Source organism: Sceloporus occidentalis, unplaced genomic scaffold, assembly GCF_023333645.1.
Source record: "Sceloporus occidentalis isolate IW3139 unplaced genomic scaffold, rSceOcc1.0.p SCAF_167, whole genome shotgun sequence".
Taxonomy (NCBI): Eukaryota; Metazoa; Chordata; class Lepidosauria; order Squamata; family Phrynosomatidae; genus Sceloporus; species Sceloporus occidentalis.
In genome coordinates this window covers 403,132-523,081 of record NW_028317147.1, presented here as the reverse complement: position 1 = coordinate 523,081, position 119,950 = coordinate 403,132, and the positions used below count along the sequence as shown (strand labels likewise).

The 119,950-nt window shown below is 39.3% G+C and overlaps 1 protein-coding gene and 2 non-coding genes across 3 annotated transcripts; all 3 read right to left on the bottom strand.

The window, feature by feature from the left end:
* Positions 1-21,875: 21,875 nt before the first annotated feature.
* Positions 21,876-116,101, bottom strand: LOC149279402 (E3 ubiquitin-protein ligase MARCHF1-like). Its single transcript, XM_089501222.1, has 6 exons — positions 116,003-116,101; positions 81,575-81,625; positions 80,822-80,901; positions 76,551-76,731; positions 51,563-51,710; positions 21,876-22,171 (listed from the first exon to the last, which is right to left on the bottom strand). Exons 1-6 carry the CDS (start codon positions 116,099-116,101, stop codon positions 21,876-21,878), a joined length of 855 nt encoding a protein of 284 aa, XP_089357348.1.
* Positions 30,203-30,332, bottom strand: LOC149279404 (small nucleolar RNA SNORA35). The gene has a single exon (XR_016278584.1). It is a non-coding gene; the product is annotated as a small nucleolar RNA SNORA35 (small nucleolar RNA).
* On the bottom strand, positions 48,063-48,192 carry LOC149279403 (small nucleolar RNA SNORA35). Its single transcript, XR_016278583.1, has one exon. It is a non-coding gene; the product is annotated as a small nucleolar RNA SNORA35 (small nucleolar RNA).
* Positions 116,102-119,950: the final 3,849 nt, after the last annotated feature.

Here is a 119,950-nt window from a genome sequence, read left to right as displayed (position 1 = left end):
TGGTGCAAGTTTCAATTCATTAAGGAAGAGCAGCACCAACAAGCACCACTAGATTAGTTCTAGGAACGCTAGCAGAGTATACTGAAAATAAAGCACATTAAACTGTTGAGTGTTATGAGGTCATATTTTCTACTTACTAACAAGTATGCTAATCCCTTTGATCATCTCCTGTAAAAGGTGCAAAGTAAATGCTGAATGTTACATAGTTTTTATTTGTCTTTGTGTTCAGCAGTACCAGTGTGGCCCTATTTCCAAGTAACTATTATTCACCCTTTGCACAGTGAAGACTACATATGGTAAAGTCCTTAACCTAAATTGGTCTTTGGAATTGTCTTAGCCTAATGCCATTCCCAGTCTTACCGTCCACTACCCTTGCTTTTAGTCTTGTTTCATCTATCTACAACCTTTGTTGCTCTCCAGTTAAATCTCTTGTGATTCTTTAGTCTTCTCTTTTCATAATTTTCCCTTTAAACCATGCACCATTGTACTTACCCCTCTTTTAGTTCTCACAATATCAATATACTTTTTGAGATGGTGTTTCCAGTGTGGTAAAAATGGTTCTCTAGGTAAGGACTGACCAGTGTTACTGTCTTCTTTCTGATGCATCTCTCTGCACAGCCAGTCATCCTGGTTGCTTGCCCCCACCAAGGTATCGGCTCGACAAAATAATGTAGCGAAATGTACTAGAACCTTTATCTGCATTACTTGTCCATATTCAAGATTTGATATTGGAAAGCTGCTTGAAATCTGTATAGCATTCATTGTAGCCCATATGAAGATTTAAAAGGGCCTTGTTTGTCCTTATTTAGCAATAAGATATATCATCCTGCATATATGGTAATTTTTTTTAGGAATGCTTGATGGTCCAGAAAATAACTTAGAAATTTGAATCAAGATCTTTTTTCCAGTTTCTAACTGTGCATTAGGTGAATATTTGTTTTGACCTAGATTTGAGGATTGTTTTGCTGAACACGACTTTTTCTGTAACTACATAAGTGCCAACTGTAGAGGAGGGGGGAGAGAGACTTAATAGCTTATTGAGAACAAGTGGTTTAATGGACTCTGGGTGGATATAAAAGGATTCAGAAAACAAATAATAAAAAAATAAAGTGGACAGAGCAGCTTTGTATCAACAGAATATTCTGTAATGCTAGTAGTATAGATGATGATCTAATAAAATTTCCTATAGCCGAGTCATCTCTCCCCCTCACTCATTTTCTGGGTCATTGTCTTAAAGATGTTAATTTGTTGGAGCCAGGCAGGCTTAAACAAGCCATAATCGGTATTTTGGCAATGTTACCAGAAAATGTGTTCAAGGTTCGAAGTGGGTACAGTTAAGCACGAGTCCAATAAATCTAACGAGTGCTACTTACTAAGTATTAGCCCATCCCCAGGAAACAAGACCAGGATGCAAAAAACAAAAGGTTACATACAGCAAGAAGGGAAAAATGCTATAGTAAACCATTGAAATACCAGAGATATCTATACTGAAAAAATCTCAGATCACTCTAACACTAACCTTACTAATACATTTAAAGCTGAACCTAAACACTTATAAAAGAGAGGTGCAATAAAAATCTCAGGGGTTCTGTAGACCTCAAGCTACTTATGCGGGGACATGGTACCACATATCCACCACCCTCCCAGGAAAGTAAATCTTCCTGACATTAAGTAAAACTTTTACATTAAATAAAACTAAACAAGTCAGGGTTCAGCCCCAGCCCTGGAAACTGCCAGACGTGGCCGCCCCTTTAAGAGGTCTGCCTGGAGTTGAACTCCTCTCCACAGCTTGCTGTCTTGTTTATTTGTGTCTATTTTATGTACCTTAGCCCTCTTTCCCTTATTCAGCTGAGGATCTCGGCTCCTCACTCAATCCCCTGTGTTCATTGCCTTGTCCCCTGTGCTTTGTGGCATCCTGTACCATGTTTGTATTATCTGACTATGTATATAATCAATGTTCTGTGTATTTATGTTCAGCTGTGTTTTGTTATACTATTACCCTGCCTCCCTCAGCCTAGACAACTCACACCTGATCTAATGAACAGGCTTTATATCCCTGCCTCCCAGTAACAGAGCAGTGAACTGTTGGATTTACCTACCTGCCTGCCTGTTACCTTTTTGACCCGGACTGCCTTTTGGATTTACCTTTTTGCCAGCCTGTTACCTGTTTGACCTGGACTGCCTAATGGATATCCCCTTTTTACTTGCTACCTGTCCCAGACCCTTTTGGCTACTTACCTGGATGTTTCTACTCCATACTCCCAAGTAGTCTATATACATGATATGCCTCCTACTCTGCTGCTTATGGTGAGATTCTGCTTGTCATTTGTGAAGTTTGTTTCTATTGCTGCATTCTTACACTCTTGTGCTCTGTACTCCAACATCCAGTAAGGGCTGCAATATGATGAGCCTGACAAAACATCTCAGGGATTCTGTGAACCTCAAGCTGCTGGGATAAGGGGCAGCACTAGATTCCCCAACCTAATAAACAGTGTCTTGAATTAAAAACTAATGTTGCCTCAGCTGCCCTGAAATATGATATGATCCTGACTAACGAGGAGTAATGTGTATGAAGTGTAAACAATTAAGGCCAATGCATTTCCCCATGCCCTCATCAAGGCATTGTCCGTTCCTTGTTGCTGAGAAAACATAATTTTTCATTTCTTTTGGGGAATCTTGTGCTGCTCCGACAGTAACTTAAAGTCCACAGAACCTCTGGGATTTTTACTTTTATTTAATGTAAGGAAGTTTTACATTACTGAGGGAAGTGAAATCGCCTTCCAGCAGAAATCGTAGAGGCTGTAATACAGTTAGGTATTTTAAGCATGTATGGAAAAGGCATATAGCGCCTGAATCTAAGACAAGACCAACGACCAAAGGCGTTTGAGCCTTTACAGCAGATAAAACAGGCATACTAGATGGCCCGAATGGGTCGGATCTGCTGTGAATTTGTTTTTCTTTATTTACTTTTTTTTTTAGTGTCTCTACAAAAAAATCCAGGGACACTTTGCCATCGAGAAGGCGCATTATTATTTCCATAATACTGGGTATTGGAACTAAAAATGCACTTTATGGGCAGAAGGACAAATTTTATCAAGCAAATACATCTTATGAGAACTGCCTAACGGAGCATAATAAATATTCAATGAAAATTAAAAGTTAAGGAACCCGTGTGTTCGTTTACCTCTACAGAGAACCAAGTATTATATTATAATTTAGGTCAGCTTCTATTACAGGCACTGTGTACACTACAAGATCCCTGCGCTTCTCCTGTCTGTATCTTCTCTGCAGCTTGATGCTCTCTCTCACACTGACTCCCATATCATCTGTCAGTATCTTCTCTGCAGCTAAATTGAGAGAGATCAGAGACCGAGAAGGCGAGCAAGTGGGGGGAGCACAGCCAGAGCAAGGAGGGCAGAGAACGGTATGGGTAACGAGTTAAAAGAAGACTAGGGGGATAAGAGCAGGAAGCACAGAGAGACACATACTTTTTGTGGGGTGGCAAATTTTAGCTTCCCTAACAAAAAGCCGAAAGGATAGGAAACAATCTGTTGCATGAGCCTAAAAAAATGATCTGAAATCATTTGGGGCCTCATCCACAAGTCTAGAAGGCACCCACCCTTCTCAAATTACAGATCATTTTGGAGAGAGCTCAGAGGAGGGCTAGCAAAACAGTGTATAGCTTACAGTATAAGAAGAGACACGAATCTCAACATCTATAGCTTGGAAGTGAGACAATGGAAATGAAATGTGAAATATATATATATATATATATATATATATATATTACATGAATTGATGAAGTACAAGTTTTAGTTACCGTTTCATATCGGGTGAAATGTTAGAATAAGCAGTCATAATCTAACTGTAGGGTGTCAGGGGCTTAAATATAAGGAAATGTTACTGTACAGGAAGAGTGGTAGAGAAATGGAATGTCCTCTGCAGAGAGACACTTTAAGAATGCATATAGTTATACTGAATGTAAGACGGGATCAAGGACTGATTAAGATTTTAGTCTCTAGAGCAGGAAAAGAAAATCAGATCTGGTCCCCCAGGTTCATGCCCTGTGACACCTACTGCACTTTGTGTGAAAATGTAAATGCAAAAGGTACAATTGCTTGTGTAGACTAAATTTCCAATTTATTTCTTTTTAAAATTTTGAGCTTTTCATAACAAAATAGAAGAGGTATCAAAGATGACATTTTTGTGTGTTTGTGTACCCAAGAACATGTGTCCTTTCCTTGGCCTTAGATGTTAATGCTTTTAAAAATTGTCACATTTTCTTGTACACCCTATGGCATGGCAAACTGCATTCACTGTAATATCAATGCCAAGCGAATCAATCTTACCTGACATTTCTTATTTTCCCCAATATTGAGAAAAGCACAGCATTTAACACTGCACTGATTGCAGACCATGTGTTGCTTTATATTCTCATTCCTGCTTTAAATAAGCACACATCTGTTACATCTGTGAATTGTTATACCGGATATAAAGGAGCTGCAGCTTCTCCCTAAGAGAAACTTTTTTTTAAAATAAATAATTTTCAATAATGCATATATGTATAAGTAAATGTTTGTGTATACATAGTATTATGCTGAACAATTTAAATATGGAGTGGTTAAACATACATAAGAAACATTTACACATAGGGATACAACAGCAGTTGGGGGACCCTGAACATGTGCTTGCCATCTAGGCTTATGGCACTTAATACAAAGTTCCTACCAAGAATAGTTGACTTATGAGGGCCCCACTTGTGAGCTTATATACATACATACATACATAAGTAGGTCAATGAGCATGTTTATATGCTGTTGGACAAACATTAAATGCATCTCAGCTTCTGCAGGACTAGCTACACACATCAGAGATTGAATTGATGAACCGATTGGGAATATTAACCCACAAATAATTTGCATTTATATGCACCGGTTAAATTGTTTCCCTGCATGTATAGTAATGAGCTCATTTATAGTGATTTCTGTAACTTGACACATTATTGCTTCAGTGCTTGAAGATTCACTTTAAATTTGACTAATAGGCCAAAGTAATGAATCATTGGTATATAAGAGACAAGCAGTCAGATGTTAGTATATAGGGGGGGAAAAGCCTCTGGTTCCCATTATATTTTAGTTTAACCCCTAGTTAAACATTAGCAAAAGTATGGACTATGGCCAATGTAATGTAATAATGATAAATGCTATTGTGTGTACACTTAAAGGGGTCCTTACATCAAATATCTATTATAAGTATCAATAAACATTTTTGAAAATAACTAGTTTTTCCATATTTTTAGGCAGCAGTATTATTTACTCAGCACTTCTTACAGTACGTACATTCAAAGGTTATAGCAACATTTGAATTTACAAATGTTGCTTAAGCAGTTACATTAGGTAATTTGTACATATTGTACATATTTGGATGTGTTCTGGCTCTGTTATCATAGCTCAATCCGCTAGATAAAACACTTCATACTGAGACCTGGTACAATGAGCAAAACAATTGAGATGTTATGCGATCAGCGGCTTAAAAAACTTCATGATGGTTCAAAGAGTCAGAGAATTTATTAAGGTCTAGAATTATAATTACCTGACTTAAATTATCGCTCATTGAGTCCAAAAAGTTTGAAGACCTTTTTGAAAAAATGACAGTTGTGGATCAGTGTTAAGTGTGTGTCAATTTTTGCATATGCTTTTTGGTTAAATGTAAAAAATAGCATTAAATGCTGCAAAAATATTTTAGGCATGCCTTTAGTTTTCTTATTGTTATTCCTAGAGTGCACTCTACAGGTTTAGTTATTAGTTTGCTATTCTGTCTGTTAATTATGCTTTTAATTACACCTGACTCCGATAATTATGTGATTAATTCTAAAGTCATATTTCAGCTCAAAATAAATCAAGTCATAACATGCTATGAATAATAATTATGCTTATAAAGGCCAATGTATTAGAGGAGGGGTCTTCAAACTGTGGCCCTCCAGCTGTTGCATGACAACATCACTCAGTTCACCTTAGGGCAAAATGACAGCGAGTGCTTTCGTGATGTCCTCTACCCTGATTGGTTGAAGCAGGAAACAAAACCAAAAAAAAACTGATGATTTATTATTACATACTTTTGTGTTGTGTGTTATGCATAAGTCACAGGGCCATACTGGCCTTCTTGGATACCAGGAGATTTCTGGGTATGCCGACTTCCCTGGGGCCCGTCTTGATGCCAGCCATCTAATTATACATGCAGCCACAGCTGCCAATGCAAATGCTGGGACAAAAGAGAGATGATGTCATATACCCATGTATGTACCTTACATATACATGCAAGCATGCATTCTTACAACATACACTTAAACAATGACACGCATATACACATACAACCACTCTAACATAACTTATACATACACACAAACAGCCCCTCCAGCACCATGCACATATACACCGATCAGGCCTGACCGTTTGAGGCATGTACTCCACTAGACCTCTAAAGGTGTGCTGTGGTCTGGCACCAAGATGTTAGCAGCAGATCCTTTAAGTCTTGTAAGTTGTGAGGTGGGGTCTCCATGGATGCATCCTAGTGCTATGTGTTCTTCAGATAAGTGACGCACTCAAGCTCCATGTGATGTAAAAGAAAATATGATTAATCAGACCAACCACCTTCCTCCATGGTCCAGTTCTTATGCTTGGGTGCCCATTGTAGGTGCTTTCGGGAAAGATCAGCATGGGCACCCTGACTGGTCTGTGGCTACACGGCCCCATACACAACAAACTGTGATGCACTGTATGTTCTGACACCTTTCTATCAGAACCAGCATTAACTTTTTCAGCCATATGAGCTACAGTAGCTCGTCTGTTGGATTTGACCACATGGGCCAGCCTTCACCCCCCACAAGAATCAATGAGCCTTGGCCGCCCATTACCCTGTCGCAGGTTCACTGCTTTTCCTTCCTTGGACCACTGACCACTGCAGACACCCCACAAGAGCTGCGGTTTTGGCGATGCGTTAACCCAGTCATCTAACCAACGCAATTTGGCCCTTGTCAAAGTTGCTCAGATTCTTACTCTTTTACCTTTCAGTGGTCATAATGTTATGCCTGATCAGTGTATATACATAACTACACACACTCTAACACCACCATGGTTGGATGAGTTTGGTTTGGAAAAAGTTGACTGACCCACACAGAGCCCTGACCTCCTTTGAACACCTTTGCGATGAACTGGAATGGAGATTGCGTGCCAGGCCTTCTCATCCAAGATCAGTACCTGACCTCACAAATGCTCTACTAGAGGAATGGGAAAAACATCCCACGTAAAACACTCCAAAATCTTGTGGAAAGCCTTCCCAGAAGAGTGGAAGCTGTTACAGCGGCAAAAGGGGGACCAACTTCTTATTAATGTCTATGTATTTAGAATTCAATGTCATCAAAGTGCCTGTTGTAGTAATGGTGAGGTGTCCCAATACTTTGCAGTTATTTGAAAATGGTTAACTTTTTTCACATTATTCTAGCTATACAGGTGCTCTCTCCGTTGGCTGCAACCTATTACATGATGTTATGGCCCACAGCGAAATTAGGAACTACAGTGGATATAAAAAGTCTACACACCCCTGTTAAAATGCCAGGTTCTTGTGATGTTAAAGAATGAGACAAAGATAAATCATGACAGAACTTTTTTCACCTTTAATGTGACCAATTAAATCACGTGAACAATTCAATTGCAAAAAAACCCTGAAATCTTTGAGAGGGAAACAACAAATCAAGAACCTGGTTGCATAAGTGTGCACACCCTCTTATAATAGGGGCTGTGGTTGTGTTCAGAATTAACCGATCACATTCAAACTCGTGTTAAATAGAAGTAATTACACACCTGCCATTGTTTAAAGTGACTCTGATTAATCACAAATAAAGTTCAGCTGTTCTAGTAGGATTTACCTGACATTTGCTTAGTTGCATCTCAGAGCAAAAGCCATGCTCCGCAGAGAGCTTCCAAAGCATCAGAGGGATTTCATTGTTGAAAGATATCAGTCAGGAGAAGGGTACAAAATAATTTCCAAAGCATTAGATATACCATGGAACACAGTGAAGACAGTCATCATCAAGTGTAGACAATATGGCACAGCAGATACATTACCAAGAACTGGACGTCCCTCCAAAATTGATGAAAAGACAAGAAGAAAACTGGTCAGGGAGGCTTAGAAGAGGCCTACTGCAACATTAAATGAACTGCACGAATTTCTGGCAAGTACTGGCTATTTATAAGAATGGGGTAGGGTGGCAAGACGGAATCTTTTTCTTACAAAGAAAAACATCCAAGCCAGGCTGAAGTTTGCAAAAACAAACATCAAGTTTGTGGGAGAATGTGTTCCAAAAGGTATTTTTTTGTGCAAAAACAACACTACACATCACCCAAAGAACACCATAACCACAGTGAAGCATAGTGGTGGCAGCATCATGCTTTGGGGATGTTTTTCTTCAGTTGGAACCGGGCCTTATGAACAGTTCCAAATACCAGGCAATTTTGGCACAAAACCTTCAGGCATCCATTAGGAAGCTGGAGATGAAGAAGGAGTTCAGCACAACAACGACCCAAAGCACACATCCAAATCCACAAAAGCATAGCTTCACCAGAAGAAGATTAATATTTTGGAATGGCCCACCCATCCAACTGAACATCTGTGGGGTGATCTGAAGAGGGTCCTGAACAGTAGATGTCGTTGCAATCTGGCAAATTTGGTGCGCTTTTGCAAAGAAGAGTGGACAAATATTGCCACGTCAAGATGTGCCATGCTAATAGACTCCTACCCAAATAGATTGATTGCTGTAATAAAATCTAAAAGGTGCTTCAACAAAGTATTAGTTTAAGGGTGTGCACACTTATGCAACCAGGTTATTGTGTTTTTTTTATTTATTTATTTTTTTTTCTTCTCAAAGATTTCAGTTTGTTTTGCAACTGATGCACTACGATGGCAGGTGTATAATGACTTCTCATTCTTTAACATCACAAGAAACTGGCATTTTAACAGGGTTGTGTAGACTTTTTATTACCACTGTATGTGTTTTCATATGTATCTTATTTATGACTAATGTGTTTTTCAAATATATGTCTAAAATGCATGGTTTGCCCCCTTAAAATGGCCCCATTAAATATGGGACTGGTTTTCTATTAATTCTAGGGCTGGTTTTTTATATCCAGGGCTGGCCCTGATTAGTAGATTGCATTTTATTAAACACTGTCTAACTCATTACCACTTGCCTTCCAAAGTCATTGAGGGTTAAGGACAATAGGGTTAATTAGTACTGCACAACAGGATTAATTTAAGTTTGGGTGAGGGATAGTTAGGAAAAGGGGAATAGGGTGGGTTTTGTTGTGTGGGAGGAAGTTCAAAGGGAAAGACCAAAAAGGAGGGATTCTTCTTTTACTGGAGTCAAATCACCTTTCTACCACCTTTCTTGTTTGGAATTGGCAGGGAGCTTATCATAGATTGGCAGGGTAAGGCTTTTGAGAGTCTTCAGTGTTTCTGATAGTTCCTTCCTGGCTTTACAGGGAACATTGTGGAAAGGTATGTTGAACTTATGGATGTTGGAAAATTTATGCTGGTATTGGTAACAGTGATGAGTTGTTCACCACCATGCTGTTACACTACAACAGGTGGTTTTTGGAATGAGGTGGAGGTGAAGGCTCTGACTGGTTTAAGTAAAATATGTTTATGTAGAAATGTGTGTTTACAACGTTGAAATTCACTTCAAACAAATGTTCACAAAGTGGTTTGTGATATTCAGTTTGCTTGTGTGGTGCTTTTTATGTAAGAATTGCATAAGGATGATGGGAAGCCAGGTTCATTAGCAACAGGAGAGAAGGAACTCTAGCAATATCCTTGCTATGTAATGAAACCATCAAAGGAAAGAATAAAATGACAGATATGGAAAGATATATCTGATTAACACACTAGAGTGCAATTAACGTTATCTCTAAGTAGAACAGCAGCTTTTTTTTTTATCTCTTATTATTATGAACAGGCACCTCGCTGAACCACAATTTCTGCATCCATGAAACAATTGATTTGAACCTGTTTAAAAAATTCAATTCTTAATGTACCTTAGAGGGAAGAGCACATTACTTTGCAACATAATGCATATTATTCAAGTGCTTCAAATGAGTAAATTATTATTGTAAAACTCTCATATGGTAAGGTTAAAGTAACACTTATTTTTAATACTTATTGCTATGGGGACTTTGGATCAACCGGTTTCTGCTAACAGGAAGGGGCGCATCCTTTGCTCTTGTTTACAAATGCATTAGTTTATGTGCAGGTTTTATACACAGTGTACCCATTTAGAACATTTTCATACTCTGAATACTGCAGTTTTGTGCCAGCTTTACACTATGTTGGTTGAACCATGATTCCCCTTTTTCTTGTTTGATATATGCATACCATATAAAATAATTATTTTACTAGTAAAAAAAACCTAACTGAAAAAAACACAAAAGCATATGTTTGCAATTTCTCTTAGGGGATGATGCATTTTTTATATATAATATTCTGCTTTTGATGGTAGGGGTAAAGAGTATTTGCACACATTTGTCTTTAATATTTTATTATTTTTTCCCTTTTTTGTATTATTCCCACTGCAAAATAGCTACAGATCAGGGATGGGACCCCCCAGTGCTGGTCCAAAATATTTAAAATGAGGCAGGAATCTAAGGGGTTATGTAATGTCGTGTTTTTAACTAGCGTTAAAAGCAAGGCTGCTCACAGAGTGTGTTAGAGCAGCCGCAAAGAAAGCTGTATGCGAGATGAGGGAGTGAGTGAAACTATGTGACTATGTATGCTAGAGGGCGTGTGTGTTAGCATCAATGCATGTGTGTGTTGGCATGAATGTGTGTGTGAGTGTGAATGTGTGTAAATATGTGGGCTGATTCATATGGGATGTATGGGGCCACCTGGCTTTGCCTGCCAAAACCCCAACTTAGTTTTACTTGGTAACCACCTCCATTAGCAAAATGTTTCCATTTGTATATAAATATGACATCCAATTGTCAACACTATAGGTTGCTAAAAAGAAAACTGTATATTTAACTTTATTATTTATTGTTTTATATAGCGCCATCAAATTCCATAGCGCTGTACAATGGGTGGACAGGACAAAACAAGTAGTATGTAACAATTTGACTTACAGAGATGACAGGTGAGGAGGGCCCTGCTCAAAGGAGTTTACAATCTAGAGGGATTTAGGGTGTATTTACACAATAGGTAAAAGTGCCGTTGTTAGGGATGGACCAGCCACACTAGTAAAAGTATTGAAGGAGAGGGACTAGGAAAGGTGAGCTAAAGGAATATGGGAGGGCGTTAATGTGCAATGTTGTAAGCGTCCTTAAAGAAGTGGGTCTTGAGGGATGGTTTGAGGGAATAAAGGCACGGAGAAAGACGGATAGGCCACGGGAGAGCATTCCAGAGGATAGGGACAGTCCTAGTTAAAATCTTGTAAGAGTGCATGAGAGCTAGAAATCAGAGGAGAGGACAGAAGGAGATCATTGGATGAGTGGAGAGACCGGTGTGGAGTGTATTGAGAGATGAGTGATGAGATGTAGGTGTGAAGGGCTTTGAAAGTAAGAGTAAGGATTTTGAAATGAATCCTGAAGCACACAGGCAGCCAGTGAAAAGACTGACAGAGTTATATGTTCTTAACAGTTACTGATAAATGTGTAATGCTCATTATGAAACAATATAGTTGGAAATCATCCGTTTCTGTAATACATTGTGTGCAAAGTTAACTGGTGGATACATTATCCAATAATTGGCTATAAATGGGCATATGACATGTGCTTCTACAAAATTTCTGATAACAGGAAGAATAAACACATCTGGTAGAAAAATAAGATCAATTTTAATTTAATTGGTAAGAAAAAAGCACTCTAGATCCATAGCAACAATATCTAAGAACTGCTTCATTACTGGTATTTTATTCAATAAGAGGAAAATAGTCCAATGACATTACTGACATTCTGCTGTAATGAAACTGTTATAATGAACAAAACACACTGTCTTTTCCTAAGTAATATTTTGCTCTAGTTTGAGACTCACCATTCTGACTTTTACTTTGGAGTATGAGGGCAGACTTTATGGAAATCATCAAATTAAACAAAATTGGCTAATGTGAAATGTCTTTTTTGATGCTGGTTGTGTTAAAGGGATACTTGTCTATGTTTGTGTATATAAATGGTCACTAGCGATGTGTTCTAGATTAAGTTGATATACCATCATGTTGAGGAGACACTGCTTGAGATAGATCACGGAAAGCTTGTTTCACCTCATAAATCCATTGCACTCTATTACGATGAGAAAATAACATAGGCAGTTTTTATTATATTAAATACAACATAATTATAATTGTTTTGCACATAATTGTTTTGCATTTAGGATTAAGCATAATCTACAAAGGGACAGTTCCCATTACAAATTCCCAACAATTTTTACATTATAAACTATGCCTTTTAAGCTTTTAGGTATACCTTTTCTGATGGAGGGTCTTTGTCTCTTGTAGCAGCTCAGATCCTAGTAGGCAATTCCAGTCGTGCTGGATATTGCCCTCTTTTTCTGTCCGTTATGTGGCATGTGCAATAGTTGGCAGATTCCCGCGCTGGTACATGCATAGGCCTCCATCTTACCTGTTCACTAACAAGAGGTTGGGGAAGGAGGATAGATTATGTGTGAAGGGTTCATATGCTTCTGCTCTTCATCTCTAGTGGATGGGTTTTAAGTTGGTAAAAACAAATTCAGATCAACCATGATTATTTAAATATAGGCTTTTGTCAAGTCACCGTGAATGTTGAAAAATAATCTATAATGCTATAGACCATATAGGATGGGATATACAAAGCGATTTGTTGTTTTGTACTAATTAAGGGAATATGAACTGCCATCACAAGGTTAATTTTGAAGATTTCTGTTGATCTATCAAGTTTTACAGGTTTGATGCTTCAATGTGTCAATATAATAAATGTTGAAATAATGTGCTACTTATGACTGTTTACATCATACCCACCATTTTGTTAATTTGTTCCTGGATCCTGACACTTGTAACACTAAGTAACATGCAGAACCTTAGTTTTTTGCCTTTTTGTAAAAATACTTTCATGTTTCTTTAATATTCTAAATAACGTTTCCCTGCTTTGAAATTACATCCGGTCACAAAAATATACCCTCATTAATGGTAATGTTATGGTAGGGGTTTTTAGTGCTCCATTGAGTATCTTTTCTTTTCAGCAGTCAGAAGAGCTATAACCATGGATACTGCTAGCATTCTCATCATTGTATCATGCATAACTTTCATGTCTGTAGTTCTTATTTCCCATGTGTATTTTTTGTACTTCAAATAGACTAATGCCTATTTAGAAAACGGCAATCCAGTAATGAGTTGCTGTTCTTTGTAGCACAATTTAGCATAATTTTTCAAGTGAGATTGCAGTATGAAGGACCACGTATTAAAACACTAGCTGCATAAAATTGAAAGTCTGTACGAGAGTTTAGAGAGTATATCATATGAATTTCACAGTAAACATAGCCACGTTGATATTATTCCTACTTTAGCTTACTTTATATATGAAATGTGTGGATGTTTTCCTTGTAAGAAGTTATAAAATTCATTTTTGAATACAATGTTAAAAACATATTTGGATGAAATAGGATAAACATTAAGGTCCTCTTATTAAACTAGATTGAGATAGATCTGATGCGATAGCATTTGTCTCTGTTGAAGACTATGATATCTTAAAATATTGGTTCTTTTAAGTCCAAAAAAGAACATTTTGATGCTTTGCAGCTTAAAAAGATATGTTCTATAAAAGTGCCTTACACAAGTGCTCTTGCAACACACAGGCTCAGACCTAAATGATATAAAGAATAAAACAGAGAACAGATTGCGTGTAGTCAGTGACGTATCCTGGCCTAGACTGATTGGGGTCTAAGACAGCAGGTCCAAGGGGAGCAGTCCTCATGTTACAAAAACAGAGGGCAGATCGCCCTCTTTGGTGATCAGCTCGTAAGTTTGGCGAAGCTCAATGACCCGGTTACAGGGGTTATCTCTGATCTTCCCAACCAGCCCATTTACACCGTAGCTGCTGTGCCATCAAATCAATCTCCAGACTGTTTTCCATTAACTATGAATTAAGAGCATCAAAATCTCGGTACTGAAGGCAAATGTCCACCAAAAACTATTCATTAAGTTATTTTCATCATGTTGTCATACTTATATTCTACCAAATCAAAGAATTAGTTGCAGCTTATAACTTTGTCTAAATATCTATTTAGAAATGGATAAACCAGCCAGACCAAATAAACACTATGGAGGATGGTGCAGTGTAGCCATCATAGCATGTCGTATTCTGCACCACGTATTCTTTTCAACTTTTAGCCTGGATGTGATGTTATCCTGGGGAGCACAGTTGAATGGATGCCATCCACAGATTCACATATTTCCTTTATATATTTACTGAGACTATGACAACGTTTTTTTGGAGTGTCATTAAAACCATCTATAAGGAGGTATGGGTTGAAATCCCAGTGCAGTCCCACTGATTTAGCTACTTGGTAAGCAAAATAGAGACAAAATAATTACATAGGACTCACCAAACTTGGGTACTCACACAATGATGGGCTAAGCAATAAATGGCCATATAGTGTGAAAGAATCCCAATATTTATGCCGTAGGTGTTTTTTTTTAATGGTATTCGCTGGGTATGCAATGAATTCTTGCTTTGTTTTGTGAACTTATTGGTTGTTTATTATTATAGCAGCGACATGGTACATCTCATTGTATATGTCCTTTATGCTTTTTTAGGTTGTGCGCTCCCTTAGTTTGCATATTGTTTGTGCTATGAATGTTTGCAGGTTCTGACCAAACCTTAGGGTTGAGCAACCCCTCCTGCCACCCTGGAGTCTCATTAATGTTGGCCAGAGAAGGCTTTAAATTGCTTGAGAGTCTCATTTGGGTTAAAATCCAGTGCAGTCCCACTGATTCAGCTCCTTTGTAAGCAATACAGACGTGAAAAGTTAGATAGGACTCGCCAAATTGGGGGTACTTAGTGGAGGGCTAAGCAATATAAGACATTATAGTGTGTGGGAATCCCCAATATTTATGCTTTATGCAGGTGTTCTTTGAATTGTATTCACTGGGTATGCATTGAATCCTTGCTTTGTTTGTGTGGAGGCTATTTATTCTGCTAAAAAAGGTTTTGGCAGGAGTATGGCTACTATGAATGAAGACCACAAAGTCAGCCAAAGTTTATACACTGAGTGCTAATTTTAATGGGGAAAAAGTACAGTATTTTTATTTATTTATTTACCAGATGCCAATACTAAGACAGCTCCTTACTTGGTAGGTAAGGATTTTTGTGGTGTTGTAGAAAAGCTCCAGAGCAGTTGTCATTTTTGAGTAGATGATAATTTTCTTTCAATGCGTGCTAATACCATAAGCAGGAACCTTCTGTCAAATGTCCTTCATAATGCATCTAGGTATTTTAGTTCACACAGAAGTCTGCTTTCTAAAGTTTAATTTTAAGGTCATAAAGTACACATTGACTGTTATTACAGCTATTTATTTTTCAGTCGTGACAATTTGCCATATGCTATGAAAAAAAGGTTAATGGAGTATCTACAAAACGTTCTGTAGAAAAAAACAAATAACATGTTTTTCTTTACAATTTAACCACAAGGGGTCAAAGACTCCTTGCTCCTGTCCTCAACCCCTTCAGATAGGTCAGGTTTTCTGTATATATATTCGTGACTGATCCAGCTGTAATAATGAAGGAATGTTTGGACTTTGTAAGGTTATCCTGAAAACATGAAATGTTTAGGGAACATTAAACGTTATAGTTGGGGTCCGCTCATTGTGTATAGGCATGTTTGAGAATACCTACCACTAAGCCCCAAGACAGAAACAGATCACTGTTGAGTCCATATTTGGTGGAGTGAAAATCAGATCAACATGATATTTGTTATAAGGAACTCTACTTGAATCACAGTTTTCATTTATGAGGGTGTTTTGGCAAACTGCTGTAGTCGATAATAAAACTGTGGAAAGCTTTCCGGCTCAAAACTAATTGAGTAGGAATATGCTTCTTCCAAGTTGTATTCCAGTCTGTCTCCAATTTTTGCCTCTAATCTATATCTCCTCTCCCAACCTTTTCACCATCTCTTCTAACCCACCTCACTGACTGTTTTTCTGGAATTGAATCATGGATGGCGTCACATTACCTGAAGCTTAACGCCTCAAAGTCTGAGTTCAGTTTTTTCCTGCCATTTCTCCCTCGTATGCGACTTTCAAAAGCTCCCTGAAAACCCACTTTTTTCGAGAAACGTACAATCTTTCTTCCTAACGCTCTCAGCCAACATCCCAATCAAGCCATCCAAATGACCAATAACCTCTACAGATCATCCTGACTTGACTCATTCATCCCCATCCAAGCAGTCCTTTCCTAGTGTTTAACCTCCCCTTAACTACCAACTAGATTGTAGGCTTGCAAGAACAGGGCCCTCTTCTCCTGTTGTACCAGTTAGTTATTGTTTGTGATTTTAATCTAATTTACTGATTGTTACTTTTGTAACAGAGCTACCGAATGGGCTGGTGATATATAGATACATGTAATGTAAATCGGCAACTAGACCAAAACGTATAACTGAAACTGTGCTAGTTACAGACTGGGATGATAATAGTGAGGATGTAGCCTTAATTCTCCAAGAAATATCTCCAACATTTCACACCCTTGACCCCCCGAGATATGCTGCCACTCTGCCCTCCCCCTCGAGATATGCTGCCACTCTGCCCCCCCGAGATATGCTGCCACTCTGCCCCCCCCCGAGATATGCTGCCACTCTTCCCCCCCGACTTACCAGAGCAGACTTGCGGGACCGGCAGGGGACATCTACGCAATACGCGTATACAACTTCCGGGGCCGGCACTCAGCGGATGTGCCGGTACCGGAAGTTGTATACATGTATTGCGTAGATGTTCCCCGCCGACCCCGCAAGACACCCGGGAGTTTGCTCTGGTAAGTCTTGGGGGCAGAGGTAAAACGCATCGTGCGGACGTTCACCGGCTGCGGCGATGCACGTAAACAACCTCCGCTGCTGGCACGTCTGCACGATGTGCTTTAACAATCTCCCTTGCCGGGACTCCCCTCGTGGGAAGTGCTGGCAATGGAGGCTCGTGTTAAAGCACATCGTGCACACGTGCCGGGAGCGGAGGTTGTTTACGTGCGCGTCGCTGCAGCCGGTGAACGTCTGCACGATGCGCTTAGACAATCTCCTGTGCCGGCACTCCCCCCATTGAAAGTGCTGGCAGGGGAGGCTGTCTGAGCGTATCAGAGACTAGGATGCAGGTCTCCTGCACCGCTGCGGGGGATCTGTATCCTAACCCCGCTGCCTGCCCGGCGCCCGGAACTGCATGTCCCGGGCGTTGGGCGCTAGACCCCGAATATAGGCCGCACCCCCACTTTAAAGACTTAAAGTGGGGGGAAAAAGTGCAGCCTATATTCGGGCAAATACGGTATATCACTAGTCCTATCCCACATGGACTACAACAGTATCCTATACGTGGGCAAGATAGGTTACCTATTCTCGTCACTACATACAACTCTGATCATATATCTGTTGAACTGAGGAAATCAGGTTGGCAAGTTTTGCATTTTTATTCTTGGCAATTCTTAGTAGGTAATGTCATTGATAATTATAACACTTCTTTTTGGATTCATTTATAGAGAAATCCCTCATTGATACAAACCCTTTTTTTTCATTATATGTTAAAATGGCAATATTTAAACCCCTTTTTGAGGTGGGCTTATTGTAGAAAGCACTATTAGTTTTACCATGTATGGATATTTTCATTTTGACACATTTGATTTTAGGAATACAATGCCAATGTATGGTAACCCTGTCTTTACTGAGGGTGTTTTGTGATAAAAAAAAATCTGAGCCTTTTTCAGTATTTTACACAATTCTTTCTTAACCATGATTCTTCTTTTTAATTTTTTTTTGTGCACCCACACAAATTATATATTGTTTTTACAAGGACAGATAGAGCTTTTGTTTGATACAATTTTTAGATGTATTGTCCAACATTTAGTGTGAATAATACATTAAAATAATGAAATATATTCAGCTGCATCTCCAGATTACAGAAATACCCTATACCCTATATTTTTGTAGATATATTTTTATAAATCTAAACAGTGCGCCACATCAAAAAGATACATGACGGCAGGGATCAGACAGTATTTTCAACGTGCCAGCCAGATGAAAATACAACTGGCAACTTGTTGGCACACTTTTTTACCTTTGGTTTTTTTTGTTTCATTTTTATGATTCTCCTGATTGGTCTCACTCTACATTGAACATGATGCATCCATTCATAAATGGATACATAAATGGTTCTAAGTGATTAGTGGGTTATTTAGTTGATTAAAGGCCGTTCCATTCCATTTAGGGTTATCCAGCCAATTGCTAAATAACATTTATTAGCTTTTTTCACATTTTTTAATTACTTTTTTTGTAACTACTTTTTTTTTTTTCTTCATTTTACATGAGTTCATTCAGAACGTGATGCATCCATTCATAAGGGAAGTCTCATGTGGGGGTCTCGTGGGGACCACTTTGGGTGCAAGGCAGTCCCCTGCACCGGGAACTGCCAGGTAGTGGTGTGCTCATTATCGCACATCGCTATTTTCTAAATAACGTGCTATGCTGTTATGATTTTTGGGCCACTTTTTTTCATGACCGCATAGAACGTCATGAAGGTTTTTAAGTGGTGGAGGTTTAATTCTGCTGAAGTAACCCCTTGTGTTGGCTGACCAGTTACATACATAAGTGTGAATCTGTGTTTATAAACGCATACACTTACAACTTTACCAACATTTCAGTCCATCCTGAGTACTTTCCATCTTGAATTATATTCATTTTAATGTAAACAATGTATCCAAAATGTTTATCATTGAAGTAACCAACATATGTCCCCTCATAATGAGTGAATATCATTAGTTTCAGTAAATTAGGGAACCCAGTTCTACTCTCTACTGCACCAGTAGACAATTAGAAGTCAACTTAGAACAGCGTGAATCGATTGGTAGAATTCCACCACTATAGCCCAACTTGTGTATTTATACCACAAAGTGAAAATTTGCTTGAAGCTCTTAAATGTGTGATGTTGTAATCACCGGTATCTAGAAATAAATACAACTGATGGTATTTGCATTACACTTATTAGCACATCCAGTTACCATTGGCTTTATTCATTTCCCTGTAATAGGGTGGAAACTTCCTTGCTCACTCACAGTACAGTATGCAGTATCAAATACAAGACAAGAAATAATAACATGATAACATCCTTATTCAACTCTTGATTTTACTTAAAATACAATAAACTGTGAAAATACTGTGTGCAAAACATTTTTCATCCTCAAATAAATTAAAGTTTAACTACTACACATATTGCACTAATATTCTTAGCACTATTTAGGAACGTTCACATTTTGCTTGTTCTTCAATACAGAATAATTAACACTGTTGATAATAGATATACATTTGCAAAATGAAGTAGTGATCCTGTTTCTGCTGTTGAAATAGGTGGGTGTTTGATTTTTCTTGCTCTCAACTCATACTTGTTAAGTATGTATTTTAGAGTTATACATTAGTCTTTGATCTCCATGCTCTCCTTTCATCAACAAGGTCCCTGGGAATTAGCGTAGCTGAATGTACAGGGAGCATGTATGAGTGTGTGTGAGTGCTATGTGATTGGTGTATGTAAATTTTGGGGGTCCCTGAGGGGATAAAAGGTGACCCTTCTGTGACCCTGGTCATTGCCACTTTGGGACGGCCAGCAATCACATACTGCCGCCCGCCCTCCCCTTTTTTATTTGTTTGTTTTTCAGTCTTTAACGTTTTGTTTTTTCTTTCCTTTTCACAGCAGGCGATTGGTGTGTCCTTGGTGTGTCCTTGTCGATACGGTTATTGTGCTGGTGAAGGAAGAGAAGTGGGGCTCAATCCTCCCCTGACCTCTGGTATGGTGTGGTCAATGACCTTGGACGTGCCCACCGAAGGTCGGCTGGTGGTTAGCATGATTGTGGGCAGAGTAGGGAGCTGTCAGTATTGTTGGACGAGGGGAGGCGAGTTCCATTTTATTGTGTGGTTGTAACCGATATTAGAGGGAGCCGGCAAGGACGATGCTAATTTTGTACTGTGTTAGGAGTTTTGTATTATTTGGGATGTGATTTGTTTATATTGGATGTATATTTGTTTATATGTGTTATTTATTGTTTATATAATGTATGGTTGTTTATAAAGGTTGTAAATAAAGGTTATGCTAGCACAGTGCATATTTATGTTATGTTAATAAACGCTGTGGCCTATTTAATCCATAATGTTGTGGTGTGTCCTTTATTTAGTGGGTTTCGGGTTTTAGGGAAAAAGGGTTAATGGTTTGTTTCTGGGGTTAGCACGGTCCCCACTACCTTCATACATGTAGAATTGACTGTCAAAATGTACAATAAAATTAGTACTAAACTGTTTAATTTGACTTATCAACTGCATTTTGCTTCACAATAATACCTTCCTAAATGTTATTAATTAAACAAAACTGTGCTTGTTTTTTTTTACTTACATGAATTAGAAATACACCTTCCCTGTAAGACAGTTGGAGTCACTAATATTATGTCAAGGGTTTGCATATCATTCCTTTCCTTTTGGAACTACATGTGTATTAATGCAACATTACAATGCCTAAGGTAGTGACTAATGTATAATTTGATCATTTTAATACTGTGTAATAATATTACTGTTTACCTGCTTCATAACACAAAAAGCACAGGTAAAGAAAAAATGTACATATTTTAGGAAAAATCATAGTTAAAAAAAAAAAAAAAAAAAAAGTAGCCAAAATATTATTTTAGTTCTCGATTTACTGTTCCATGTACCAGTGAACGGTGGTGTATTAGTAGAATGTAAACCTGTTTCTGTTTCTACAAGCGCATTAAGGGAGCAGTAGAGCCTAGGTTTGGTGGTAGAATGCAGTGTAACAAGTAGACTTGTGAGTTCATTTTTGTATTGATTTACTTTTATTGTTAATTTTATTTTAGTGTAATAAAATATTAAATTATACATATATCACATTTCACATTTAATTTACTACTGCAAAACACACATATATTTAAAGGTTGTATTTGTCCTGTGTCAGTTTGTATGAAGAGAATCTGGACACATGTTCTATTGGCAAGTTTAGCTTACTTCAAGCTAACTGTTCAACTAATTTGATCTTTATTGTCTGCCCAGAGGTTTGCTTTGATCTGCTGAAACTGGAAGTAATTAGAAATTGAAGATAGGATTTCCTATGAGAAAATTCAGAATTACCATCACTAAACTTGTGTGTAAGTTTGAGCATTTAGGGCTTGTTACTTGTCTGTGTCCTGGGAACCGAATCTCTCATAAGCGAAAATGTGCTTTTAGTTCATTCCATTGAGTCCAATATATTAATTGAGTCCAAGAAATATTGGGCTAGAGAGAAAAATGACAATGAAAGGTGGCGATGAAAGAATAGGTTATCTAATGCATATAGATAGTCTCTAAGATTCAATCCAGACTACTATACTGTTTAAAATCCATGTAATTATGTTCTTGATCTATTGAGTCACTCTATTCTGTTCTTTTGCGCTTTCACAATAACACTTTGCAAGATCAATGATTACTGTATTACCTTGGTACTTTATATCTTCCAATACTCTTATTTCTTGAGAGGATAAAAAAAAAACTTGAGTATATGATTATATCTGTTCAATGAAGCTGCATTAAGCTCAGATCTCTTGAAGCACATTATTTAAACAATGACTGTACTGTATTCATCAAACAGGCATAACTCCAGGAACACCTGCCTCAGAACACGATTGTGTGGTTGTTGTCTGTGACGGGGGAGCCACTACAGTATTTTTTTGTTCATTGTTTGGATTTGTATAATTTTTTTCTTCTGGTTTTTTAGCAGTGTGCGGGCAATTCTGGACAAAGATTACCCGATTGTAAGCCTTCAACCGTCTCCATAACTGTATATAAACTTTGCATTGAACGTACATAAAGACCAAGCCTCCTGTAAATCCAATGGCCACCACCACCAATTTGGTCCAAAATGGCCATTCAAGTATACCTGTGAGAGAAAGGGAAAATAAAACATAAATTAGAGTGGCCCACAATGTACCAATAGTACAATTATACAGAAAATAACAAAGACACTAAAGTTCTTTTTGCAGAGAGGTGTATTTTCTGTATACCAAGAATAAAATGACAAATGTCTTTGTGCATAGCACATGTCCATTATCTTTCATATTTGATGAATTGTTTTGGTAGGATGTGTATTTTTATTGCATTTGTAAATCTAAAGTATGTAACTAGAAAAATTCTGCTTTTAAAATAAAGATGTTATTGAGATTCCATGGCAGAACTCAATCATTTTGAGTAATAATCCATAAAATCATTTCAAGGCTAGTGTTTTACCTTTTATCAAGAGGTATAATGCAATTTTACCCTTATGGATGTGAAAAATGAACTTTATTTGAAACTCTTTAATCTAAATTAAAACTCTACAACTCTGCTCTAATTACTAATTTCAAAAAATCATCAATTTAATTAATCCCATAAAAATGATGAGATTTATTCACTAATGTGGGAGCAAGAGTAAAACATACACTATATGACTGAAAGTATTTGGACACCTGACCATCACACCTGTATGAGCTTGTTCGACATCCTATTCCAGAACCACATACATTAATATGAAGTTGGGACATTTTGCGACTATAACAGCCAAAACTCTTTCAGGAAGGCTTTCCACAAGACACAAGATTTTGGAGTGTGTCTGAGGGGATTTGTGCCCATTCAGTCAAACAAGCATTTGAAAAGTCAGGCACTGATGTTGGGTGAAAAGGCCTGGCTTGCAATCGGCATTCCAATTCATTCTGTTCAATTGAGTTAATGTCAGGGCTCTGTGCAGGCCGCTCAACTACTCAAGCCAAATGTTTATGGACCTTGCTTTGTGGACAAGGGCACAGTCATCCTGAAACAGGAAAGAGCTTTCCCCAAAGTTATAAGCATAGCCTTATCTAAGATTCCTTTGTATGCTGTAGAATTAACGATACACTTTACTTGAACTAATGGGCCTAGCCCAAACCCTTAAAAACAGCCACAGACCATTATCCCTCTCCGCCAAACTTCACAGTAGGCACTATGCGTTCTAGGTGTTCTGCTGGCATGTGCCAAACACAGATTTGCCCATCAAATCTCCAGATAGGGAAGCGTGATTCATCACTCCAGAGAACATGTATCCACTGCTCCAGAGTCCGGTAGCGTTGTGCTTTACACCATTCCACCTGACACTTCACATTGCACATGGTGATCTTTCGGTTTTGTGTAGCTATTTGGCCATGGAAACCCACATTATGAAACTACCAATGCACAGGGCTTGTGCTGATGTTGCTTCCAGAGCCAGTTTGCTACAGAAGACTGGCAATTTTTACACCTTATAAGCCTCAGCACTCGACAGCCCACTTTAACTGCACTGCTTACCGTCTATCACTTCATGGCTAACCTGTTGTTACTAGACTTGGGGGCCAGCTCTTCGTGTTCATGGGGAAAAAAATCTTCATATTCTTACATTCTTCGTGTTCGGGTTTTTTCTTCGTTTTCTTGCCGTTTTTTGTAGAAGTTAATACGGGGTTAACATGGTACGCACTAAGCAGCAGCTTTGGCACCAAGATTTTAAAGGTCCATACGAGCATCTGCACTTCATTGGTTGATGGCAGACGAGCTCCCTGGTTCCAACCAATAGAGTCACTCGTACATACTTTAAAAATCCTGGTCCTCCTCTAGCATCAACCACTGGTGTCCCCGCTTCAGAAGATAAAGGTCCGTACGAGCGACAATCTCAGTCGCTCGTATGGACCTTTAACTCTTGGAGCGGGGAGATCATGGTTGATGCTAGAGGAGGACCCTGCCAGCAACCAATAGAGTCGCTCTTATGGACCTTAACTCCTGATGGCGAACCTATGGATTTCCGCTCCCGTTATTTACGCATTGCAGGTGTTAATGGGAGCGGCAATCTGTAGGTTCGCCATCAGGAGTTAAATGTCTATAGGAGCGACTCTATTGGTTGATGGCAGACGAGATCCCTGCTGGCGACCAATAGATTCGCTCATACGCACTTTTAAAATCCTGGTGCCGAAACTAGGCCGGGGGAGACAACCAATAGAGTCGCTCGTACGGACCTTTAACTCTTGGATCAGCCCAGGCCAAGTTCCACCCTCAGATGTTAAAGGTCTTTAACTCCTGATGGATAACCTACAGATTCGCCATCCGTAGGTTCGCCATCAGAAGTTAAAGGGCCGTGAAAGCGACTCTATTGGTCGCTCGTAGGGGCCTCCTCTAGCATCAACCAAAGTTCGTTTTCATGTTCGCCCAAATACGAATGCATAAGTCTAGTTGACCAGGGCAGATCTAGCAAGGCAGAAATTTCACATACTTGAAATCACTGGTTTCTTCAGTATGACCTGTTCTGTTTTTTTTTGTATTATCTTATATGGCTTCTAAGATGTTCTGCCTGGCTCCTACCCAGGTCTGTCCAGTATTTTAAAGGTTATGTGAGGTTTGTAGGACTGGATCAAAAGCAAATATCATAAAAATATCTGTTGTATGCCATTTTCAATATCATGTACAGTCCTCTCTAATAATAAACCAAAAGTTAAAAAAAGGAAATAAACACCCCATGTAACTTCATTTAATAAGCTTCATAGCGGTAAGGCACACCAGTTTATTGACCTGTTACTGCAAAATATAAATCTTTATGTAATCTAGACTACAGCATACAAATAATGATTTAAAAGGAGACTTCATACATGGAGGAAAAAATCTACTCTGGTAATGCTATTGCATATTATTTGACTCAAAAACAGCGTTGTTACAGCAGGATAGATGCTTTTCGTTCAGTGCAAATTTTCTGTGATCCAGGTTCTACAAAAACTAGATTAAAGGGTTACTCTATTTCATTATAAGTGGATGATCTGAAGTCCATTTTCACAGCCAACTGCAAAACAAATTGGATGAGAGTAAGGCAGCTAAAAAGGAGAGCAATTTATTGGTGCCTAAAAGTGTAATTTTGACATACAAAAGGGGAAAACCAAATGATCTCTGAAATGAACAAATATGCTGTAACAGTATAGATGAACATCAGAACTATTTCTTTATTGTTCAACCCTCCATGTGTCAAATTGGTGTATAGTGGGTTCCAAAGTACTAACAGGGATAAAAAGCTGCAACTATCATAACTCTTTGTGTGCGTGAATAAAGAGCAAGTGGGCCTTTGGTTCCTATGTAAAAATGGGATTTAGCAAAGATGCCATAGAAACGAAATTTATTTTTATCTTCCTCTTCTTGGTGCACATTATATGATGCCAATTAAAAATGTTCTCAAGTTTTATCAGAGGTTATACTGAGGATATCAGAGCCGAGTCTGTATTTTCAGAGCATCATTTTCTTCTTGGAGTCAAGGGTCTTTTCTCCTGTTAGTTTATAAATGTCACTAGTGTATTTGATTTAATATTATATTTCCTTCTTAACACTGACATATATAAGTAACACTGAAATATAAAACTTTTAGAAGATAAAAGAATACATATTTCATAGTTACAATTGTGTCCAAAAAAATCTCAGATCTTAAGTCTAGACCTAAATAAAAAATCTAAAGATTTCATACCCGCAGTAATGTGGAGCAAACTGCAAAGAAATAGTTCTACTGATTGCTCTGGATTTAATCCCTTCAGCTTTGTTTGTATTGCTGATGCCTTGAAAGTTATGTTGTAAATGTAAAAAGTTGTTCGTGTTGTGTGTCTTCGTCTCGGTATAAGTTTTGCCGCCACCATGTTCGTTTGTTCGGTATTCGGGCTGAACAATGAAAACGCACCCTTCGTGTTCGTTTTCATGTTTGCCCGAATACGAATGCACAAGTCTAGTTAAAAGCACAGTTTACAGTTTATACACAATCTTTTAAAAGTCAAGAGTCACTGAAAAATTTCCTTGTTTTTGAAAGAAAAGCAAATTTTGTCCATTAAAATAACATGAAAAGGATCGTACAGTGTAGACATTGTTAGTGTTGTTATTACAAATGGACATTATATGTACAAATATGTATGTAGATACATATAATATTGAAATTCCCTCTAAATGGACTTCCCCCTCTTCCGCCTTTCACTTTTTAATCCATTCTGAACACCCCTGCTAGACAAACTTTAATTTCCATTACTCCTAATCTGCTGCCAAATTGTGCCACTATGCCAATTGGCTCCTCATACCCACCAGGGCAAAATTTAATTTCATACTTTAAAATATAACCATTTGGATTCTGGGGAAGAAAAGAAAACATCAGTTAGCCCACCTCAATGCCACTGAGTTCACCTAAAGATCCTCGCCTCATTTAAATCACCCTTGCCCAAGCAGATCCTTCAACCTTTTCTCCTTCTGTACCAGTATGTCTTAACGTGTATGTTATTGTCAGTTTTAATGTTACTGTTAGTTTTTGCTTATTAGTATTGCTATGGAATCTGGTGATGTGATTATATATCAATTTATTTGAATTTATATACCATACATACATATCTATTATACATATGGTGTATATATATATATATATATATATATATATATATATATATATACACATACACACACTGTATATATTTTTTTAGTATGGATGGACATGTCTTCAACTTAATACAGAAGAATGAGCATCTATTTCAAAAGCTTAAGATCACTACTTTGAATTATTCCCAAGCGTGACATTTAAAAATAGATATTTCTTCAGACTTGCAAGCCGCAGAAGAGACTCAAAGTTACAAAATCAATTTTCTCAGCAGTTAAATTATTATAAAATTTCATAATTTAACCTTAAACTGCAAGAGTTCCAGTGGTATCTGGAAGATCGCATGTCCGAAGATATATGAATTCTTAATATTAGATTTTTTTCTGATCAATTTGAGTCTCAGCTGAAACTGTGCCACTGTTCATTTAATGTTTATAGATTAAAGCTGTTACACTATAAGCTGTTGTGTGAATAAATATGTATATGGACACGTGTATGCGGGTGTATGGATGTACATGTGTGTAGATATGCATATGTAGGTATGTATGTGTATGTGTGTATATATATATATATATATATATCATGGTTTCTGTTAGTACTAGTTAAATCAAGATGCATGGGAGGTAGCCGGGAATGATAAATATTTGGGAAACCTTTTATCTTAGTTTAGATAACACTGATATGCGTGATGAAGGGTGTGTGGAAGAAAGACAGGTTTTCTCATGAAATAGATTGAATCAGGTCAGGAGATCTTTGGGTTTTACTGCCCCATGATTGTAAAGACCCCAGGGTGTGTGTTGGCCAAAGGGAATAACTTCAAAGGGTAACTACAGGGTCCAATCAGGGATCTCCCCAGTAGACTCAATTGGGACCCTCTAGTATATCAAGGGACAGGTAGTGAAAGTAAAGAAGAAGGGAGGAGGAGAGAAAGAAAAGAGACAAAGGAACATCACTAACCCGGAGCTCTCAGGGAAGGTAACTATGAACATGCATGTTTGAATATTGTAAATAGGAACTTATATATATATATATATATATGTATTTGTTGTAAGTGTGTCAATTAATGTGGGGATTATTGTTATTGTACTGTTATTTGTATTGTTTTATATTTGGAACGTTCTAGTAAAAGTTTGTATTGTTATATCATAGCCGCATTGTGGATTCTTGGATATCCTGTTGTTGTTTCCAAAATATTCTGTTGCATTCTGGAAGAAGCAAAAGTTTTCAGTTCAAACCTTAAAAGTTAGAAGAGATAGAACAGGGATTGTTTAACTTAATAAGCCAGTGGGTGGGTTTATCGGTGCATATTTCATAAGTGTATCCATATACCTATTCACCTGGATAAGTGTAGTTATTGTAGCTAGAAAACACATTAGCCTTCAGGAGATATATCCGAATACATATTGTGATTTCATTGATATGTGTTTGGATGTATCTGTTGTTGGATCAGTTGTAATCTTAAGCACATAACACATTCATAAGTCTTTTAGATGGTATGCTGTAGATAAAGCATTAATCCATCTGATATTTTAATAACACAATTCCCTAGTTCCCTCAAAAGAAAACTTAACAAAGCAATTACAATTTTGTAGGTGCAATGAAGGTATTTTGATGATTTGGGACCAGGTTTATGGGTAGCAGGGCCAGACTGGGAATGAAAAGCAGCCCTGGAAACCCAGCCCACACGCAGCCCTCACACTATGTCACGCTATTTGCCATCCAAATAACTATAAATCATTCATTTTTAACACATTATTTGTATTAAAATCCCAGAAACCAAAAATGTTAAAAAGCCCAAATTAGTTGCTACTGCACAAACTTTTCGATGAAAAAGTTCAAGTTCTGCCAGTGTGTATGTAAAAGGTTCTTCCTTAAGGTAAAGGACAGGAAATTGTCCCCTGTAGAGCAGAATGAAATCACGCCTTATAATTAAATTGGGTTTCACGGACTCTGAAGATCCCAACCACTATCCAAGTTTCTGCGACTATACCTTTGTGATAAGATCTGCATATTGAAATAGAGTAAATTACACTCTAAAATACCTTTATTTATCCTCTCATTGATTTCTGGGCCTAGAAAGTTTTGTCCTCTGAAGTGACTACAAATTCAGGAGGGATAAGTAAAAATTAAATAGTTACATTTTATTCCTACAGAAAGGTAAGTGCCAGGAAATAGATGACCAAACACACACCAGGTCTTGGTGTTGCCCCCAGCCAGCCTCCCCTTTTGTATTGATAAAGTGATGCCCAACCACCCTCTTGTCTATTGATGCCACCAACCCATCTGTTTCTGTTTATAGTGATTTTGTAATCCCAAAACCCATCCACCCCCTTTTTATTAAATTTTTGATGTCCCAACGCAATTTGCTCCCCTCCCTTTAATATGGGTCCCCTTTCCTCTAACCCCTATTTTTGGGGGACATACTTTTTGCTTTTCTTTTTTCCCCGCTCTCTTCCGACGTGATGATCCTTTCCTTGACACGAGGAACTCTTCTGTGAGCCCGCCACCTTGAGTGTCATGTCTTGAAAGGGCCGGAACGAAGAGCCTCACTGAGGCACTGCCACTGGGCGGCACGGTGCATGTGCACGCGGCTGGCGGAGGCGGACGCGGTGTGGCAGCTCCGAACCTCGCAAATATTGGTCTGCCAGCCCACAGACCGGCCGGCCCACTGGGAAATTTGTTAATGTACATGATGATGGATGGAAGAGTTCGCTTTGTGCTGTGTGTGTGTGTGGCGCATATGCTTTAACCCCTTCGTGACAAAGGCTGATTTTATTTTTTGTACCCTTCGTGGCAATGACTGTTTTATTGTTTCTTGGTGTTCGTGTTTAGCTGTAATTTTCTCTTAACCCATTTACTGAACCCACACAAGTTATATATTGTTTCTTCAGGAGAAGAAGGGCTTTCTTCAGACACTATTATTTTTTTCATATCATGTAATTTCCTATAATAAAATGACGAAAAATTGTCAAAAAAACACATTTTCTCACTTTTATTTGAAAAATCTTTTACTCATCCTAAAAAATTAATGAAAAAAACTGCTAAATAGATTCTACTATTTGTCCTGAGTTTAGAAATACACAATGTTTTTATGTTTTTTTGCTTTCTTCTGCACGCTTTGGGGCAATAAGTAGAAGTAGCATTTTGCTATTTCAAAACCATTTTTCTCTGAATCTGGTAATTCTGCCTCCATGTAGTATTTGGGCCATCTTTGAAGCCGGCAAATTAAATTTACCCCATCAAACCATATATTTTTGAAAACTAGACACCCCAGGGTATTTCAGATGCTGCTAGTTTAACCCTTTCCATGCACTAATCCTACCACCAGCCCTTTTTTTTCCCCACACACTTTGAACTTCAGGTGTGAATTTACAGCTCCTGGTATGTGTCACAGGCACACAACACCCTAATATATGTTCAGCAACATCTCCTGAGTGCATGATGGATGCACATGGATGGGGTTGTCAGATTGTTTGGGGGCAAAAGGTCCACATTTGGAACATGAGCAATTCAGTTTTACAACTTGGAATTTTTACATCTGGGTAAAAAAATGTTTGTACCCAACTATCAGAAGTGGCAGGTTACAAGAAAGCCTGGCCTTTCTCCAAGAAGAGATTTGATCTAGCACCGTTAAGCGAACCCTTAACCACGGAATAGAAACAGGGGACACTTGTCAGAGCAAATAAAAACTCATCAAAAAGGTGGAGCAAAAAGCAGTAAATGTAAAAAAAAATAAAAAAATACAAAAGTGGAGCAGGAACAAAAAAATAAATAAAAAATGGACAACTGTGTGATAAAACCTGAAGCAGTTACCGACACAGAGTGCAGGTTTTCCAGGGCAATCTGGACAGCAAAATGTGGTGTCCTTTCTTTACCCCTGCTGCAGCACACTCTGCATCTCTTTTGGGGATTCTGCTTCATTTTTGTAAGGGGATTTTAAAAATAAAATGGGTAGCCCCAATTCTGCTTGCTCCCATCACCACTTGGGGACCAGGTGCATCCCGGTACAAGATACCCGAAATGACTTGGAGCTGAAACTGCAAAAAAGACAGTTTCATCCCAGTGTCTGCTTTTTTGTGCATTGTAGGTTGCAATTTGCATGAGATAAATTGCAACCCTCTTGTACAAGGCCTTTGTCTTCCTCATAATGAGGTAGGCCTGTAGGAGTTGATCTGACAGATCAACGCCACCCATGTTCTTGTTATAGGCCCTGATACACACTGGCTTTTTAGTGACCCCAGCTCTGCCATGGACAGAAACCTCCAAAGTCCTCTCATCGTGGATGGTGCTCAGCATGCACACTTCTTTTCTGTCCCTGAACTTCAATGCCAAGATCTCCTCTTGATGAAGAGCTGAGGTCTCCCCCTTTTGTAGCCTTGTTCGTGCCAGATGTTGTGGGAAATCCAAACCCACAGGGTGAAGCGTGATTCATCACTCCAAAGACAATGTTTCCACTGCTCCAGAGTGCAATAGCAATGTGCTTACACCACTTCTGCTGACGCTTGGCATTGTTATCTTTGGCTTGTGTGCAGCTGCTTGAAGAAGATCAAGCAGGGCAGAAATTTCACAAACCGACATGTGACAAAGGTGGCATACCATGACAGCGCCACGCTTAATTTCAATGACCTCTTCAGTACGACCCATTCTACTGCCAATGTTTGTGTATGGAGATGGCTGCCTAGTGATTAAAACCCCTGTTAATGGGTTGATGGGTGTGGCTGAAACACCTAAACTCAATAATTAAGATGGGATGCCCATCTACTTTTGGTCACATAGTGTATATAGATCTGGTATTTAATTATTTATTGGGTATGTTGTTATTACCAGTTCAAGCCTTGGAAGCCCACATCTTAAATCTGCAGATGATTGAACTATACCTCACTTATTCCAAGCCAGCAGGGGGGTCGGAATAGCTCCCATAGCAACCAAAGCTCATATTATATGATACTATAACTAAACCACTATATTCTGAAACAAGCCAAGCAGACATCGATATATTTGAATCATAAAAAGTCCTCAGCATGAAAATATTTTTACATCTGTCTTTTAAAAGCAGCTGCTGTCATATAAAATAGTGTGCTTAAAATATAAATCCACTAACAAGGAGCGCTGATTCGGGGTTTTTTTTTTTACATTTAAGGGTGAATAATCATTTTATGATATTTGCTTTTTTTGTTATTAATTTGTATATTGACTAAAAAAAGAAGGTATACTTTTTAGTTTTTTTTTTCTGCAGGAAAGTACCATCTCCTGAAGTTCAAGTTAAGGTAAAATGACAGCACCTTTGGTGAAGTCCTCTCTGCCAATTGGAGGATTGAGGAGAGGACATCACCAGAATTACCGCCATAATAACCCTAGTTCAAGTTAGGCAAAATGAGGGCACTTTCTGTGACATCCTCTCCCTAATTAGGGGATCGAGGAGAGGATGCAACTACAAGCGCCGCCATTTCAGCAGAAGTTTCCGCCAGGTTATGTCCGTGGAGATGCAGACGAAGATAGCAGATTAAAGAGAGAAGGGAGAAAATAAAAGATGAAGATAAGGAAGCAGAAGTGATAGTGGTTAGCAATGAGTGTGAGTGAATGTGGGCCCACAAATTTTGGATGAAGATTCAGCTTTTTGCTTTGTGTGAATCACCAAATGAACCAAAATTCTGTAAATTTACAATTTGTACAAATCCAAATGCACAAGTCTAGTGGAGAGAGTGTATGTATACATAAGTATATAATATTAGAATAAGTGTGTAGGTTTAAGCAATAAGTTAGAGTTAGTCTGTAGTGGGAAGACATTTCACTACCCTTTTTCCAACTGCACCCGATACTGCAGTGACAGGGACACCTTGTTACTCCTGCTATGCTGCCCATGCTATGAGTGGCAATGGTTTGATATGAGGATTGAAACCATAGGCATGCCAGCAAGTTGAAAAGCAGCTAAGGTATATGGGGCTTATTAGGAATATTTATTGTGCTTTTTTATATAGCATCATCTTTACATGCAAAATCACAACAAAATTATTATTAACTACTGTTACATGTTATATACAAAAAGGAATTGCAAAACAGCTATGTAAACATTTTGGCATATGGTGGCACAATTGCTATTAGTCTATAGCCAGATATGATTTTGAAATGTAGCAATGCCCTGATGCAACTGTTCATTTCATGGGAAAGAACTACATCTTTAGAAACAAAAACTCCTTTGATTTGTGGTATAAAAAAAAAAGAGAGAAAAGAAAACATTTTTCTTCAAGATGCTCAATAGGTATCAATACACTAGGAATAAAATGTGTCTTTTACTTGAGATCATTGGTAAAGATTATGGTGCTGGTGTCAGGAACAACTGGAAATGAGTAAATGCATTGGAGATCTTGGTAAATGGTTCACTGCTTTTGGACCATAGAGTTACAGACTATGACATCTATTGAGATTTATTTAAAATGGGAAAACATTTACAGCAGATTAACTCAATGTCATACAATGATATTCACGGCATAGGTAAATTTACTGAAAGCCCTGAAGACAAATAGTTAAAAGGGCTGCATGACTGGGGCAGTAAAGCCTGACGAGGAAGGGGTTAAGCTGTAAATGGTAGGGTAGGGGTAAGAGGATATGAGTGAAGTGAAACAAAGGTCACCGGATCTGCTAAATGTATACATGTTACATGACTTTAGTGATTCATCATCTTTATTCAGTTAAACATTGAACACGTTACTGAACAGGCCCGCCCCTGCCCTGTTATTTGGTGGGCTGGTTTGGTATATTGTCACAGCTTGTGTATTGGCGGTGAAGGGATGGATAAATAAGGGGGGGGTCCGGCCTAGTTAATAAATTGTTTTTGTCGGTAATGGGCTCACTTCAATGGCTATCCAGCAGGTGGCGGTACTTATTAGTTGGTACAGTGGGCTGAGCTGGTGATCGGCGGCTAGGGGGTTAAAATAACATTTGGTTTAGGGCTGGTGTTAGCCGTAAGTGATAGGTTTGCCAGAGTTTCCCAAATTTGTGGTATTGTGGCATTTAAGTGTATTGATATTTATCCACTCATGTTCTTCTATGTTCATTCTTCTATTTCATGTTAACAAAGCCTTCTCAATCCAATAAAGTTGTCAGTGTCTTTTGTTAATGGTAATAAATATACGTGAAGGATACTTGGACCTGCCTAAGTCATGTACATTACTGTTGCTGTTAAATAATTCTAAAACATTAAAAACATTGTTTTAAAAACAAGCCTAAAAGATTTCTTTACTTTCATGGGTTATATGTTCCAGTCGTCACCAATATTTTCCAAGTCCTGGATCAGAATTTTGAAGGCCTGATTCACTGAATTAAATTACTCACAAGGGTAAACAACTCTGCAGTATATTAATGATATGTTTGCACATATTGTTATTTTCAGTTCCTCATTTCTCCATTTTGCCTCCATTTTGTATATGTATATATATCAAACTTGATCCATTTATGATTTATGATTGGAGATAAATACCCTGGTGCAGTCATAGGAAGATAATATAACAGAGAAAGGAACACTCAGGGGACTTGACAATAATAAAAAATTGTAAGTGGTGGATCGTCGGAGAAAATCCTCTCCCCCGATTGGAGCAACAGGGAGAGGGTGTACCCTGAAGCTCCACCACTTTTTGGAGCAGCGGACATTGAACGAATAGAAGAGACGCAACATGAATTTTCAATATTTATTTACATAGACCACACAATGCAGACAAGGATATTTAATTATGTTTTTCATGGATGTAGAGAGCAAAACTAATTTGTTGGAATGGCTTTTTAACCACCCAAGTGATAAGCCTAGGTGGTACTAAATTGACCCGCATATTCTCAATGCATAATGTATATTAATAATGTACAGATGATATCCTCATCTGTATATCATCGAGTTTAGATTTGTGTCATGCTTCCTATAGGACATAAAAGCATACATTTCTAAACATATGAAAAAAGAGGTCATAGTAAGTACAAACATTCATTGAATAATAATATAATCCTATCAATCAATTCCAAAATTACTTTGGGTCCTTTTCCATAGCAATTGTACTACCTTCCTATTGCTAATTAAAAGTCTTTCAGAACGTTCAAAAATGGGGGAGATCATTTGCATCTAGGTGCTTGAACCTTATAATCCAGTTGAAGCTTTAGGGTTTTTCTAGTCAACATTAGGACCTTGTTAAATGGGTGTGCCTGACAGACAGACAGACTGGTTTAACACCCCTAGCATGGATATATGGATAATATTAAGTATTTCCCTAGGAACAATCCACATACATTACCGCTTTACTAAAATCCATAGGTGTTTTGAAAAAGAACTGTTTCAAGGCTTCCATATATAGCTTAACATCTCTTTTAATCTGTCTGCCCTTTTTATTTATCCTGAAAGGAAAGCAAATGCTAAATGTCAGAGATTTTGTTTGTAGCCATAATACTCTGCAGGGACTGATGACCTTTCCTACAATATTAAGGTATTCAATTTAGCTGCAAATCCCCTTTGGCCTTTGGTAGTTAATTATTTGCAGGTTGTATAATTATGTCAAACAATTTAGAGGATAATACTTAGAAATGCTCTTGAAGTCCCAACATATTAGCAGAAACAACAAATCTACAATAATTAAATTCCTCACAGTAAGAGTAAACAAATGTACATCAGTTCCTGAAAGGTGCAATATCCGTTATCACAATACTGGATTACTATCTCTGAATTTTGTGCTTTTTTGATATAAAGTGCTATACTTTATATTTTTTCAAAGTAAAACATACAGTAATTTGGGGAAAATGTTAAAAAAATGGGTTAGCTTAAAGTGGAGTGATAAACAATTCATATTTCTATGTTTAATAGACTGCAAGGCAGTCTGGGAGGATTCAGCGATGCTGTGGGAGGAAGCGCTTGCAGCAGATTCTGTTCCAGCACCAAACTAAGCATCACATTTAATCCAGGTAGAGCCCAAATTTGCTCATTCAGGACTACGCTTCAGCTATGCTTTAACCACAGCTCACAGCCTTCCAAAGCCATTAAATGATCTGGGTTTGATTTATATGAGTCCAAGGACAACCCAAGAGCCAATGTTTTCTACTCATGATCTGTTCCCTTATGAGTTATTGGCAACAATGACATTTTATGTCCTATTTTTATTTTCTGGCACCATGTATCCACCAGGCATTTACCACTCACAGTAATTCACTACGCCCCAACACTGAACATAGCTAAACCTTGCACAATCATCATACAAATAAACCTTGATTCTTTTGTGAAGATGTGTAGACAATTTAAGCAAAAGGTTTTCACTGGGCCACTGCCAAAGTCTACAATCTGTTTTTCCATTTTTTTATGGTTTGTTTTTGTAAAATGACAACAAAAAGTATAAAAATGAAAATTATGCATAAATAAATTCCTATCTAAAATATGTGATCACTAGTAAAGAAATACATTTTTCCAACGAAGAATATGTGAGTTTCTTTTATTGGGATTTTGGTTTGGAGTAGTCTTTATTCTTTTCCTGGGCCCTCACTAGTAGATGAGCCTCTCATGTAAGGGACTGTAGCTATGTGCAGTAAAATATGTATAAAGAAAATCACAAATAATTTCTCTATGCATAAAACAACACCTACTATGGCTGGATGGTACATTTAATAGTAAGTTCATACACAATACACTCCCTTTGTTTTAGATAGAACATGTTTATTTAATTGACAATTTAAATTAAATTTCAATTGACATTTAATATTTTTGTTCCATAGAGACTTGCTGTTGTAAACTCAATGTCAGAATCATATGGCTTTATTAATTTTGAGCTCATAAAAAGCAAATTTAATTCTGTGACATACAGTTGACCTTTGCCTGCTGTTCCAATTACTAAACTGACACCATGGTCCCAAGTAGCAGTTTACTCATATACAGCACTTTCTTTTTCTTCCAAAAGCTCCACAATCAATCAACATTTAATTTCTCATATATCATAACTCGCAGAGCATTTGCTAAAAATATTACTTATATGGTTCAAAAGCAAAAGTGCATCTTAAATCAGTAATCCTGACATTTAATCAGATTTTACAGAGTACCTAAATAAGGAATAGTCACAATGATTTTTCTTGGGGAAAGGAAAAATATTCGACAAAACCCACAGAAACAAATCCAGCAATTCTAATGATTATGGAATCCAATAAAAAATATTTTGGTTCATTTATATAAAAACAAACATACTCAAAATTGCTCCATTTTGTTAAACTAAATATAGCATTAGACAATTCTGATTATTGATATATTTTGTCTCAGTCATTGAATCTGAACCAACATGATCGTGCTTTTTCTGTTGCTATCTAGTGAGAATTGTGATTCATTTACTTAGGGTTCATCTCTGACTTTGAATCCAGCCTATTATTCTAGAACGTCTGAATGCCTAAGCAAATTCCTCTCAGAAATAATTAATTGTATAGAATATTTCAGGGATGCTCAATTATCATGTGACACAAAAGAAGTTGCTAATAACTTGTTGCCATAGAAACTGAAAAAGCTTCCACTGATTTTATGTTATTAAACCTTAGGAGTTAAGAATACAATCATTAATTTGGTAATATGTGTCCTCAAGATGCTAGAAATCTCACTTAATGTTTAATCCAAGTGGATGAGCACCTAAACCTTACTACTGGTATGCAACTATAATAGAATCTATGTATAGCTCCATATTTTGTTTTCAGGCAAACAGTTCGGCATTATATTTTACTCTAAAACATCTAAAAAAACCGTAAAAAATAATGTATTTTATATATGTTGTATTAGGAAGTAGACTTCTTCTATAATTATTATTATAGATGGTAGTACAGTATATATATATATATATATATATATATATATATATATATATATATATATATATATAAACAAATACAAAAAGGAAGCACTCACCTGAACTAGCATTAATTATAAGGGGGTGCTGCTGAAGACCAAAATCATACACAATCTCTAAATCAGCGCACACACATCAAATAGATTATAAACTCTCATGACTTAGTTAAAACTACTTAAAAACACCTTTCTTAGATGACAAAATTGGAGTTTTAGTCACATTATATGGCCATATTATGCTAAGCCCACCACTACGCCAAAGTACTCCAATGTAGGTGGGTCCTAACATAAATACTGTTGCTTATATGGAGCTAAATCTTTGCAAGTACATTGCTTACCAGGAGCCAAAAGGCCTTCCTAAATACAGACACTCCTGCAATTTGTAGGTTTCCAAGGACCTCACAAATGGAGCACCACAAATGATGTGTGTGCGCTGATTTAGAGACTGTATATATATATATATATATATATATATATATATATATATATATATACAGCCGCTACACAAAGATTTATGGGGTTGCAAAAGAGTATATATATAAGAAAAAAACAACTGAAAACCTACAAATGGTGTTAACAAATGATGTAGCAAGTAAAATAGCGCAAGAGGAGAGAGGCTACACAAACCTGTTGTACAATACACTGATTGTCAGTAGGATGTCCAAACACAGCAGGTCTTTGAAGTCAAGTGCATCAGAGACTTAAAAGACAGATGGAGAATATTCTTGATTAAACTGAGAATAATTGGAAACCTGCAGAGATGCTTAAAAAGGTCAGAGACCAGAAAAAAAAGTAACTCGACACTTGATTCTGTCCATACTTTTTTGAGATGTGGACCAATAAAGCACTGTTCCTTGTGCCGTAAAATTGCCTTTTTCAAGTAACATCATAAATTGATTGCATTCACATTCAACTACATCAATTGTTCTAGAAGTTTATATGTAAGGTAAGGAAGTTTTACGCTGGCACTCCTCCAGATATGGACATTAATGTCCGCTGCTGGAGGAGCAAGCTTGGTTGGGGAGATCAAAAATCTCACCCCAACCGGCTTAAAATCAATCAAGGGAGCGGGAGGTCTGTTAATATAGACCTCCGATCCTGCTCCCTTGCTATGCGCGCGGCAACTGATGCTGTGCGTCGGGATTTGATGTCAGATCCCGGCACACAGCACTGAAGCCACGCCCACCTTCTTTACTGCACCGGAAGGACAGGACACAGAAGAAGAAGAAGAGTCAAGAGGAAGAACGAAGAGGAGGAAAAGTAACTAACAGAGGACAGGTAGGAAAACATTAAGTGAGAGTGGATTAGTAAGTGTGTGAGAGTGATGGGTGTTATGCTGTAGTTTATGCTGAATGTTTGTGAATGTGTGTGTGTGTGTGTGTGTGTGATAGCATGGATGTGTAAGGGGGGGGGGTAGCATGGCATAGGGAGGCTGTAATCACATTAATATGATGCCCAGGTTCCAGCATGTACTGGCTGCCTGGGCATGATAGGAGTGTGATTGCTGTTAGCAATTATATATATATATATGTGTATATATATGTATATATGTGTATATGTATATATGTGTGTATATATATGTATATATGTGTGTGTGTATATATGTGTATATATATATATATATGTGTATATATATATATATATTTGTGTATATATATATATATATATATATATATTTGGGTCTAAACTAAAACAAAACATAATCCCACCAACCTCTTTGATGATCTCTTTTGTGCATAGCAAGCTCTGCTGCTTCCAAACAAACTCTCTTTCTCTCCCTCTGTCCAACAGGTCAGGTTATATTGCAGTCAGTGCAGCTAATTACTTGCAGCTGACCAGTGCATTGGAGTCAGCTTAAACTCCCGGCCTGGAACCCGTGTCAGTCCAGGTGCATGTAAACTGCGGGGTGGAGCACCAGCCTGCCCTATATGTCGTATAAAACCCTGCAAAATCGAGGGGGAATGTATACCCCTTCCACGACAACACCCGGCACCTTGTTACAATATATATTGATCCTTTATGCAGCCCGGAGCCCCCGCTCATGATTCGCTCATAATTAATTTTTGCGGTGAGAATTTCACCTTTAGAATAGACCATGGAGTCAAAAGGGTTGGAAATATATAGCTCCACCCCCTTGCAATTTTTTCAGCTCCACCAACTTTATATGGACTGTAGAAGCATATTGTGCGCACAAAATTTTGGCTCTGGGAAAAATTTTGCACAACAGAAATTTGGGAACATTGCTGATAAGGTGTTCAATGAATGAAACAGCCCCCTTAAGAAAATCTTACATTTTATAGTCCTGTAAGCTTGTGAGCCGGCTCTCTCCACCTAATGTATCGGTTTGTCTTAGTCGGTAAATTGTAGCCTTGTCATACCCCTTGAATATATGAAGAAGTGATGCGTAAAGTGTTGGCACTATATATATAAAAGATAATAATAATAAGAAGAATAAGAATACTAAACATATGTAATGATATTTACAAACATGTTCATAATAACAGCTTATGAATACAATATGAGGGGCTGGCTATCTTAACTTACAACTTACTGTGTAGTGTGCATGTGTTTTCCCACCCCATTAGGTATTCTTCTCTTTCTGTGGAAGCCTGCCTTCCTTAAGTGCATGACATTTCCTCGGGGCCCCCTACTTCACCAAGCAACATGTCCACCATGTCAGCTTTGCCCAAAACAGCTTATAAGTGCTATTGTTGCCCCTAAAAAAGTAATCAGTGTTATATTGGTCCCAAACAGCTCATCTGTGTCATTTTTGCTTCTAAGCAGCTTTTCTAAAGTCTTTGCCACCAAACAGCTTGTCCATGCCACCTCTGCCCCCAAACAGCTTATTAGTGCCCCGAAACAGCGTGTATGTGCCATTTGTGTCACCAAACAGCCTGCTTATGCTCCTAACAGGTTGCTTGTGCCATCTTTGCCCCCAAACAGCTTGTTGGTGTCTCCAAACAGCTTGTTTGTGTCATGGCTCTCCCCACACAGCCAGACACAGTGTGCAGGGAGAGACTGTGGGCATGACTGGCACCTCCTAGGCTGGGGGCAGGCCTTTGCAGCCCCTCCCTTAGTGACCTACACGCTGGTATACATTTTACACACAATATCCGTTCCAGTTCATCCCAAAGGCGTTTAATGAGGTTGAGATAAAGGCTCTGTGAGGGGCAGTCAAGTTCTTTGAAACTCTCAAAAACAGCCCCATACCATCTCCTCTGCCAAACTTTATAGTTGGCGCATTGCAGTCAGGCAGTAAACATTCTCCTGGAATCCCCCAAACCCAGACTCACCCATTAGACTGCCAAACAGAGAAGCGTGATTTGTCACTCCACAGAACACTGCTCCAGAGTCCAGTGGTGGAGTGCTTTACACCACTCGATCTGACTCTTGGCATTGTATTTGGTGATGTGAGGCTCGTATGCAGCTGCTCAGCAATGAAATTTCCTTCCATAAAGCTCCTGCTGCACCGTTTTTGTGCTGATGTTAATGCTAGTGGAAATTTGGAACCCTTCAGCTGTGGAATCACCAGAGCATTGGTGACTTTTACTCACTATCCGCCTCTGTGACTTTACATGGTCTTCTACTTCGTCGTTGAGTTGCTGCTGTTCCTAAACATTTCCACTTTCCAACAATACAACTTACAGTTGACAGTGTAATATCTAGACGGGATAAAATTTTACCAATTGACTTGGTGGTCTCCTATAATAGTACTACACTTAAATTCACGACCCATTTTTCACACGTTTTGTAAATACAGACTGCATTACTAGGTGCTAGATTTTATACACCAGTGGCAATGGGTCTTATTGAAACACCTCAATTCAATAATTAAGAGATGTGTAGCTTTTGTCCATATAGTGTATATGCTCATGCAAACACACACACATGCTAGCATGCACACTTACACATAACACTCATGCTAACACAGATTTAGCTCAAACTCACTGATGCTTACATGCACACACTTATTCTAATGCTACTACACAGACTTACACACACACTCATGCTAATACACACACACACATTCATACAGTCATGCTCACATTCCAACTTATGCTAACACATGCACATTCACTGTTACTTACACACAAACATGCATGCATACTCACTCCCTCTCTAACGCCCTTATCAACTCTCTCATTCTCTCCGTCCCTCTCAGCCTGCCTCCCTTCTTCACTCACTCCCTTAACCTTCCACACACCTTTCACTCGTCCTCTCGCCCTCCCACCGCTTACCCCTTAACGTCCTGTTTTTGCAAATATTATTAAACTTAATATTCAAACAAATTAGAATAAATTTGTTATAAATTTGGAATAGCAAACCAAACATCACAAACAAACAAAAACAAGTCTATGCATTATTGTTAGCTTTTTAGTAAGTTCATGATCTCACCTTCATAGATCATGATGCCTAAATACATAAAAGACTTATATAATAGGATCTAGCATTAGGGCAATGGTTATTATTTAATTAACTTAAATAAGTTAACAAATATGCAGGATGACACAATTGAAGATGTTGAAGATAAATCACACACATATTTATATATATATATATATATATATTAGCACCTATTGGCAGTAGGCATCTCATTGAACTTTGAAAAATTAATTTGTTACAAACATTCTGAGAAATATAGATGAATGTCCCTTAGTTATAATTAATGCAATTAATGCAATGAACATTTCTGGTGCCCTTTGATGTCTTATAATTTATTTAGGAGTCTGATGTTTCCAGTTTTTCGTATAAAATAGAAAAAGAAATGTTCACCATTTATAATTTGTGTTCTACTGAATTAATCATGAAATATATTCCAGGGTATATGTGAATGTAGGTCACAGGAAGACAAGCCACAGATGGAACAAAGGTCTTTACGGTATCAGCTTTTAACAGTAGTGCAACATGAGGACAGCATTACATTCTGTAAAGCAAAAGGATATATGACTTTGTTTGACAGTAGGATATTGTATTATAGATGCCCTTGAAACAGAATAGTAATTGAAGAATGACTGCTCACCAATGGAAGACATTTTTTTTTCCTTATTTAAAAAATATTTATTGCAGTAATTGGCAAGCAGTATGGCAATAAATTTTAAACTGATCTAAGATTCCTAACTAGTTGTTTGCAAAAATATTAAATGATAAATGTGTGTAAGAACAAAATGGTTACTAGCTAATGTTACACAGAAGGTCATGTGTAGCAGAGACTCCAATTAATTATATGTAGCCCATGCTAATAAAAAAACATCTGTGAAGAATGAATGTGTTGCATTTATAGAACATGTCATTTGATGACAGATAAGAACCATATCTTTGATCTTGTCGTAGATTCAGGATATTCAAATACCTATCCCATGAGTATGTTTTAATTTCTTATTTTATTAACCTCTACTACTTTTGATGAGAGACTACTTCACATATCTGTAACTCTCTCAGTAAAGTAATACTTCCTTATACCCATACCTGGGAACTCTCCGGGTTTGGCCCGGAGATTGCCGGGTGAGGCCTGAAGACAATGGCCTCTTGTCCAGATATTTCTCCATTGACATATACATTGTCTGTTAAATCCCTTTATGTATTTAGCTGTTTCTATCACCTCCCAACTCTCTTCTCTCCTCCAAGCTATACGTGTTAAGATCCCTTAGCCTCAGGGGCTTACCTAGAGTATTTGGCACCGGGGTGGATGCTGTATGTGCCACCCCCCCCCCACACACACACACACACTAAAAATAATGTTGGCAAGAATATGTATTTCACAAATTTGTAAACTGTATGTCAACTGGAAAAAACTAGAAACCCAAAAAAGGAAATTAGCCTCCCCGTGCCACAGCTGCCTCTAAAGAGACCTGCCTGTGCCACCGCTGCCCCTGAAGCAGCCTGCCTGTGCCACCACTGCCCCTGCAGCAGCCCGTCTGTGCCACCACTGCCCCTGAAGTAGCCTGGCTGTGCCACCACTGTCCCTGAAGCAGCCTGCTTGTGCCACCTCTGCCCCCCCAACAGCCTACCTGTCCCATTTGTGCCCTACAAACACTCACTTTATTCATTTATTCACTCTCGTGCACCCCCTATCTCTCTTGCAGATGACTGGTCCGGGGGGCGGCCGATCATCACTGGCGCCAAGCAGACGTCTATGCGGCCTCCTAACACGGGCCTACAGCTGACTTCTGTGGTGCCTGCGCACTGTGTGAGAAAACTCTTTCCCCGTCCAGGGGGAGCAGGAACCTAAAGCAGTGAGCTACAGGCCCGCATTAGGGGGCCGACACAGCACCCCCTGATGAGTGGCACCCGGGGCGGACCACCCCCCTCTAGGTACACTACTGCTTAGCCTTTTCTGTTAGTTTTAGTAGCCCTCCCTGAAGCCTCTCCAGAAAGTCTATATCCTTCTGAAGATGTGCAGGTCTGACCAGAGATGAGACAGGAATGCTTCAAATATTAATGCTATTTCACAATAGTGATGGATTACATATATCTTTATGTATCATTATTTAATGTGTCAATGTAATTTTCAATGGCTGATGAATGGAAGACAGTCTGGTAACAAACTGTCCTCTGGGCCCAATGTGTTTGATCTATGCACCCAATAGTTGCTGAATTAATTTAGTTTCTACTCACTTATGCCTAAAGTCAAGCCTACTATAACAGAACATATCATAATTTACCTGTGGTTAGAACATAAGAGCAAAATTTTATAAACAAATATTGCAAATATACAGCAGTTAAAAATCACTTTTTATGTTAAAATACACATTTGAACACTGAAAAGGGAACTACTGATTTTTTATTTTGGCTTCTACATTTGGTTCACAAGGCCTTCTTAAGATCAACTTGCTCATGTTTCTGTCTTGTTAACATTAATTTGGAAACTATGGTAGTCATGGCAACTAATACTATTGCCAAGGAGAGTCCCTAGCATTGTCACTGCACAGTATTCAGTCTGGATTCAGCCATGTCCAGTAAAAACATTACTGTCTAAAGCGACCAATGGCCTGCTTATTTTTCATTCAGTCACTTCTGTATGTTTAATTTGTTACCTAATGGGTAGAGCTTATGTGCATTAGTTGGAGGCACAGTACTAATATTACACTGTACTTCAAATCTCCTTATAGTATCATAACTGTTATTGCTTATATTATTCGGAAACAAGGTAGGTACAACTTCCTTCATATTGAAACCTACAGCATTTTCTTTTTATATATGTGTGTGCATATACTGTATGTATTTGTGCCTTTTGCCTTCAGAACTACCTTCATTCTTCATGGCATACTTTTTACAAGGTGCTGGAAACATTCCTCAGAGATTTTGGTCCTTATGGACATGATGACATCACGCAGTGAGTCCTCTTTCTACCACATTTCAAAGATGCTCAATTGGATTGAGATCGGGAAACTCTGAAGGCCATTGGTGTACAGTGAACTCATTGTTATGTTCATTGGTTTGGTGAATACCTACTTGCTCCGCGGTCCAGTTCTTATGCTCACGTGCCAATTCTAAGCGCACCCTGACTGGTGCACTGTGTGTTTTCTCAGCTTTCAGAACCAGCAAAAACTTTTTCAGTAATTTAAGCTAGCTCATCTGTTGGATTTGATCACACGGGCCAGCCTTCGCCCCCCACGTGCATCAATGAACCTTGGCTGCCCATGACCCTGATGCGATTCACCACTTTTCCTTCCTTGGACCATTTTTGATAGGTACTAACCATTGCAAACCGGGAACACAATTTGGCCCTTCTCACTCAGATTCTTATGCTTGCGCATTTTTCCTGCTTCTAATACATCAACTTTGAGGATAAAATGTTCTCTTGCTGCCTAATATATCCCACCCACTGACAGTGTTACATCAATTCACCTTTTCTTTCTCCCATATGTCCTTCCAGTAGCGCTCAGTTTCTGCTGCTGGTAATTCTGCTGTTACTGTTTTATATGTCAGATATATAAGAACTTAATTTATGATTTATGTTTACTTCTTAATACAATAGCTCCAATCAAAGTTAACATTTCATTATTAAACTATCACCAACCCAATGTATTTTGAATTCATCTCATAAATTGTTGTAACACTATTTTGTATTAGATTTTCTCTGTTCTCCCTGTATTTTTCAGAAATCAATTGAAATTGTAGTGTTCACAATTTAAGAGTTTCTGTTCCCCATTACTTGCAATAGAAAACATGTGACATTTGTAGTTATTGAAGGTGCGGTATCCACTCTGGCGAATGTAACACTTTTGCAACTAAATGCACCATTAGAAAGAAAAAAAAACATTTCTAGCACTTCTGAATAGCCAAACCTCTCCCAGAAATTATTATTTAATCATGTCAAATTTTGTCCGGCTAATTTGTTTTGCTGGCTAATCTTAATAGTTATGTGACATACATGCAGGAACTGATAGATTTTTGCCATAGAACTGAACAGCTTTCTAAAAAAAGGTTTTGTGTCGCTTTAAGAGGATTTTGTGTTGTTTCACATACTAGACAATACATAAGGGGATATAAATGGAACAGCACCATTAGCTGTACCCTGCATAAGATACATACAGTTCTTCTACATTTGATCATCAAAGTTGGTATAACCCCAATGTACATTTGTCTTGCATCAGGGTACCACTAAGAAGACTGTTCACACAAAGGAAGGTTAATTCTATAGAGGAATTTGCATTGTAAAATAAGTCAAATTACTATAACCAAAATAATTTTCCTGCTGCTTGTCCCAATAGGTATACTCTTTATATAAACCCACCCCAGTTAATTGTTTGGTCACAAATTAAGTAAATCTTCGCCAAAATACATACAGTATCAAGGCCAAGGCTTACTAGGCCCAGACCTAGGGCAATAGGTCCAGGGGGATGATATTCTGAGCATTCCTTTCTCAGGTTGCAAAAAAAGGTCACAGCACATTTACATAACATATACATATGTTAATTATTAGAAAATTTAGGTAAATAGATTGTAAGCTTGCGAGCAGGGCTCTCTCCACCAAATGTATCGGTTTGTCTTAGTCTGTCAATTCTTGTCTTGTCATATCCCTTGAATTTATGTATTGTATTAAGCGCTGCGTAAACTGTTGGCGCTATATAAATAAAGGATAATAATAATAATAATAATAATAATAATAATAAATAGACAAAAAATACTTATTTCCCCTCCCCCAATAAAGCAAAAGTGAATATCATGAGTTACAGAGAGATACAGAGCTTGCCTTAACAAAATCACAATAAATGCTTGTAAAACTTGTAACCTGTGTAATCACATATGAAGTAGATTTTTTTGTTAAATTCACGTACCAATGGTGCTAATTAAACAAGCATCAAAGACGTATTAACTTTTCTGCTGCGTATGGCCCAGTGTGTCCTATATTAGATACTAGTACATTGATGCAGGTGCGCTTAAAAGACAGAAGAGCTACTTCAAAGTTTAAAATTAAACATCAAAGCTTGGAACAGAACAAAGTAGAAAGTAAACAACAAAACAGCAGGACATCAAGTACTATGGATACATTTGGAATACATAATACATATTTGATGTTTGTTCTAAGCAATCAGAATATATAAATATATATATATATATATATATATATATATATATATATATATATATATATATATATAGTGCATTCTGCCTTTTTTACATTTCTTTCTTTTTCATTCTTTAGAATACACTGACATGACATGGCGCCAAATCTTCCTCTGTCCCTACTTCCAAGTGTAAACAAAAGGGATGGTTTTTAACCCCTTCGTGACAAAGGCTGATTTTACTTTTTGTACCCTTCGTGACAATGGCTGTTTTATCGTTTCTGCGGTGTTTGTGTTTAGCTGTAATTTTCTCTTAACCCATTTACTAAACCCACACAAGTTATATATTGTTTTTTTCAGGACAAGAAGGGCTTTCTTCAGACACCAAATTTTTTTTCATATGATGTAATTTCCTATAATAAAAATAATAAAATATGACGAAAAATTGAAAAAAAAACACATTTTCTCACTTTTATTTGAAAAATCTTTTATTCATCATAAAAAACTACTGAAAAAACCTGCTAAATAGATTCTACTATTTGTCCCGAGTTTAGAAATACCCAATGTTTTTATGTTTTTTTGCTTTCTTCTACACGTTATGGGGCAATAAGTACAAGTAGCGTTTTGCTAATTCAAAACCATTTTTCTCTGAATCTGGTAATTCTGTCTCTATGTGGTATTTGGGGCATCTTTGAAGCCAGCAAATTAAATTTACCCCACCAAACCATATATTTTTGAAAACTAGACACCCCAGGGTATTTTAGATGCTGATAGTTTAACCCTTTCCATGCACTAATCCTACCACCAACCCTTGTCAAAGTTTGGGATAGTAATTGTTTTTGGTGTTTTTTTCACATACTTTGTACTTCAGGTGTGAAATTACAGCTCCTGGTATATGTTGCTGTCACACAACACCCAGATATGTGTCCAGCAACATCTCCTGAGTACATTGATACCCCACATGCATGGGTTTGTCAGATTGTTTGGGGGCAAAAGGGCCACATTTGGAACATGAGCAATTCAAATTCAGTAGGAATTTTACATCTGGGTAAAGAAAAATGCTTGTACCCAACTATCAGTAGGGACAGGTTACAAGAAAGCCTGGCCTATCTCCAAGAAGGGATTTGATCTAGCACCTTAAGTGGTCCCTCATGCCACGGAATGGACACAGGGTTCACTTGACAGTGCAAATAAAAACGCTTAAAAATGGTGGAGCAAATAAAAGCTAAAAAACAGTAAATGTAACAAAAAATTAAAAAAAAATACAAAAATGGAGCAGGAACAAAAAAAAAATTAAAAATGGGAAACTGTGTGATACAGCTTGAAGTAGTCACCGACACAGAGTGCAGGTTTTCCAGGGCAATCTGGACAGTAAAATGTGGTGTCCTTTCTTTGCCCCCTGCTGTAACATACCCTGCATCTCTTTTGGGGATTCTGCTTCTTTGCTGTAGGGGGGATTTTAAAAATAAAATGGGTAGCCCCAATTCTGTTGGTTCCCATCACTACTTGGGGACCAGGTGCATCACGGTACAAGATACCTGAAATTACTTCGAGCTGAAACTGCAAAAAAGACAGCTTCAGCCCAGTGTCTGCTTTTTTGTGCAGCAAAAAAGCGTTATAGGTTGCAATTTGCATTAGATAAATTGCAACCTTCTTGTACCAGGCCTTTGTCTTCCTCATAATGAGGTAGGGCTGTAGGAGTTGATCTGACAGATCAACTCCACCCATGTGCTTGTTATAGGCCCTGATGCACACTGGCTTTGTAGTGACCCCAGCTCTGCCACGGACAGAAACCTCCACGGTTCTCTCATCGTGGATGGTGCTCAGCATGCACACCTCTTTTCTGTCCCTGAACTTCAATGCCAAAAGCTCCTCTTGGCGTAGAGCTGAGGTCTCCCCCTTTCCTAGCCGGGTTCGTACCAGGCGTTGTGGGAAACCCAAGCGGTTCTTTTTTATAGAACCGCAAGCTACCGTATCGAAACAATACAGCAGCTTGAACAAAGGGACGCTTGTATAGAAGTTATCTACATACAAGTGGTAGCCTTTGTTCATAAGGGGGAATATTAGGTCCCAAACAATCTTGGCACTGGTGCCCAGATGATCTGGGCAACCTGGAGGGTCAAGGTAGCTATCCTTACCCTCGTATACCCGGAAGGCATGAGTATATCCTGTCTCGCTCTCGCAGAGCTTATACACCTTCACTCCATACCTGGAGTGCTTGGAAGGAATATACTGCTTGAATCCCAACCTTCCTTTATATTTCATTAGGGATTCATCCACGCAGATATTCTTTCCAGGTGTATAAACCTCTGGAAACCTGGCAGCGAGATGGGTAATCAGGGGGCGGATTTTGTACAGCCTATCAAACTGGGGGTCCTCCTTAGGGGGGCACAGGCTGTTGTCGCTAAAATGCATGAAACGAAGAATCATTTCATACCTTTGCCTAGTTATAGTTTGGGCAAAAATGGGGGTACTAAAGATGGGGCTGGTGCTCCAGTAGGAGCGGATGGAGGGCTTTTTTATAATGCCCATTAACATTGTGAGTGCCCAGAATTTAAGAAATTCTGGCACGTCAATGGGAGTCCATGGCTGTTTTGCCCAAAAAGAATTAGGGCTAGCAGCACGGTGCTGCTGGGCATAAATGTTTGTTTGTGTGACAATGTCTCCCAAGACATCGTCTCCCAAAAAAACCTGCACAAATTGCAGTGGAGTGAATCCTGTAACATCAATATTGATGCCAGGAATTCCAGAAAAAGGAGGGATAGCTGGCTTGTACCTATTAGGCGCTACCCATGCCTCTGGTGCACTGCCACGACTACGTGTGGTAGGCGTCCTAACAGCCACAGATACATCACTAGATGTATCTGTGAACTGACCAACGTCAAAATCTGACGCTGTATCAGTGGCCTCAGAATCTGTGGCCAAAAAGGCATACGCCTCCTCAGCCGTATACCGCTGCATGGTAAGAATTGCAGCAAAAATAGTGGGGAAGGAAAGGGTTAATGGCTATAATAAAAAATAAAAAAAAACCTAAAAAAAACTAAAAAAAGTAAAAAAAATGTAAAAAAAAAACAAAACCCAAAAACAATTGCCACTATGCAAGATCACTGTTTATGCAGTGATCAATGGCAATGAAGGGGTTAATATTATATGGGTGGCTCTTATAAGAGCCTTTGGATCAATATATATATATTTTTATTAGGGAATACCTGAAATACCAGAACACACCGATCTGTCTCTCTCCCTCACTAGAAGCAAGTGAAGGAGGGGGGCAGATCCAATACTGATCAAAGGCAATGTTTAGAAAACATTGCCTTTGATTTATCAAATCATGATCACTCTTATGAGTGATCTGACCACTAGGGGTGTTATTCACTGGATGTCCATGACATCCAGCAACACCCCCCCGATGATGTCAGCAGGCTCCGCCCCCCGGCTTGATGGGCGCCGCCATCTTGAAACACCGCGTGTGTTTCGAAGGCACCGGGAAGGTAAGTTGAGCATTTAGGAAGCGATCGCGAGTCGCTTCCTTTGCTAAACAGGTGTTGCAAAGATGCCTCGATACTGAGGCATCTTAGCAACACCAGCTAAGCAAAGGAAGCGACTCGCGATCGCTTCCTAAACCCGTTTTTCGGCGGCGGGCGCCGCCATGTTTGAAAGACGTGCAGTCTTTCAAACATGTTTTTTTTTTGCTCCTAGGAGCGATCGGGGGGGGGCGGGAATGTTTTTTTTGGTGTTGCTCAATGCCTCGATGTCGAGGCATTAGAGCAACACCGTTTGAGTGAAAAAATCGATCACGGATCGATTTTTTTCACCCGTTTAAAGACGTGCCGGTCCTGGCACGTCAATTGTCATAATCGTCACGATTTTCAGTGACGTGCCTGGACCGGCAATTGTCACGAAGGGGTTAAAAGACCTTTTGGTGTTACAGAAGCTGAGAAGCCACTTTGTGGGGTTCAGTGTTTTCATTTCAGGGTTTTTGTTCGGTTAATCTTCAAGTCTTATTAACATTTTTTTTTTTAGGGAAATGATCAGGTTTCAAGGCTTTGTAAGAGAGATCGCTATAGATTGGTAGATCTTAATGGCGAATGTTATATTGGTACACAAAAACAGATTTTTGTGTTTTGGTAGTCTTCTAAACATTTAAGTTAAAATATGCACTTTGGAATAACTATTTCTGGCTTAGCATAAGTTATTTATATTCAAAACTAGTGCAGGGTGACGTGTTTGATGCAGGAGAAGCCAAGAAACATTTTTCCTCAGACACAAATGGCTAATTGAAGAGATGGGCAGACGTATTTATCACTGCTTGCAATATTATAGGGTACAGAAAAAATATTTGCCTTTTGAGTGGAACCCTAGTCTATTTTCATCTGCAATAGCTATATGATTAGTTCCATCATACTCAGTATTGACCTGGAGTCTCCAGTTGGAGCAACTGTTTGACTGGGTCTTTTGTTTCAGCTTCCTCTTTCTACGGGTGGGGATTTTTGTAAAGCAGCATATTATAAACAATCACCATTGTAAAAAATATTCTAGAAAGGGCAACACGTAACTCACCATTGTCATTCCCTTGCCTGATTTCTTCTGCGGTTCGATCTATGAGCACATACAAAGACCATACAACACATGTGATGGCAATGATGTGAAATGTTACAGAACATACTATCTTCCTTCTTTCACTTTTTGTCATCTGCAATTTTTCCCACTGGAAAAGAAGATAAAGAAATTAAAATACACAGAAAATTAAGGGATTACCTAAAAAATTTTGACAAAACAGGTAGCACTATCATTATGCAACTTGTTTGAATATAAGTACTGTTAAACAATTCTACTACTAGTCTCCAATTTGTACAAATATTTTTGTTGGATTTGGAAATATAATTGTATATCATATAATATCCGATTTCATATAATATAAATATATATAACCAGTTCTATCCTCCACCAGGGTGATAAAAAGACAACAACATTAAAAGGAAACAGCCCATCAAAAAACTATAACATGATAATCAATACTGAGTTAAATTAAGAAAGATTTTTTTATATGAATGTTTATTTGTAATTTGTTTAAAATCTGTTAAATCATTGATCCGCATAGGATTATTATTCAGACCTTTCATGCAAACTAACTATTATGGGCAACTATGGACCCAGTTAAAATGTATTAAAATTCACTTTTCAAACATTCAAGTTGGGTTTATTTTGTTAAATTCTTTACTCTGCATTCACTTGGTATTCCTATAATACATTTAATTCCACTCATGAAGATATTTACAGCTATACAGAGATATTGACCTTTGTCAACTGTCGTCACACTGTCAAAATACAGAAAATGTCTAAATCCCATATGAGTTTATAACATGATCATATATGTCAATCTTATTTTTTTAAATTACATTTTTGTTTTTTTTATACTTTAACACCATACTCACATTGATTTTTTTATTGGCTCTTTGCAAACCTTTGAATTTCATTCCCTATCACACACAGGTAGGACAAGGAATGAAAGGATGTACTGTATATAGTATACAGACTTTTATTACCATTCATAACTAAATTTACAATTCACATCAACGCTTTCACATTGGTTTGTATTTTAATGAAATTTGCCTTTTCATTAATTTGTAAAAATGTCCAAAACGAGGAGGGGCCCCAACAAAACAAACGAAAACGAAGCAGAAAACTCCATATTTTCATTTAGTTATTTTTTCACTTTCACGCTCTCAATGTGTTCCCACCTACTCCGTCAACCACTTCTGTACCCCCATCTCCATTTCAACAGCTCCTCTTCTTGTCTTTCACCTTCTTGTTCTTTGCGTCTTCTGTCTTCTTTTTTGGTCCGTTTCTCCCTGCTATTTACCTCAATATTAAGCACACCTGGAGCAGTTCTGCAAAAGGGCTGAGCCTGTGTACACACTCTCCTCCTCTTAGAGTCCAGTATAATGCAGAAGGATCCGCTGAGAAATAGAAGCATTTCTGCACTTCTCTTACTCCTCAAATCTCTCTGCATTATTCTGGCCTCTTGGGGTACCTCCAAAAAATGGTGATCCACCAGGCTCCACCATTTTGCAGAAGCAGACCAAAAAATAAGAAAGGATACTTAAGAAGTTAAGAACAAGAGGAAAGACAATTAGCTCAGCAGAAGAAAAATTAGACAGGGACACATAAGTGGTTGGGGAGAACATAGGGAGACATTGAGAGAGGGCATGAGAGGGTAAGAGAGAGTTACTGTGTGAGACAGAGTGAGAGTGAATGAGGGTGAGTGACAACACATTTGCTTCTGAATTGAAAAACCCTCTGAATTTCATTTAAACCAATATAAAATTGTCCAAAAACAGACCAAAATCAAAATGAAAAATTTGTCCGGATTGTTTTTTGGCCCATGTTCACAAGTCTAGTATTTTATGACTGTTTTATGACAATGAGATGGTTGAGTTAACTCTTGAATAAACTCTTTAAGAACTCATGAACATGAGAAGTTGCTTTTGAGATATTGTTTTCCCATGTTATTTTTAAAAAAATTTAAATAGGGTGTTTGGATTTACTGCAATTTCCAGATTATTAAGTAGATAAAAAAAATGGAAAAATTATATCTCAAAGACAAGAGCAAATTCATGATGTCTTAAAAATCCATTTATGATTTATCTCAAGCGATTTGCTTGCAAGCAATCACCCTCAACTGCTTCACTCTTGTCCTCCAACCTCTTTGCTGGTCCTTTTCCAACCTGTTTTCTTCCCACATTACTTTATTGAGGTAGCCTTCACCAAAAGAACACACTAATAAAACAAAAGATCACTTCTTATTTATCTGCTTGGACCAGTACACATTTTAATTTTACCGAACTTCTTAAATTCATAGCAATGTTTGAAAACAAGGAGGAACCCCACAAAACTGCAAAGAGCTCCAGATTTTTGTTTGCATTTTGTTGCTTTTTCCCTCTCTGACTCTTATGCTCTCTCACCCATGCTCTCTCTCTGTGTCTCCCTACCTTCTCCCCTGACCGTTCCATGTACCTGTCTTCTTTTCCTCAGCTGCGCTTCTTCTCTTGTTTTTCTGTTTTCTGACTTTCTTCTGTCTTTTTTCTTTGTCTGCTTCTCCTTGGTATCAGCTCCATTAACCAGCCCTTAGAGTGCTTCTGCAAGACCTCCATGCACACCCTCTCCACCAATTGGAAGAATGAGGGAGAGGCTGTCTCCGTGGCTCCGCCCTTTTGTGGAGGTAATCCAAGAGGCCAGACTAATGCAGATTAATACGTGGAGAAAGAGAGGTGCACTTAATTAATTCTCAGCCCGTTTTTCAGTTTAATTTTCTCATTCCACTGCTCTTCATCTGTTGCCCTACTGTGCCAGTCATTCAAATGGTTCCTATCAAAATACATTTAAAATGGCTAATAAGAACTACATGTCCCTTCTAGTCTGCTCCTTATTTTAAATGTAAAGGCTCACACTTTCATTTTTCCTTGGTCTTGTATCCCATACATGTCTAAATTCCTCTGCCACTTCTGCTAGGCGCATGTTCCCCTTATCAATCACCTCAGTTACGTAAAAGTCCTTCCATTACATTTTAGCCTCTGATTCTCACTTATGATCTTTCAACTATGACCTCTTGTCAGGGGAGGGCTGGCAGCCTAAGGCCTGGGGGGCAAGTCAAGTCAAGTGGCCCATTGTGCCACCGAATCAGCCCCTCTTTTCCTGATTTTCTAACTCATATTGATTATAAAAATACAAATATGATTCAAATGTGGTTTAACATAAGTAAATTTAATAGCAACAAAGGATAGTAAAAAAAAACGCAAAACCTAATGTCCCCCTGATGCTCAGCCAGGTAAATGTCCCCCATGATACTGGCTGAGAATTATGGGACATATAGTACACATCAGCAGGGAAAGTCTAATATGAGTACCCTACCAGGATCAAGTAGGCCCATACACTCTCAAATATTAATTCCCTGGAAGAGCTGATTGGGGACAGAGCTGACACTGGAGAGCTGAATGGGCACAGTAATGACATGGGGGGCTGAACGGGGACAGAGGTGACACTGGGAGGGGCTGATTGGGGACAGAGGTGACACTGGTGAGCTTAATGGGGACAGTAATGACATGGGGGGCTGAATGGGGACGGAGGTGACACTGGAGAGCTGAATGGGGACAGTAATGACACGGGGGGCTGAATGGGGACAGAGGTGACACTTGGAGGGGCTGATTGGGGACAGAGGTGACACTGGTGAGCTGAATGGGGACAGCAATGACATGGGGGGCTGAATGGGTACAGAGGTGACACTGGAGAGCTGAATGGGGACAGTAATGACATGGGGGGCTGAATGGGGACAGAGGTGACACTGGAGAGCTGAATGGGGATAGTAATGACACTGGGAGGGGCTGATTGTGGACAGAGGTGACACCGGGAGGGTATGATTGGGGACACAGGTAACACTGGGGAGCTGAATGTGGACAGCAATGACATGGGGGTGCTGAATGCAGACAAAGGTGACACTGGGAGGGGCTGATTGGGGACAGAGGTGATACTAGAGAGCTGAATAGGGACAGCAATGACATGGGGGGGCTGATTGGGGACAGAGGTGACACTGGGAGGGGCTGATTGGGGACAGAGGTGACACTGGAGAGCTGAATGGGGACAGTAATGACATGGGGGGCTGATTGGGGACAGAGGTGACACTGGTTGGGGCTGATTGGGGACAGAGGTGACACTGGAGAGCTGAATGGGGACAGTAATGACATGGGGGGCTGAAAGGGGACAGAGGTGACACTGGGAGGGGCTGATTGGGGACAGAGGTGACACTGGAGAGCTGAATGGGGACAGTAATGACATGGGGGGCTGAAAGGGGACAGAGGTGACACTGGGAGGGGCTGATTGGGGACAGAGGTGACACTGGAGAGCTGAATGGGGACAGTAATGACATGGGGGGCTGAAAGGGGACAGAGGTGACACTGGGAGGGGCTGATTGGGGACAGAGGTGACACTGGAGAGCTGAATGGGGACAGTAATGACATGGGGGCTGATTGGCGACAGAGGTGACACTGGTTGGGGCTGATGGGGGACAGCAATGACATGGGGAGCTGAAAGGGGACAGAGGTGACACTGGGAGGGGTTAATTGGGGACAGAGGTGGCACTACCTTTTTTTTTTTTTTTTTACCGAATACAAAAGAATAATATATAATTTGTAAAAAGACTGGTTTAATAACCTTCTTCCACTTCTTCGTCTAGGCCTCCGTCTCCTCGTAGCTGCAGACTGCCGTTTCTACTTTGTGTCACTAACATCCGGTGCTCCAGCAGTCTGAGTGCGAGGGGGCGGAGCTTTCACTCCTGACGCTGCTCCCATCATAACTAGGCAGCCAATCTAATCTAAACGGCCGATGCGTGCTGCTGATGCCGCCGGCCGGAGCTTCTTTAATACTTTTTTATTTTTTTTATTTATTATGGCAAGCCAATCCGGCTTGCCATATTAAATAAAAAAAAAAAATTAAAGTAGCGCCAGCCGGCGGCATCGGCAGCACGCATCGGCCATTTAGATTGGATTGGCCGCATAGTGATGGGAGCAGCGTGAGGGGTGAAAGCTCCGTGCGAGGGGGCGGAGCTTTCAACCCTCACGCTGGCACTGCTCCCATCAGTAGGCGGCCATCGCACACAGCCGCTGGGTGCTGATGCTGCCGGCCGGCTCTGCTTTAATACCTTTTTTTAAAGGATCGGCTTGCCGCTTGCCATAGTAAGTAAGTAAAAAAAAAAAGTATTATAGTAGCACCGGCCGGCGGCATCAGCACCCAGCGGCCGTTTAGATTAGATTTCGGGTGGCCTGGGGGGCAATTGCCCCCCTGCCCCCCGGCCCAGCCCGTCCCTGCCTCTTGTCCTAATATTTCTCCTTTAAAATACACTTCCCTTCTGTACTTTATTAAATAAATTTTTTTAAATGTTTTCTTTCTGTCTTCCTGGCTATATATATATGGAACCATTCGCCATTAGTCTGTCCAATTCACCCCATTTATGTCCAATCTTATCTCCAAATGTTCTACTAAAATGTCCCCTTTGCTCTACCCAATGGGATGTGACCATTTCTGTACCAGTACATCCAAACATGCATTAATGTTATGGTTAATGTTGTGTATTGTTAATTTTAACAAGTTCACCTAAATCAAACATAAAATACTTTTGTTGCTAAACATCGTGGTTGCTTGTTAATCAATGTTCTAAATTTAATAACTCAATGGTACTCAACCAACTTATAGGAACCGTGTGAGTTGTGAGATAAACAACTCTTAGATATGCTTATTACAGTGATATTGGACTTGCTAGAGTCTCAAGTAGTGAATGATACTCAGTTGGGTAATATAGCATTTGTCTTAATTTTTTTTACAAAATGTAGACAGCACCATTAATTTAAAATATTTCATCACAGATACCTTTCCTATTGCAATGTGATACATATTCATAAGGTTTTGAGAAACAGATGCTGTATTTATATGTTTTTGCTGCCACCTACCTGATACAAATAATACTGGAGTTCTGCATGCATAAAAAACATAGAAACCACTTGGCTACAGTATAAAATAAAATATAAATATATATAGAATTTGATGGCACATAAGAACCATTCAGCCAATTAAGTCTGTCCACTAACACTTGCAAATCCTATTCATTTAGTCCAAAAGGACAAAAGAATATATGCATTAACAAAAAGGGATTTCTAATTGGAGGCCACACAGTATTTAAAATATCATTTCTAGTACTGTTAAATACCCAAAGCCACTCAGAAATAATTATTTAATTACTCATTACAGATTATATTTTTTACTTTATGAGTAATGGTCATTTAACCCTTTTTTGGCACAGGATTCTACTCCCTGTGACAGAAGTATTTTTGCCATTTTTAGCATATCCAAAAAAGTATATTTTTTTCAAGGATGGATAGGACTTTCTCTTTATACTACCTGTTGTTTATCATTTAGTATGAGTCAATTTAAAAAATAACCCATTGTTGCAGTTTTACTTTGGATTCCTTCGCAAAGGAGGTTCAACTGAAAAAAAAATCATCCTCTGCATAGAATAATACCTCACATGCAAAATGCTCCACTATACATACTAAACAATTTTTTATTACTTTTAAACTTTGCATTAGGGGAAAGACAAGGACTTTTTTTAAGGCAGGATTTAAAATGTTTAAAGACCCCAGTGTCTCTCTTGAACTGAATCGTACCTTTATGATGTCATGGTGACATCACTGGAGTCTGTTTGATTATTGATTTTTAATTTATTAATTTTTTGTTCCATTTTTGTAATATTTTTTTCTTAAGTACTTTTTTTAAAAGGAGCAAACAAAGTTTCTCTGTCTTTTCATGTTGATCTCCACTGCTGCTGATCTCAGCTCCATTTCCCTGCATTGCTGATTGCAGTACACCATCAGAAATTTCAGGAGGTTCTATTTGATCATATTTGTACCACACATATATCCCATAATACATGTATACATTATATAACACATTCAACCTCTCTGGGACTTGCCAGGTTTAACCCAGAGTCTCCAAGTGAAGGGTAGCCAACCCTGGCAGTTCCCTGTTGACGTTCCCTCAACTCTCTCCCATATACTTCCTTAACCAACTATGGTATTGGGAAAAGTGTGCATTTTCTATTTATTTCTACAAAATAAAGTAATTTACATTAATTTGAATATTTCTGTCATATTAATTTTTTCACACTGACTTTAGAATACATTTTTTTTTTTTAAATCACAAATTATCTTCTAATAGCAACTTGTATTTGGAACTGATAGCTTGACAGTGATTAATACCTTAGATTCATACACCTCATTAACAATATAAATGGAAACTAGAATTATACATTATGTGTATCATTGTGATATGAAATCAAATTTGTTCTTCTCTCCACTTTATATGCTAATATGGAATACACTAAATACCAGTATACACATGTATACATTCTACATTGTAACAAATTTTGCAATGCAGCAGTTCTCATCATGTATTAAGATCTTTAGGGTTTAAATTAGACTTGGGCACCAGGGGGCTCTTCGTGTTCGTCTTCGGGGGGGAAAAAATCTTCGTATTCTGCGAATATTCGTCCGTTCCTGTCTTCTCTTCGGGCGAATATTCGTGGCCATTCTTCGTGCTCGTTTGATCTTCGTTTCCCTCCCAGTTGCCTAGCAGGGGTTAATACAGGGTTAACAACAGATCGGAGCAGCAGCAGCTGCCGTGAAGGTACGTGTGTGCAACTCTATTGGTCGTTTCGGCAGGGGGCTGGTCTGGCATCAACGAGTGAATTGCAGAACGCACTTCATTCCGTGATGACAGGCGAGCCCCCTGCCGAAACGACCAATAGAGTTGCACACACGTACCGAGGTGTATTGTACACAAAATGACCTAGACAAATGCTCCAAGGAACTTGGCCTCCTTTTTATCATACACAGTCACACATCCATAGATGTTTAATAAAAGAATAGGGATTATTTTACATTTTTAAATTGATTTTGGACCACTTGTAATACATGCCTAACATTTGATACCTATTTACAATGGCATACTTTGCAACCACCCAACTTTTACTGGACAGGACTGGAAAAAAGCAGGACTGTCCACCAAAATCTTGGGTGTGTTGGCAGGTATGCGGATGGAAAAATGAACTAAAAAATAGCTTAGGGTTAATGTACGGTTATGTTTAAGATTATTAGCAGTGCACTGGTTTGGTTAAAGATGTATTATGTCTAAATAATAATTTAATTTTAATGGGTTTTTAAAAAAAAATTAAGGGTTTATTTAAATGTATTTTAAAGTTAGATTTATTATTTAGTACTTTATTATATTTATTTAATGTTTATACTAGTGCTACCTACCGAGCTATAACTACCTACGTGTATTTGCATACCTAGTTTAGCTAAATTAGATGGGACAGGACTGGAAAAAAGCAGGACTGTCCCTGAAAAAGTTGGGTCTGTTGGCAGGTATGTGGATGGAAAAATGTTATAGGATGAAGTGTGAGTTATAGCGTTAATGCTAGTGAGTGTAGAAGTGAAGGCCAGGACAAATAACAAGAGGAAAGGTCCTTGGGATTTGTGCATTGTACGTGTGTGTGTTATGTGTGTTATGTGTTATGTCACTGTGTTATATGTGTTATTGTGTGTGTTATGTTTGGTAGGTGGTGTATCAGAAGGAAAATAATGAAATGGAAATGGAAAAGGAAATGGAAAAGGCGAATGAGTGGGCAATTGGCGACCCACTCACCTGTTTCACCCCAGGGCAAAGCACCCAAACACTGTCAGTCTTAGACGTTTGGCAGAAGACTTCCAGAGCTCAGACACAAGGCCCTAGCGTAAGCTGGCTACTCTGGCGGAGGTAGCAGGCGTTGCCACACCGCAAACAGAAGTGGAAGGGTTTCCATCACCTTTACCCCACCATAACTTATTGGCACATCAAAGATGGGACCCGATTCTTGGTGATGGTGTCATATAATCAGTCATGTGGTCAGAGGGGCGTTTGCTTCCAAAAGTCTGATTTAGGGACAATGCAGCGACCTCAAGGCAGAACTCCATGATATACTCTGATCGGAACAACATCATAAGAAACCGTCTGGACTTAAGGAGTTCCCACAGGCCTGCTTATTGGAGAAACTCGTGAGTGAGGGTCCTGTGTTTAAGTCCTATTGTTTTTAAGAACTGTTTGCTGTTTTATTTTTCTTTTGTATGTCTTGTTTTTTGTAATTCTGGCACTGTGTAATCTTTGTCTTTTTGTTATTTAAATATATATAATCCAAGTCTGTCTTTGGGCTCTAGTATCGATATCCACAAACCCTAAGAGAGGATAACACCTTACCATATTGTTATTAAGTTCTACAGGATATATATATGTTGTTTGCCCGGGATGGGTTGATATATATATAGAGATAAATGTTCTAATTCGGATTTCTCACGAATCCGGTATCAAAATCGTGAGTGGTGGCAGACTACCTGGGGGGATACAGGCAGGATTTGGGGGTTCATTTGGTGTAGCTTATGCCTTGTTAAGGGGTCAAGTTAGTAAATCCAGAGGCCTGGTGCTATTAACCCCTTCATGCCCACGCCCTCCACACAGTCACGGCTTGGCAAGTAGTCCTGACCGTGACAGCTGGCACCACCACCAGCAGCAGAATTGGGAAAGGCGAATGAGTGGGCAATTGACAACCCGCTAACCTGTTTCACCCCAGGGCAAAGCATCCGAACACTGTCAGTCCTTGGCGTTTGGGAGCGGACTTCCAGAACTCAGACACAAGGCCCTAGCGTAAATTGGCTACACCGGCGGAGGTAGCAGGCGTTGCCACACCGCAAACAGAGGCAGCCAGGGGGGAGAAACTGCCCTTACAGTCAATTAGGGACATTTGAGGCATGACACTAGCCAGGAAGCGAACTGGCAGAGAAGAGACGCTGGCACCACCACCAGCAGCAGAATTGGGAAAGGCGAATGAGTGGGCAATTGACGACCCGCTCACCTGTTTCACCCCAGGGCAAAGCATCCAAACAACTGTCAGTCTTAGACGTTTGGCAGCAGACTTCCAGAGCTCAGACACTAGGCCCTAGCGTAAATTGGCTACACCGGCGGAGGTAGCAGACGTTGCCACACCACAAACACGTGCAACCAGGGGGAGAAACTACCTTAAACATTAGAGAGAAAAAAAATTTACTTTCCAAGCTAAGAGCTGGGTAACCCAACTTGGGCAGATTGAATTTAAGAAAGGCAATCTGCTCCATCAGATGAGGTGCCATGCGTGAGCGCTGTGGACTCAGTATGTTTCCAGTCATAGAAAACACGCGCTCACTTTGAACAGTGGTTGGCGGACATGATAGAAGCTGCTGCGCAACCCATGAGAGTGCAGGCCACACACTCTTCTTTTCATCCCAGTAGCTAAGAGGATCAACATTAGGCGCAGAAGGAACTTCACAGAGGTAAAGTTTGACCATTTCAGCAGCACTACTCTCCTTTCTGCTGCTAGCTCTGTCAGATGGTCCAACTATACTCCCAAGTGCCTCTTCCCAAAACGCAGCTGCTCCACTCACTGTGTTGTTGTGATGCTTGTGGCACTGCTGCTGATGCTGCTGCAGACCACATCATCTCTTCCTCCTCCTGCACCTCTGCCTCCTCGGACAGCATTCCCATTTTACGCTGCCAGTCACGCACCTTGTTGACCAATTGCTCCCGGTAGCTACTGAGAACATTACATTTCAAAGCTAGCTTTCCCTTAATTCTTGGATCACAAAGGCACGCTAGCATCATTTCGGGACTCTCTTCCATGCGTTTGCGAAGGTGTACTTTTAGCAGATCCTTCAGCTTCCTGACTATGGCTGCTACGTCAGGTTGTAGAGTGCCACCTTGAACAGCCTCACGGTTTTCAAGTAACACATCCATCTTGCTGCCTAGATGGGAGAACACTGGGATTACCTGGGCTAGACTGGCAGTGTTCGAGCTTAACTTTTCTGTGGCATCCCTGAATGGTTTAAGGACTGCCACTAGCTGGGCGATCACTGTCCAATCCTCCCTATTCAATGGAGATGTAATCCCAATATTGTGCTCTGAGGCAAGATTATGGATTGCCCTCTGCTGCTCCAAAATCCTCTCCAGCATGTCTAACGTGGCGTTCCACCGTGTACTGACATCCTGACGTAGGCAGTGTACGGGAAGACCTGATCTCTCTTGCTCTTCCCTCAAAAGTTGTCTAGCCTTAACACTATGGTGAAAGTGCCCAGCGATCTTTCTGCAGCGGGACAGAACTACTGCTACCACATTAGTTCCTTCTGACATTGCTGCCTTCACTACAAGATGGATGATGTGGGCTGCACAGCGCACACCAACAATATGACCATCTCGCAGCGCTTTCATCATATTGGCACCTCCGTCAGATACCACAAAACCAACTTCAACATTGGTGCCCGCCTCTGCTCCCACCCAAAGGCTAAACATTTTCCTCATTGCATGCAGAATATTTTGGGAAGTGTGCTTTTCATCCATCACTTCTGCATGGAGAAGGAAAGATCGGTAGCCTGCTGCAGCAGCTTCCTTAGACACACCGGGCTGCCACCAGTGTGCTGTCAAAGAAAGAAAGGCATGCTGGCCGCTAGGTGCACTCCACAAATCTGTAGTGAAATGAACACACTGACCAGCAGCCTTGGAAAGCTCCTCTTTCACTGCTGCAACACAGGACCGATACAATGAGGGGACAATGTTCCTGCTGAAAGTGGAACGTGACGGAACTGTATATTGTGGAGCCACAGCCGCCTTCAATTGTTTGAAAGGCTCCCCTTCGATCATAGAGAAGGATGCCCCTCCAACAGCAATGAACTGACCAATCAGTCTTGTTACTTTATTAGCCTGCTGTTTGGGCATTGACCTTTTGGATTGGAATGCCACAAATTGTTCCAGGGTGGGCTGGACATGCAGTGCTCCAACCTGCCTTGGTCTCTGGCTGCCAGCACTAGCTGCTGCTGCTATTGGCTCAGAAGAAGCAGCTGTTGGGTTTTTTCCACGGCCACCAGCTATGCTGCCTGCACTGAGTTTTACTTCTGCATCTTTCCCCAATAGCACAGCGTTGTGTTGAGTGCTGAGGTGATGCTTAATGCTAGCACTGGTAAAATGGCCAGACACTTTCCCTCTGCTTATTAGCTTCCCACAATGTTTGCACTTTCCATAGCGCCCTTCTTCAACATTTTCAAAGTGCTCCCAAATTGGGGCGCGCATAGCCTTGGAGTGTGCCTTGGGTGCTGCTCCTACTGCTCGGGGTGGATGAACAGAGGCAGAACTAGTGGTTGTGGGACTGGTGGAAACAGTACTGGCCATAGTGGGACTGCTAATTGCTTTAGCTTTAGATTTGCTAGGTTTTGCTGCCGCTGGTGGTGGTGATGGTGATGATCGTAGCGGAGAAGGTGGAGGCTCAGGGGAAAATTGTGCACTAGTCATTTGGACACTGCTCCCTGAGGAATCTGATTCCTGACCACTCATCTCCTCTACTTCCTCTGGCTCATAGTCTAGTTCTTCATTAGCCAGATCGAATAGAATTCCTGCTAGGCTGGAGATAAGACTGATATCGTCGTGAGACTCGTGACTAGTAGTAGTGCGAGCAGGAAGAACAGACTCTGCACTTGGCCTCTCAGTCTCAGGCTCCTCTGCTACCTCACTAGGTGGAGTTCCACTATGTGTAGCCCTCTCTCTAACTGTCTTTACAAAAATTTTGTAAGGACTTGGTGGCTTGTTAGAGGTACTAGGAGGACATGGCGTGGCGGTACCGGTGGGAACAGTAGGCGCAGCACTAGTGGTGGTAGAGGCGGTAGAGGTGGGGGTGGTTTTCCCTACAAAGGAATGAGATCGCTTTGGTTTGGGACCCCTCTGAGTCTTGCTGCTAATTTGGCTCTGCTTGGTACCTTGCATGCTGCTCGTGGATGGGGAAGATGCTGCTTGGGGCAAAAGGCACTTCTTTTTACTCACTGGGCTAGTAGAAGTACTAGTTGTGCTACCCTTTAACTTTGAACGTGCTTCTGGTGCTTTAGGCTTTCCGTAAAAAAACATAGAGCTTGTGGGCCAAGCCGCACTACTACTGCCTGCTTTTGGTGCCTTTCCTTTACTTGATGATCCTTCAAGCAATGCTTCCCCAAATGATAAGCGAGAGCTTGGCCTACTTGGCTGACTAGACTGACGCAAAGGCTGCATCTTAAAACTGGTGGTGGTGCTGGTGGTGGTGGTGGATGGAGCTTGTCCCTCCTTAGTCCCAAAAGGAGGATCCATTTCAAATTTTGTGTTGTGTGTGTAGTGTAGTGTTTAAAAAAACGTTAAAAAAAAAAAAAAAAAAGGGGGGGGATAAAAAAATTAAAGACTTTGAATTTACACAGGCCTAAGAGCCTATCCTACTACTATGCTAAAGATTAGAATTATTTTAGTACTACAGCTATTAGCTTGAAGCTTTGCTTAGTACAGTTGTTGTCGTCACACAGTCAATTTTTCTTGAAAAGAAATTAGAAATAAAATAAAATGTCACAGCAAAACAGTTAGCTTCACTGCTTGCTGAAACACACAGCACTTATGCGGCTGCACTCACTAGCCCAACAAGTTCACTTCACTGATGGACTGAGGTGAGCAAAACACTAAGGGTACTTTTAATAAAATTGAAATAAAATGTAAAATAAATGAGAAAATCTTTGCAAAACAGTTAACGTCACTGCTTGCTGATCAAAAAAGAACACAGCACTTATGCGGCTGCACTCACTAGCCCAACAAGTTCACTTCACTGATGGACTGAGGTGAGCAAAACAAATGAAATAAAATGAAAGATTATTAATTAAAAAAAATTTACTTGGTCTCTTGCTGTTGCTAAAACAAAGCACAAACTATAGAGCTGCAGCACCAGTACTAATAAGATTAGCTGAACTATACGCTTGTAGTAATTAATTAATATTATTACTTTTATTTAAAGCTAATTTAATTAACTATTAAGATAAGAATTATAGAATTATTGATATTAATTAATGATTTTAGATTAGACACTAGTAGATGTCTTGAATGTCTACAGTACACTCTACACTAGTATACTATTACTAACTATAGTATATATAACTGACAAATATATATATAATTTTATAATGTATTCAATTATTAATTATTAATATTACTGATTTTAGATTAGACACTAGTAGATGTCTTGAATGTCTACAGTACACTCTACACTAGTATACTATAGTATATAATATATATATATGACTGACAAATATATATATATATAATATTATAATGTACTATTAAATTATTATTTATAAATTCTATTATTTAATTTATTTAAGCAGGACAGGCAGTAGGCACTAGTGCCAGCCCAGGGCAAGGGCACCCCAGTGCCACTGAGGCAATGGGTGCACTGTCAACTCAACAGCACTATACACTACAGTTGATGACAAATGAAATAAAAAAATTATTAAATTAATCAAATTATTATTATTAAATATATTAATTAAGTAGAACTGAAGTGAGGAAGAGTACACTGTGAGAAATGGCAGGCTGAGGCTTACCAGTCTCACACAGAACAGAACAATCTCTCTCTGTAACGCTCGGATGCAGCACAGCAGTGTTGCCAAAGCAGTCACAGCGAAAAATGAATGGATCTCTCAGGCAAGCTCTGGTCTTATAAAGGCGCCTTCAGAATTCAAAAAACAGCAGCACAGGCATTGGACGAGACCCTTAGCGTGACGTCACAAGAGTGAGCTGATTGGAGAGACGAGGATGAGCTCACTCCTGTTTGAAATTTTGGCGGCTGCGCGGCAAAAACGAAGACGATCACGAAGAATCTTCGATTCTTCATGGTTGTGAGTCTTTGTCTTCTCCTACGTTTTGCCGGCACTGTATTCTCTTCGGCGTGTCTTCGGAACGAACAAAAAAACGGCCTCTTCGTGCTCGTTTTCATGTTCGCCCGAAGACAAATGCTTAAGTCTAGTTTAAATAGCGATCAGCACCCTCTTGACCTAATCTGTTTATCTTAGTCTGTAAATTTTAGTTTTGTCATAACCTTTGAATATATGTATTGTAAGAACCGGTGAATAAATTGTTGGCGCTCTGTAAATTAAAGATAATAATTTACATATTTATAGTAATTTCCCTTTAGAATCTTTGTAACCCAAGCACAAAATGTCAGTCAGTGATTTTATGCTAACACTAGAGGGTGCTATAGTATTTCATATTCCATTAACAATACATAACTAATGAAAATAAGAGCATTTAACACACTTTTCAAATGAGGTCAATGATATAAAGCTGGCTTAACTCTGTTAGTCTCAGAAAGGTGGGCAACTTGCTCCGTAAAGACCAAGACTCTAAAGCGTAAAGAATTTAGGTGCCTTTTGCCTTCATTGTGCATTAATAATAAATACGCACAGAGAAAGAATCATGGTAGAACATATCTAGCAGCTTCTGTAGGCAATAGACTTCTGCATTCGGATTCATATGAATTGCACATTTACATAATTTTGGTAAATTCGGCGATTCAGTCTCCCCAATGCTCCAATTGGGGAAAAGGAAATCACGAGGGCAATATGGCGTTGTTTTTTTGTTATGTCCCCTTCCCTGATTTGAGGATCGCGGAGGATATCACTTCAGCGCTGCCATTTTGGCAGACGTTGCCAGGTTAAGTCCATTAAGATGCGGATGAAGACAGAAAATACCAGATTAAGGATTGAAGATGTAATAGAGAAGAGAGAAGATAGGAGAAAGAAGATGCAAAAGAAAATGTGGAAGATAATGCGGAAGTGGTCAGCAGAGAAGGTAAGGAGTCATTTAGAGGGTATGAGAGAGTAAGTGAGAATGACAGTGTGAGAGAGTGAGTTACAGAGAGTGAGAGTGAGTTTGAGTGTGGGCACCAGGCAACAAACTTCGTTCCTGAAGTCTGAATCAGTTTTGTTCCATTTGCACATAACTAGTAGGCAACACTATTGAGGCTATTATGCAATTTTGGCTATGTTCGTTAACGTAGATTTTTGTATAATACCAGATAAATATTTATCCATGTGAAGCTCCAATTTATATTGAATATATGTGCACTTTTCAGTCACACAATCATAGATTTGCTTTTTTTGCCCCTCGTGTTTGTGTCATTTTTGTGACTCTCAATGATGCGCTTTCTCCAGAAACTTAAAATGTTAAAGTCATAAATGTAAAATATTTTTCATGTGGATCAGAAAAAACTTTCATCAGTTACAACAATGAAATTAATTACAGTATTAGGCTGGTATTTCAATTTATGGAAGACAGAAGTGCAATGCAGCCAACTGCTTAAATGTAAATCAAATTTATCTTAACTATACCACCTAGCTATAAAACAAATCATATCTTATGTAACATTAAAGATAAGAGAAATGTACTGTAACAGCCAGTTGCCTTGGGAACACAATGTGGCTACATTGCCATTTTCAAGTTTCAAGGACCACAAGTGTCAACTTTATTAAGTTAAAGGCAAATTAATTCTTTCAAGCCTGAATACAGAGGCCTTGGTTGTACCGTAGAAAAAAAAATAACATTAACTTTAAATACCACATTGGAGAACAGGTCTGCCATCGGAGGGTTCAAGTATTACCATTGTAAGGGGCCAGGCTGTCCTTGGGGCCTGATCAGGGAGACTTAGTCTCCCTCTGTTTTTTTTCCACAAAAAAATTAATAAATAATTAAATAAACAGCTTGGCAGCCATACCACGCGACCGCAAACTACAGAGGGCTGGAGGAGCCCTGAATGACAGAGACATTGCTACTCTGCCAGGATGTCTTGGTGACATCTGGCCAAAGGAATCGGACATGATCCAAAAGCAAGGTAGTTGAAGAAGCTGGAATCCAAGTAAAAAAAGTGCATTGTGAAAACATTTTATTATAATTTATAATGAGACTCCAGGGCCATATTAGCCCACAAACAGATTGCTTGTCCCATCTTTTCACCAAAGAGCTTGTCTGTGCCATCTGTGCCCACAAACAGCTTATCTGTACCCTAAACACTTGTCTGTGCCCCCTAACAGCTTGTCTATACATTTTTTGTCCCCAAAAAAGCTTGCCTGTGCTATCTGTCCCCATACAGCTTGTCAGTGCCATTTGCCTCCAAAACAGCTTGTCAGTGCCATATTTGTCTCCAAAACAGCTTGTCAGTGCCATATTTGTCTCCAAATAGCTTCCTTGTGCCATCTTTGTTCCTAAGCAGCTTGTGCCATTTCAGAAGTACAAACAATGTTTTTTATATTCTTGCAAGGTTATTGCGGTTTGTTTTCTATAGTATTAATATGTTTACAGAGGATTTGGATTTGCACCACTCTTCATCACACAGAAGCCTTTTTTTTTTTTTAAAGTGCCCCAAAGGACAAAAGGAAAGTAAAAACTCACCTAATTGTACACATATTAGAAATTATACTTATACATAGGTTTAGCATCCTAAAAATCTGAAACATCTTTTTCTTTAGGATTTGTCTGAAGCAACTTTTTCAGACTCACTCATTTCTATGGGTTATGCCTGAGGTTTTCTCTTCCTTTTTTAACTTTCTATGTCACCTTGATGCTCGGTGAAGGTAAATTATGGTCTTTTTGCATGTTTTATAGGGAGATCTTGCGACAGTGTCTTTTGCATGTTTGCTAATGGCAACGGCAAAGACACTGTCGCAAGAGTTAGTTACACGATCTAAGACAAAGGGAGAGAGATCAGGAGTGGATAGATAGATCTGGGTGTCATCAGCATACAGGTGGTATTGAAAGCCAAAAGATGAGATTAGTTTGCCAAGTGAGGAAGTGTAGAGACAGAACAGAAAGGGTCCTAGAACTGAGCCTTGGGGTACCACGAATGAGAGGGGGAGGGGAAGTGTTATTGGAGACAGAGACGCTGAAGGTAGGATCAGAGAGGTAAGAAGGGAACCAGGAGAGAACAGTGTCACAGAGAGGGTGGTCAACAGTGTTGAAAGCAGCAGAACGTCCAGTAAGAGTACTGGCCCTTGAATTTAGCAGTTAGTAGGTCATTAGTAACTTTAGTAAGGGCGGTTTCAGTGGAATGTCGAGGGCGAAAACCATATTGAAGAGGCTCAAGTAGGGAGTTGGAATCAAGAGACTTGGTTAATTGGGTATAAACAAGTTTTTCAAGAAGCTTGTAGGTGAGAGGAAGTAGAGAGATGGGATAGTAATTTGACAGATCAGTCGGGTCAAGGGAGGGCTTTTTCAAGATTGGAGTAATGGTAGCATGCTTGAAGGAGGATGAGACAGATCCAGTAGTGAGGGAGAGGTTGAAGATGTGAGCTAGAATAGGGACAAGAGTAGATGAAAGAGACTGGGTGAGATAGGAAGGGATCGGGTCAAGGGGGCATGTGGACAAGAGGAAAGAAGAAGAGCATGTACCTCCTCTTCAGTGACAGCAGAGAATTGATTTAATGTAGTGAAGGGAGAAGAGGTCAGTTGGTAGGAAGGGTGAGGGCACGGTGGTGACTGTGCAGATATGAAGTATGTGGCAAAGTCAGAGTTGAAAGTGCTAAAGAGTCGTTTAGGGTTATGAGACAGGGAGGAGATGAGGGAGGTGAAGTAGGTTTCTTTAGCAAGGTTGAGAGCAGAGTAGTAGGAACGTAGCATTAATTTATAGTGCAGAAAGTCAGACATGGCATTGCGGGAACAACGTTGTAGGTGTCGGGTTACAGTCCTGTGCCAGGGTTGGAAACCTGAACATCGTGAAGCGTGAGTAGTAACTGGGGCTACATCCTCAAAAGCAGATGTGAGAGTGGAGTTATTGAGAGCTGTAGCGTTGTTAGGGCATGACATGTTTGAGATAGGAGAGAGGAGAGGGAGCAAATTGGTTGAGAATTTCTGAAGGTTAATAGAGCTGAGATCTCTGGTTAGGCGAGGTTGGGGTTCAAGGGCGCGAGTAGGAGGCAAGGTTATAGAGTTGGATAGGAAGTGGTGGTCAGAGAGGGGGGAAGGGGAATTAGAGAAGTTAGTGAGAGAGCACATGGTAGAAAAAATAAGGTCCAGGGTGTGACCAGCATCATGAGTATGGGAGTTAATATGTTTTTTTTAGATCAAAAGAGGAGGTAATAGAAACAAATTTAGAAGACATAGGACTTAATGGGGTGTCAACTGGGATGTTGAAGGAACATCAGAGGAGAGGAAGAGAAGTGGTCAAAAAAGATGTTAGCCGGGCCAGGGGCATGGTATATAACTGCAATGCATAAAGAGATGGGATTAAATAGTCAAATAGCATGGACTTCAAATAAGGAGAAAGAGAGTGATGGCGCGGAGGGAATAGGTTGAAAAGTTGGGGAGAGTAGGAAGCCTACCCCACCACCCTTCCTGTCATCAGATCTAGGAGTGTGAGTGAAGTGGAGGCCTCCATAGGAGAGAGCAGCAGGAGAAGCGGTGTTACAAGATGTTAGCCAGGTTTCAATTAGAGCGAGAAGGTGCAGAGAACTAGAGGTAAAGTGGTCGTGTAAGGCCGTTCCAGAGTGCAAAGGTAAAGGGGGGGTAGGAGGAGCAGCAGTGTATGTGGACAAGAATATTGAAGTTTCTGGAATGTTGAATGAGAGAGGATGGGGAAGAGAGCATCACAGGAGGGCCAGGGGAAATATCCCCAGCTGTTAAAAGAAGTAGACAAGAGAGTATGTATTCTGAGAGGTAACTGCATCCTACACCAACGTGCACACATTCATATAGATGATGCCTGTGAAAGCCATCTCCATTTGTAGCTATACTTCTTAAACTTGTACTGCTTATACTACTGTATTCATCTATTGTTAATTCTTTTGGGAAATACATCAAGTTTGATAATTAGGATGTATTTTTCACTGGTAAAAGTAAAAAAAAATCTTTAAAATGTCATGCCACTTTCTACTGGAACCTGTAATGTATCATACCAGAGTGCAGTTTAAAAAAAAACCTACTGTCACATCCAAAGAGGAAATGGGGAACCAGCTATTTTATGAAAATTACAACGTTCTGTATGATGTGTTCAATACAGCTATAAAATTGTGTTGAATGAGATTAACATGAGATTAACTCAATTTTCATTTCTATATTTCACAGATTGATGTCATGTTAAATCAAGTGTCATGAAAAGTTTTACAAACCAATAACACTGCCCTGAATAAACCTCTTTTCTTTAAAAAGTATATGCAGGGAGGTGGCTGATGTGCACACAAATGTACATGCACCAAGACTAGTCTGTTACATGTATATTACACATGGATTATACCAAGTACATGCAGTAGATGCAGAGGTGAGAGAAAGTGCTAGTATTTGTATACCTCATCTACTCATTTTCTGTTATTTTTATTTAAAAAATATAGGATTTAAATGGCATTTTGGTTGATTTTTCAAATGTAATTACAATCTCTGACTTTGATCAAACTTTTAAAGACTTAAGGAACTTAAATAAATGTTTCCCTGTTACAAAGTAAATATGTTTACTATCACACAAGCAGCAGGTGCTTTTCCTAACAATAGTACATGCATTTTTTCATATATTATTCAAGATCTATCACAAAAAAAAGTGTTGCTTGGCACTACTGAAGGAATACTGATGAGGTTATTCATAATTCAGAATACACTGCTAAATAAATAGGGCATTATTATTATTGTGGAGCAGTTGTCATTATACAATAGCGTGCAATGTGTGCTGCAAATGTGATTTTAAATTACAGAACTTTTTATTTATAGAGGGGCCCAATATTCTGTGATGTAATTGACTAAATTGTGGCTGAGGATACAGCACAACATTTTACCTAAGAATTGGGTACACACAAGACTGTCCAGGAGGATTCAGAGTTGGGAGCTCAAGGCTGGGGCAATGTGGTTGAACAACTGGGGATGTCCAATGGGCCAGAATCTGAATCCTGCTCCAACACATTTTAAAAGGAGTAGGTACCCTACTGAGTCAGTAGGGTACCTTTGGGACAGGAGGGATCATTGGGTATTCTAATCTGGGTGATATACCTTATTAGGTATTACAATTTGGAAGATGGAGTAAGGAATGAAGCTAAAGACATCAATAGAAGATAGATAGAGGCAGAGGTATATAGCTATAGCCTACAATCCTTTTTTATAGGATATAGAAGTGAGGGAGAAATAAGTAATGCTTACATCAACTCTAAGGAGGAATCTAGTGCCTCAATGACATGTGGCAGATACAGAGAGATCTTGCAGTGATGGAAACAAGAATAAAGAAGCCAAAGAAAAAGGTAAAGAAGGGATATGAGCACAATCATATAATTTAACGTCTCAACACAGCTCCTTGTGACCCTTTCTTAAATTTAACAAGCATTTAATTGCTGCTTAAAACAGCAGATATTTTTGCGATGATTAGGACACAGGGAAATATTGTTCGCAAATGTAGATTTTATGGCACCCTTGGAGTTTTGAGAGGTAAGCTTTTTGCAATGAGTGGAAAGGCTGGATCGTATATTAAAATTTGCTTGTGTGAGTATTTTCTTAAGGGTAGGGCTTGGCTTTGTCAAGACCTGGTGATACATGGTTTTACAAATGGCAGTGGACTTCTGCATATCCCTACTGCTTTGACATCGCAACTTTCTAAAAGCACCTTTGGACCCAGATATGGACTACCCTGGGAGAACCATAAACAAAGATGAAAGACTTTAATCGAGCCACATTTTTGAGGATATGTTTGGAGGGTTCATTTCTTGACATCTATTCATAAAATGTATTTTGGTAATGTCCTATTGTGAAATTATAGTTTACTTTACTATAGCATGAGTTCCTCATTTCAAAAACAATGAGTAAAAGTACAGTCATGGTCAAAAGTACTGGTCTTCACAAAGTTTGCTGCTTTAGTGTTCTTAGATATTTTTTGTCAGATGTTACTATGGTATACTGAAGTATAATTACAAGCGTTTCATACGTGTCAAAGGCTTTTATTGACAATTACATTAAGTTTATGAATAGAGTCCATATTTGCAGTGTTGACCCTTCTTTTTCAAGACCTCTGCAATCTGCCCTGGCATGATGTCAATTAACTTCTGGGCCACACATCCTGACTGATGGCAGCCCATTCTTGCATAATCAATGCTTGGAGTTTGTCAGAATTTGTGTTTTTTTTTGTTTGTTCACCTGTCTCTTGAGATTTGACCACAAATTCTCAATGGGATTAAGGTCTGGGAAGTTCCTGGCCACGGATCCAAAATTTCGATGTTTTGTTCCCCGAGCCACTTGGTTATCACTTTTGCCTTATGACAAGGTCCATCATGGTGGAAAATACATTGTTCGTCACCAAGTTGTTCTCGGATGGTTGGGAGAAGTTGCTCTTGAAGGATATGTTGGTACCATTCTTTGCTGCCCTTATTGACACCAAGTCGTCCTGCAAAAGTCCTTTGCCTCACTGTGCGTGCAGATGCACTCACACCTGCCTGCTGCCATTCTTGAGCAAGCTCTGCATTGGGGGCGCTCCAGTTCCACAACTGAATCAACTTTAGGAGACCGTCCTGGCGCTTGCTGGATTTTTCTTCGGCACCCTGACACATTCTGCACAACAATTGAACCTCTCTCAAAGTTCTTGATGATCCGATAAATAATTGATTTAGGTGCAATCTTACTAGCAGCAATATCCTTTTTGTGCAAAGCAATGATGACAGCACGTATTTCCTTGCAGATAACCATCCAAAAAACGCATCACAAGAATCCCCTATGGACATACCGGTACGTCCTGCCCTTCTTGCAGAGAGATCAGGCTGTCGTTTGACAGCCTGGACTCCTGCCTGACAGCAGAAGCCAGCATAGCTGGCTTTCTGCTGCCCGATCTCCTATAACAGCTTCCGGCACGAACGCCAGAAAACTGTTAAATTTTTAAACGCCGATCGCGTGATCGGGGACTGGTGAAGTCACCCAGAAGGTCATCGGAGGACAGGATATCCCCTGCAGGGATATCCAATAGCTCAGATGAGGCACAGACACTGTGATCTCTATGCAAGTCTTTGGGGACTTGCATAGAGATTACAGTGTGATCGGTGCAGGGGGAACGCATTTCTCCCATGCTGAAAAACAAAACAAAGAATTTTTTTTTAGTGATTTAAAAAAAAAAAATCACTAAAATAATACAATAAATAATAAAAAAAAACAAGTGAGCTAAGTGATGTCATTGTGACATCATTGGCATTAATAACATGTTCAACAGGTCCCTAAGAGGACCTCTAACCATTTAAAAAAAAAAAAATGTAAAAAAAAATTATCATTTAAAAAAATAAATATATATATAAAAAGATAAAAATAATAAAAAAGAAAAAAACCTTACATCCCATTGCCCTAACACAACATCTTAACAGTATAACCCTCCTGCCCCCGTTCACAACCCCCAAACCCGTTAAGCCATAAGCATAAAAATTCCTTATTGTAAGTTCCCTATAAGTGCTGGGAAAGTATGGAAAATCTATATAAATTAGGTATTTCTGAAATCAGTACACCTGAATTGATAAACTTGAAGGGGATTTTCCATCACTTTACCTAATTTTGTGAGGATTCAGAGGGAAAAAAATTAAAAATTTTATAATTTTCACTAGTTTTTACTAAACTTTTCATCCTAAATATTTACCTAATCATCTGACTATGGTATCAAAAGAAAGCTCTATCGCTCCTTAAAAAAACAATATATAGTTTACATGGGTAAACTATTCGCAGGAAAAGAGAATAATGGCTGAACTTGACATACCGCAAAAATGGCAAAATTGCTCCGGGACTTGCGGTACCAAAGACCCCTGGGACTGGAGGGGTTAAAGCTTCGAGTCTGTTATTCTAAGTCAATCAGCATAATGTCAATACTCTCACCTGTGTTAAGAGAGAATCACTGACATGATGTCAGCTGGTCTTTTGGGGGCAGGGCTGAAATGCAGTGGAAATGTTTTTTGGATGAAGTTCATTTTCATGGCAAAGAGGGATTTGGAATTGATTGCAATTCATCTGATCACTGTTCATAACATTCTGGAGTATATGCAAATTGGCATCATCGAAGCTGAGGCAGCAGACCTTGTGAAAATTAATATTTGTGTTATTCTCTAAATGTTAGGCCATGACTGTGTGTATATATATATATATATATATATATATATATATATATATATGTAATATTATGTCTACTTATAATTTAAGAAAAGATATATAATGATTTTTTTCAATCATGGTACTGATTACTGGAAGATTAAAGTAAAAGGTGTAGCAATGAGTGCAATAATCTTGTGAAGCCTGTTTGAGTTCGCAATATCCAGATGCTTTATGTCTCTTAATTAGTCTAGGCTCAATCTGACCCATTCTTGTTTTTGATTATCATTTTATAAACAACATTTTTGTTTCTTTATGAATTACATTATATTATATATTATATAAGCAATAAAACGTTTAATTTGGAACTCTGCAGGAGTAATTTTCCAATACTAGCTTATGTGTTCATTGTTAACGCGACACACACTTTCTCTCTATTTCTTCACTATCTCTCCTTTTCTTCTTCTCCCTCTTTTATACTCCCTCTCTTTGTTCTTTCTGAATCTCTCGTTTTTGATTCTCCCTCGTAACACAACACTATTCCACAGCCTCTCACACGCAACACTATCTGACAAACGTTTATCCTAACCCACCGGCACACAACAATATTCAGCAGCCCTTCTCCTGCACACACACACACACAACATTATCCATCAACCTCTCTTCTCCTTGCACAGAACAGGAATCGACAGCCCATTTCCTCCTTACATTTAGCTTCCAGACTCTTTCTGAACAGGGCATACAGGGTAGGTCTAACCATAGTGTACTTTGCTTAAAGCCCTGGTCAGCCTGACATAGTAGCAATAATTATATACAAATACACAGTACATATATATATATATATATATATATATATATATATATATATAAATATAAATTTATAACAAACAAATACATTGTAAATAAAAGTAAATTGTAAATAAAAAGAACATCCTACATGAAATATACTGTAACTAACTCTGCAATGAAGTCTTTCTGCATTGAAATATTTATTAAATATCCTCATTACTGCACAGTAAAATCCATATAATGCTCTTACCTTTCTCAAAGGCTTAAGTTTGGTTTCCATTACAAAATCATACTTGCAGAGTTCACAGCATCTTGTGTCTGAGCTTTTAATCCACTGGTGTAGACAAGCTTGGTGTACGAACCTTAGTGTTCCAGTACACCTACACGGTGTGATAAGAGGATTTTCTTCATCTCCCTCACAATGACAGATTCTAAAAAGATGTGTGAGAGTTATAAGACAGTGACATACAGTAACAGTTGTAATAAAATGTATGTCTACCACAAAAACTATACAAACCATTAACATGATCCAAAGCCTATACAATTAACATTTTTATGGAAAATGTCTACTGTAAAATATCCCATTTAATTACTTAATGAATTACTTCCCTAGAATTGTTCCTTGTTAGGATGTGTTTTGGGTTACAAAACAGTACAATGTGAAAAAAGTCTTTCAATTACAACATAAATGATCAACGGACTCATTTTTGCTTCAGTTCTGTTAGGTGACATTGGGTAAACCAGGACATTGTACACAAGGAGGGCACAATCCTCCTTTAATTGGCATCAGTAGGCATTTTGACACGTTCAGCAATTCGGCATCTGGTAGCATAGGTTTATCTGCCTCTTTGGATCTTTGGTAGATTATACACAGCTTCAGCACCAACAGTCAATACCATTAGTCAGCAAACTACTTTGCTATTATAGTAACAACATATTTAATTTCCCTTCGGAATACTTTTCTCATTCAATCTATAAAAATGTAAAAAAAAAATAATGTCATGGTAAAACACAATAAGAAATTAATCAAAAGTTTGATATAATGCATAATCACTGTGTGTTGTAGTTTTATATATTCCAATATCAAAAAGATAAGGGTGAAAATACCAAGCGCCTTGATGGACATAATAAATACTTAGCTATCTAAACATAATTAACTGCTTGAAAGTTTACATACTATGGTTATAGAAAGGCACTGAAGGAACCATGGTCATTTTGTTTGCATTGTTTTTAATTTTGTATACTTCAAATTGTTTGCGCCCAAAGTAAACCAAAAGAAACCTTTTCTAAAACGTTTTTTCATTAATACTTTGTGTTTCCTTGAGACCTTAGTGGAGTTTTGTGTTTTTTTGCTAATTTTGACATTATAATCATAGGGTGCATGATAAACATGATTTCATAGTTCCAATTCCAAAAACAGTTGCTGCAAGCAAAATATAAGAACCTGATCCGTAAAAAATGTTTTGTTGCAAAACATTTAGATTCACAGCCTTTTGCAAAATATTCATTTTAGAGGGGCTGAATTACAAATGAATTCATAATTTTTAATTTATTTACATCTTCTTTGTGATTTGACAGTACATCAGCCTATTATTTAACTGGTGATTATTTGTTCAAATGTCATGGCTGCATAATATGTTAACAGAATTTTGAGCCAGGTTCCATTCTGGTTTAAACTTTCACTGTCCCTAGAAGGTACTAGAGAAATCAGACTTTATTCACACATTTCATTTATTTTATTTATTTGTGTTGTTGTTAAAGAATTACTATACATTTACAACAACCTTATGTCGGCAGGTGTTTTGTCATCAAGAAAACTATTTATCATGCCTGTCTTAACATTCATGTGTGTGCTTGAGGACAGGTCTTTGTAACAAACTACAGTTACTGGAACACATGCATAGGTTCAGGTATAAGTGATAAAATAAACTGAAGAGATACATATGGAAAATGAGAAAAACATGCATATGGAGGGGGGCTCTTAGGGAGTTGGAGAGGGTGACTTATTTAGAATGACATAGGAAGAGATCTTGTTGTTCCCATGTTGGCATGGATCCTACACCTTCCTCTAAGAAGTTTAAAGTATCAACTTGGACCTTCTTATGGAGAAACTCAACTGACCCCTTTGCTAAAACCCAATTAGGTTGTAATGCCGGTTTTAAAACTCACCAGAAACCTGCAGCATCTTGGGCTCTATATGTTTCCCATGAGCTGCACTCCTGAGATCAGTCCCAACTGAAATTAAACGGGTGTCAACTTTTCTAAATTCACCAAGCAAACCTCGCTTTTGATCTTCAAGGATTTCTACACGACTGCTGCTCATTGTCCCAAAGTTTAACTTTTGTTAAGCTTCTAAATGAATGAAAAGATCCAGCACAGTATTCTAATTTGAAAGTTGGGGTTCTATATATTGAAGAAAATTTATCAACAAGTCTAAAACTAGCTTTCACATACATTCTATCCTTTTTATGTGAAACAAATAATTATCAAATATAAGTTTGGAGAATGCCAGTGTTGCAGCATTGTAAGTTAATTGCAAACCACAGCTTCTTATTCCAAAAGCATTCGTACGCCGTCTAAACATGCAGTCTCTCTGCAGTTTGCATTAAAATAGGAAACTTGCTAATACAACTAAAAGTCTTACCACAATCCCGATAATAATGCTCGAAAACTGAGGAATAGTAAAATAAATTATGAGCAAGTGAATCAGACTTTAGATTGCAACTCTTTGTTATTCTATGCTGACAGGTGTTTATTATGATTACATATTGTGCATGAGAAAAGAATATATCCAAGAAATATCAACATACAAATTCCTTTATAAAACATCTAATGTCTATAAAATGGGGTTGATTTGTAGCTTAGCTTGGATAGCTGCATAATGTTACTCTAATTTATATTTTATAGCTACACTAAGAAAACCCTGCAAAGTAAACTTGATGGAAACATCACCTTAATACTCCCTTGCTTAGCTGTTGCCTTAATCCTGGTGAACATCAAAGCCTGAAATCACCTGCTTTTATAGATGACATTACTCATTGACATGAACCACACAACTCATAGCTATACACTGAAGTGGTTACAAGTCATTTTTACATATATTTACACGTTTACACATTCATGAATGTATTAGGGGATTATTTAGGGTACACATTTACATGATGTGAGTTGAGTGAAATGGGCGAGTGCATTCAATGATGCTGTGCAGTTTTTTATGTTTCAGGATATGCTTCACTGCAGGTCCTAGCAGCTCTACTTAGTTTAAAGTGTTAATGATATATAGTAATTGAAAAACGAAATAAAAATGAAACCGTCATGCAAAAAAATAACAACATTTGTCTCCAAATCCTGCACAAGGTAAACAATTGTATAGGCATCTTGGTGCTGGTTGTACAATGTGGGGCAAGATTGAAAAACAGGCCTTTTGTAACGAAACACAAATCATGTTCTATTGCTACGGCACGTAAAAAGGGAGACTAACCTGCAAACCTCTAAATCATCACACCATTCATCACAGTATACAGTAGAAGCCTCACTTTGAAATGGTACAGCAATGGCAGGTGCCAAAGTATTGGCACCAGTACCATCCTCCCTTATGTTTTTATTGATGATGTTCTCTTCATCTTTACAGCAACACTGACATTTTTGTGGATGCCTGCAACAAGGCTTTATTTTTCTTCTGGCTCTTTTGTTCAGGAATCTACGAACTTCAATAGACGATTCTGATGACATACTTGATTCTTTGTGTTTAAGAAATCTTCTTCTGTGGTGAGATACATGGCTGGACACATTGGGGAAATGATCCTGCTGAATTTGTTCATCGGAGTCTTTAAACTGTTGGTGGACAATTTCTGTCCCATTAGAATCTGCTGATTTGTAGTGAGATGTTGCATCATGCTTTCTTCCTTTCTTGGATGCTTTAGTCTTTTCAAATGTCTTGAATCTTGGGGTGGCCCATCGCCTTTCATCCGAAGAGGAATCAGTATCAGTTAAACCTACTTTTGGAGTTTCTCCACTTTGTCGTATGTTTGTGTGCTTTGCTGCTTGTGCACGTGTAGCAAAAGTGGCTCTTTTTTTACGTCTAAACTTCCTCTTGACTTCCTTTATATTGGAATACCTACTAGGTGGTGCCATCGCCATGACTGAAGTTGCATTGGTAATGTCATCTTCTGATGCATCATGCAAGGAGTTTTTTCTAGAAACAAAAACCAGCAAGCAAAAGAAAAGAAAATGGAAGAAAGCAAAGCAATGAAAGAAAAGATGAAATGTGATGACAGTAATAAATAAAATAAAAAAACAAAAAATGCATGCATAGTATCATAAATAAGAGTGACATTAACTATAAGGCCAGATAAGGATGTGTTTGCTTAAAGAATTAATTGATGCTTTCTACACCTGGATAATCTTATCTGATAACATATGAAAAGGTATCACAAACGTCTTTAGATGCTCTCAGTGACCACTATTTGCAGTATTCAATTTTACAGTTGGATAAGAACTTTACACTTTGTTTTCACATACCTGCATATATCCTGAGCTGATGGGCAGACTGATGTTTGTGAGTGACTTCTTGGTACAGTACCATTTGTTGGACTGCTAGCCTGAAAAATAATTAAAATATTATGATGTTGCTGTAATTTTAAACCTAGCAATTTTTACCATCACCCATAATGAAACCACAAGCCTATAGAAGCAATACTTAATTAGTTCAAAACAGCCTTTGGATGCATAAGGCATTTATGAAATGACTATAACAATATAAATATAAGTGCTTCCTTGAGAATGGTTTCACATGTTAAAATGTTGATGGAATCTCCTCTTATGTCCTTATGGTGGAATGTATGGTGAATAAGCCCATCTGACATCCCAAAAGCCACCCTAATGTATGCATGTTATTGCTGTGTAACACTGAAACAGTGCCTCTTAATTGTCCTCAATTCTTCATAACATATTATGTTCCATTTCTTCAATTTGGGATAACAATATTTTATTTATTTATTATATTTATGGACAATTAATTGTTAATTAACTCAGTGTATTCTGATCTGTCTCATTATTTTAGGTAGTTGATAGTAAATAATATAAAAGTAATGTGCCATGTGAATGAAGTGACATGAGCAAATTGTACAGACAGTGCTTCCCTCTAATTAAGGTCAACGCAGGCTAACAGATGCAATGATAGACATGCATATAATGTGTTGAAACAGTAGCACAATATCTGGACACTCCAACACGTATCACCAAGCAGAAGCAAAGCTGAGTTATTGCACAAACCTTTGATATGTTACTTGATCGACTTGCTGAGCGCCCAAGGGATTTGGTATTCTGAAAAACAAAATTAGGTTACCAAAATAGGTGTGATAAGTATGCAAGATTGTTTCTTCTCTTTTGACTTTCATCCATGCTGCGGCAATTAGCTTTAATTACTAGTTAGAATGCTGGAGTTTGAACTGATGTCTTTCAATGCTATAATCATTAGGGTATTGCACTGATGTGTGATTCTCTCACAGTTGCATCCTGAGAATTTGGAAGAGGAGTGAAATCTAACTTTCTGATTTTTTTGGCAAGCTGACTTGATATGCATTGAGCTAACACCTATAAAGTTGATTTTGTTCAATTTCACATTGAAAAGCCAACATACAAAATATCTGCACTGCTCTTTACTAAGAGGTTTGGTCACTAAATCTTGAATTTGCATATTAAATATTTTAGCTTGCTGATTTCACTTAAAGGTAACCAGACAATGCAATAAAGTGTTAGAAAACACAAGGAGGGTGCTGGGTTGTATAGCTAAAGGCATTAGTAGCAAAAAAAAAAAAAGAGTGCCACTTTACTTGTTGGTCAAACTTTACCTAGAGTACAGTTTTACAGACCCCATCTCTAGTAAATATTGATATATTAAGAGGGCTACCAAAACAGTGGTTTGCAGGATTAAAAATATCAGGAGAAATAAGCTTGGAGAAAAGAAGAGTGAAGGCAAATATTTAAGTACAAGCGGAAAGTTTAAAAAGGAGGAGAAATGTTAGAACGAGAGGTCATAGTCAAGGCCACCGTTCTAGAATATAGAATTTGGAAAAACGTGACAGATCTGTCTAAATTGTTCTTAAAATCTCTACTTGACTTGCCCAAACTACACCATTTTTTCTACAATTTAAAAGCTTCATGCTATATATTATTGAAACTTCTATTATTGTCACCTTCTCTTTTTTATCCACTGTAACCTGTTTCATGTTGCAAGAATGTTTTTCCAAAATAGAACTTCATTTTCACTGTTAACACTGAATATATAACATAATAGCTGATCATGTTATGTTAAAGTCTAAAAAGAACTGTAAATTGCAGTTAATTAAGCAGGCACTTTAAAAAGCAACACTTCTAAAATAATGTAGAACAGCAATCTTTTACTAATAGGTGTGTCACATATGAAGGATGTTGCACCTGATCCACTACAATGTTTTTGTACAAAGAACACATTAAAGAGTATAAGAAAATTCCTTATATATATTATTTTTCATCTAACATGGAATAAACTAACATAAGTTATAACACCAACTCACTCTACCATAGTACATTTACATACATACACATTCTTTCTCCTACTCCTCCTCTCCAGGCGTCACTAACCCTAAGCTGACCCCTGACACTCCAACAGAATACGGTGAAGTCACAATAACATTATATGCTCACACACACACACGCTAACACCAAATACTAACACACAAACTCATGTTAACACCATACACTTACACACTAACACCATATCGTAAAAGACACCCACATGCTAACATCATATGCTCACAAATATTAATACCTTACAGTAACACACAAACACCAAACAACTCATGCACTTCCATTCTATACCATAAACCAATATACACACACTCTAACACTACATGTGTATATATTCACAACACCACACTTTTATATACATGCCCAGCTATCCAACAATATACACTAACACCCACCGACTTTAACACTATATATATATATATATATCTAGTAGAGTAGAGGTTGTAGCCGTATTATTCCAGTGGTGTCAATATCAAATAACAGATGGAATAAGTATCTTGTGATAATACCTTTTTTATTGGACTAACAGAATTTTGGAATGACAAGCTTTCGGGAGCTCTTCTCCCTTTCTCAAGTCTAAAACATTTCTGAGCAAAACGACACATAAAATTCAATGTTGTGTGGCAGGGGAGGGGGGCTTACTACACATTTCTGATAAGGGAGGGTGAGATGTTGTAAAAGTATGTGTCCCTCCAGAGGGTCATAAATGAGTGGGGAATATTGAATATATTGTACAGTAGCATACACATACTAATATACATACACAAACATACTTACACCCACAAACTAACATATGCACTTACACACAGTAGCATACTAACATACAGTAACACATGTTTTCACATGCATTAACATACACACACATACAGTAAGCTATTTCACACAGTATAACACCTACAGCAACATCATACTAACACATACACATGCAGCAACATACTTACACACACTAACATAGTTATTTTTACATAGTACATAAGGTTGAGAAAATACCTAAGTCCATCAAGTTCAACCCTTCTAGCTAACCTTCCTACTCTTGATCCAAAAGAAGGCAAAAAAACTCTAATTAAGCTACTTTGAATTCTGCCATCAGGGGAAAGAATTCCTTCTTGACTCCAAAAGGCAATCGGATTTCTCCTTGGATCAAGAAGCTCTAAAATTCTATTTATAGCCCTGTATGTCATGCATTTCTAAAAAAAAAATATCCAGACCCCTTTTGAAAGCATCTGATATATTTGATACCACCACCTGCCTTAGCAGTGAATTCCGTAGCTTTATTGTGCTTACTGTAAAGAACCCCAGTGTACAGCATTACAGAATTTGATGGCACTATATTAAACAATAAATAATAATAAGAAGAATAATAATGAATCCCTTCATTTGTAGTCTATGAAATCTCTGCTCTTCCAGCCTCAGAGGGTGACCCATTTTGTTTGCCAAGCTTCTCGCATTTGCTAAAAGACATTTAAGGTTACTACCCATTTTTGGTTTATCAGTTGACACATTTCTTGACTGCAGGTTTTGAACATTTACACTTACACACACAGCCTACCTTAGTTGGCTCATGGGAGTAGGCCAGTGTCAGCTCTTCTGCTCCTTCAAGGAACACATGCTATGTCTAAGTGCTGGGAAATTACATTCATATTCAGCCTGCCAGTATGTCCAGGGGGAGTTGGGGAGCTGGTGCTCTGGTGAGAGAGCAGACGACCTTGCCCAGTACACAAGTAACTCTGGCAACTGGGTGCAGGATTCTTTGGTGCCCCTTCCCCTATAACTAAAAACACACATACACCAACAGATGCTAAAAACACAAACTCTGACACTCTTGCATTGCATACTCAATCTCTCCAGCACCATGTTCTAACACAAACACTCTCTAACACTCCCTAACACATTGCTAGATTAATCTAGGTTACAGTGCACCTGTCTCAGCATACCCCTACTGTGGAGGACTGTAACTCTAGAGATAGTTGCATTAGTTATTTTTCTATGGCTTCAGATAGGAATTGAAACCAGAAGACACAATGGGAAAAGGATTAGGAAGGGAATCTTTCTTAACCTCTTCTCGATAAAAGTGCTTCTCTAAATGGCCTTTAGTGTGGTTTCTCCAGAGCCCTTAGCTGTGGACAGGTGAATAATTGGGTTAACATTTAGTTTATGTTAAAATTATGTAATTAGATAAAAAAAGGATCTTTTTCTGTGCACAAAGATTCGGACATTTTAAATGATGGGACAAACATGTAAAATCGCATTAAGCAAATGCATTGGGTTTTTTTGGAAACAAGGTTAGCATTGTACCTTATAAATCATGTACTCACTGCATTTAAGCCTCTTTCTGTGCAAAGTAACTACATATTAAGTGCACTACTTAGTAATTTATTCTTTTATACAGCACATACAAATCATTCCCCGATGCAATTTTTTACTTACTATATTGACCTTTTATGAACCTGAAATGTAAATCGTGTGCAGGCACTGAACTGAGCATTTTGGCTCACTGAACACCTATCCTTTCAACTATACAGGAGATGAAAACCTAGTCAGCTCCACAGCTTGTGGCCTCTAACATTCTAGCTCCTTTGTGAAATACTTGTGAAAAACCATAAAGCAATAAAATGTTTGAGCACCTGTACAAGTTCTTTTTACTTAAATCATAAAAATATCATTATAACCATAAACCCAACCGTAGTGGGTTAGTGTCCATAATTCTTATTTCAATGGTTAAGGGTAAAAAATAATACATTAATTGACATAAACAAAGTACAAATTAGACATTACGAATGTTTCAGGGCAGAATTCGGGAACGTATGTTTGATAAGCTGCAGGAGGCTAAAACAAGTAGCTACAAGCTTGCAAGCAATCTGACGCTGCTTTACCACAGAGTCTGGAACATTGTATTTTAAACTGCAATCAACCCACAAATATATTTTAAAAAATACCCAGTAAATTAATTGCCTAAAATGTACTCCAAAGCATGAGCGATACATTATCCCCCAATACATTTTGGTTGTAACTCTTATTAAAGGAAAGATTGGAGATTCCTAAGATGCTCAAATATTATGCATTTATATGACAATGCAAACTAAACAGGAATGACTGGTGAGTTTAATGCAAGAACAGAAGAAAATGTCTCTCTTCTTCAATATGGCATTCTATAAACGTTAAAAATAATAAGGCACTGTTATGTTATATAATTTATCCAAAGTTAGTTATCAGCTCAAATATGATTGCTGAGGCTAATGAATTATCAATTAAAGGTCGCAATGATGAAAATATATGGGTATTATCTGCTTAGAGTGACAAACATAAAATTATAATAGAAACTTAGAACTTGAGAGCAGATAAGAACCATCTAGTCTGCCCACTTTTCCTACTGTAAGTCTCAGGTCTTAATCAGTCCTTAAACTTGCCTTAGATTCGGGATAACTTTATGCCTGTCCCATGCATTTCTTTACTGTATTGGCCTCTACTACTTCTTATGGGAGGCTGTTCTATTTATCTACCACCCTCTCAATAACGTAAAACCTCCTTACATTGCATCTGAACCTCTAACAATCTAGTTATAGACTATGACCTCTTTCTTCTTCTTTTTTGAAATAAACTTCCCTCCCATACATTGTTATTGTAATAAATACAATATACAATGTTTATAATATATTAATACAATGTAGAAGACATAGCGGGCAGTCAGATAACCCAGTGGTCTGGTACATGGAATGGCAACAATAGCAAATTCATTGCCAAGGTAAGCAATGCTCCTACCAGCGTGTGACAGGTGCGCCTCTAACAAAATATCCAAGGCAGGCCCCCTGACTGTGCAAGGCTATGGGTGAGTACACGCCGCAAAGGGACCTTGCGCAGGTTGGCAGCAGCTTGCTAACCGGTCACTAGACCCGCCATTGTGAAATGGGGTATATTACACACAAGCTTATAGTGCCAATCTTTGCAGTGGACCAGACACATAGGTATTTCATTGTAATGAAATAACTATTATTATTTTGAGACATAGAAACGTACAGAGTACAGAGGCTGGGAAAGGTGAGCTAGGAAGGGAGTTATCCTGTGTTGGTTGTAATCCCTGAAGAACTGGGTGTTGAGGGAATTTTTGAAGGACTGAAGGCAAGGTGAGAATCAGATAAGCCGTTAAATGATATTCCTAAAGCATTGGAGTATCAGCAGCAAAAGGGCCAAGAAGGATTAGCAAAGAGTTGTGGCCTTTTGATTAAGCAAATTAAAAGTAGATCATTGCTTTAAGAGGAGAGTCCAGGTTGAACCGTGTCAAGTAGTAGTTTAATTCGTTGTATACAAGCCATTCAAGAAACTTGGCAGTGCGAGGAAGTAGAACGATGGGGAAGTAGATTGACAGAGTGGTGGAGTCGAGGGAGGGCTTTTTCAGTATAGATGTTATGGTAGCATGCTAGAAGAATGGGAAGGATCCAGTGGAGAGTAAAAGGTCAAAGATGGATGACAATGATTGTGGATGACAATGATTGGATAAGATGAGAGGACAGTAAGACTAGGAGAAGGGAATCAAATGTACTAAAAAGGCATTTGGGCTTATGAGACAACAAAGAGATGAGAGGTGGAATAGGTTTCCTTAGTAAGGGTGAAAACTGAGTAACTAAATAGTCTTTATTATGCAGATTAAGGGGTCTGCGACCTAAGATTTCAATGTGCAAAACAAATGGCAATGAGGCGGTCTTATAGGGGTACAGAACAGATAAAATTCTGCCAAAAGCAAGGCAATAAGATTCCTAATAATGGGTTTGAAGTTGACTGCTATAAATATTTTGCTTTATCCTTTCAGGACATCTGTTTGTACATCAACTTTGTCTAATTTGTATCTATACTAGTGTAATATACATATATATATATATATATATTCAAAAAATTTAGGTTACTTAAAAATGTCCTTGTTTTTGAAATAAAAGCAAATGTCAAATAAATCATACAGTGCATACATTGTGAATGTTGCAAATGACAGCTGATGTAATATCTTCCTAGGTATACAGAGGTCCGTAATCGGCAACCATCAATCCTGTGTTCCAATGGCATGTTGTGTTAGCTAATCCAAGTTTAGAAGGATAATTGATCGGTAGAAAACCCTTTTGCAATCACGTAGCACACATACATACACACACACACACACACTTGTGTATATATAGAGAGAGAGAAGAGATGCTCATTTAGCACTACAGTCTAAGGATTGGAAATGTTCAGATTCTACTTTTTACTGACATGCAAAGGAGCTTGTCATTTAAATTGCTTCTACAGTGAATAAAGATGTAGAATAAAAAGGTCACCTGTAGTCCTAGCCTGGGGACGTCGCATTCAGGAGTCTGCTCTTCTGTGCTGTCTGCTATTTGAGTCTGCATTCAGCTCTGTCCTTCCTTACTACTGCATAACAAAACCTTTGTATTCCCACTTTTTCCTCAGCCGCTTTAAAACATAATGAAGTAAAAAATGTTAAGCTGTTTCCTTATTCAATTGGGACAACTTACTACAATGTTTAGCGACTAATCAAGTCGGCTGAAGTTAATCCCCATACCACCTATGCACAGCAAGTCAGACTTGCCAGGGTGTTGCATATTTCATGAAAGCAAATTAGATTCTGCAGACCCTATGAGTTTCTGACTCCCTTTTCTCAAATATAAAATTTCCATTTCCTTCTAAAAATAAGCATGCTAGAGGGCAGTTATACTGGGTACTGTGTGTATACTTTGCATACTGGGTATATAAATACACAAAGGGTAAGGAGAGCCTGCATAATGAACCTGTGAGTCTGTTAATGAGTATGAGTGGCAGTCAAAGAAACTCGCTTTAGGGAGATCCACTAAATGGTAAAATTGTAATGTTTTTTACCTGCAATATTGACTAGTAGAGTGACCTCTGTATACCCAGTTGTTAATACACTGTTCTGTCTTAGAAATGTGCCAATATTTTTGCAACCTGGACATTAAACATATGCACTTTCATGCATGTCACAGTTGAGTGCCCCTTGCAAATGCATGGAGAGATTCAGCAGAATACCCAATGTATATCCTGATTCCGCAGCACCCAGCTCGTCTCCTGCAAGCCACTAAGCAATATACGGTCTTCTCACCACTAGCCAGGTTCCTGACAAGACCCCCAACACATATTGCTTGATTTGAATGTGGGCACTTTATTGCTAGTGATTGTCTGCTTCAAGCAATCAAAACAGTTGCAAAAAGTCAGGCTGCAGAGGCAGTGGTGCACTGCAGCTCTGGAGCTGTAGCTTCTCCTTAGGGCTAGTTATTTGTTCTCCCACACGTTTAACAAATACAAATTAAGGTGCCTACAAAGTATTTTAATATTATATTATATCCTACATATAATAATACAATAATATTATATCATTCATGTTATATTCATATAATAATATTATATTATTATATATTAGTATTATTCATTGGTGGGGCTGTATAATACAATAGACTGCCCCTTTAACCTTTTATTTACAGTATTTTATTTCCTTAATTAGTAAAGCTCAAGGTCATCAGAACTCTTCAGCACAACTATCCTCTTTTTTAAAACTATAACTTGCACTTTTGTAATGTTACCAGTGTAATTGTTTTGGGTAGATTTAGTCTACATATGCACCTTAGAGAACCTGAGAACTGTCTCAAATGCCACCTAAGTCAGTGAGTATCTTAGCAACAAGAAATGGGTAACTTAATGGGGAGGAATAATCAATCAGGTCATGAGAACAGAAGTTTAACATGCGTGCTCCCATGGTACACTCATCATTTCTATTATTCTACTATTGGTGGGTTTCTAACATATTGCTTTGATCTGTAAACACTATGAAATTATCCAGAATTTAAAAATGTTGGATTTGGGAAAAGCGATAGATTTGCTTTTAAAGTATGCAGATTTATCTTTTAAGGATTTTTTTCTATGACATAAAATTAAATGAGTGGTTTTTTTTCCCGTGTACTATTCTGGAGGGCTACTTGTCTGCTCCGCATGATGTGAGACACTAGTCTGTTCATCAGGCTTGCATCCCAACAGCACAGATGGGTCAATGCTGGATTCAATTCTGAACCTGGTCCTACAAAATTAGCAAGGCTCCAAATGACAACCGTAGCGCTATGTGCTGTACTGTATCGCGGGATTACGTGCAGCTGATGAGTTAAACTGCAACTTCCGTAGTTAATGCTGCTTTCACAATGCATGCGCTTACAGAACAAGGTAATAAAAGCCACTAACAAATCCAATCACCAAACATTAGGGGTTTTCTATACACAAATCAAAGCTATTTTCTCTAGAAATTTTGTAAAAATTGGTAGTCTTTTAAAGAAACTGAAGGATACCAGATATTTAGAAGAAGCAGGATGAGTATCTAGTGTTATTATGTAGCTTTACATAATTTATGGACTTGTATCCCATTTCAAGTGTGGGGATAAAATTTTAATTACGTAACGTTAGACACAAGATGGGTAAAATAACACTGCACTAACAAATATCACTTAATAAGAAAAAAAGGATTATTGTAGTGTTATTGTATTAGCAAGTATTTTTTTTGATAGTTAAACCATGTTCACTTTCTACAAATTAGCCAACATATGGGAATTATGAATGATTTTCCAGGACACACATAGCTTACACATGTTTCTGGCCAGTACATTTAACGTACATCCCTGCAGTGTGTGGGATGTATAAATACGTATGTAATTCCCTAGCCAGAGTCTGTCTACATGAGTTCATATTTATTCTGGATTTTATGATATCCCATACACTGGGGTGCCTTGCATTGAACCTTTTAAATCCACAGGAAACAGAAATGTTTCACAATGCCTCTTAACGCCTGTTAAACCTTGGTAACTTTTCATACGTCCGAGCTTTGAAAACTAGCAAAAATATAACTGGCTGTCTGGTACATAGCATTCAGGTCGCAATGTTGCTTATAGCAGCAGCCATGATCTATGGAAAAATTATTCTGAACATCACATACAAAGATAACCACAGAAATAATTAGATTCAATTATACTGCATGCACGGCGGCTAAAAAGTTACAAATATATCCATAAATTCTGTATCCCGAATGGGTTAAAGGATATAATTTTGTGCCGCGTGGCTTCTTTAATGACATCACTGCATACGACATATTAATTCAGTATAGGAATATATGTTTCCCATAAATCATGTATGAAATGATGTCACTCAAGTTAAGATTAACACGTTTTCTAACACCATCTCTTCTTAACATTAACGTTACAAACTGTGCTCTTAAAGAAAATGTTTTATCGCTGTTGCTCGATATAACATTTCTCATATCAGTCTTCCCTGAACTTGTCTCTGCTTTTTGTTTTGTTTTAATAGCGTAGTAAAATGACTACCAAAACATGGTTTGTAGTGACTTAAATCACTACAGAAAGTTATTTCATAAAACATGAAAACATCAACTCAAGGTGAATCATCAATCTGCTGTTCCCACAACAATCTTTATAAAATAAGAACAGCTGATGTATTTGCTTTTTTTTAAGTTAAACTTGACCAAATTAGTATATTACATTTAACTATTAAAAACAATGGGTAAAAGTATAGCTTGGACAAACAACTCTTTTTAGAGTATAGTTGCTTTTGACCCTGTCTATTTCAAGAAATGCTAATAAAACAGGCAATATTAATCAAAATCACATGCATATCATTAGAGAGCTTGTCACATTTACATGTTATCTCTGCCACCCAATAATGCCTTAGTTGCCCGTAATCTCATAGCACATAGGTATTTACGGCGATAAAGCTTACGTGTGTAATTTGGGGGGGGGAAGGGGGACACAAAAGTATTAATAGGAAAATCATTAATTTATTCAGAATGTGTGATTGAGTACTCTATGAGATATATTGTTTAAGAACTCTGACCACAAAGTCCAGGTTTTTCAGCAATGTCAATTCTTTTATCCGCTGGTCCTAGATTAGTCAAAATAAACGTGAGCGTTGATGATATGCATATGTTGCATTTCTCTACTTATTTAAATGAATCAGAGTACAGGTTTAGCGTGGTGGGTGATAAACCATATTTGCAATTTTATGCCCCGTATTATGGGGTTACATAAAGCTGATGTCAACATTTGTGGAAGTCATGCACAGTCTTATAGAACAAAGCCGGGTAGTTTATCTTAAAAAAAAATACCAACATACAAAAATATAATGTCAAAGTACATTAGAATGGCTACAAAGAAAGGATCCATCATTGTTGAACTCTTAACACAATAATGGTGCTTCTGAACAATGACTGGCAGAGGGCACATCTTGCTTGAGGAAACAATGTGTTATGATTTGGTTGCTCAGCTTCCTTTAACAAACCTGTGAGACCCTCATCAAACTGTTTGTATATTAGATATTCCGTTCTTCATTAGTGAACATAGACACATGTTGCTGAGCAACTAATGGCTGATTAGTATTAACCTTTTGACTTTTTTTTTTTATAGCCACACATTTATCTGTTGCTTCTATGAGATATATATATCTCATAGTCTGATGGGAACTACAGTGGGATGAGCCTGTATATTTACTCAAGACCAGACTCGATCCAGCTTGGCAGTATGGACGGATGTAAGCTAAAGTCCATCAGCAAAAATGCCTCCTCCCATGTGTTTGGGTTTTTCCGCACATCCAGAAGAACCTTCTCTAGCCTACAGGAGTCCAGCTTGGTGTGGTTGGCCTATGGTCTAGCCCAACTCTGTCACAGTTCATGCTGCACAACTGGTCTGTTTTTCCTCCTCTTCACTAGACACACGTTATCACACAATAGGAGCCATAAATCTGAGCGCCACTCTATTTTGCAGAGGCATGCCATCCCTTCTGGTAAAAATTTGTATGAATGGGGATTAATTTTTCAGCAGCACATTGATATCTTAAACACAAATCAAAACTATCTCTGGCAATGCTAATTTGCATGTTTTTTCACCACAATCACCAGATCTCAACCCGATTGGACATCTTTGGAACATTTGAAAAGGGAAAAGCCGAAAAACACAAAGTGACATATGGAGGCACTCTCTGGCATGCGCTAAAGGAGTGCTGGAATAATCACTGCCATACAGAGTTAGAGCAGTTATAAAGGAAAATGATGTTCATACCAAGGTTTTAAATTAAACTTAAATAGACTATAGACTATAGCTCAAGTGAGAAACATTAATCGATCGACCATAGATAAATTATATGAATGCTTCTCCCTAAGTATAAATCAAAAGGAATTTGAATACCTTGGAATCCTTATTCCTGAAAAAAATGGAAATATAGTAGAGAAAATTTTTCTCCGCCTCTTAAGAACATCTAATGAAGCTATTAGAGAATGGTGTAAATTAAACCTTTCATGGTGGGGTCGAGCCAATGCCCTTAATTCCTATTTGATGCCCAAATGGAACTATTTATTTAGACTACTCCCACTAAAGTTTCCTCAAAGCTGGCTTGACATTGTACATACGAGTTTTATCAACTTCGTCTGGAGAGGAAAGACCCCAAGAACCAATGCTAGACTGATGGGAGCTCGAATCAGAGATGGTGGTATGGGCTTTCCTCAAATAAAACAACAATACGAAGCCAGTATAATATACCATATTGCAAAAACTTACCAAGAATCTTCTAAGCAAGAGGTCTGGTACAAATTAGAACAAAAAACTTGTGAAGTCAGTAGCTTAAATAAATGTATCTGGTCTCTAAAAGATAGAGACATAGCAACGTATATTAAAGACAAAAACATAGTACTAGAGAGTATTATACCAGAATGGCTAAAAATCAAAAAACGACTGGGCATCAAGGACAGACTAATCGATTCTTTAAGCTTTAAGATACTTGAAGAAGTGATCGAAGATATTTCTCTGACGAACTGGTCACAGGCTGGAGTTAACTTAATTACCGATATCATGACAAATGGAAAGATGTCCCCTTTCCTATTCTATTACATACATCTGTGTTATTAAAAACTAATATTTTTAATTATTTAAGAGTTAAGAAACAAGATAACCAATTCACTATGACCCAGTTAATAACCCAATTAAAATTTCAAGTCACAATGGAGAAAGAGGTTTCTCGGATCCTATATACATCATTTAAGAAAACCCAAATATGGGAAAAATGCCTTCAAAAAATAAATATTTTAAATATAGGCACTTAGATATCCACCTAAAGATCTACCTCTTACGTCTCCATGCCGGAACATCTCATTTTCGTCGTATGTTTATACGGTGTCTTGTGTTATTTTTTTATGTCGTTAAGTATTAATATATGTTTATGTCTGACTTAAAAATTCAATTGATAAATCTAAAGACAAATTGTCTTATTGTATCCATGTATTAAAAAAAAATGCAATACATGTTTAAAAAATATTTTGCAAATTGGACAAATTGTTTTGAGTTGCTGTTTAAAAGAAATGTATAGGGAACACATTAAATGTTTCCCAGTTTTCATTACATCAACTTTCCAGTTTCATCTTCCCTATGTGCCTAATCCTGGCCTAAATATAACATGAATGACCTCTTACAGCTTAAACACCAATTCAAATGAATTAATTTATAGATGTTCATCTTACATGACCATTTAATCAACTTTTGCCATCTAATTACATCTACCTTAATCTCCTTCTCTAATCCTTCTTATTTGTAAGGTCAAGTTAAAGCTTCGTCCCTATTTTTTTTGTGGTTCAATCTTCACTTAAGTCCGTTTTAGCATATCAAGTTTATTCAATTATTGGTGCTTCAAAAGATAATGCAAAGCTGCCTCACAGACAAGTAAGAGAGTGGGTCCACATATTAAATGATGATTGATTGATTATTTTAATAATAGTTTATTAAATCACACACAGATCACAAGGAGCCAAGAGGAATGATGCAGCATACATTGACCAGATTTTCCTTTTAACATGGTATACTGCTACTCTGTGTTAATTTAATTGTTGTCATTTGTCTTCTTATTTTTAGACTGGACATGAAAATATATACAACAAAGCAACAAATCAGCGCACACCCAGCAAATACTATTTAAAAGCACCCATCTGAAGCATACATTTTGGGGATTTGGTCACACACTATATGACTATATGTTGTATAGCCTGAACCGAACCTTAGGGTTAAGCACCTGTCACACAGGTGCCTCATTAATGGTGTCCAGAGAGTACTTTAAGTTGCATGAGAGTCTCAGTGGGTTAAAATGCAGTGTAGTCCCACTGATTCAGCTCCTCAGTAAGAGATATAGCCATGAAAAATTAGATAGGACTTTGATGTAATGGCCATAAGCAATATATATAGCCATATAATGTGATGGAATCCCCAATATGCTTCAGATAGGTTTTTTAAATAATATTTGCTGGGTGTGCACTGATTCTTAGTTTTGTTGTCTATAAATGTATAGCCGCATTCCTGGAATCTGATTTTAATGATAATAATGCTGTCCCTAGAGCAGAAGAAACCTCGCTCTACAGTTACAAATCTTGCAGGTTTTTAGAACATGATGTTTTCCTTCTACTAGTTCTACAGAGGCCTTTGGATAAGTGAGAGGAATATCAAAGTAAATAGGACTTGTGCTCATTCAATCCCTATGGTATTTAATTTTTGGATAAGTGCACTTCTTCAGTTCTAAAAAACATAACAACTGGTCATATTCACCATCAAAAGTAACTACAATTTACGACCACATAAGAACTTGCTGTGCTGCATTTCAAGATGCTTTAGTTTTTTTAACAAGTTTAAAATTTTATACAGAAATATCTGCGTCTAAAATGTCTAATTGAATGCTGCCTGTGACATTGAAAAATAAGTATATATATATATATAATATATATATATTACATACACATACATACATACACACACACACACATACATACTGTAAGTATCTTCAAATTAACACTGCACCATAAACAATACTGAGACTGTCGGTATTTACTTCCAGTTTCATTGGCTTTTTATCAGTCTTTACTCATAAAAGGCTTATTGACTATTTTCTAACATTAATTCTGCTGCTCTCGCAATCAATGTAATTATAACTAATCATTTTCCACTTGATTTTTGATGCTTCTTAAACAGTCATTCTCTAGGAACTATGAGTGGGCGAATGTTTAATCGCATTTGTACAGCTGTGGTTAATTTCTATCACAGAGAGTTGAGGATAGCTATAGTGATCAGTCTTGGCTCCAGGTTTTTTGGGGACCATACTTAAAAAGACGTACTGGGCCACATGGGCATGGAGCAAATAGCCCATGTACACAGCTCATATGTGCTCACAGGGCCTCAGTGCTCACTATACAGTCCTATATGCCATATGCGCATGTACAATTATTGTACTGAATGCCCATAAAAAAATAATTTGCAATTCATCCTTCATCATACATCAATAATACTACCTTTTGACATCATGTTAAACGTCCCCCACGCTTATGGCAGTAGCGTACCTAGCGGGGGGCGGGCGGTCCGCACCGGGTGCCGCTCATCAGGGGGGTGCCAACTTGCCGGCACCCGGCACCCCTCCAGAGACGGACAGTAATGTCCGCCGCTGGAGGAGAAGGCTCGCAAGGGAGCGGAGGTCTTTAACAGACCTCCGGCTCCCTTGAGTGATTTTAAGCCGGTTCCCTTGAACCTCGCGATCCACGCGGCAACTGCTGCTGTGCGCCGGGGTTTGTTGTCAGATCCCGGCGCACAACACTGAAGCCGCGCCCACCGCCGTCCGTGCCCTCTGAACCGGAAGAAGACAGAAGAACAGGAGCGAAGAAGACAGAAGAAGAGGAGCGAAGAGGAAGAAAAGCAGCTGACTGCTGTAAGAAGAAAAGAGGAAAGGTAGGAAATCATTCAGTGAGAGTGACAGTGAGAGTGGATTGGTATGTGTGGAATCTGTGGATTGGTATGTGTGGAATCTGTGGATTGGTATGTGTGGAATCTGTGGATTGGTATGTGTGGATTGGTATGCGTGGAATCTGGATTGGTATGTGCGGATTGGTATGCGTGGAATCTGTGGATTGGTAAATGTGGATTGGTAAGTGTGTGAGAGTGATGGGTGTTATGCTGTACCATTTCCAATGTCTTTCATTATATAATTATGCTCTAAAGTACATCATAACTCCCATCACTCTATACTGTTCCATACAGTGGCAGAGCTGGGAGACAGAGGCCTTGCACCCCCACCGCAGGACTCCTGAAAGGTAAGTGAACTTCAAAGGGGGGAGAGGGTAGATAGGGAGAAGGGAGTGAGACGGGGGGATAGGGGGTAGATAGGGAAAAAGGAGGGTAGCAAGAATATTGAAATAAAGAGTCAGAATGAGAGAGCGAAAATGAATGGATTAATGTGTGGATGAATTGTTTGAATGAGTGAGAGAATTAATGAATTTGTGAGAATGCATCAATGAATGTGTAAATAATTTGTGTGAAAAAATAAATGATTGTGTGAATGAATTGTGTGTATGAAAGTGAATTAGTGAGTGACTGTAAAAGTGTTTGTGTTAATCATAGGTGTATAGTTGATTTGTCAAAAAGGCAAAGATGGTATAAGCAGGGTGTTTATGGGACAAAAATGGCACAGGCAGGGTGTTTATGGGACAAAGATGGCACAGGTAGCGTGTTCATGGGACAAAGATGGCGTCACTCGGCTGTTTGGGAACAATGCTGACTCATGCTGGGCTGTTTGGGACAAAGATGGCAACTCCTATGTGTGTGTAATTTGGGTGCTGGTCAGGTTCTATGTGGGCAATGTGGATGCTGGTTTTTTTGGAGGGTTATTAAAAAGAAAGCACTATTATATGTTCAGTAAATGTTATTTAAACGTATTTATTTTACTTATAAGTTATTAATTTATTTTTTCAGATTTCTTGTTGTTTACAGTTGACATACAGTCTACAAATTGGTGCAATAAATATTCTTAACATAATTTTGTAGATGTCTTTACATTTGGTGGGGGGGGGGTGCCACTTACAGGATCCGCCCCGGGTGCCAAAAACTCTAGGTACGCCCCTGGCTTATGGGCCAAGCTTTCACTACCCCCAGACTTCAATGGAAGCTGGTATATATTTTTAAATCCTATAAAATGTGAACATTCGTTTAATTTAATCTCAAAGTAACTTATTATTTAACTGGCCAACTACTACAGCCACAGCTGGCACCTTTTACAGATAACACATAATTTGTCATTATTTCAGCTGTTTTTAATGTAGTTATAATAGTCTGATGGGCAGCCTGGAGGGTTTAGACATTAAAAAACATTCAAAAATACTGACTTAACCATATTGTAGAACTGTCTATTACAATTTATAAGGTTTTTAGGGTAAATCAGTTTTTCTTTATTTTAAATCGGTTTTTGTGGATGGAGGGTACAGAAGGAAAAATTAGGGGGGGAGGGGGAGTCAGAACAGCAACACAAGGTGCCAGCGAAGAGGCACCAGACAGCATTGTGGTAACAAAATGAGAAACATCATGACAGTTGAGCAGGAGAGCATGAGCAATCATGAGCAAGGTACACAGTGAGACATGGTAAAGTACACATCACTCTCAGAAAAATTTGCTGTGAGCCCACTCGGAGAGACGAGGGAAGTAAACAAACAGGGAACAACAAAGCAACCAAAGTAATAAATAAAAAAATAAAAAAAATTAAATAAAAAATGAAGAATGAAAGAAATAAAAAACTGAGAGAATGAAAGAGAGGAAGAATGAAAGAAGGGAAGAAAGCCCAGCGACCCCGCTGCCCAACCCAGGGGGAACATGTCTATGCCGCTAGTCCAATAAAGGACGAATATCAGGCCCCGACACAAATTCCAGCCAGTGGAACCAAGTGGACCTATAACGCTCAATGGACTCATCGGACAGGAGTTGCAACTCATCAAAGACGCGTATCTGTTCCACCCGTAGAACCCAGTCTTTAAGGGTGGGTGGGGCAGGGCTGCCCCAGCGTTGAGGAATTAGCGCCTTAGCTGCCGTCAAGAGGTGACGGATCACCGATCTCCAGAACCAGCGCACAGGGTAGGGCAGATGATGAAGGAGGAGGAATTCTGGCGTAAAAGGGATGGTCCTGTCCGTGAAGCGCTGCAAGTGCTGATGGACCGAGGTCCAAAAAGGAGCGAGCCGTGGGCAGTGCCACCAGAGGTGGAGAAGAGAGCCAGGAGAGGCGTCACATCTCCAACATCTGTTAGGCACATCTGGGCGGTAAGTGGAAGTCAAGGCCGGGGGTCGATACCAGCGGGACAACAATTTGTATGCCATTTCCCGGTCTCTGTTACTCCTAGAGCAGCTGTGGGTGATGACACATATCTTCTCCCATTGTGCCTCGGAGAAGATGACCTGCAGCTCAGATTCCCAGCCCCCCATGAACGGCGGTGATATCGGGTAAAAGGACACAAGTAAAAGGCCGTATAGCCTAGAGATGCCATGGGGCGGGAGCGTGGAGGCCACACAGAGCTCCTCAAACTGTGTGCGATCTCGCAACACAGCATGTTTCCGAGGCAAGGACCGGAAGAAACTGCACAATTGTGCGTAACGGAAGGAATCGAAGAAAGAGGGGGGCGAGCGGGAGGACAGTACGGCCAAGGGCTTAAGGCCTTCAGAGGTCAGAAAGGAACCAATCCCCTGTCCCACCACAGCAGGAGAAGCCGGGAAAAGGTTGCGGCCCATCCCGGCAGGAAAGTCAGGATTATCCCTGACCGAGGTCAATGGGGAGGGGATAGAAGAAAGTTGCGTCTTCCGAAGGATCTGAAGCCAAGTCATAAAAGTGGCCCGGATAAAAGGGTGAGGTGAAGTGATCGCGCGAGCCGTCGGAATCGACAACCAAGGTAAGACCTTCATGGGTAGATCCAGCAAGGCCGCCTCGACGCCCACCCATTGCTTATGGAGCGGACTATGTGCCCACTCCAGAACACGGAGCAGGTGGCATGCCCTATAATAAGAGCGGGGGCAGGGCAAAGCAAGACCACCTTTAGACTTGGGGAGTATCAACGTGGTGAAGCGAATTCGGGGTGCACGAGTGCCCCACACAAATCGCAAGAAGGTGGACCGGAGCGAGTCAAAAAAGGAGGGAGGGACGGAGATAGGGAGAGCCTGGAACAAATAAAGAACACGGGGCATAATATTCATCTTAATCGTATTAATGCGACCAACCCAGGAGAGCGCCAGTTTCTTCCATGTAGCCAAATCAGCCTGAAGAGCGGCCAGAAGGGGCGCAAAATTATAGTGGAAAAGTTGGGAAAAGTCAGGAGACAGCCAAATCCCAAGGTATCGGATTTTGGGGCAACGCCAAGCAAAGAGAAAGGAGGTCTGAAGCGGGAGAGCAGCCGCCTGGGGCAAATTCACATTGAGAATCTCCGACTTAGATAAATTAATTTTAAAATTGGTAAGGGCACCGTACAGGGAAAGCTCTTTAAGAATATTAGGGAGGGAAATCCCCGGGCGGGTAACAGCGAATAAGAGGTCGTCGGCGTAGCCCAGGATTTTATGGTGCGTGGAACCGACTTGGAGGCCACAGATATCAGGGTTCATCCTGACGGCCTGAAGGAGGGGCTCTAGGGAGAGCACAAAGAGCAGTGGAGATAAGGGACAGCCCTGCCTAGTCCCATTCCGTATAGGGAAAGGGTCAGAAAAGGAGCCATTGATCCGAACTCGCGCCGTGGGAGTACAGTATAAAGATCTGATCCAGGTGAGTAAACCCGGACCAAATCCCATGTGATTCAGGGTGGAAAGCATAAAAGACCAATCCACCCTGTCAAAAGCCTTTTCGGCATCAGTAGAGAGGAGCACTGTCGGGGTAGACGTGTGTTTTGCAAAGTGCATAAGGGAAAGAGCCCGAATAGTGCTGTCCCTGGCCTCACGACCCGTGACGAAGCCCGTCTGGTCAGGGTGTACCAAAAAGGGCAGGAAAGGTTTTATTCTATTAGCAAGTATCTTGGCAAATAGTTTTCAATCAGAGTTCAGTAAGGATATAGGACGGTAGCTACCGCATTGCTCGGGATCCTTGCCCTCCTTAGGGATCAGAGTGATGGAGGCCGATAAGGTATGGGAATGGATACGACCGCCCTCTAAGATAGAATTGAAGGCATCCACGAAGCGAGGGGCCAAGATATCCCGGAACGCAGAGTAGTAACGTAGCGGCAACCCGTCAGGGCCGGGACATTTTCCAGAAGGGGAGGACTTCAGGGCCAGTAAGAATTCTGGTAAAGTGATCGGAGAATCAATGAGAGCCGCCTCATCCGCTTTGAGCGACCGGCGAATTGTCTTAGACAGATATGCCTCGACAGCAGCTGCCCTACAGGAGGGGGAGCTGCCGTGTGGGTTCGGATGGAGATTGTACAGTGCTTCGTAATAGTCCTGAAAGCAACGGGAAACATCAAGGGGGTGAGAATGAATGCGGCCCCTGGAGGAGCGCACCCTGGAGACATACGTAGGCTTCCTTACCGCGCGAAGAGCCCTGGCCAAGTACCTGCCGGGCTTGTCACCGTGCTCATAAAACAGGGCCTTGGTTTTCAAAAAGGAGCGTTGTAGTTTGTTGTTAAGAATTGAGGCCAATTCACCACGGAGAGCTAGGAGGAGCTGCAGGTCACCGCCCGATAAAGAAGTCTTGTGCGCCTGTTCCGCCAATGCTATCTGAGAATAAAGCCGATCGACCCGTTCGGCCTCGAGCCGTTTACGTTGAGAACAAACGCTAATGAAGTGGCCCCTAACTACACACTTGTGGGCCTCCCAAACTGTCAACAGCGGTGTCTCAGAGTTGAGATTATCCTCAAAATAACATCGAAGAACCTGAGACGCCTCCGCACAGGACGGCTCGTCAGACAACAAAGATTCATTGAGTCGCCAGGATCCCCCCGAGGAGCGAGGCACTGGGGAGGCCATGGAGACAGAGACAGGAGCGTGGTCTGACCATGTGGCCGACCCAATGGCAGAACCACGCAGGAGCGTGGCAAAACGGCAAGGGAGAAAGAAATAATCTATGCGGGAATAGGAACCGTGCGCTGTAGAATAAAATGTATAGTCCCTACCAGTGGGGTGCATGGCCCTCCAACAGTCAACCAGCCTGTGAGACGCAAGAAGGGAGGTGATCTTCCGCAGGACGTGGCGGGGAGTCCGCGTAGTCCCAGTCGAGGTGTCGAGCTCAGGGTACATGGCCACGTTAAAATCGCCACCCAACACCAGAACACCCTCTTGGAAATCAGCGAGAGCACATAGAATGGCACGGAGGACAACATGCTGGCCCCGGTTGGGCAAATAAACATTCACAAACGTATACACCTGTTCCAAAAGTTTCCCCTTAACAAACAGAAACCGCCCCTCTGGGTCCACCCGCGTATCCATAACCCGGAAAAACAGCCTGGTGGAAAAGAGCAGTGCTACCCCCTTGGTCTTAGCCATCGGGTTGTTGCTAAAGAAACCAGTGGGGTATGAGCGACATGACAACCTAGGAGCCCTGTCCCCATGGAAATGAGTCTCCTGAATGAAAGCAACATCAACATGGCCCCTCCGTAATTCTCGGAAAAGGGTGGAGCGTTTTTCTGGGGTGTTCAAACCGCGGGCATTGATAGACAGCAGGTTCATCTCGGCCCGGGCAGGAGAGGGCATCGGGCAGGGGAAGGTAAAGGAGGGACAGAGAGAAAAGAACAGCAAGAGGGGAGAGAAAGAGAAAAAAAAAAAAGAAAAAAAAAAGGGGGGGGTCGGATAAGGAAGTAGGGCGGGGAGAGGAACAGAGGGGGGGGAACAAAAAAAAAAAAAAAAAAAGACACTTACTACGCCAAGCGGATTCTATCAACCCGCCAACACCAGGGCGTCACAGTGTAGGGGGTGAGTCTGCCACAGTAAGAGGGGCAGAACACAGGAAGAAACTAAATCAATGAACTCGGGAACCAGAAGCGGACCGCCGCCCGCAACATTAAATAACATGCGTCAAAACGCCGGAGAGAGAGAATATGAGGGAGACAGAAGATAAACATGTATTCGGAATAAAGGCACATATAAGAGATCTGATGGTGTGTGCACATCACAATGGAAGGAGGAGATGCGACATGCACTGCAAAGACAGCAGTGTGGGTCCTAGCGTGCGTAACATGCGCAACAAATAATATATAAAAATAAAAAAAAAAAAACACAGCACAACATAAGTAAATAAAAACACAACATAAGTAAAAGAAAGGTCCAATAGTAGCGAGATTGGTATGCGGGTGTAACGCGCGCAACAGGCGCACCTGAGAGCGTGTTATCAGCTGTAGGAAAGGCACAAGTGTATGTGGGTACCATAACACAGTAAACACCACCCAGGGGAGCGAGAGAAAGAAGAAAAAAAAAAAAAAAAAAAGGTATAGTAGTGTGAAAAGTATGTAAGTGCTGTGCGTGCAACATGCGCACCTGGGAGAGTGTGGGCAACGTATAATAAAGGCACAAGTGCAAAAGCAAATATCAGGGCACAGTAAACACTACCCAGGGAGGCAAGATAAAATAAACACAACATAAAAAAAAAAAAAAAAAAAAAAAAAAAAAGGGCCCAACAATAGTGTGATAAATATGCGAGTGCAGTGCATGCAACATACGCATCTGGGAGAGTGCTATCCACTTTCCGTTTTCCATCCCTTTCTCTGTTAAGTAAAGGCACAAGTGCGAATGCGAATACCATGGCACAGGAAACGCTACCCAGGGAGGCGAGATAAAATAAACACAACATAAAAAAGAAAAAGGCCCAAGAGTAGTGTGATATGTATGCGGGTGCAGTGCGTGCAACATGTGCACCCGGGGAGTGTTATCAATTTTTAGTAAAGGCACAAGTGCAAAAGTGGATACCGTAACACAGAAAACACCTCTCCAGGGAGCGAAGAAGAGGGGGGAAAAAAAATAAATAAATAAAAAAAATTAAAAAAAAAAAAATTACAAAAAAAAATTAAATAAATAATTAAATAAATAAAAAAATAAATAAATAATATACATATATATATATATATAAAAAGAAAATTACACAATGTAAATAAGAAATAAGAAAAGGGCCCAGTAGCAGTGTGGTATGTATGTAAGTGCAGTGCGCGCAACATGCGCACCTGGGAGAGTATAATCAACTTATAGTAAAGGCACAAGTGCAAAAGCGGATACCATGGCACAGTAAACGGTACCCAGGGAGGCGAGATAAAATAAACATAACATAAATAAGAAAAAGGCCCAATAGTAGTGTGATATGTATGTGGGTGCAGTGTGTGCAACATGCGCACCCGTTTTCCCCAGGAAAGGCACAAGTGCAAAAGTGGATACCGCAGCACAGTAAACACCTCTCAGAGGAGCGAAAGATAATAAAAAAAAAACAAAAAAAAAAAAAACAACAACCCACACTCTAGGCAGACACTCGGTAGTGATGAGGGAGAGAGGCACTCATTCCTCAATGTCCCCCAGGCGTCGAGAAGCCAGAACACTCGACAGGTGTGCCGGATCATCAGTGGGGGTGCGGCGCCGGGAGGACGCAGGCCGGTCGCGTCTGCGGGGCAGAGGAGCCGGGGCAGCATCCATATCTGCCCAGTCCGAAACCTGGATATCTGGGAGGCCAAGAAGTCGTAGGACGTCATGGACATCGCGGTGGTGCTTGACGGTGAGAGACTGGTTGTCGTGTCTGATCACCAAAGCGAAGGGGTGACCCCAGCGGTACGGGATGCGCAGCCTCTGCAATTCCGCCGTCAGGGGGCGAAGAGCCCGTCTCGCCTGTAGGGTCAGGTCAGACAGGTCGTGATAGAACGACACCTGGTGGTCCTGCAGCGGCCAGGTCCCCACCTCCCTCGCCCGAGTCATGATGGCTTCTTTCAGACGGAAGTCTGACAGGTGGCAGATGATGTCTCTCGGGGGGGTCCCCGGGCCACCACGAGGGCGAAGGGCCCGGTGGGCACGATCCATGGGCACAGGGGCATCAGAAGCACATCCGAGAAGGCCATTGAACAGACCTGTAAGGAGGGTAAAGACATCCTCAGGGGCATCAGACTCAGGCACTCCTCTCACTCATATGTTCTGTCTCCGGCCCCGGTTATCTAAGTCCTCAAGTCGGCGAAGCAGTTCCCGCAAATAGTGTGTATGACGGTCACTCACATGTTGAAGAGCAGCGTTAGTAGCGTGCTGATGGGCCTTCCCCTCTTCCAGGGCCTGCACCCTCGTTTCCAAGGAGGACAAGTCACTGCGAAGCGCTGACACCTCATCCCGGACAACCTGCTTAAGCTCAGTAATGAGCAGAGAGAAATCCGTCTTCCAGGGAGCCGAGGAGAAAAGTTGCAGAACCTCAGGTGGATGTGGCCCCGAGGGTAAGTGTGTTGGTGCTGTCGGGTCATCCGCAGAGGATGTGCTGGCAGGAGAGGCGGCCTCGTGGTCGTCTGAGGCCTGTGAAGCCAGGTCTGCCGGGGTACGAAAATACTCCCGAAGGGATGAAGAGGACGGCCTGGAACGGTCCCTTGGAGTTGAGGGGTCGGTACCCGTCTTCTTGGAGCGTCTCATGGCGGAAAGGCTGTGATGGAGCTGTAGAATTGCGCGGGCGGCGGCGGAGCAGCTAGCTCATGCGGCCATCTTAGGCGGCAGCCGGACACACCCCCCCTTATAAGGTTTTTAACCATTGTACAATTGTTAACCCAATTACAAAAATGTCTTTGGGTTGATATAAACATCTTGTATTTTATCTGTATGTATTTATTCCTTTTATTTTTTATATAAGAAACTCTAATAAAATATTTTGAAACAAAAAAAATTAGGTTTATCAATCACAAAAAGGCAAAATTTATTTTGTTAGAAATGGATAGCCGGAACAGCACATGTTCTTATTCAGCTTCTGATAAACAAAGATTTTCAATCCGTAATATCATTATATAAATGGCATTTCCATGGAAACCATGCTCTCTGTCACCCTTTGCAGTCATTATCCAAATTAATTTATTTAACATCAACTGATTTACACCTAGAAACATAGCAAAAAGTGACTCTATATGCACCTTCTTTTTAGTGGAATATATCAGCAACTGTATTTTGCTATGATGTTTACATCATTCCTAAAATATATGCTAAAGCAATAAGAAAAGCTAATAATTATAAATAGCAGGTACTGTTGGATCTGCGCTCGTCGGACTCCTACTCCATATTGCTCCCTGGTGCTATTATTATTATTCCAATGCAGGTGGTAATAAGTTCAAGAGGACATTCCTAGACATTGGGCAATGCTATGCTTCCAACTTTGTGGAAACAGTTTGGGTAAAGCCCTCTTCTATTCCAGCATGACTGAGCCCCAATGCACAAAGCAAGTCCCATAAAGACATGGTTGGATGAGTTTGAGGTAGAAGACTGGCATACCTGCGGACATGTGGCCTCCAGCTATCTGGAGCTTACCCTTACAGGATGTGGCCAGGGCTGCTTGCTGATGTAGGTGGGCATTCCTGCTGGCCTTTGAGAGGCGTTCCCGCTGATGTCTGTGGGTAGGACGCAGAGGATCCGGGTGTCGACGTGGAGAACCAGAGAAGCGGTGCTTCTGATGGAGTCTCCAGGCAAAACTCTGAGAGTTCCAAGGGATGATGACTGGCTTGCATAGGTGCCTTTGGGATGAACTGGAATGGAGATTGCGAGCCAGGACCTCACAAATGCTCTACTGGATGAATGGGTAAGAATTCCAACAGAAACTCTCCAAAATCTTGCGGAAAGCCTTCCCAGATGAGTGGAAGCTGTTATAGCTTTAATAGACATTAACATCTATGTATTTAGAAAGCAATGTCAGAAAAACATTTGTTGGTGTAATGGTCATTTGTCCCAATACTTTTGTCCATATAGTCTGTATATATATATATATATATATATATATATTATATATACCGTATTTGCTCGATTATAAGACGAGGTTTTTTTCAGAGCAAATGCTCTGAAAAATACCCCTCGTCTTCTAATCGGGGTCATCTTCTAATCAGACCTCAAATAGAGGTCTGATTATGAGACTAAGATCCAGATCCCCCGCACCGCTGCAGGGGACCTGGATCCTCCTGTCCCCCCCCCCCCCATTTAACACCCCCCCACACACACTTACCGGTGCTTCCTGCTGTATTGCCGGGGCAGCGGGTTGACGTCTACGCGATCCGCGTAGACAACGTCCGCTGCAGCCGGAAGGAGGTGTGGCTAGCAGCGGGGGTTGTCTGCGTCCGTCGCGCATACCTTCCCCGACTGTCAGAGATCAGAGTTCTCTGATCTCTGACAGCCGGGGAAGGTATGCGCGACGGACGCAGACAAACCGCCGCTGCCAACTCCACCTCCTTCCGGCTGCTGCGGAAGGAGACGTCAACCCGCTGCCCCGGCAATACAGCAGGAAATTGGAAGCACCGGTAAGTGTGTGTGCATGTTAAATGGGGGCATAGGGCATTTCTGGAATGCCTTATACCCCTATATGCCACTCTGGCACTTAGGGGGTTAAAAGGCATATTATGGGGAAGAGTGGCATATAGGGAGGTATAAGGCATTTCAGGAGGCAGAGTGGTGTTAAGGGGGCATTTAATAGAGCACTCTGCTGAAATGCCTTATACCTCCCTATATGCCACTCTGCCCCATAATATGCATTTTAACCCCCTAAATGCCAGAATGGGATATAGGGGTATAAGGCATTTCTGGAGGCAGAGTGGCACATAGGGGGTCAAAAGGCATACCATGGGGAATAGTGGCATATAGAGGGTTAAAAGGCATATCATTGGCCACACCCTTACGAAAAATTACTGCAGTTTTTTCTGAAGTAATACTGCAGTATTTTGGACATGAAAAAACTGCAATACTGCACTTTTACTGCACTTTTACTGCAGTATTACTGCACTTTTTTTTTATACTGCAAACCTACAGTTGTATTTCAAAGTACTGTAGCTTTATTGCATTTGTACTTCCGTACAAAAATAACTGCAGTACAACTGCAGTACAGTGAAGTACAAATGCAGTAAAACTGCAGTAAATGTGCAGTAATACTGCAGTAAAAGTGCAGTATTGCAGTTTTTTCATGTCCAAAAAACTGCAGTATTTTTTTTGTAAGGGCAGTGCCATATTGGTGTGGCAAGCCTGGGGGCAGATGTGCGTAACTGGGGGACAGGTTGGAAAATACAAGGAAATAAAAACAAAAAAAATATTTTTCTCAATCATAGCTTTTATTTAAAAAAATAGTTTACATGAATTAACATTTACTGGTAAAACTTCGTCTTATATTCAGGCTTTTTCTTTTTTTCCTAAGTTAATATTCAGATTTTGGGGGGTCGTCTTATAATCAGGGTCGTCTTATAATCGAGCAAATACGGTACATACACACATAAAACATATATACAATGTGTGTGTGAAAGGGTCCTTGATGGTTTCCTGCTTATAACTCAATAGCAGTGTGTTTGTAGATTTAACTGTATTTATTTTTAACTAAACACCTACACTATCCCCAAGTGAATCATATGTTATAAACTCCAAATCTGAATGATCACACAGGTAATATTTAGGTTTGCCAATATGATGCTTTTGAGGTTTAATTTAATTTGTTTTTTCTTATCAGGTGGCTGTATTTTATGTTTTGAGGTTTTCTAGAGTTGAGTTAGATTTGCACGGAGTTTGTTCTTTTTGGTATCGTTTTATTGATTATAAAATAAACACAATGTTTGTAGCACATTGCCAATAACCTGTAAGGTTCTCAGAAATGCAACCACCATTTTTGGTACATTAAAAATAACTACAGTTGGCTAAAAAGCAGAGAAGGAGGTAATTTCTTGAGCATTTTATAGCACGGGTAAGCAGACTAAGACTAGTTGTTATTTATTCTGGTTCATTTTGTTCACGAAGGGGTTTATTAAGTAAAATTTGATTTTGCAGGAGAATTGCAGTTTGAACTCATCAATTTAACAACGTGTTACAAAGGACAAATCCCAATTAGCATTTCCTGGAACTGCTTTGGTCTTGGATAGTCTTCTCTAAAAAAACAAAAAAACAATCTGCGCTATACATTCTAAAATAAGTAGTTTCTTGACAGTCATCCCAAAAAACAATAAAATTTACATTATGTCCAGTTCAACGTTTTCTGCAGACAAAACGTGTTACCTGAGAAAACGTATAATACTGTAACTCTATTATTGAATAACCCCCAGTAAAGTATTAGCAGTCATTGTACTACTCAGGTTTCATCAAAATTGTATGAATAACCTGCCTTGCATCCGTACATTAGTTTGGTTCATGACAACAGGATCATAATGTTTTATAGAGCTCTGAATGGATAGACTGAACAAGTTTAATAAAATACCAAAAATAACAAATAATGATGATGATACCTGTTAATGAATCTAAAAGCCTTTCTCTATGATGTATAGAGAGCACATCTTCAGCTGATGTATGTGTAACTATATAACTACCCTTCCTTTCGCCTACTTCAATGATTACATGGAATCCCATTTGCTTGTGTTAATATGCTCATAGATGGTACTAATGGCTGGATTAACATCAAAGGTGCTTCTGAATCATGAAGGGGTATGGAACAGTGTAAATTGTGGTACCATGTGCATGTATCTTAACAGAAATGTATCCCAAGTATATAAGTAATTCAGAAGGCTCCAGAAGTAACTGAGGCACATATGTAGGGCCTGTCTGTTTTTTTCCATAAACCAAATTTGGTACTTGCCCAGAGAACTTATTTCCAGAAGATTAATGATACTAGCTCTTGCCCTTTCTGCAAATACCTTGCTCTTCCAGCCATCTTTGACTAAGCCTATCCATATTCCAATATCTTCAATATACTGTATATATGCAATTTCTTGCATCCCATTTCTGTGAGCAATATTTTCGTTTTTCTGCACAAGAACCTATCAATTCTACATAAGAAAGCTCAATAAAATGTGGGTTATGCTGGAGTTGCAAGCAAATCCTGTTGCTCTGCAGACACAGGGACAGGTGAAACGATGCCACACTGAACATTTGTGAATTTCAGGCTAGCTCCAAGCCTGTTCCTGAAATAGTATGCCACCAGTCCCAGCTAGTTTTTTTACATTGTTGACTTGTCCAAATCCCTGACACCAAGTTCCTTTTTCAATTAGTGGCTCTGGGCCAATGTTCTTGACAGTGCTAGGGGTTTTCGCAAGTTGTCTCTAAGGATTCTCAGAAAGTCCTGTAGCAACTTCAGCTTTGATGCTACCTGTTAGAGGAAATGTTGAGGTGAAGAACTCCTGTAGCTCTCCTTTCTTCAAGTCTGATGGTGGGCACCATGAGCGAGGTAGTCCAATAATTGCGAGCAGTCCTTTTAAGTAACATCAGGGAAGGACGGGCAGCAGCTACATCAAGGGGCAAGCTCAACCAATACTCCTAGTAACATTACACCCAAAACTAAATTTAAAAGACAACATATACAATGTCTACTCCTGTATAGCAAACATAAGTGTGTGGTGGGAGTTGTTTTTTTCTATGGCTGTTTTGCAGTTCTTTCTTCTTTATGTTCTTTCTTATGTCTTTCTTTGCTTTACAGTTTCCTTGGCACACGGCCATACTGTTAATGGACATAGTAGTATTTGGATAGTATTTGAGCACTGGGTTTGCTGGGACCATTGGACCATTATCCACCCAGAGAAGACTGTGCCACTACCTCCCTATTTAGAGAGTATAAAAAATGTGTTATTAATTTAAAGCTCTCCTGGAACGTCTGTGTATCCGTGTCCATCCATTCTGTACTCTCCATTGTGGGAGCTGGCTGAGACTGACAATGGTTTCCCACAAGTTGTTAACCACAACATCTGAGGAAAGAGATTTAGGGGTAATTATTTCACAGGACTTAAAGGTAGGTAGACAATGTAATAGAGCAGCAGATAATGCTAGTAGAATACCTGGTTGTATAGGTAGAGAGCAGTAGAAAGAGGGAAGTGCTCATGCCGTTGTACAGATCACTGGTGAGACCTCACTTGGAGTATTGTGTACAGTCAGAGGCGTATCTACTGAAAATAGCGCCTATGGCAAGCACTGAAATTGCGCCCCTGTCCAAATATCTAAAACCCATTTACTAGCCCCTGCTGCCTATATATATATATATATATATATATATATATTATATATATATATATATATATATATATATATATATATATATTAGTCCCTGCTGCCGATAGCGGGTATAGATCAACACACAAACCCAGATCAATTGAAATTCACTTGTGATCTCAGCACTGAAGGTATATATCAAATAAACAGAATCAGACATACAAGTCCTGTATTTGCAGGTATTCAATAATAATATATGAAACGTAGCATCGCAGGTATAGATCAACTGAATAAGGCATATTAACCCTGTATTTGCAGGTATACATAAATAATGTATGGAAACATAGCATAGCAGATATGGATCTACAGAATAACACAAAAACCCAGCTTTGCAGGTAAAGATCAATTGGAATTCACATAAAAACACGGCATTAAAGGTATATTTAAAACCCCCTAAATTACAGGCATAGATCACAGGTTGCACACCCCAAAGCCAGCCCTGGAGTCCACACTGCCCACATAGAACCTGACCAGCGCCCAGATTACACACATAAAATTTGCAATCTTTGTCGCCAAATAGCCCAGCACAAGTCAACTTTGTCCCCAAACAGTCCGGCCAGTGCCATCTTTGTCCCATATACACCCTGCCTGTGCCATCTTGGTCCCCAAGGCTCAAACCTCCTGCTAGTGCCATCTTTGCCCTTCCACAATTATACATCTATGATACACAAACACTTTTACAGTCACTCACTAATTCACACTTTAATTCAGACAACTCATCCACACATTAACTAATGCTCTCCCTCATTCACTCAATGCATCCACACATTAATGCACACTCTTTACTTATATCTACCCCCTCTCCCTTATCACTTTTTAACCCCCTCCCTCCATCCCTTATCACTTTTTAACTCCCTCCCTCCATCCCTCATCACTTTTTAACCCCCTCTCTCATCACTTTTTAACTCCCTCCCTTCCTCATCACTTTTTAACTCCCTCCCTCATCACTTTTTAACTCCCTCCCTCATCACTTTTTAACTCCCTCCCTCATCACTTTTTAACTCCCTCCCTCCCTCATCACTCTTTAACTCCCTCCCTCCCTTATCACTTTTTAACCCTCTCACCCCCCCCTTCTCTCACCTTGAAGTCCAGCGACGGGAGGACGATGCTTCTGTCTTCCTGCACCGCTCGCTGGTGCCCGCTACTTCACTGCTGAGCGCCGTAATATGACGTCATATTTCGGCGCCCAGCAGTGAAGCAGCGGGCACCAGCGAGCGGCTTTTAAACGCTGTCTTCTTTTTTTTTTGATGCGGGGGAGAACGAGGGGCGGCGAGCGGTTGCTAGGCGCCTCTCTCTGTCCTCCGCATCAGTGTTTAAAAGCCGCTCGCTGGTGCCGGTATTTCATGCAGAGCTCTGCATGAAATGCCGACACCGGGACGGGGGTAGAGGGCTCGTGGAGGAGAATGAGGGGCGCCGAGCGGTTGCTAGGCGCCTCTCTCTCTCCTCCGCATCAAAAAAAATTAAAAAAAAAATGCCGGTGAGCGGCATTTAAAAGCCGCTCACCGGCGCCCCCCTTGAGATGGCGCCCATGGCACGTGCCATGGCTGCCATACCCTATATACGCCTCTGTGTACAGTACTGGAGACCGTATCTCCAGAAGGATATAGATACTTGGGAGAAACTGAGAAGGGCTACTAAAATGGTTCATGAATTGCAGGATAAAAACGTACCAGCAAAGGTTAAAGGATCTTAACATGTAGCTTGGAAGAAAGATATGACAGGGGGGATGATAGAAACATTTAAATACATAAAGGGAATTAACATAATAAATGAGTATATCTAAAAGAAGAAAAACTATCACACCAAGAGGATATAGTCTTAAAGTAGAGGGGCAAAGTAATATCAGGAAATATCACTTTACTGAGATTGTAGTGGTTGCATGGAATAGCTGTCCAGCAGAAGTGGTGAAGGTTCATACAGTGAAGGAGTTTAAGCTTGCATGGGATATGCATAAGGCTGTTACATATAAGGTAAGACCAGGGAGTAAGGAAAGTATTCAGAAATTGGGGAGACTAGATGGGTCGAATAGTTCTTAAATGGTGACACACACCGTTCTCTGTTAAACTAACTGACGCTGAGTAAATTCTTTTGATATCGTTTGTCATAATAAATCACATTTAACTAAAACGTGTCTAGTCTTATATTATTTTGTGAGCTGAACTAGTTTGCTGACGTAAGGTCATTTTTCAGTCAGCTTACAAGGTATGAATAAGAAATAAAAGAAAGTTTCTTTTTATAGTTAATAGCTGTGTAGTAGTTACATTTAGTAAGTTAGTACCCTTGTTTGCCTTCCCGTGAATATCCATAATGAAATTTAAAACATTTGTATGGCAAATAGCTTTTGCTGCTATTTGACATTTTGATTTTCTATGAACAGAATAATTTCCTGCTATCTTTGGGTTTTCAAGGCTGCTTCGGTGAGTAGTATATTTCTCTAATTAACACGATCACACATCTAATATCAGAATGAGCTATGAATCATACTGAAGCAGAAGTGAGCCTAGGGTAAATGGCATCAGGGTTCAGTATGTGTTCACCCTCCCCAGTAAGTAACATTAATAGTGAAACTCACTCAAACACCCACTCACTATAACATCATACACTTATGTACACACACGATCTTGCTCCCTCCTCTCCATTACATTTCTAGCCCTGACACTCTAGCACTATACACATAACACGCTTGAACACCATATGCTGATACACACTCACACTAACACCATCCACTAACACACATTGTAACACTATCCTCTCACAAATGCTAACACCATATTCTAACACATGAAGACTCTATCGCCATACAGAGAGACTAAATATATACATACATTCACACACACATTCTCTTACACTTACATAAACTTACAAATACATACACACACATATACTCTTATGTGATCCCTCTGGGTGTCTCACTTACCGGGCACATGGGGTACATTTCTCAATGTAACAGCTGTAGTGACTTTTTGTATTTGTCTGTTATTTGCTAGACTAGACTAAAACAGTTATAGTTTTTAAATAACCTAATGTTGCATAGTAGCCATTTCCATATGTTCTAGCTCTGTTATTGTAGCCCAATTTAATACCCTCATTTTTTTTGAGGGAAAGAATGCTTCAGTCTTAATTACACAAATACTAAGGAAAGTTTATAGAGGAAAGGGTTTCTTTGCACAATCAGGACATACTTAGCATTAACATATGTAGCAATTTCACCCATAACATCCCATGACTGCCGGGTCAGCCTAGGCCTGGATACGATAGGGTTAGGGTAGCACCAAAGGTAAATAAACCTCTGGCAGTACTAAAACAATATATGAAAAACAAAGTATAAATGGATTTGGAGCTTCCAATCTAACTTAAAAATGTAGTTGATTTTTTTCTATAAATTCTAAAGGGGTACCATTGTTTCTTAAGTCGTAATAAAATCCAGCATTGCATATGTGAGGCTTTTTAAGGCATGGTCCTTACCCAATGCATCACTATTCTGTAATCAGACATTATTACAGTTGTGCTCTGATATAATCACACTAATGTGGAAATTATAACAGCTGGTTATAACGATACAGATATAATTATATGTGAATATTACACATTATTATCTACTACACTACATACAATATTCGATATTACTTATTGGCTATTGTAATGCTTGGCTATTCTAGGCATGTTATTTATTAATTATTATTCCTAGTATTTAGAATATGTATCTTTGTAATAATAACACTACTTAACACATTGCCCTTAAATAACCTGCCTATGGTACATCTGCACAAACAGTAAAAATATAACATTATCTGTAACCTGTCAAATGCAACACTCACTAACAGGAGAGTTTGTTCACAAAGTATATCGGCAAATTTGGCAAACCTCAAACCAGTTAGTTGCTTTTTGTGAAGATCCTAGTAGTCTTACCAAATTTAAGCACTAATGGCTACGCTCAAGAGAATCTCTTAATGCTTGCTGGTGGCAAGTTTCCCATGACTTTAAAAAATCCTGGCCTTCAGTTATACGAATTTAGCGGTCATTATTAACGGATAACAAAGTGCCCACAATAAAGGAGATTTCTTAATAATCAACAATGTATTAAATTAAATCAACCAAAAATATTTGAAAATTTACATAAGATGTTCATTGAGCCATCGAACACAACATAATAACTAATAAAATAACATGTTATTAACACATTTTCTACTGCCTTCTAATTGGTCATATATTGTTTTAATGCTATGAACCATTGATACCGCATGCTGTTATTCTGAGTACTAAAATTGCTATTCATACTCCTCCTAATCACACTAATTAAAATCACAGGACTCATTCTCTCAATTAGCACTGTCCCATTCTTCTCAACAAAAGGCCACCTATTGTCACATGAAAGGTTTGTACTTTAAATCATACTAGTCACCTATACAGAAAAAAAATAAGACTTATCACATTTGCTTCCAAAAATGCAATCTGAAAAATTGCTAACAAATAACAATACAACATGATAAAGCAGAATATGTCCTAAAGTCAAACTAACTGGCAGCTTTTAATATTCACAATTTCTTTATTCAACGACAGTAATATTCACATATTCTACCAAAGGAAATTTGATTTAGAATTATAGAATTGCAGTTAACCATTTTATATAACTACATTGTTCTGATTGATTAGTTACTTAATAATGTATTCAAGTATGTTGATCAATGCATAAAAATAGAATTTTATATACATATATTCTTCTAAATCACATGGGTGTAATATATAAATGTAATCATTAAAATAAAAAAAAACATATCCAATACTATAAAAATAGATTATAATATTACTTATACAACGCATACAAATAGAAGTGTTTATACATATATATCATTCTAAAACACAGTTCCATGGGTAAAATATATGTAGTTTGTTTTAAATTTATAAAAACACATTTCCAAAACAATTACAAAAAATAGATTAGGTGTTTACTTAATTTATGCAAATATGTTAATCAATGCCTAAAAATAGAATCGAACATGGTAACCACAGGAGCAAAGGAACATTTTCCATGTGTTATCAATTAACTGTAGATACTAATTTAATTATTGCTGTTTAGTACTTTATGTTGTTGTTGTTGTTATTACTATTTTCTAGCAGTAGAAAATAATCCTTTACCTACCTCAACTTCTTTGGTCTTGTCTTTACTTCTTCCTATTGAACTTCTCCCATTGCTAGAAGTCTCCCGAGCAGGGGCTACACAAATCTGTTGCAATGGCATAGTGTTGGAGGTGCAGGTAACCAATACCTGATTGGACGCCTTAAATTTTCACTCCCACTATTTAGCCCACCTGTATTACAGCACATATCCTTGAATGTTACACATGCAAAGGCAAAATAAAAACAAAAATTCTAAAGAAATCTGAATTTTCTGTAAAAAAAAAAAAAAGAGAAATTTGTAGAGAAAAAAAAGGAATTGTTCATAATCCAGTTAGTTTTGCAAAAGGACGACCACGACAAGTTCTGAGTAATAGGCTCTGTCACTCGAACACCCTTTCCACTCCCCCAGGAGCAGCGAGCAATTCAATTTCTATGGTAGCTAATAGCTGTCATGGAAACGAAGAAAACCTGGGTCTCGCAGACCATTATTAGCAAGCGCTTTCTCTAATGGCACCGACTTCCACATTTTCATCGGCTGCCACTTCTGCTTTTGTTTCCCTGCTGATTCCTCGGGAGGCTACTAAGCCCCCAGAGACAGAGCATCGTGCTGACTAGGTAAATAGGCAATAGGGCTGAAAAGCTTAGCGTTCTATTTTTGAGCCAAGTCTCTTCCTTGAAAAGCACAGATAGCTCACTGTGTCGTTCGTGCGTCTAATCTGCTTAGGTCAAAGGATCTGCCTACAAGTAAAGGAGCAGCAGCAAGTGAATCAGGTGTTTAAAAAAAAAACAAACCCACACACTGAAACCAGCTATCTGCTAATCTGAAGCAGATACAGAAGCCACATCCACTTGCTGTATTATGTGCTACACATAGCCAGCAGCTGCAATACAGGCACAATCAACAGGCACCCACAGAACTGGGAGGAAAAGGCAACACATGCACAGAGCAGATAAACACACATACAGCGAGTGGCTTACACGTGATACTGACGAATGACTGCCTTCACCTTCATTTACATTTTATAAAAGAAGAATATTGAGGTCTCTAAAATCCTGATTCTTAAATGTTATCACGACGACAAATTAAACTATTCATTTCTAAAGTCATTACCACCCATAACGTAGCAAAATGACACTGTCCTGTAACATAACTATACATCTGCAGTAGACTTTTCCAAAATATTTCTAATTATATTAAAAACAAATGATTAGTCTTTCTAAACAATCTATTATGACTTCTTTGCTTTAGATCATTTAGACTTTTTACTACTATGTGTTTAAACAATTAGCATATGAATCCTAATAGCTTGTACTCCCTATTATAGATGTTTAATTTACAACATACACCGATCAGCCATAACATTATGAGTGGGTGGGACATATTAGGCAGCAAGTGAACATTTTGTCCTCAAAGTTGAAGTATTAGAAGCGACTTTGATGAGGGCCGAATTGTGATGGCTGGACAACTGGGTCTGCAGTGGTCAGTACCTATCAAAAGTCGTCCAAGGAAGGAAAAGCAGTGAACCGGCAACAGGGTCATGAGTGCCCAAGGCTCATTGATGCATGTGGTGGGCGAAGGCTGGCCCGTGTGGTCAAATCAAACAGATGAGCTACTGTAGCTCAAATTGCTGAAAAAGTTAATGCTGGTTCTGATAGAAAGGTGTCATAACACACAGTGCATCACAGTTTGTTGCGTATGGGCTGCGTAGCCGCAGACCGGTCAGGGTACCCATGCTGACCCCTGTCCATTGCTGAAAGCGCCTACAATGGGCATGTGAGACAAGGAACTAGACCATGGTTCAATGGGAGAAGGTGACCTTGTCTGATGAATCAAGTTTTCTTTTACATCACATGGATGGCCGGGTGCATGTGCGTCAAATACCTTGAGAACACACGGCACCAGGATGCATCCATGGAGGCCCCACCTTGCAATTTACAGGACTTAAAGGACCTGCTAACATCTTGGTGCCTGCACACCTCCCGAGGTCTAGTGGAGTCCATGCCTCGACGTGTCAGGGCTCTTTTGACAGCAAAAGGGAGACCTACGCAATATTAGGCAGGTGGTCATAATGTTATGGCTCATCGGTCTATAGACCCAAGGAAAATATAAGGAGTTCAAGTATATTATTGTGTACATTTGAAGTTGTGTATTTGGCCTGGGGGTCACTTACGGCCTGACCTAAGGGCAGCACTCCAGCCATCCCCAACACTCACTTCTGTGCCACCATCCTCTGAGCTGGGCACCAGGATATTATAGTGTAAAAGGGACAGTTACACAGAAGATCTGTGTTCTCCAGAACTGTGGAGCACCAATAAAGAAGAAGCCTTGTTAGCCTAGGTCAGAATATGTCCACTTGGTATAATTGTTAGCATCTATATAAACATAGAATTAAAAGCTGTTTGAGGTCCAATGCATTGCCTCCCAACATTTGAAGTTACCAAAACACAGAATATTTGGAAAATTATCAAATAATTATTTTGTAGGCAATGTATGTAATTTGAATGGATATCTATGAGAATCAGGGCCAGAATGGACTGCTGAGATACTGGGAGATTTCCCGGGAGGCTGCCTCCCCTGGGACTGTTTTTGAGGCCCGCCAACTAATTACACATCTAAAATCTATTTTGCTCCTGCGGCTTCATTGGTGTGCTGAGATGGGCAGCCACAAGATGTCATATTCGGAAGGAGGTAAGTGGAGAAATATGTTAAATTGTATGAATTAATTAAAATTATTGTTATTGAGATGATGAGTTATGTTAGGGGGCAAGAAGATGGAGGGGTTGATTTTTTGCATTATGGGATGATAATGGTAGGGGAAATAAATGATGGTGGGGAGGAATATGATGACGGGGTATGAATATGGTGGTTGGGGGAATAACGATTGTGGTTGGGTATTGGAATGAAATGGGATGTTGAGGGTATGATGATGGTCAATGGCAGCTCTACACTATCACATACAAACATATAGCCACTCTAACACCATAAAATCATACCCACTAACATCTTCTACATACATGCATACACACACTTTTACAACATACACATACATACACACACAGCCACTCTACCACCATACACTTACATATACTGTACATACACACAGCACTCTAACATAAAACACTTACGCATACATATACAGCCCCTCCAAACGCCATACATTTAAACGTACATGCCCACACAATCTAAAACCATTCACTTACATTTACTCTCTGTGATAATCCATGCAGCTCACACATGTCCCCCTCCTTCAGCCACCTTCTTACATTTCAGCAAATTTTATTTTTAGAAAAGCCACAATTTTATTTGCAATGTTTAATACATACTGTCAAAGTAATCTCTGTGGCCTGTGTTTTACATATACTTTAAAATGCAAGGTTTGTTCCTATTCTAAACAAAAAGATTTGGGGCCAGAACCCGACATATGGAGTATGCCCAAATTTGACACCATCAAATACTGTGATTGGTATTCAATTATTTTCAGGGTTGGTTTTAATTTGAGATCATTTTAGCCTCGGTGAAGGCATAATCTAAATTTTATTAAAGACAGGAGGCTTCATAATTTGCATAAACCTTCTTTACTGTACCACCAATAGCAGCAAAGAAAACTCAAAACAACAAAGAAATATAGCCAATGAATGACCAACATAACATATATAATGTCCCAACTGTCACTTCTCTTCCTCTTCTTTGATGCAAAAACCACAGTCAAATGGAACGTGAAAATCCAACGAATCAGCCGCAGCCGAACACGAACAGCCAAACAGCCGCCGGAAACTCTAGGCACCATATAATCAGTTGTCAACAATGCAGAAATAACCAGTTGTAAACAATACAGTAGGAGCGCACGAATAATAGAACAATGTAATATAGGCAGAAAAACACCAAAATGAGTAAGAGAAAAGACCAAAACCTGACACAGCAGAAATAAATAGACTGAAGAAAGGTTACCCCAGAAAAGATATCAGGGAA

Excerpts from the sequence above, each read along its gene's own strand:
- LOC149279402 (XM_089501222.1), bottom strand. The coding sequence starts at position 116,101 with ATGCCATTGCAACAGATTTGTGTAGCCCCTGCTCGGGAGACTTCTAGC. Across the intron at positions 81,626-116,002 it reads ACAAGACCAAAGAAGTTGAG|AATACCAAATCCCTTGGGCG; the intron begins GTAGGTAAAGGA and ends TTTGTTTTTCAG. Across the intron at positions 80,902-81,574 it reads GATCAAGTAACATATCAAAG|GCTAGCAGTCCAACAAATGG; the intron begins GTTTGTGCAATA and ends ATTATTTTTCAG.